Below are 141,944 nucleotides of genomic sequence, written 5' to 3' on the forward strand. Positions count from 1 at the left end.
CAATAAATAACATGCTTATCTTTGTACCTATATTAAAATATTACATTGCCGCGTAAAGTTCGCGTCATAGAATATTTTTTATAATTTTTTTTTTTTTTTTTTTGTTATTTTTTAATACTATTTAGTATTTTATTAAATTAAACTTGCTTTTTGTGAAGGTAAGTGACTACATAAATTTATTGTTATTTTTACTTTATATTATTAATGAATTATATTATTTTAATTTTGAAAAAAAAATCACTCATTATTAGTTAGGATGTTGATGACATGCATTTTTTTCCTTTGATTCTCTACAATCAGTGGTGTATTGCTAAAAATATTCATGGGTATATACTATATGTCTTCTAGATCTTAGGTGTCAATAATATAATTAAAATTAAATCAAAAAAAAAATTTTCTCGCTTCGTTCGAATAATTTAAATATTATTGTGGGGTTTTTGGTGTTATACATTGATAAAGTAAGCGTTCTTTCAGACATACCTACTCCAATCATATACGCTTTTATTTTTTAAATTTATTTTTAATAATTTTAAATAATGCTTAAAATGTAAATCATATTTTAAATTACTATTACACCCATTATCACACTCATATCTCTAATAAAAATTATTATTTTTAAATGGATTTTATTCACTTATTCAATTAGATTTTTTAAGGTTTTAGGGAATTTTTGTGTGTTTTTTAGGTTATCAATATCCTAACTACTCATTATTAAAACCAATCATATAGGCTACCCCCTTACATACAATTTTAGGAAGAGACAAAATAACAATTCGTAATTAGATAATATATCACAATAATATTTATTGAATTACAAGTTCATATAATTTTTTTAAATCATGAATTTAATTATTAATTTATTCTAATATAATTCTGATACATTTACTATTTAAATGTTCTATAATACTACTTTAATAATTAACAAATATCTATAACAAATTAACAAACAAAATATAATATTTGAAACATATTTAGTTAATAACTCATAAGTGATTATATAACTGATACGTAATTAATACAATTAAATTAATTTTACAGAATATTATACTATAACAACTATATGTTTTTCAGTTTTTACCAATATTCATCAACAAAAAATATAATTTTATGAAGATAAACATTTGATTATTGATAGTAGTCGAGGAAGGCTCCTATTATAATAGTATTGTATTGTAGTTATAATTTAAGGTTTTGATTTATTATTGATAGTAGTCGAGGAAGGCTCCTACTATAATAGTATAGTATTGTAGTTATAATTTAAGGTTTTGATTTATTATTGATAGTAGTCGAGGAAGGCTCCTACTGTAATAGTAATATAAGAATACATTTAACTATTGATAAGTAGTCGAGGAAGGCTCCTACTAATTTTAAAATGAGTGTATTAAAAAAAGTTGAAGAAATAGTCCACTTCATTCAACAAAAATATCCTACATTGGAATTTGGCAGCATAAGTGTATCTCATGAAGCGATTAGTGATATCAGTAATGTGATATTCAAGAAAGGTAATTGCAAAAAAGCTAAAAAGAATTTAGTTATGGCATTGAATAACCCTAATTCAGCTCTGAGAAAATTGTTAAATAGTAATATTGAGGATGATTTACACTTTCATAAAATGCTTCTAGACAATGGTTATTTAAAAAATGATTTTTGTACTTATAAGACAGAGGTTGTTAATTCAGTTTGTAAACTATTAAAAATGAAATGTAATCGTAAAAACCAATTCAGAGTATTTCAGCGTTGTCAAAAGAGTTTTGGACTAAATGAAGTATCTGTTAGTCCTAAAGAATTATCTCAAAGAGAAATGTTTATGTTAGGTCAAGAAAATGAACTAAATGAGAGTACTTTGGTGGGTGTTAAGAGAAAATTGTTTACAGATGATTTTTCTAAAAAAGAAAACAATTATACATCCAATGTTGTTGTAGATGATTTGGACATGGGTTTGAATGAAAAAATTCTTGAAATCAATAATAATCCTTTTCAAATCGAAGATGATTGCTGTAATACAACGGAAGAAATTATAATAGTCGGGTATGAAATACAAGTTTATACCTATAATAGGTATGGCTATATAGCCTATATAGTATTATAGTTGAATGATCGAGGTGATTACTGATAACTACGCACGAACACAAAACTGTATAGTTACGATTTGCTAGAAAACTCATATTTTGTGGATAATTTTATCTTATCTTATTTCCATACTCGATCGGTCACCAAAAATTTCTATTGAATTGCTGAACTACAATAATAAAATCATTAAACGATGACGATCGTTTAGTCTGTGTTTGGTATTTGAACGGTTATAGTATACGATTAACGAGTGCGATAGTGTTATGGTTATTTTTTGCGAGTTCTATCTTATGAAAACTGATTAAATAACCAAATTTATTAAATATTATAATTTTATTATTTTTTTTTTTTTACAATGAAAAGAAATAGTGATCAACCATCATTATTCAATTTTGGTGTAAAAAAAATTAAAAATAATGAAGAAACTGAAAGTGAATCGAGTAATATTGAAAATAATGCAACCGAAGTTGATGTAATAAACGCCTTGCAGACCCAACTTGATTCAAATATAGACAATGAATCGTTAAAAAATTATTCTTTGGATATTGGGTTATTTTTATTAGCTTCTAATAATATAAATGATGCAAAAAAATACGAGTTATTAAAAAATCCATGGATACCTCCCAAAAATTACCAATTTCCCATTGAACAACAAAGGCGGCTGAAATTTCAATTAGATTGGTTAAACCGTTTTCCTTGGCTTGTTTACTCCGAAAAAGAACAAGGTGCCTTGTGTAAATGCTGTGTACTATTTGCCAATAACAGTGTTGGTAAAGGGATCCATCAAAAATTAGGTGCTCTGATTATAAAACCTTTTACGAAATGGAAAGATGCCATTGAACGTTTTAATCGTCATTCAAACTCTGAGTATCATAAGCTTTCAATCATTCGCTCTGAAGAATTTATTAAAGTAATGGAAAACAAAAAAAATAATATTGCAAATGAGATAGATACTTCACGAAAAAAACAAGTCATTGAAAATCGATCTATTCTTCGTCCAATAATTGAAACCTTAATTGTATGTGGAAAACAAAATAATGCTTTAAGAGGTAATAATGACAGTGGGAAAATATATGATGAAAGTATAGAAACAAATGATGGGAATTTTAGATCTTTATTAAGATTTAAATCATTGACTGATCCTATTTTAGACAAACATTTAAAAAACGCAACAACTTTTGCATCTTACACGAGTCCTAGTGTACAAAATGAAATCATTACTATTTGTGGCAATTTAATACAAGAAAATATATTAAAAAATATCAGAAATGCAAAATATTTTTCTATTTTAGTGGACGAAACACAAGACATATCTCGGTTAGAACAAATGTCTTTTTGTGTACGATACGTTGACGGTGTATCAAACTGTATTATGGAAGATTTTCTTGAATTTTCAATTGTTCACGATATGACTGGTAAAGGATTACCTACATCTATACTTCAGTTGCTAGAGAAATTCGGACTTCATATTATTTTAAAGTTATGTATATTTTCTTCTCTTTTTATTGTATTTGGAAAATGAATAAATTAATTTAAAGGGTAATTTTTTTTTTTAAATTTTTAAGTTTTAAATTAAATTAAATAATATGTAACACTAGATACTTACCTACACAGTTTTATAATTTAATTTTTAATTTTTATATTTTAGAGGCTGTTCCAAATGCGCTTTATGTGCATTGCGCTTCTCATTCTTTGAATTTGGCTATAGGAAGTTCATGTAAAATCGTATCAATTAGAAATTGTATTGGAACTGTATCTTCAGTAATAACATTTTTCCGAGCTTCATCGCTAAGAACAAAAACACTGATTGAATGTATTAATGAATATGTCCCACAAAGTCGAACAAAAACTCTAATAAAACTGTGTGAAACGCGATGGGTAGATCGACATGAAAGCTTAATTAGATTTAAAGAGTTATACAAAATTATTTATAATGCATTAAAAAAATTAGAAGAGTGTTCAAATGTAGAAACATCCCGTATAGCTTTTCAGCTTTCAAATTCCATTAATAACTCAGTTTTTATCATAGCTTTACATGTGATTGAGAAGTTTTTTTCTTTAACTTTACCACTATCTATAACACTACAAAAAGTAAATATTGATTTGTCATATTGTTATGAGCGAGTAACAGATGTCTGTCAAATATTTAAAGAAATTCGAGAAAATAGCGATGATGAGTTTAAACAAATATTTTCTAATTCAGAAGAGTCTATGTTAGAAGGAATTATTGAGGTACCAAGAACTATAGACCGACAAACTGCACGTAATAATATTAAAAGATCAATATTTTTACCTTTTTTGGATCATTTTATTTGTCAATTACAAGATAGATTTACTAATCATCATCATGTAATGGCCAAACTACAATCACTTATTCCAAATTTTCTTAAAAATACAACTGATATAAACGATTTTCAAGAGGTAGCGCTTTTTTATAAAGATATTTTACCTAATATGAAACATTTGACGCAGAAATTAAAATATGGCTAGCTAAATGGAAAAATGTATCTGATAGAGACCGTCCAACTACATCATTGACTACTTTGTCTGCAATGTCTTATGATTTTTTCCCAAACATTCACAGTCTTTTGACAATTATGGCCACATTACCTGTTACAACTGCTACTGCTGAACGGTCATTCTCAACTCTACGGAGACTTAAAACATACTTACGAAACAATATGGGAGAAACGAGACTTACTGATTTGGCTTTACTAAACATATACCGAAATGTTAATTTAAATGTGGAAGACATTATCGATAGATTTGCAATGTTACCACGAAAATGGGATTTTATACTTTAGTTTGTATTTTTTTTTATATAAAACATATAAATTGTTTGATTTTTTTCTTCTATTTATACTTAAAATTTTAATATACTTAGGTAATTGTATGTGCATATAAATATATAATAATCAAATACATTTCTGTTCGGTTCATAATACATAGTTTTATTTATTTGTATTACTATTATTATTATTTATTCCTAATATTCCTATTTCCTAAATATACTTCTAAACACTGAACGAATGACATACATCAAGTTTGAATATTTAGCATAATAATTGTCACATTAAAAATAATGAGTAAGTAGGAAGGAATTGTTTTATTATGTTGCTATATAATTTGTATAAATATATTTTGTAAACCCCTCCTGAAATTGTATTCTGTGTACGTGCCTGAATAGTGACAATGAATTTTATATAAATATCTGTTCAGAAAATAAAATTGATGATTATACGACTGATTCAGAAACAAAAACAATAAATTATGCAAATTTACAGGCTATATCTTTCCTAAGTTCAAATAAAAAAGACTTGGACATTTTAAACAAACATCCTGTTATCAAAGAGGTATTCCTAAAATATAATACCACTATTCCGTTCTCAGCTCCTGTTGAGAGATTGTTTAGCAAGGCAATTCAAGTATTAACATCTAGGCGTAACAGATTAGGTGATAAAGTATTTGATATATTATGTGGTAGATCGAATATGGTTTAAAATTTGTATTATTTTAACAGCATTTATTTTTATTTTTTTGAAATGGATTTTTATTTGTTATTCAGTAAGAGAATTAATTGTCATCTTAAACAGTTTATTTAAAAAAAAAAAAATTTTATATTTTATGTTTATTTTTAAAATGTTTTAAATTTATTATAAAAGACAGAAATGTATTATTTTATTTTTTAAATATAAGCTTTTTATTTTGAAGTCAGAGAATGACTTTTCATCTTCTTATGAAGTTGATTTAAAAAAAATAACTTTTATATTTTATGTTTATTTGAATAGTTTTAAAAAAATTACATTTATTTTAAAATATTTAAAATTATTGATTATTTTTTTTATCTTATGCCTGTTGGATGTAGTATCCTGAATACTTTCAAAATTAAACATGAAACTATCTGAAATTTATCTAGATAAAATTTAGTATTATTATCTTTATCTGTATAAATTATTAGTTATCTATTCCCAACACTGACGATGACAATGTCCAGCCTGTCAAAATTACCACAAGAGAAGCAGAAAAGTGCAATGATCAGCTGAGACTATATTTTATGTAAAATGAAAAAGAAAATGCCCCAAAAACTTCTCTAGAAGTTTATGCAAATTTTATCATTAAGCAAAGTCTTAATAAATTACAGCAAAGAAGAATGGACGATTTTCTGCAGCCTAACAAAATATAAATTAAGTATGTTAATCAATTAATGTATAATAAATATCTATAATAAAATAATTATCTAATTAATTAACGATATAATAATACTAAATAGTAAATATAATGTACTACTGCTAATAATAATATTAATAAAAATATGTAATTTTTAAATAAGATATGAATTAAGTATATGTATGTACCTATATATAAATATTCACTTTAATAATTTCGGTTTATTAGTAATTCGGTTAATCGAGACAATCGGATAATAGGTCAAATAGGTCACCACCTAATGTGTCCCAATTAAGCGGATTCTACTGTATTTAAAATTTGTTTTAGTAATTAAATGGATTTCCTTTTTATTTTGAATATCAATTAATTATCTGTTTATTATTTTCATTAATGGTTTTATAGAAGTATTTATATTTTAATCAACAATATAACGTATAATCTTGAAACATAAGTATACCAAGCTTATATATTTAAAAAAAATTCAACATTATAGTTCATAAGGATTACAAAATAACTTTATTTTAGTACCTCCTGCTAATTTTATTTTTGAAAGTACATCAGTTGGCTTATTAACCAACAATATAATATTATTAATAATCATTTTTATTATAAGAAATTATATCATTGAATCTTAATATAATAGGTACACAGCCGTGGACTTGGTGTACTGACCATTGTTCAACTGTAGTCTGTATAGCTAATCGACTGATACTACATCGGCAGTCATTAACATATTTATGGATAAGAGAACAAATTTTCCAAAATCATAATAAAAAAGCGGGCAAGTGGGTACCGTTCTGCTGTACATTAGGGGGCGGGGTGGACCTCGGACTAGGACAGGTTAAATTTGAATGCAATGATAGGTATCATTGTATACGAAAAACGATTCTGAACGAAGATGATTTGTCAGCCTAGGATATAATTTCCAGTTGTTGGTGAAAAAGGTGGTTTATGTTTTAATGGCCTGAATACACCAAAATTTAAGTTCTTTTATAATTAGTGTAAGCTAAACTTATGAAAAATCTTGTATTACATTTTCAACTCTTAGCTACCTAAACAAACATTTTTATGAATTATACCTAAAAAATAATTTGCAAACATTCATAATTTTGACGAATTTTCGTCAAAATTTGAACTTCAAATGCTAATAAAAAAAATTGTGCCTATGTATTCTTATAATTTTTTAATCACTATAAGAATAACATATGAGGAACTTTGTATAAAATTTTCAAGTATTTTGATAAGGCCAAAAAAATTTTATCGACACTTCAAAAAAAATTTTCAGAAAAATTGAAAATTTCAGTTGTCTATAAATAGCTCAAAAAAACTCAAAATATTTTGAACATTAAATCATGTAAGGAAAATGCCAATCTAAATAACTGGTAAAATTTTTAAGTATTTACGACTTATACTATTTGAATAACAACAAATATCAAAAATCGTTTGGGATAAATCGTTGTCGTTACGCTATTTCGTAAAAATTTAAAATTCAAACGCACATAAAATTTTTCCTATAATGATGTTATGAGTTTTCTCTATAGCTACTTGAAGGAAAAATTATGGAAAACTTAGTGTTATAATTTTAATCCTTAGTTATAAACACAAAAAATTTTATGATTTTTCAACTTCAAAATTACTTACAAATTTTCACGTTTTCGACAGATTTCGTAAAAATTTGAACTATAAACGCTTATAAAAAAAAATTGTGACTAACGATTTTTAATTTTTTTTAGCTACGATAAAAACAACTCATAAGGAACCTTGTATTAAATTTTCAAAAGTTTTTGGTCATCCAAAATTTTTTTACCAACACTTCAAAAAAAAAATTCGCATAAAAATCGAAAATTTCAGTGGTCTATAAATAACCCAAAAAAAGTCAAAAATTTTTGAAAATTTAACTGTATATAGATAACTCTAATATAAACATTTGGTAAAAATTTCAAGTATTTACAGTGATTAGTTTTTGAATTACAACCATATAAAAATATCGATTCGGTCGAAAACTGGTTTTGCGTAAAAATTCCCGTTTTTCCGTCATTTTTTTTTTTGTTTTTCTCGATTTTTTTGAAAACTGTTGGAAAATGTTAACTTTTTACCTCTATAATGCACCAAGGATATTCACTTTTACATCAGAAACCACCCCCATAGTTTGAAATTGGAGCATTATTTCGACTAGTTATGCTGTACACAGACACAAAAAAAAAAAAACATACATCATTGTAAAATCAATACATTCTTCACTCCGTTCAGAATCTAAAAATACAAACGTTACTAAAAAATAAAAATACATTTATGTCCATCATAAAATTTATATCCTATATTAGTAAATTCTACAATACTAGTTAGACTTCACATTATTATTATATGTAGAGATATCAAATAAAACATAAGTTTAAAATTTATAAATTTAAGGCTAAAATTATTTTCATACATTTATTAGAGCTGGGCCGATACCGATACCCGATAATAATATCGGTCGATATTGGTAGTATCAGTTTAATCGGGTATCGGTTATTTTTCTGAACCGATAGTAAAACCGCAATAATGCAGTCGCATATCAATTTGTACGACGTAATGGTGGTGTTATACCAATAACGCTATTTTTAAACATATTATGTAAACATAGTAAATACGATGCAATTACAATTTAAATTCAATTTTGTTTTATTATTTATTTCTCCGTTTATAACCTACTTACCTACCGCGGTTATAATTTTATTAATAAAGATAATAATCCAAAAATTATTAATTATTATATCATTATTTATTATAATTTATCAATACTCAATAGTTATTACTTGTCTTATTAGTTTTAACTTTTAAAGTTTTAAATGTATAGTAATTAATAATTATTAATTTTTATTTTATAATTTATTATTATTTATTTAATAATAATTAACAATAATGGCACCTTTAGAAGTCTGGAATTTTTTTCAAAATGCGTAGATGACATAACTAAAGCTCAGTGCACATTATGTGAAAAAAGTCTCGAGACTGGATTGAATTCTCGAGATTTTACAACATCCAATTTGCGTTTACATTTAGATAAAGAGCATCATTCAACTTATAACCAGTTGAAACGCAAACACAAAGCAAGTTACAAAAGCGTTGGTGTAACTGATGTAAGTAATACTTTATAAATTAATAATTATAAGTTTGTGTTTGTACATACATCTATAATATTAAAAAGTTGATTTATAATTTAATATTTTATCATTTTATTTCTATATTGGTCCCACAACTCAACAATACAGAAGTAACTATATAAATACCTAATCCACTTATGACACATTTATCAATTTTTTATATTTATATTTTATATATTAAATTAATATACCTATGTTATAAAATTATTAAATATATTAATATTTAATTTACAGAACAATGGCCAACCAGGAACAACAGCTGACTACAGTATGCAGGAAGCTTGTCAACCAAATAAAATAATAAAACATTGTAAACAAAAAGTATTATTGCCTTTCCTAGTTCAAAAGAATTTAGCATTACCTTATAATAGTGCAAGATCTCATAAAATAAATTATCTTATTGGAAAGACATTGACTACTCAACTCTTGCCATTTTCACATGTTGAAAACTCAGGTATCTAATAGTTAGTAGTTAGTAACTACTATCTACTACTACCTCTGTTTAATTTAGGTATTGTGAACAATACAAATTATGAATTGAACATTTTTTAATTTATAATTTGTATTATAATAATAATCATTAGTTAATAGTTATGTATCCATTGCAATTTTATTTCACAAATCTTATTAACTTTTTGGAACCACGTTATACCATTCCAAATAGAATAACATTTTCAAAGACAATAACACCACAACAGTTTGAGAAAGTAGTAGCTAAATTGAAGGAAGTAGTTAAAGTTGCCAATCATTTATCTTTTACTACTGACTTGTGGTCATCTATAAATACAACTGATTATATATCAATTACTAGTCACTTTTTGGACAATATGTTCCAATGACATAACATTTTACTGAAAGTTATTCCATTTTGACCATCTCATCACTTTGGTGATGAAATTTATGATTTTATTATTGAAATTTTGGAGAAATGAGATATTAACATAATTAATGTTCATGTCTTTGTTCATGACAATGCTTCGAACATAGGGAAAGCTTTTTATCATAAAAGTTTTGAATCTGTTTCGTGTACTTCCCACACATTGCAATTGGTAATTTATACTTTTAATTTAATTTTATACATTTTTATTTATTATGGAAAAAAAAATCTAATTAATAAATATGAAATAACTATTAAGTAGGTATTCACTAATAAGTGTATTATTTTAATTTTACAATTATTTATTTTTCTGTTTCAGGCAATCAATGATATACTTATAAAAGAAAAACAACATGAAACACTGTGTAAGAAAGTTAGATCAGTGGTTGGTCACTTTAAGCACAGTATTTGAGCTAATAAATTGTTGACAAAATTTCAGTCTGAAAATAGAATTCCTGCTCATGTGTTTATACAAGATGTATGCACAAGATGGAATAGCACATTCTTAATGCTTAATCGATTTGTTGAACAAAAAAAAAGTGTATTAGGCTTAGCTCTTTGCATTAATTTAAATGTAACATTTTCTATCAACGATTAGATTATGATCGAGGAATTAATTAAGATTTTGTAAATATTTCATTCTGCTACTCTTATATTACCAAATGAGAATTATACTCTGTCTAAAGTTATTACTTTACTCAGAAGTATTTTTGTATCTTTAGAAACAGTAAAAGATGTATCAACTACATGCAGTGAAACAGCAAATGCATTTAGACTCAAATTAAAAAACCGATTTATTAAACAAAGGAACTTCTCTCAATCAACACTTTACTTGATCCAAGATTTAAAGATAAGGTATTTTCTTGTGCAGATATAGCACAGCAAGCAAGAAATTCTTTACTAGAAAAATAAAAATGTGTTTATCCAATGATGTGCCGAAATACTGATCTGTCTGTTGCCCACTCAGAACATACCACTGTTCATACAACAACTAAATCTAATATGACTATTTTCTCCATAATTTTACCTGAAGAAATTGCAAACATTGAAAACTAAGTATAGAACTTAACATGTGTTTAAAAGAAGAACTATTAAATATTAATGGAGATATCTTTAAATATTGGGCTATTTCAAAGTATAAAGGTCTCAAGATTTTAGCATAAAAGTATTATTCTTGTTCACCTAATTCTGTAGATTCAGAAAGGGCCTTTAGTACAGCAGGATTAGTTTGCTTATCAAAAAGGAATCCACTTAACCCCGAAAAAGTGAGGCAACAAATTTCTCTGAATAAGAACCAGAAATATACTTAAAAGATAAAATATGTTAACACTAATTAATAATTCTTTTTTATTTTCTAAAAAATTAAAAGGTTTAAAGAAGATTTAAGATTTAATTTTTTTGTTATTTATTTTAACTATTTTGTACTGTTTTTTATACTATTTAGTATTTACTATTATATTATTATACTATTATTAATTAAAAGAATATGTAAAATTATTTAGGTATATGTTATTATTTATCGTTGCGGAAATCTAATATGTTTTGTTATGTCACATGATTTAAATCATACATCGGTTTCTACATGGGGTATCGGTTTTTGAAAAATATACTGGGTTTTTGAGTTTTTTATATCGGTTTATGAAAAAATAATATCGGACCGGTTATCGATTTTATATCGGAAATAGAAAATCAGATTACCGGATATCGGAAAAAAGTGCTATCGCCCCAGCTCTAATATTTATTAGTCACGGCTGAAGATTTGTAAAAAAATTCACAACCCCTAGGTTGGGAAACACTAATACATAGTATATCCAATAAAGATTAAATTAAATTAATAAAATTATATAAATTAATTCATATAATATCATAATATTGTGATTAATTAAATTACTTAGAAAGTGGAGGGATATAATAAGTCAAAATCTTGTTTTATATGTATGGAATCAATCTTGACTGGTAGTCTAAGATTTTTTATCAATATATCAACTCCCTATTTATTTTCTTCATACTCTGGTAACTCATGATCGTTTAAATGCTTGAGCCAAGTCACTTTTCTCCGCATTCTTTTGTCACAGTATTTGCACGGATAACACATATTTTTTTCCATATACCTATAAAATAAAATTGTTCATAAGTTTTCTTAAAAATTTTATAAAATTGTTAAAAACAACTAATCAACAGATATGTTAACTTAATCTTACTGCAAATCTGAAATTGGAATATCTTCTTCTTTTGTAATTGCTAGCTTACATTTATCTGCATGGTTTATAGCAGCAGCCTTACTTAATAATATTTTGGTGCAAATTCTACAAGCCCATAATGTAGAATAGTTTGAATGTGGTCGATTGGTGTCGTATCTCACCATAAATGGAGGACAGAATGGTCTTTCTGGAGACGCAGTTTTAGGACGGCCTTGGGGCTTAACTTGTTTTACAAATGGTTTTTCACATGGTTCTTTTTTTAGAGTTAGTAATTTCTTTCTTGAAAATGATTTATCATCCATATTTTTTTTAATGAAAAAAGGTACCAAATCTGAAAAAAAATATAGAATGAAATATATAATTATAATAAGAAATAAACATTGGAACTTAAGTAACAGATTCTTATTACCAGTGTCAATTCAGGTAATTATGTATACTGTATGATCTATGTTATACAACTATACCAATTAGTCCCAGATTACCAAATTTCTTCTTTTTTTTGTGTTAATTATATGTGATATATAGTTTATGAATATATTGGCATTACTTAAACTAAGTGTACTATGCTCCTCCTCTGTAAAAATAATATAAACTTATGTAACCCATCCAGTTCATCTTAGTCATCAGCGATCGTTACAACTACTATCTTATAATAAACTATGATGGTGTTGTATATGGGTGAGTATGTAGTGTGTATGTATGTACTGTAGGCTACATATAAACTCATATACAAATGTGTTGACTCAGGGTAAAGGAGTGTGTGACCATTTCAGTTCCCACGATGGACTACGTGACCGAAATGGCTGGGTCAACATACACTGAAGGCCCCGGACGGACTGTTGCGACGGCCCGGTCGGTGGTCGGCAGTCAGTCGAGGAAAGTCGGGAGTGAGAAAACGACTAGTTTGTTTTAACAGAGCATCTTTTAATTTTAAGCAGAGCATCTTTTAGTTTTTTTTAATCAGAGCATCTTTTAGTTTTTTTTAATCAGAGCATTTTTTAGTTTTTTTTTAATCAGAGCATCTTTTAGTTTGTTTTAACAGAGCATCTTTTAATTTTTAGCAGAGCATCTTTTAGTTTTATTTAGTCAGAGCACCTCGTAAATTATAATAACATATTTAGTCTATAGTGTTTTTATTCAATAAACCTCAAATTATATACCTAGTAAATTCCTGTGTTTTTTATTTGACGCCGATACTACTATTTGAACACCATTCGACGGTGGGCTACACTTCAATGGTAGTTTGTGACGTCAGCAGATGGCCAAGATGAACTGGACAGGTTATAGTTTAATAAAATACTACCATAATAATATTATCAAAGGACTTGAGACATCATCAAAAGAATTTTCTAATTAGGTACATTATAATATAAACTAGACATAAAAGGAGACAATGTGTAGAGTTTTGAAAATTATTATTATAATTAAATAATCGTTAATTATTAACAACACATGTAGATACCTACGTAAGATTATTGATATTTGATACTTTTTTATTTTGACCCTCCAACTATTTTAAAATGTTACCTATAGAATACTATGAATATAGTTCACACAATGTACCTAATATAATTGTTAACATCTTAGTGTTTTTCACTTATTTGAACAATATTATTACTTTGGTTTTTTCGATAAGCCTTAGACCTAGCCACTGGTCTAAGAGTTTATATTTTTATTTTGCATTTTAAATAGTAGTAATATAAATAATCATAAACACATATTTTTTTCATTTAGTTAAATGACCAACACCTGTAAATCTTGATATTAGGAAAAAAAGTTCCCGGAAAAAGTCTCCAAATTAATATTTGATTTAAATTCAGTCTTTTATCAAATAGGTATTTATAATTTATATAGGTAGATACATTATAGCTCATAGATTACATACATGTTACATATTTTACTGAAGATAATATTAACAAACAACTAAATTAAATAGGTACAAAATAATATAATATCTTAAACATCTATAATAATATTATTCAAAAAATGTAAAAATGTATTTATTCAGATATAAAAGATATGTAAAATATGTCGTATAATTATACAAAAAATATAGGTATAATTAGGTACATGTTAACTTTATTGAAAATAATATCATAATATAGGTAATGTATTTCAGATACAAAAGATATGTAAAATATGTTGTATATTATTTAAAAAATATATGAATGCATTTATTTGGATATAATATACCTCTCGTAAAATAATTAAAAATTTAATTCAATATGTCGTATGTTTTTCCCGGTGACTTTTTCCGTGGGACTTTTTTGCCGGGGACATTGTTTCGGTTTACAGTAAATCTTGGTACGGGAAAAAGACGCTGTATTTAAAGGAGGAAGATCTTATAGTGACAACGATCGACGATCCCAATTGTTATGAGCTGGGCCGGGCGTTTTTGTAATGTAATTAGAACGAGAAGCCAGTGATAAGTAACGTGAAATATTTACATAATTATAATATAATACATAGGAAAAATGATTCCAAGACCATCGGTACGGGTCGTCGGCGCACGATATATTAGCGATTTGTCGAGGATAGTGAAGAGAGCAGTAAGCAGTGGTAAAAGCATAGAAAATAAATTAATTTAAATTCCATAATATCTATGGGTAAAAGGCATGTAACCGTGATAAGAAGCGGTACGTGCAAGATAGTGGGAAAAAACGGATGGAGCAGCTGTTATTGTTTATGCAAGTCGTTACGGTCAATACGATAAATTACGAGTTTTGTCCAGGGGTTCTCAAACAAGCATGCACGCGCGCACGATAGCTACAGACACGAAGCCGAATCTCGGTCGTAAACTTCCACACGGCGACGCCAAATTGAACGAAAAAATTAAATTCAAAAAACCCCGTTGCCCATCGTCTTATCTTCCGAAACGCGCGATACGAGCGATAATACTAATGAAGTCCCCCTATTTTGTACGTGCTTGTCTTAGATCATATTATAGTATAATATGATATAAGATGCTTGCCATTGAATAATATTATGATATTATATTATCATATTGTTCAATGGTGCTTACTACATCGATTTTCTCAGGAAAAAAAAATCCATTTACGACTAACATTATGATTTAATGAATTTGGTAATTATTGTGATGTTAGTCGAATGAATATTGACTCGCCTACCTACACCCGATTGCGGGACGGTAAGTTGCAGGTACTCGAGCTATTATACCTATTCGGTAACGAAAAAAAAAAAAAAAAAAACGGCAGACTTAAAAATAATGAGACAAAAAGTAAACCAATTTACAATAGTTGTAACATGTACAATCAATATTTATGTATGGTTGTGTTTGTAATAGTTAATCGGCGACTTACTTTATTGGACGTTACGGGTTTGATGCAGCAACCACAATCGTTGGGCGGTGACGAGCATACAATAGTTTACACAATAAAATAAACAAAACAATGCACGTGGCCACGTCCTGACGACTGACAGTGTCCTTCACTCTGGCGGTCGATCGAAGCACGTAGCACACGCACACGAATTAAAATCCACGGGACACCGAACTAGGGCACTATAGACAATAGGTATGCTTAGCCGCCACTCATTTATCACATATAATATTATAGAACTGCGATATATATATATATATATTATGCCGCGTTTATTTTATCATTGATAAACGAGTCGCAAAATGGCGGTTTAACATACCCATATATTTAGTGCCTTAGCCGAACGAGAGCCCGTTATCAGCGTTTGTACGAAAGTTTCCATTTCCCAGAACAAACTCGTGACGCAAAACGATTAGACGCGGTGGCGAACCACTTAACTAATTTCGTATGATAGATTATCAGTAGACATATTCCGACATACACAAACAAATAATAAAAACACAATCATTGATTTAATAGCAATCAATACGATAATAATATTATGAAAAATATTTCTTATAGGTATTAAATACTAATGTAATAATAACACCGTTTAAAATCTCACAAAACAATTTTAACACCAATTTTGTTTTATTTTTCTCGACATTAGTATTTGTGGTTTTGTGATTAATCATACATAATATTATAATACTATATTGTCTCATTCTCAGCGTTGTATATTATCAAGTGATTATAAATTCAATCATACCTATCTACTTTGTGGGTACATAACATAGAAAAAGAATAAGAAAATTATTTAAAAATTCATCAACTATATTGTTAAATAAAGTTAAGCCATCTTTGCATTTAACAAAACACTCATAAATTTCCTCGATTTGTTCTAAATAGGTGAAGTTAGTAACTAACATGATGCATTTAGTAATCACTAGACTTCACGTTGACGATTAAGATATTTAATTAGGTATAAGTTACCTCCAGATAACAATCAATTTCCTGTTTTTGGAAGCTTTGCCAAAAAGTTAACTGATAAAAGTTTATGGAGTTGAAGAAGTATCAGAGTTAATGAATGGTCATTGGGATTTGACTCTTATCTAATAATCTCGAAGAATTATTGAAAAGTTTATTTTGTAAGTACTTTTAAAACAAATATAAATAAGATAGCTCACTTCATATACATTACCTACAAACATTTCCATTTTTCAAAATATAGGTATCATAAATGTTATGATACTTCTAGAAGCCATATTTCTAAGTTTTGTAACACTTCTAATGAGTCCTGGTTAAATTTTTCTGTCAATTTTACAATCATATAATAAATAATTTATCATATCAATTGTAGATCAAAAAATTAATAATCTTAATAACTCAGTAATAATTTTTATTAAAATCTATTATTCATTTCAATAAGTAAATATTAATAATTTACAATCAAATAATGCTACAGTATAAAATACGTATAGCTACACATAATATTCTGAAAAAAATAATGATACATAAACACAACAGGTTTGTGACACATAATAAAGCTCTTTACTATTTTCCCTCAGATAGAAATTCCCTATTAAAAGCAATGCTATTTATTTGTAAAATAAACAATTTTGTCTCTGACAAATCTTTCAGACCATCAAAATTTTGTTCTCAGTGAATCTGTTAGTCATTACCCTACTGCCATTGAATTACATAACATTTAGATACTATATAATGATTCTTTTCAACCCACTAAATAAATCAAATTTTATAACTTTGGTATTAATGATGATTAAAAATATTTCCCTTTAATTGTCAAAAAATGATTATTGTATTTGCAGATGGTAACAATAACAAATTTTGATTCCTTAGAAATTTATATTCAGATGGTAAACTGTAAAATAAAGTTAGCATTAATGTATGTATTATAATATTAATTTAATAATTATATAAATTGTTTTATATAGTTTTATACAAATTGAAATATATAAGCATAACAACATACAGTTTTCTGAGTAACATCTGTTTTATGAATTTTATGGATTAAAGCAGTAACAAATATTGCTTTCAATAATTCTGATTTATAATTTGAAATCCCACAATCCTCAATCAATTTTAAAGGTGTACCTATTGTATTTAAGTATTTTTCATTTGATGTTTCACATTCTTTAAATAATGTTATAACCTTAATATTGTTTATTGTTTTGCTTGTTAACTCATATATTTATTTTTCTATTTCAATAAAAAAAAATTTAGAAGCAAAGAAAATTCTGCTATTTATTTTCGAATAGATGTCTTTTTTTGTATTTTTTAGAACGTATCAGAGAGTTGTTTACATGTAATATACATTACACTATAATAAAATAATTTTTATTTATATAGTTAAAATTGTAATAACAGTATAATTTGTTTACTATAATTCATACATATTGACAACTAAAATTTTTAAACAATTATAATGTTTGTAATTGCAAAATTATAATTGAAAATTATATATAACATCAAGATACTTTAAAACTAGAACTAATGTATTAGATACTTTTATAGAATCAAGTATGTATGTCATGTCCGTTAATATTAACAGAAATTATTATGTAAGGTACAATTGAATTACAAATTTTTATTGTTCATAGTAAGATATAATTTTTTTTCAACATTTGGATAATTATACTTAAAGCTATAAAATATATTTTTTATTTATTTTTATTAATTCACAAATTAAAATATAAAATTTACTACATTTATTATTAATAAATTAATTATTTATAAAATTTAAAATACCTGATGATGTTAATTTACATTCTATTGTTTCATTATGAAATTAGCAATTTGTTTATATTAAGGACATAACTCTATTTAATCACAGTACCTACCCACAGTTTTTTATATTATAATGTACTTAGGCATTTGTGAGAATATGTATACAATAAAATATATAAACATATACATTAAAATACTGATGATGACACTCTTTTTAGCCATTGACTACAAAGAGTGGCCATAATTACAGTCGATATCAAAAATACAAGAATAAGGATTAACATTAACGCATAAAAAAAAATATAGTTTTGAGTTAACATCTTTGGACTCTTAAGAAGTACCGCCAGTATCGGATAAATATTAATTTGATTTTATGTCATATATTTTGGATGACATAAATTTTAAATTTCTGATTCTAACAGGTTTATTAAAGCTTTACATTAAAAACAATGACAAATAGTTTATTGTCAATCTTTTTAACAAAAAAAATTTAAGGCGCACTATTGTCATTGTCCTTCATTTTTTAAAATGTCTATATGGTTAACTGGTTAAAAACTACTGAAGCCACAATTATAAAAATAAGCCCAATACAATTATTAAATACACTTATATTCAAAATCAAATATTCGAAAATGCTTTTTATAATTTTTTTATTATTTTTAAATACTTTCAAATATTATTATTACTGTAATAACTTATACTATTTTTTTTTTTTTTTAATTGTTAAATATTTACATACTATAATAAATATAATATGATTTTTGAAAATTGATTTAATTGTTTTATCATAACTTAATTGTATGTAATTAATTAAAAACATGATTCCCAAAAAATATTTGACTGAAACCACTTTTCCCAAAAATGCATTATTTTGGAAATGGATATTGTGTCGACGTGTCGCTGTAAATTACTTCCCATTTCAAATTTTTTATGCAAATTACATATTTCTTATTCCTACGTAAATTACCAATAAGGCTTTTCTTTTTTTAAATTGTTGTTAATTTTGTCAATTTATTATTGGTTCTGTAATTTGTAAAGGATTGTGATCTTTAAAACTTATCTATACAAATAGTATTACCATCGGCCATCGATCAATATTAAAGATAATATTAATACCTAGTTATCTTTAAATTGAACATCCAACCGGAAATCAGAATATCCCAAGCCGAAATTTACGTAACTACATTTCAAATTTATTCTAGACGCAATTCACGTATGTTTTATCAGTACATAGTACATTATACACAATTTACATAATAATATATGACTGACCTTTTTGGGGAGACACAATTTATCGACTCCCTGAAAATTATATCTTTTTCATTTGTTTCGGTATTAAGCTGTACCTTTTAACAATATCAACTATTCCTTGTATGTAAATGAGTATCACTTAATCGTAGTCCGTAATCTGGTAGGAAATACTATTTTCAGTGGTTATTAAAACTAAATTATCTCCCGATTATGTCTTTTCTTACGTACTTATTTTATTGTAAATTAAGTTCACATGAGCTAACAATATTCTGCGCGAATGATGCTTTCTAGTCCATTAAAAAAGCTGATTAACTGTAAGATAACAAATAAAAAATATTTAATTTTGAGTTAATAAAAAAATAAATTCAACCTATAATATATTACACTGTATGCCTAATATTTTTATTATTTATTTATGTAACTACTTATATAATGCATTTTATTAATTTTGCTATGTAGGTTAGGTTAGTAGATTAGGTACCTATACCATTCAGACATTTAAATATATTATTTAATATCCTCTATAAAAAATATTTTTTTTAATAAAATGTTTTGTTAACTGATTAATAATTTTCTTAATTAAAAATAAATGTATTATTCCCTATTTAATTTGTAGATACTTTATAATGGGAACCAATGTGTGTTCGGATGTAATTGGGATACTTAAATTAGGTATGCATTAACGCTACCTATATTTAAGCCGCAATTGAGCTTTGTCGATGTAGGGGTCTAAATGCGGCTTCGATAATTTTTTTAGTTCCAAAATTAACAAATAGGTATTAACAAACTCAATATTATTTAGTATTTATATAGATACAATGTTTCAAAAATTAATGAACTCACTATTATAAACTTATTCACCGAGACAGCCTATTATGAAGATTTTTTTATCTTCAAATAATTTAGGTTTAATTATTTTTAGAATATTATCTAAATTATAAACACTCCATTTTCTTTCAACATTTTTATCCGAATCAAGGCGTTACAATGTGACATTTTTTTTTGCGTTTTTCACATTTAAGTCACCAGAATAAAAAAAAAATGGTGCGATACTTCGATAAGTAGGCATGAGGACTCTACAAGTGTGGTAAAATTTATTTGTTGCCATTTGATATACTTACCTGATTAGTTAACACGGGTAGTACCTATATAATAATACAATACATACCGATAATTAAATATTGAATTTTATAATAAATTGTTAATTTTATGCGACAACTTGATGTTTGAAAAAATAAAAAATAAATAAGAGTATAAGACGAATGGATTTTATTTATAAATAGGTAAATAAATACTATACATTATAAAAAAACAAACTTTTTTTTTATTTACCTAAGTAATTAATAATTTACTTATTTACCTTTATAAGTTACAGGTTTTTTTTGACATTTACCTCGCTTCCAATACTACCGTACGTCGATAATGATAAAAACAATAATAATAATAATATTAATGATCGCATTAAGACGAATTTGAGTTGTGTGTTCAGAACGTACTATTATTCCGTGATTTAACAATGATATACTTTATCAATGGTAAGTATATCAATCTATTGTTTACTCAATAAATTTATTTCACGATATTTTTGTAATAACAAATGTAATTTAAAATTGGAATTACGATTGACAGTAAACAAATATTGATACATTTCAATATAGATATTAAAAAAAATTTAATTTTAATCATATTAAAAAACGTTAATTATTTCAACAAGGCGAAGGCCAATTGTAACTTTTAAGGGGTGTAACCGCACCCTCCCCCACAACTAAATGTTCCCCTGTTTATAGGTAATAATATTATCTAAGGCAACTCGTGATCTCTTATTGATTTTTTAATTTTGAAATGAGTTATGAGCATTTAATGTTTTAATATTTTACATAACTATAACTCATTTAAAAATTAAAAGATCAATAAAAACCTACTAGATGCCCTAGATAATATTACCTTTAATTTTGATAATAAGTAAATTGACTTTAATATTTAAGCCAACAGCATAATTGCATAAAATTGATTCCACTGAACGTAACGTTGCCATGTTTTACGGTAGTAAGCCGGAGACAACACTTGCGGATATATCATCCTTTTAGTTAATTATAGCAAACTCAAATTAATAATTGTTTCTACCATTTAAAAATAAATTAAAATTTAATTAAAATTTAACTTATGGTAAAACTATTTATTCAAAAATTTCATATTATCGATCAATTATCATTAAAAAAAAAAAAAAACACGAGTACAATAACATAAAATACCCCGTATATAATAGTATACGAGAAACATATTATATATATAACAATGTCAATCGTGGTATTAAACCACAGAAAATCATTAAAATTAATAGTTTAATAAATATAATTTTTTGACTTAAAAAGTTTTAGTTGAGGTTGGTTTGACCACTTCCCCGCCACACACACACACACACACACACACACTCCACTAAATACGACTCAAAATCGATCGTTTTGTTTGCAATAAATAATAAGACATTCAGCCAGCAGTCCTACAGTAGTTGTCATCGTCTCGATACTCGAAACTATATTTTTGGTAGCACTGGCATAGCTGCAAAAGCTAAAAGGTCTTAGCTACGGTGTTCCGATCGTCGAACCCTGGCGGCCGAAATATTCCAGGCAGCGGCGGCAACTAATATTGTCAATTCCTTGTAGACAAGCCTTGCGGGTCGGAGTAGTCGAACGTGTAAACGTACGAGATACGAATAGACGACCGTGAAGCTGGTCTTGTTATTGATTTCACTTTAGGTAAACAGTCGTACAATTATACAAAACCATGAATACTGACAGAATATTAATTTTCGTGTTTTTAACCATGATCGCCGTATCTTTTTTGTTGAGCCTTGGCCATTTGCCAACAAATCTCGAACAGAATAGCTCTATGATTATATCCAGCGTTTTTAGTCGGCTGCAAATCGTTGGCATTACATTTTATTCAATGATGCGAGTTTAACGACTAATAGTCCAATAGTCCAATATTTCGAGTTTCCCCTTAATTACCTACCTACAGTCCCATGTAAAGTTTGTCTATATTATCCCTCGATTTTGAATAAAAATGGTAGTAACCTAACGTGAAACATATTGAAGCAATGTCGTACCGCGTTTCCACTATTATCTAATGACGTCATAAGGTTAGTATGAATCAATATGCAATAGAATATTGTGATTGTATTCTAATGATAATGCATGATATATTATTATAATTCTTTATTGTAGGTACCTGAATAAAAAAGGTGCTTAATTTAATAATATAAAAAAATAGGTAAGTATTTATTTGTTATTTACAATTGTTAACCTGTATATCTAACCTTCACTGATTGGAAGTACCTTAATATATTTTACCGACTTTATATTTTGATTAATTAATTATAAAAATAAATTGAAATATAGTTAAAATTAATGATATTTTGTATCAAATAGATAATTGATCTGCATTTGAATAGAAGATGCAGTTAATTATTTAGCATATTATAGAATAAATTAGTTAGCTAAAATATAAAGCTCGAGTAAGCCAGCATTTAACACATTTGTTATATTATTTTATGTACTTTAAGTTAAGCCAAACATTTTCACTTAAATATCTAAATTTTTTATTTAAGTGTTACACATATAATTAATTAAATACCAACCTATTTTGTGGTTAAATAAGAATGTCATAAATATTAAGATATATAATAGGAATTTAATAAAATATTACAAGGTATAATGTATATTATAGAGACCTGAAAAAAGTAACAACGAAAGGTTTAACACTATAAAAATATGATAATACAGAAATATAATAAACGAGATAAGTTTGAATATGACTGAACAATTTTGCTTTTACTTTTTGAATAATGACGTAGTATAATAAATTCATTTTCAAAGCTTAAAAGTTCCTATACTTTCAGATTTTAAAGGTTTTTAAAAGTTTCAATATATATAGACGATTTTTTAAGGTGTTTCAGACACATATTAATACTATTAACCGCGTAAAAAATGTTCATGAATATATTAACGTTAACATACCAGAATTGTGCTTTTAACTTTAAATTTATCTTATATATTTTATATAATATTTTCTTTAACATACTCACTATGGGTATCGCGGTTAAATTAAGTTTTTATCAAAACAATTATGTAATAAGTAAAAAGTAGGTAATTAAGACTATATATACACATATTAAACATCCCGTAAAATAATGAATTAATAATTTTGTAATATGGGTCCTTAGGTAAACTTATGTATTTTTATTAAAAAAGTAAACTCATTCAGGATTTAACCTTTCTGTAAAATGTAATCTAACAATAGTTAAAAAACAAAACATACTGATAATACATTAACAGATGTATCAATTGAGTATTGAAAAAATTATGTTTAAAAACTTGTTCCAAAGCTGATGTCAAAATAAGCATTACAAAGTACGACTAAATTTAGAATGAGTTATTTTAAACTAAAAATATGCTAGTGCCATACAAAATTAATATTTTATAGTAATTAATTATTCAAATACATGTATGTAATTAAAATACTCTTTTCCATTTAACCTTTTAAAATAATAACCATTATAATTATTCACAAGGTATATTTTTTAGGGTAACTTCAGACTTAGAGTAAACCTTAAACAAGTTAATGATATTTTTTAATTCAATAAGTTAGGTGAAAGAAACAAATAACAATTTAAAAAGTTTTATGTTAATAGTGATCTATTTTTTTTAACTCAATTAAATTAAAAGTTATATAGAAACTTACAATTAACTTTTTTTTTTTTTGAATTTCCCATAGATAATTTTAAATATTAAAAATCATAAATATCATTGAATATAGGTGTTACAGTTGAATATTTAGTATGTATGAAACTAAATTAGGAAAATAAAACTGTAGATGAAGATAATTACATACATAGTATTAACTATTAAATGTATACAATAAGTAATACTTATTTTTTTTAAATACTTATTAAGTATACAAAAAAATTATTTTCAAGTCACCAACACAATTTGCTATTGTGTAAATCAGGGGTCGGCAACCCGCGGCCCGCGTAGCAATTTTATGCGGCCCTTGATAATAATTTATAGTTAGTTTAAAAATATTATATAACACGTAATCTTTGTTGATAAAAATTGGGATTTCTCGCGAGAAGTTAGTTGTACAATATTGAACAAAAATAGATATTATGTATAGAAACATTGTACACGTTATCTACGTTTCGTTAAACATCGATAATAATTTATTATACAAAACGAAATACGACTTCTAAGTATAATTCTTCTTAGTATTACTGAATCGATTTTCTAGTGAAGTGTAATCGTTTCAATTCTATGTTTCAAATTTCTGTACGTGTAACTCTATGGCTCCTAAACGAAAAATTAACGATGAGCATCGTATTTTTAAAGAAGATTGGACCGAACTTTTCTTTTTTATCGAACACAGTTGTAAGTTATTATGTTTAATTTGTAATAAAACCATAACAGTAATGAAAGAATACAACGTCAGGCCACATTACGACAATGAGCATAAAGCAAAATTTGAAAACTTAACTGGTGAATTAAGACAAAACAAAATAAAACATTTTTTAACATCTCTTAGTAGCCAGCAAAATATTTTCAAATCCCAAAACACACGTAACGAAGCGTCTGTACGAGCAAGTTATGTAGTTGCTGAAATGTTGGCAAAAAACAGTCGCCCTTTTACTGACATTGAGTTTTTTAAAAAGTGCATGTTAGCTGTAACGAATGAATTATGTCCAGTATATTATAGTAAGAATTACTATAATATTTCGTTTACATAAAATAAGGTGTATTCAAATTATGGCCCGTGAAAAAATTTATTTTTATTTTTTGGCCCTTGACACCAAAAAAGTTGCCGACCCCTGGTGTAAATTATTATTTTGGTATTATAATAATAAAAAAAAAACGTACTTCATATATAGTTTTTACGAAAATTAAAGTTTAGTTATAAAAATGTAAGTTTTGTCCTTTGGAACAGTAACAGTTTGTTAGACATAAAAACAAGAATTGTTAGTGTCTATAGTTTGTACTGACTATATCTTATAGATTATCTATTGATTATTGGCTATTTATAAATATCTTATACTAAAATTTTAATTAGACAAGGGCATATTGATTTTAGTTTATAAAAACAGTAATAACTTATTAAGTCATTTTATACGATTATGATAAAAATACTTTTTATTTGTTTTTATCAAGAACTGTGCCTATAACATATTGATGATTATTGTTATTAGATATTTTTATTATTAAAATAAATCAATTGTATTGATCAATTCTGACTAAAGAAGAAATTTCAAATTTAATTAAATTTTTAATTTCCCATTATTAAATGGGAATGAATTAATACAAATTAATACGCGGTATGCATTATCAATAATAACTTAATTATATCAATTATTTTATTTTTATAACTGTAACTCGAATTTGATAGAAATAAATTTGTTTATTAAGTCAATAATAACAATAAAATATATCATTCAAGTTAAAAATTAAGTTATATTAACCTTAATTTTTTAACTTATTTGTGGCTATGCTTGTCCTGAGTTAAGCTGAGCCTACTTTAAAATGTATATTTTTTTATCAGGTTTTATAATAAATATAGAACAAATATACGTTAATATTAATTATTTTGTAAACAACAATATTTATTTTTATTTTTTAAATAATATTCGAAGTGCCACCTATGTTTTTTTTTTTGTGAATTGGACTAATGATGATTAATGAATATTTCAGCAACAACCAATATGACTTGATATTATTTTCTGAATAACTGTGTTATAAAGAATCTTGTATCATTAATCTTAGAATTATTGCAGGGTGTATTGATAAAGTCAATTGATACATTTACATCATTCACAATTTACCCAACAAAACAAACATTATTGAAAAAACATATAAGCTGTTAGTAAAGATGATGGTTCAACGGAGTGCTGTAGTTTCAGTTCAAGACGGAGAGATGAAATACTACAGGTATTTGTATTCTCAATTTAGTTTGAGAATGGCCAAATGTACATAAACATACTGGGCCAATGTAACGGTTGGACTCTCTTTACAAAATTTAGGTGCTCTGTCTGTGACTGGTTGGTGATTGGGTACATTTCACACACACCAATCACTAAGAGCTTTTGCAAGTCGAGTAGAAGTTCTTATCTCAAATAAAGTAGTTTAAACTAACTCGAAACTGTATTTTGGATTCTGAACAGAATGAGGAATGTATTGATTTTACAATGATGTATTTTTTTTTATGTCTGTGTATAGCATAACTTGTCAAAATAATGCTTCAATTGCAATGCCTCAAAAACTTCCGGGGTGGTTTCCGATGGCATAAGGAATATTTTTAGTACATTATACAGGTCAAAAGTAAGAAGTTTCCAGAAATTTTAAAAAAAGTCTAATCACAAATAGTGGAATTTTTACGCAGACCAATTTTCGATAAAAATCGTTTTTTTATATAGTTGTAACTCAAAAACAAATCACTGTAAATAACTAGATGAAACACAAAAATTTTGTATTAATGTTATCCATATACAATTAAATTTGCAAAATATTATGGCTACTTTTTTAAGCTATTTATAGACAACTGAAATTTTCGATTTTCCAAGTATTTTTTTTTTTTTTGAAATGTCGATAAAAAAATGTTGGATGCCCCTTGAAAATACAAGGTTTCTTATAAGTTATTTTTATTATTGTTAAAAAAATCAAAAATGGTTAGTCATATTTTTTTTTATAAGAGTTTAAAGATCAAAGCTTTACAAAATATGTTAAAATTGCGAAAATTGATAAAGTAATTTTGTAGTTGAATATTCATAAAAATGTTTGTATTAATATCTCATAAAATTCTACACTAAGTTTTTCATAAGTTTTCCTTCATAGGTTCCTTCAATAGCTGTAGAAAAAACTCAAAGCGTCATCATAAAAAAAAATGTTATAAATTATAAGCGGCTAAATTTTAATTTTTACGAAATCACGTAACGATAACGATTTATCCATATATGATTTTCAATATTTATAATTATTTAAAAAGTGTAATTCGTACTTATTTCAACAGTTATTTAGATTGACATTTTCTTTACATAATTTAATTTTCAAAATATTTCGCTTATTTTAATGCTATTTATAGGCATTGAAAATTTTCGTTTTTGTTTAGTTTTTATATAAATATCGATAAAATTAAATTTTTTTGGCTAAGTCAAAATACTTGAAAGTTTATTATAAAGTTATTGAAGTTCCTCATAAATTAGTCTTATAGTAATTCAAAAGCTATAAAAATATATCGGCACAATTTTTTAAATTAGCGTTTGATGTTCATATATTGACAAAATTCGTTAAAATCACGAATATTTGCAAATTATATTGTAGTTAAAATTAATAAAAAATGTTGTATAAGTAGCAAAGAATTGAAAATTTAATACAAGATTTTCCGTAAATGTGGCTTACAATAATTATAAAAGTTGAGCGTTGGCCAATCAAAAAAATTTATCTTAATTTCAAATTTTTTACAAAATTCAAAATGCACGCTATATTAATCAAGTAAATTAACGATTTAATATCAAATAATTTTAGATTTTTTGTATAGTTTAAAATGACTAGTTGTAGAAACTTGATACACACAACAGTTCATTAAATTGTCATTTTCTCTACAATATATAATTTTGGGGTATTCAGATCATTAAAACATAAACCACTTTCATGGGCGCTCATAAGTAACATTTTAGGAGGGGGTAAGTCAAAATAAAAAAAATCTCAAATGTAAGGTAATGAAAATAATAATAATATTATGGTAATATTTATTAAGCTACAAGTTTTAAATATTTTTTGTCCAGCGGGGAAAGTGCACTATCTTGCCCCTCCCAATGTGCGCCCATGGCCACATTTTTCACTATCCGATGGAAAATATATATCCTACTCCCTAGGCTAACAAATCATCTCTGTTCAGAATCGTTTTTCGTATACAATGATACCTATTACACAACCATTATAGTGACTCTATGTCCAAGATTCACTCAATATCTACTTGTACAGTTGTACAGCAAAGCATTACCCACTTGACCACATTTTTTTTTTTTAATACATATGTAATTAGTACTTTTGGTCATGGCAGGAAAACGTCTTTGGAAATTAAAATTGAGTCATTAGAAAAAATTCATAAGATTTGGAAGTTGAAAACCTTCCTCTTCTCTACTGAAGGAAACGACAATGAACAAATTGATACAAAATAAAGTATAACAGAGCTTTGTATTTTACTTGATAGTAAAATCAAAAAACATTGCTTAACTATCTCAAATGGACTACACACAACTAGTAGTATACTATAAATGTTACAGTATTATAAATCCTTATTTCAAAACTTGCTGTACTTAATGATGATTTATAAATAGAAAACGTTAAAACTGTGAATTAACATGATGTATTTAAAAATACCCAAGTACCTACCATATTGAATGTATACTTAAAATTTAAGTAATTTACTTTTCATTACATTTAAGTTATTTATAGGTTATTATTCATAAAATGAAGCCAAAAATGTCAAGATTATATATATAAATTATATTTATGTAATTATCACTATATTATTCCTAACAGAATACATGTTGAAATAAAAAACAATTTATATAAATCTTCAATTACATGTTTTATACTACTTAAAAAAGTAATAAATGATATTTTATTTATTGACTAATTTTTTTATTTCATTTAAATTGTGTTATTTAGTAAGTTATATTTTATGTTTTTTTAACAAACCTATAACTTTTTTGTTTTAAATCAAATTTTTATACTAGATCAATGAATAATACACTGTGTTATTATTTACTTTATTTAAATGTTGTATAAATTTGATGTATTGAGTCTAACCATGTTCTATAAAACTTAAAAAGCACACAATACAAAAAACATTATCTTTAAATTATTATTAAACGCTAAATCTTCGAAGTAAAAATTATTAAAAGCAATTCGTCAAAATCTTATCTAAAAAAATGTTTTTTTAAGAGATATTGAAATAATTGGAACATCTAGATAATTGGCGTTATTGGTCCGGGCTCGGCATAATCACCCAACTTACGTGTGTAAAAGTCAGTCTCTCATATAAATATGTTAAAAACTATAGAAGTACCAGAATCCCAATAAAAGGTTTGGTTTTTTTTTTTTTAATAAAAATATTAAAGAAGATATTTTTATTATTATTTTTTACCAATCGATGCACCACCGCACCATGTCATACTGCTGCAATTATAGTGGCGCGAACATAACAAAAATTTACTTTTACAAAATTTTAAATATTTCAAAAAAACTAAACACTTATGAAAAATGTTGGTTCCTCTAATGTTTTCAGTATATAAAAACACATCATATATGTATAATGAAAATAAGAAAATATACTAGGTAAGTAAATTATTGTATGAAGTAACATTTTTACATATAAGATAAGTAGGCAATTGCCTACCTATCTTATCCTACCTTGAGCTTGGCCTAATGACTACATGCATCTTTTTTTAATTGGTTATAATTTATTAAATAATGTGTGTAGAAACGTTATACCTACACTATTATTCTTAGAACTAAACATTCTTTCAATTTAAAAAACTTACTTTTTGTGTTTTGTCCTCTTTAAAAAAAAAAAAATGTAATTTGCATTTATATTAACTACTGTTTTATTCAATGCACCTAATTAATATATATTATTAGTAATAAAAGTAAATTTAACTATTTATTCATACTAAATGTTTAAATAAAAAAAAATTTAAAAATCTTATTCACATTAACCAGTATATTTTTGTTATCTGTGTTCACATTAGTAATTATTAAAAATAATTGAACATGAGAAATTAACTCATAAGAAAAAATTATATTATTTTTTTTTATTTTAAATTATGTTTTTTGGTTAATATATTAATTTTCAAAAAGATTTTTGTAACATATCATAAAACATTAATTAAAATAAGTATTTTAACTTACAAATTCAGTTTAATTAAAATATTTTTAAAATTGTATTTTACTAACTAGTAACTAATAAATAACATTTACACCACCTTCAGATTATCTATACAGAATACTGAGAAAAATATGATAAAAATTCTGTAAAATAAATAATTGAACCTTGAAAACTCTTCAATTATAAAAAAATAAATAAATAAAAAATCTTTTTGTAAAAATGTCATTATATAATTTAATATAATATTTTACTTACTATGATTTTATAAAATATTGATTTAATTTATTCAATAAAATTAACTTAATAAATTGTACTGTCAATCATCTAGATGTTCAACATTTTGCTGAATAATAGTATTTCCTTCTGCAGATGATTTTGCTTCAGCTTCAGTTTTGTTTTCTTCATCTATCGAAATCTCTTCGCTAATAATTTCTTTATTTGTTAAGTTTTCTTCATCAGTCTTATCGTAAAGTGAATTTTTGGCTTGTTCAACAAACTTGTCAATAATCTTTTGCAATTCTTTACATTTATTCATTACTGCTTTACGTCTACCAAATATATCATCATTATAATGTTGGATCAGTTCTCTTAAACCACCTTTCATACCAATCTGAAACAAGTGATTAAGTATTTTATTATATTAAATACTATTACAATTCATTTAAATTTTAATATTGTACTTAAGTTTTATAAAACCATGAATAATAGATTAACATTAAATAAATTAAAATATAATAATACAACACTGTTTTGTTTTTAAACAATAATTCATTTTAAGAAAATAATCTAAAATAATTATAAAAATTTATCATTTTTAAATAACATAAAAATAAAGTATTAATGAAAATTCCAAGTGTTGTGTGTTTAAAAAATAAGTGAAGTGATATTTATACTTATATCAAATTATTATTTCTTAAAATAGTTTATAATATTTATTATTTTGGATAGAATTTACAATTTTAAATATAAGAAGTCCAATATACACAATTTATCTTCATAGTATAATAACTATTTTAATTTAAATTTGTAGTTAAGCTTTTGAGATGTATTAATCTATTATCTATTTAAAATAACATCTATAATTATGATCATAACTTACCTCTTGAAGACAATTATTAATTGGATCAATTTCGTCTGGACAAGAGCTTTTAATTTGGATATCAAAATTCTTTTTCATTATAATGGCAATCTCTTTTATATAATGAATAATTATATCAGATAACACTTGCAAGCTTTCTTCATTCGATTCATCAAATCCAGCATGAGCTGTAAATATAACTGCACGTTTGAACATTATTTTATCCCAATCATCACGATCAATTTTATACTCCCATTCACAAATGCCTCTTGCAAATTTTAAACGTTCCTCTTTAGTAAATACTTGGGGCTCTGGTTCAGTTTGAGGAATTGGCATAAGCTGCATACATTCATTTAATACTGTTTGTTTTGCTTGTTTAGTAGTTGCATTTTCAATTTTTTGAACTAATAGATCCATATATTTGTAATGTTCATTAAGATCAATATTATACATAATTTCAGGGTTAACAATATCGGGATCTTCCTGAAAACATTCAAAATTCCCGTCATTTTCATTGTTAACATTTAATTTTGGGAATTTTGAACAATCTTGATTTGTATCAGTATTAGTTTTTGATGTTTCTATAGTTCTAAAAAAATCATTGTAAATTTTATTTATTAAATTTTCCATTTCATTGTCTTTTTTTATATTTGAATCATTTGAACCTGAAGGATCACATAAAAATGTAGAGCAAGAAGGACCAGATAAGTCAGTCGAGTATGAAGGTCCAGGTGTGTCTGTCGAATGTGAGGGACCAAGTAGCTCAGTTGAGTAGGAGGTACCAGGTATCTCAGTTGAGTATGAGGTACCAGGTATCTCAGTTGAGTATGAGGTACCAGGTAGCTCAGTTGAGTATGAGGTACCAGGTAGCTCAGTTGAGTATGAGGTACCAGGTAGCTCAGTTGAGTATGAGGTACCAGGTATCTCAGTTAAGTATGAGGTACCAGGTAGCTCAGTTGAGTATGAGGTACCAGGTAGCTTGGTTGAGTATGAAGGCCCAGGTATGTCTGTCAAATGTGAGGGACCAGGTAGGTCAGTCGAATATGAAGGACCAGGTAGGACAGGTAAAGATGTAGAGCAAGATATACCAGCAATATCAATAGCATTCCTTGTAGTGTTATTGCTTTCATTCAAGGCCAGTTCATTATTTATATTTTCATCAACAATTAACTTTTTACTCAATTCAGATTTCTCCTCTACTTGTAATTGTTCTATATTTAAGGCATTATCTGAATCAAAAATATTTTCAAATATTTTACCTAGTTCAGAATTGATGAACATTTCAACATGATTATTTTTTAGATGTAATTGTTCTTCTGTTTCTTTAACACAGGGAAATGTTTTTGAAATTGCAGAACTAGATTTTTGATTTTGCTTATTACCAACTGTTTTTTGAGATAAAATTTGTGGATTATCTGAATTATCTTCCCTGAAGTCATCACTTTCTTCAACTGTCCATGGTTCATCATCTATAGCACATATATTTCCTGCTAATAGTCTTATACAGGCAGGTAATGTTTGTTTCCCTCCTTTATCAACAGCAACACAATCATCATCATCATCATCATCATCATCATCATCATCATCATCATCATTGTCTTCATCTTCATCATTTGTATCATATCCAGAATTAGATTTCTTATTAGATCTACTTTTATTAGTTAGGCCAGTGGAATAATACTCCATTTTAGTATCACAGTATTTCTTTAAAATTAATTTTCTAAAACATAAGAATAAAAAAATATTTATTAATAGGACTTAATAAATTATCATATGTTTAATGTTTATACTGATTTTACAAACAACTTTTAAATGTGTGTGTAATATAACATGTATAGTATGGGTATATAAATAAAAAACTAGTTGTAACATTTGAAAAAAATTAAGAATCATTTATAGTTAAAGAACTTAAAGTTTCCTATGTAAGCACCAAACAATGTAATTCATTACATGGTTGATAGACAATTCTATTGTAAATAAATATTTGATAGTTACCTATAATTTTAGCGATTCATCATATACATAATTTATCTAATCTAATCAATTAAAAATCCAGATTTACAACTAACACAAAACTAATTACTTGGTGTGATATATATATTTTTTTTGTTATTTAAAAATGAATTATATATAATTCAACACAGAAAAACCCTAAAAAGATAAAGATTAATGCCATTAAAAAGCCAATTTATTCAAAAACTTAAAAATTGTAATTTTATATTAAAAGAAGAAACAAAGAATTAACTTTTTTTAAATAAAAAAAAAAAGAAAAATGAATAGTATTTAAAAAAAAATTAACAATTAAAATTGATTTTTTCATTAGAAATCAAAACAAAACAGATAAACTTGTTGCTTCTCACAAGTCTAACTGAGTAGTAAAAATAATTTTAATTTAAAAATATAATTCATTCCTTTCACTATGTTTAACTAAATTATAATATTTTTTTTTTTTATTAATACTTTTGAAAATAATATTATACTTAAAATTATTTTAACAAAATATAAATAATATTTTTCAATATTACATATCCTGTTGTTGAAGTAATACATGCGTTTAATTTTTGTAATATATTAAAAAATTGAGTCAAAGTAATATACAATATAGTGAAAGCCATACCACATGTCCAATATCATTGATTATATATTATTATTATATATGAGGGGTGGCCAGCCAGAAAAGACTCCACCCAATATATTAATAAATAACGAAGAGCCGAAATGGAAAAAAAGTTTATATTATTATATAATTATATATAACAAATAAGAAAATAATTAATAATTAAAAATTTAAAAAATACATATTTAAATATTACCTATATCAAGAACACTATTTTTTTGTAAGTTTTTCCTATAAATTGTACTTTAATAATATATTATACTTTTTTAAATACATAAATTCATATAAAAATTTTTTTATATAAAAATATTATGATAAGATACAAGCCACAATAGTCTATGATGCCAGTCGTAGTTTGACCACTCCCGTTATAATATATAATTAATGGTGATACATATTTTTTTTTAACATAATATTATATAAATATCACAAAAAAATATAGTAAATTGTGTTACATATTTTACTCTTCAACTAATAACACTAGGTATACTTAATTATTTTCCTTAAAAAATAATTTATAAGTGCATAGTTTTCAATAACATTTATAGTATCATATCTATTTTTACTAAGGACTTGAGGATATATTTTGGAGATGATGCTCAGTGTTGTGTATTTTGAATAAGGTTATTTATTATTTTTTTCAATTTAGGACTTACTTAAAAAATATATAGGAAGATTCATTTGTCAAACAATACTCATTACTTCAAAATCTATTAATTTTTTTGAAAATATTTTCATCTATATAATTTCCAGTCAAAATAATTTTTTTTATTGTTTTAGTTGTTTAAGTGTTATACTTTTTGAATGATAACATAAAATTTTTATTTCATATTCTGATTTTTTAAAATATAAAATATATTTTGTCAATAAACTATAGTTAAAGTAAAATGCAGTAAAGTAAAATAAAATAATATATATATATTTTATTTGTAATAAAATCCAGTTTAATATTTAATAAATATATCATATATGTTTACTAAATGCACAAATATACTATGTACACTAAGAATTTAACAAAAGTGTGTCTGATAGAGTAGATTTATACCTAGCCAATATTTATTAAAAGAATAGGTACCTAATATTTTTTTAATACTGCCATACATTTTACTATAATATATACTTATTAATTTAAGAACAACATTAATTTTTATTATTTAAAGAATAAAATAATATGAAATAAATTATATTCAATGACACAAATAAAAACAAAACATTTAATTACAAGAAACATGACAATTCACCTAGGAATTGTATCGACCGCAAAATGGTTGAACCGTATATCACATAGTCTGTACACTATACTACTGACATCGCCGATCAAATAATTTACAAAAATCCCAACAAGCCTTGTCAATTAAAACAATGGACAATAATATGCATACTGCACATCGCAAAGTGAATTAAAAACAAACGAACACGTAAAACAGTGTACAATAATGATAGATGTTATGACCATGGCTCCTTAGATAAATACAAGTCTAAAGAATGGAATATTGATGATACAAAGCGTATAATGACATTTATAATTACGAGTATTGTAAGTGGTCTTCACACTACAAATTGCGACAACGGATAAACAAAAATATATACATATATATTAATAATAATTACCAAGCTGATGATGGATAATCGAACAGTAGAAAACAATGTATAACGTCGTGATCACACCGGATTCAAATGTAACGTCAAGAAATATTAATCAAAACACATTTACTCACATAAAAATTAAAATTCACTACGTATTAATAACTAGTTGTTTAACTCGTAAGTGATCCATATTTCATTGCCGAAATACCGACGCCTGTGGTCCGTGGTCCGTCATCGGCTTCCTATCTAGTATCTAACTATCGTTCATTCGATTCTAGTCGTGTAAATATCGTAAGACTTTCCTATAATATTATACACGGATACGTCTATCGAATAAAGTAAATCGAACAATCGAACGGTTAGAATCGCGGTCGATGGACGCCAAAATCCAAAATGGTCGCACGGGTACCCGACCACCCGTCTTGCTTTGTCTACAACAAACATCTCGTTTCGTACATCATGTGACGTCAGCAGTCAGCTGCTTTAAAATATGACAAAATGTTGCGTACGCCCACGGGCGTTGCTCCTCTTTCAATAGATAAGAAAAAAAATGTAGAACACGTAGATAGTAATAGAAACACGAATAGGCCAGTCCTATACATGAACTAAGATTAATTTAAGTTTAAGATTAAAGATCTAAGTTTAAATTAATCTTAGTTCATGGTCCTATATCAACAATATAAGGGGCCATGGTCCGAAATGTGGACTAGAGACAGACTGCTTTTACATGATGCTCTCGCTTCAGCAACGGGTTTAATCACTATTTACATTTCACGATGATAACAAATTATAAACTATAAACGTTATATTTTGCTTAGACGTTTCTGACATGGATTATTATTATTATTAAAACCCGTGGTTTCTGTACGTAATACAATAATAATAAATAATTATGAACTTATGATTAGTAAACGACTTACCTGTAAGATCACTTGTAACTTTACACAATTAAAGTGTTAGTTCTCGAGTGGTAAATTCTCGTGGCTCATTAATATAATATTATCTATGACGGGACAATACTTCGGATCCGCTATAACTCCATGACGTCTATAAGAATTCTCTGAATATCAATTTTAAAATAACATAATTTATGATGATAATAATTATTATGATTATCACTTATTGAGCAAGTATTTTCTTACTAAATAACAAGAAAAATTAAACAATTTGTATTTAATAACTATCCAATGTGATTTTATCCCAAAATTAGGAGAATTACACACTCGAACAAAATAATATTTAGGGAGCACTAAGAGATGTCGACTATCGTATTTCGTATTAAAACACGTACGACGTAAGTAACAAAATGTTGGTAACACTCTATTTACAAAAATCTACACGACGGTAGCGAGAACTCGACATAAGATCTAAATCCAAGGCCGAGCTTTTATTACGTTTATACCGTACGCATGATAATACATATTATGATAAGCAAATTAAACGCTGTTAACCGCCCAATTCTGATGAATATTTTATTAAAATAATTTTTAACATCCATATAGGTATTATTAATTAGGTACTTGTATTATTTAAACATAGTATAAATAATATATTATTAAAAATAAAGTTAAGTGTATCATAAATGTTTGTACCGTGCCACTGTGATTCTTAAACATAAAATCTGAGTAAAACTATTACATTAATGATATCTAAAACATCCCGGTATGCCCGAGTTTGAAGGTAATAGCGATATAAAATATTATGTAGATTACATTTGAATTTATGTTACACGTTTATGCTTTTAAATTAACCCACGATCGATCACTTTAAATTTCTCAACAAAACGAATTCACTTAATCGCTATTTTTTCGACGGATATCCACTACATTATTCTCTTTTGTAAAATGTCTGTACCTCTTAGTGTTTTTGGTCAAATATTGCGTACTTTCCTATTATACGAGACCACCTTGTTTTTTGACAACATAACAATACTGTTATCCAAGACTAGGTACCAAAATGATACTTTCCTCTTATACGAAACTACGGTAATTTTCGCGACTTCCACCCAAGACTACCTCCGTTGCCGTCACTACTCACTACCATAATAAAATTAGCTGAACGATATCCATGTGCTGCAGTTTTAACATCGTAAATACATCGTATAAATATATAATTATGAGTTTATTTATTGATATTTATTAATCTAATAATTTGACAATATATAAATAAAATATTTTAAAAAAACTTTTAAAACTAAAAAATGGAATAATAATAAATATAGTGTTGGAATCAAGTGAGTGACGCTCTGCTGTATATTTGGTCGCTATGTATTAAATTTGAATCCAATGATAGGTAACATTGTATACGAAAAACGGTTCTGAACGAAGATTTTGTCAGCCTAGGATATATTTTTCAGTGGGTGGTAAAAAACGTAATTTATATTTAATAACCTGAATAGTGAATACCCCAAAATTAAAGCATGTAAGTACAGAAAATGCTAATTTAAACAACTGATGTATGTTTCAAGTTTCTACGACTAATCATTTTTCACTATAACAAAACTCTAAAATTATTTGGTAGTAAATTGTTAATTTACGAGTGAATTTTGGATTTCGTAAAAATTTAGGTAAACTAAGGATATTTTTTTTTAATTGGCCAACTTTCTCGATTATTTTAAAGTAATTGTAAGCCAACGAAAATTCTAGTATTAAATTTTTAACTCTTAGCTACCTACCTGTACAAAATTTTTTATAATAATGATATATATTTATTATTTTATTTGTGGGATTACCATTTTTACCTGTGGCGTGCGCCTTAAAAAATATATTACAAATGATTGCTGAGTATTTAAATCTTTTCTTTATTTGTATTTTTATAAAAATATATAATTCAAATGTGGCTATCCCCACAACAGCAACAGATAACAAAAAAAAAAAAAAAATTAAGAGAACGTCGCGCCCGCATGTACGACGTACATACTACATATAGGTTGATATTATGTAAATACAAATAAGATAGCCTGTGATAATAGGAAAGTGTACAAATTTTGGAAGTCTTAGTAACAGTAATGTAATTTTTCACAAAACAAGCACGGTAGTCGCAATAACGGAGGTAGTCTCGTATAACAGAAATGTACCAAAAATTACATTCATTCTATCCGATGTCGGCGATCGCTTGTTTTGGGCGTAGAGTAACTTGAAATCTTGAATACTTATTGAATACTTAAAAAAAATAAAAATTGTTTTTATATCCAGCGATACTCAAACTGTGCTTCGCGAGACTAATCTAGGAGCTCCGCGGGTAGGTAGGTACATCTCTGAATTAAGTACAGATATTATTATTTGTTAAATTGTAACAGGTTACATTTATATTGTATAAAGTTTGTATATTAGCAATTTACTGATCCATAATTTTTTATTAGTTGTAAAATTCGTATTTCAAGTTTTTGGGGCTCAGTAAATTTTTTTTAGCATTTATAAGAGCTCTACGAAAAAAAGTTTTAGAACTGCTGCACTAAGTCAAGTAAAGTAAAATAAAATATAGCGGCGTCACTTCACAAAATTGAGTACCTATATAAAATGTATAGTTAGTAGGTATTGAAATTTTAAATTATGTTCATTTAAACCTTGTAAACTTCATATCTAACTAAAAGTCAATATCTTTAGAAAAAATTAAATTGGAAAAATTGGAATTTTTTTTTTTAGTGATGCTGTTAATTAATTATCAGTGATAATTTGATTTAAAAGAACACAAGCTCCTGATACTGTTTCTTCATTATACAGCTAGAATTGTTTGAAATATTTTGCAAAACTATATAAATATAATATCTATTATGTATTTACAGAGTGCTGAAACCGCACGCTTTTTTTATGAACATTGAACACCGTGTTTCACAGTGCGCTTTCAACGTCATTAAAGTTGTTAATTTATCCCACCTAGCCATGGAACTAGAAAAAAACGTGAAAATTCTTTTAACTGTTCCAAAAAATGTTATCATACTCATACATGGAGACGTTTGTCGTTTGTGGTACCTAATCATTATTATAGCCGTTCGTCATTCGTGCCGATATAAATATACATTTCATACACCCAAAAATAAATTATGTATATCAATATATAATATAAATGTATAAGTAGTAAACACTAATAAATAAACATTATCAAGGGCCAAGCGCAATCCAGTATGTAATGTTTATGGATTACACATTTACGCTTGATTTTAATAAAATTTTAAATAATTTATGAGAAAAAAAGTTACAAAAAAAAACCAATTTTTATTTAACTCAAATTCGTCCCTTTCTTTACTGCGCCCTTGGCAAGCACTCATGTCACCAACCTCTAGTTACGGCACTGATTATAACTATTAAATTTAGACTAAAAACGGTAAATTTACCTAATTCTACAATTTGTTTATTGATATTTTTATGTTAAATAATTTATTTAGTCGTAACTCCAAAAATAATAATCCAAACTCCGGAGACTTGACATTTTAACACTTATCAAGAAAATGTCTTAGAAAATACAAATATTCAACACTAAAAATAGTTTTTGAAGCTAATATTTTTAAAACTTGGAACATAGATACTTATTTAACTATGTAGTGAATCGTTTTAAAAAAGGAAATATATTTTTGAATTTTATTGAATTTTAAATGAATGGTTCAAATTTTGAATTAAATTGAACTTGAAAGGATGTTTATTTCAGTTCAAAAGTGGTTCTATAGAAAACATTTCTAATTAAAATTTAGAAATTTTAGTACACTTACCTATAGTTTAAAACCACATTTTTTGATTAATTTTAATACAAATTGCATCACCATTTTAGGTAAACCGTATTTTAAGAAATGTTATGAATTATGATCTAGTTACATGAAATATTTTATTTACCCAAGTTCAGTCTGTTTCGTTTATCTAACAAAAAGTTTTATAAAAATTTCAATACAGTAATGGGAAAATAGAAGGGTGTATTACCAGGAACTAAAATATCCCTCCCCCAAACATGTCCACAATAAGCATAATCCAGTGTATATATTCTGATTGGGATATTAAAAATGTAAACTGCTGTATATGTTGTGTCATTCAAAAAAGTTCTTTCTAAAGTTTGTGAGATGAAAATTGAATGAGTTATTAACAAAACTAAACTGTTAGTCATAAAGACTATTTTTTTTAGAAAGGGGCAATGTTAGGATTTGTTATATAATAAATAGTAATTTATCTGTAAACATTCAATTTAAAAAATATTTTTGAAAAGCCACGGGGGGGGGGGGGGGCAAATGCTTATAACCTAACCTTCCGGGCGCCTATGCTGTTAGTCTGTATTTGCACTATTATCTGAGCGCACGGTAGTGCGCCAGGCCAAGTTCCAGCAATGACAGTGTATCTTTACACGAACAAATTCGCTCAGTTTTTCTAACCCAAATACATGTATATCTGCTTCCTCTTAAGATAAATTTTTGAAATTTAAAACACAAATTAATCTTAAGTAGCTTAAGACGTTGTAAGAATATGAGCCCTTAATATTGTGTCATTCCAAAATGGGAGGATGTCAAAATTTGTAATATTGTTACTGACTGACTCACTCACTAATCATCAAAATTATAAGACACTTCCCGTATAGATAGAAACGTGAAATTTGATACAAAGGTAGGTTTTACAGTGTAACTAAAGGGAAAAATCTAAAAATTGAAATTTTTTCAAAATCAATGCCGCTTAAGAGAGTGTTTTTCTAAACGTGTGAAGTGGCGCGCTTGGCAAGCATAAATGTTTTTTTTCAAATAGCGTTACAATATCAATATGGTAATAAGAAATTGTTTGTAGTTGACTTAAATATATATTTATATAACATTATAATGTTAAATTTATATTATATAAATACAAAATATAATATAATTATTTAAGTACAGAATATTATGTTAATAATATTCGTCGGTTTATGGACGAAAATTTTACGTGATAACGTCATAAGAAAACATAGATGAAAAATTGTAGATACTTTTATGAATTGAATGGAACTATTATCACTGCATTATCATTATTTTGTAAAATACAAAGAAGGAGTTACCGAAATAGCCACGACCGTATTTTAATCGCAAAAAAACACTTCGTCCACGATGCTGAAGCCCGCAAAAATAAATGATAACTCCAACAAAAACCAAACGGTGAAAAAAGGCCAACACTCCTCTTTTATTTGTATTGTTTAACACTTGGCCATTTTCTGAATGAAACATCATTATTGAATGTACTAACTTATGAATGAAACATAAAACATCATTATTGAATGTACTCACTTATGACTTACGTGGGCAATGGGGAGAAGAAAACTCAGAAAAAAGATAAAAGTTTAGATTTCTTCTCAAAAAAGACAGCAAATTATAGAAGTGGTATCTACATTGCGGATAGTCTAGTTTATGCCCCATTTAGAAACTGGAAAAATTTTAAACAATACAAATAAAGGAGGAGTGTTGTTCTTTAATGTAGGAGTGCAGTGAACTAGTGAAGTTATGAATTGAAGAATAGCAAACTTGGCCACAATGTAGATTTCGCTACTTTGATTGGCTAACTTTTTTGGGAGGGAATAGTATAGAACTTAGCCTTTTTTCACCATTTTGTTTTTGTTAGAGATTATATTATAAGAAAAGGTAATAATTATTTAAAATATCTAAAAAGGATATATTACGAATAAAGTAATGTTATATAATGGTTAAATGATACTCTGAAATTAATAGCAATAATTTCAATTATGTGAGATGAAAATTGGATGAGCAGTTAACAAAACTAAATTGCTGGATTGTATTTTCAGTATTTGTATTATATAAATATGGTATTTATTAAAAAAAATACTTAAAATGGACATATTATGTACAAAGTTATATTTTACTATGGTTAAATTATATTTTGTTACTAAAGGAAACAATTTCAATGGTATGAGATGAAAATTGAATGACTTATTAACAATAATATATTGTTGGTTTGTATTTTTATTGTTATTATTATATAAAAAAAAGGTTAATTTTTTAAAAAATGGTCATATTTTGTACAAAATAATATTTTTCTATAGTTCAATAATACTGAAAAATGAATGGAAACAATTTCAAATGTGTGAAATAAATATTGAATGAATAGTTAACAAAACTAAATTGTTGGTTTGTATTTTCACTGTTTTTATTATGTAAAATATGGTATTTATTTTTTTAAATATCTAAAATCATTATATTATGTATAAAATAATATTTCACTATAGTTAAATGATACTGAAAAATGGAAATTATTTCAATTGTTTTGAGATGAAAATTGAAACTAAAAATAAAAACTTTTTCTGATATTATATACATTATAAATGTTTGTGTTTTTGATCTAATATCTGTTTTTATGGTCAACTGCTTAATGTGCAAGGCAAAAAAGGGCTAGTCTCAACGTCTCCACATTAAGCATAATCCAATGTATATATTAATATATAATATATTATATTCTCTTTGGGAAATTAAAAATGTAAACTGTCGTATAGGTAGCGTCATTCAAAAAAGTTCTAAACTAATTCACACATTCTTATATTTATTTTTTCTAATGATATCAATATGTATTCTCAGGAGACAATCTCATCAGTTATCTCTATAAAATGTTTATACCATAAAAAAATTGATTCACTAAAATAAAAAAATGTAGTTGTATTATATATTTATTAAAATAAATTATTATAACTTATGACAACTATTACAAAATAAATGGATCATTTTTCCACGTCTAAATTGTATTGGTATAAGTACACTTGGTTTATAAGCAAATAATAAATAAAAATAAAAATATAATTTACTCATTTATTATTACAGCTTATTTTCATATACTATTTTTAGCAGTAATTTTTACTGGTGCTATGAATTGGTTTAACACCCTCCTAATTACACTAATTAGTACTTATAAGTTTATAGAATTCACACAATAATAATCACAAAATTGAAGGCTTTTATCAAAAGTTAAATCAATAGATTTTATTTAGTAGTGTATAAATGAATCAGTTATAGATTAGTTACCTATTGTTAAAATTCTATGAACTTTCGACAAAAAAGTAAACAAAATGTTTTAGTATGTTTTATTCATAATATATTTTATATTCACAAATATAATTAATATTAGGATATTTCTAGTAATAAAACATTTTATTAAAATAATTGATCTAAGACTAAATTATTAACGAGCATATAATAGTATCAATGTATAAACTAATTAATTTCAATATTAGTAATACTAATTTAATGATATAAAATACTTGATTTATTAAAATCATATATTAATAACAATTGTTAAATCATAAACCCAAACCACGACAAAATCTTAGGTAATATTATTTTGTACAGTAATTTAAATGGTTTTTAAGACTAGAATTGTGAAAAAGTAGAAATTGAAAACTTCTAAACAAATGTCAATTCATCAAATCGAGTTACACTTATAAAATATGTATAAATAAAATATGCAAATAAATTGCACAATAATAATTAATACGAAAATGTTATTGTCAATGTGTTAGTTTTCAATTAGAATAAATCCAACTTAAGATTAAAATATAAATAAATTTAATTATATGTATATAAATTATCTGCAAACATTTGAGTATGGATAGTTAAATACTATTTTAATACAAAACTGATTTATCAATGTTATTACTATTAATGTCTACAAATATTGTATAAGAAATTTTATTTACTTCTATATTTTGATTAAGCTTATCTAAAAAATTTTTGTGTGTAAAGGGCACATAGTAAATTCTATCACAAAATGTATCTGTATCAGTTATAAAAACCATATTATAATGATGTACACTGTACATGTTTTATACAATGTACTTTAGCATCAGATATTAACACTTATGGTTTTCTTTATTCTAATTTCATTTATTTATTATTTTTTATTGTTTTACAATTTTTTATTTTTATTTTAAAGATGATTCAGTAAATTATTATAGTTAAATTAAACTTAAAGTTAAGTTTTAGATTGAAAAAGAAAATTTGTAACAACAATACAAAAATAAACAGAATAAAATATGATATCAGAACATAATTACTATATAAGGTTTAACAATCAAAATTAAGCATATTATATATTTAATTATTCTATTCGTGAGCTCTATAAAATTCAATAATATAGATAGTAACTGAAGTTCATGAATGAAAAAGTTCATAATTGCTAATAAGCTACAGTAGAACATTGATAATTTGGATGAATTTAGACAAGTGTTATCTAAATTACTGGAGGGTTTTCAAAGGTACTAAATTTTTAAGAAATTTTAGCCAATCAATTTAATTTATCAATTTTTATAGCAAATGAAAAAAAAACAATTTATTTTTATAATAAGATGTGATAGAGGTTTTCTCTTAAAGGGCCTAGTTCATTTGATTTTTTTTCTTATAAAGTGAAAAAATTGTTTTTTTTTTTTTTTTTAATAGTACTCTTAACATTCTTTTAAAAAGTTGTATCATATTTTTACAATAGACATGGGGCAGCATGGGGATGTAGGAATACAATTAATGAAATTACTGTGTATACATTTATTATGTAGTTATACATTTCCTGGAATTAAGAAAAATTATTAGGTACTCATACAGTATGCTAGGTAACGTAAAATGCTATCTACCAAAAACCTATATGAGTATATTATACTACCTATGGTAGTTATTTTTATTTCATTTAATTTTATTGTGGGAATTACATTTGAGCTATTAAGATAAATAATACATAACAGTTTTCCAAAATTATAATAAAATAGCCATCATAATAACTGGTAAAAAATTGTAGTAGTCCATTAATATGCAACATGTTTTATTAGAAGTTTTCTGAGAAAAGTAACTTATAGCACACAACAATATTATAAAATAATTGACAATGATGATCATCACTCATCAGCGTTACATAAAGTAAGTTTTAGTTAGATAAATTTCAATTAATTAAATACAATTAGGTTTTTGGTAGGTTAGGTAGGTAACCTACTACACTTGTTATGTAGCGGTAAGTAGCTTACAGCATGAGTACCAATTATTATAAATGATTAAATGTGTCACCCAATAATCAGTTATACTGTAAATTAATTTTTAAAAAAAATGTATAGCTTAATAAATAGTATTTGTTAACTTCAATTTTAAAATGGTGTTACACAGTTTCAAAAATATTTTTTTCCAATTAGATAATTAGTTTTTCTTAACAATGTAGTTAATAAATAACCCTGTACACAAAATATGATCAAATTAAGTGTCTTTCTGAATATGTATTAATACATAAAATGATTTAATAAGTATTAATTTAGCATAAGAACAAAACCACATTAAACTATAACTTATTAATCTTACTTGATAAACATATAATGTATAATAAAATATTAATCAGCATAATATGATAAGTTAAACAAAAAAAACTTTGTAAAATTATCAATTTTAAGTATATAGTAAAGAATGTTCAACAAATGCATAAAAAAAATAATGCTACTAAAAAAAAAATCAGAAAGACACTAATAAACTGATCATTCAAATTATAATTAGTTTAATTAAAAATAAAAATTTATCAAGTAATTTGTACAAAAAAAACAAATTCGTTTGTTCATTCACTGGATTTTACACGTAGATAATAACTAAAATAAATGAGCAAAATGACGATTTTTACAACAAATGACAATTATTGTAATGACAAGTGTTCAAAGTTCATAAGTTTAAAGGGGTTAAACATTTCTAATAATATAGTTCCATAAATTATTTATTTTTGAATATAATTATTTTCAATGTGATATCTATATGTTTCCATCTAACACACATACAACAAAATAAATTTGAGTTTAGCTGTTTACATTTTGTGTTCATAGTTAATATTATAATAAATTAATCTATTAACAAATTTAAACATAATAATTTTATCTGTTCACTTCTAGGATATTTTAATATTTTAATTTTGAAGCAAATTTATTAGCATGTAAAATAATACAATTGAAAAATTCTTTTACTCTTTAAATTTTTTTAAAAAAAATTTCCATTAAGAGAAACACATATAATGCTCTTGCTTTTAAATTGGTTAATAATGTTGGTAATATTTATTGTCATATTAAAACTAAGAACATCAAATTAATTCAGCTGGCCACTAATTTATTATATTATATGTTTGTAAGACTAAGACAAGTTACAGATATCACATTAATGAAATAACTAAAATATAATGTGTTCAAATTAGAAATAATTCACATGTAATACAATTATACAAATAAAAATTCAATTAGAAGCCAAACATTCTATTGAAAATTTTAAATTACTCAAAATTATGTCATATTATTACTGTAGACTATCTGATTATTTCACAATTAATTGATTCATTGTTACAAAAAAAAAAAACCACAAAATCAATTCCAAGATAATCTACATAGATAACAAAGACTTAATATAATTTTTTCATAGTTTAAATATATCTTAAATTAGTACTACCCTATAACTTTTTTTATTATTTAGAAAAAATCTTTTAATTTTTAATAGTTTAGTATTAGTAGTGAATTAAATCTTTTTTTATTCATGTTGATTTATGAAATATCATAGTAAATTATTCTTTGAACACTTATCATTTAAATATTTAAATTGTAAGTAATCATAATTACTAATTAATTATAAGCATACTACAAGTCATTAATATTAACTAATTGGTTAGATTTAAAAAGAGTATCCCATACAGCATTAAGAAAATTACAATACTTTATAAAAATTGTTAATTTTAATATCTGACTGGGATTTTGATAATAGAGTTAAATGTATGTATAAATGACACATTGATGGAAATATTATTTAAAATATTGATCAAGTTATCATTATTGTTACTGTGATAGAATGAAACTTAAATTTTAAATGTATCAAATAACAATTGGACTCATTGAAACAAAAAAAGCAAGTGCTAAATTTTAGATCAGTTGCTTTACACTAAAGAACAATTTGCTTAGTTTCAGTTAATCATGAAATGTAAATATTCCATATTAAATAAAAAAATATATTTATATATTGTTGACTAACCTAACCATCTTTTTGGAAACCGTGTTAATTTTGAAATTATTTAGAATGTGATTACAAACTCAATAAATTACTCATAGAACTCAAGCAACTCTTTTAAAATGAAGTCAACAAGAATAAATTTAAAATTGTATATCAATCTAGCAGCTTTACTTAAGGTTAAACATCAAATTATTAATAAAAATGAACATTATTTAATAAAAGAAGACATTTATGAACCATTTGAAAAAAATCAATAAAATCTTTATTGCTACAGTAATATTGGTTTTATACAGAGGGAGTAGTCAACAAAATGGCTACGTCCATCAATGTGTTAATGATGAATATTAACAGAATGAAAGAAATAACAGTTTAAAAAAGATTAGAAACTAGAAAATGCAAGACTAGAATTAAAATGAGCATTTCAAATTAAAACAAAATAAAAATAAATGCAAAATCAATGAAATAGAATTTTATGACCAGAATCGTTTAATATTAGAACATAGTGAAATGTTGTATGCTTATTCTTATAGAATCTAGATTGGGCTCTCATTAATTTCTAAAAATATTTAAGAACTATAATTATTAATGCTAAGTGAAATTGACCATTTTTCATTCATGTTCAAAATTATTTTGTAAATTTATAACTTGATATTATTGTCTTTTTGAAACATGTTTGTTGTATAATGGCCTATAATAAAAAAATCATTACTTTTTTAAATATAAATACTTGAACTTAATACATTAAATAAAAAATTGGGTTTAAATTTTTTTTTATAATTAATTTATTAAATTCACAAAATTCTAACTAAAAAAAGAAATAGAAAGAAAAAAGAGATCCTTAAATGTTACTTCATCATTAGTTTTCACAAGTTAATATTTTCAAAAAATTGATCGCACAATAATTATTAGTGTTTTCATGTATCCATCGATAATTTTAATAAAAAAAAAAAATATATATATATTTATATATATTTATGTGTTAGTAAACAAAAGTATTATTAAATAACACATTATACCTAAAGTAATAGTTAAACCTATCATATTGATAAAAAAACATGTATTTTACATTTAACTATTAACTATCGTAACTAGATGATCCATGCTCACGATTTGGACTTGGAGGAGTGCTTGTATTACTACTATTGTTTGAAGCTACAGAATGCCTTGAGCTACCAATCTGATGATCCTATTAACAATATTAGTAATAATAACTTAAGTATTTTAAATAATGTATGATTATCATGACCACTTACTTTATATTCATTTAAAGATGAAATGCTGCGATTTAATGAATGAGACATATTAGGGGGTAGATCTGTATCTGAGTGATGATGTGAATAATTAGAACCAAAAGATTCAGGTGTTCTCGGTGGGAGTATTGTTTTCTTTTTTATGTAAGATCTTTTAGCAGTAGATCCTAAAATAAATAAAACAAAAGATAAAACCAAATATTTTTTTAAACAGTTAGTATTTTTATTTTACACGTGCATTAAAATAAAACATTTTAGCTTAATTTTTTTTAAAACCGTTATTAATAAGGAGAAAACACTTAACACAAATAACATAAAAAGGAAAATTAAGAATTATAATTATGTTGTTATTTATGTTATGTATATTATGACATAAATTATTAAAAACATTTTTTATTGGATAATATTACTTTTAATGTATGCTACACATACTATTTAATATTACAATAGACCATACAACTACATAGTAAATCATGCCAAGCTTACCAACAATTGGATGATAAATAGTTTTATTAATATCTGATCGTAATATTAAATTTTTACTTTCTTCAGGTGACTGACGAGTCATGTCAATCACATATTTTGCTCTTGCCATTTTGAACTTGTCTAAATTATAATATTTTAATTGTAATAAATACAATTGTATTATTTATTAAATTCCATTTAATATTTTATTGACAGTTAAAATGCATAATTGACTTTAATTTTTTTTATTTGAACGGGTAAGTTTGTTTATTTTGGTTTCAATATTTAAAATTTTTATGCATATCAAACATAATATTATAAACCCCATCACTTTGAATTTTTTTGTTGATAAATTGTGAAATAAAATGTATTCTAATAGTATTACTCTAATAAACCTGATCAACATGTTTTAATTCAAAGGTATAATTATTTCAACATTCTGTACTTTTTTTTATAGTAAATAAAATTATAAAAATCGTTCAAAATTTATTAATTAGTAATATTTACCTACATTAATATTAATATTTTAATTATTACTCATTAAAATAAAAATAAAATTACCACTCAATGTGGAATGTTGCTGTGATGGACTTCGTGATATTTGAAATGAATGCTTACTAGTTGTAGATGTAAATGGTTGAAGAGGCTATAAATAAATTTTAGTTATTTTCTATGCCATTGAAATTATGATTTATAAATATTATAAAGCTATTACTTTAGTTGGAGGCATTGAGTCTGCAGTTTCAACAGTAGTAGGTAAATCAAGCAATCTTTGAATTTGTATACCATCACCTGGTCCCATATGACTGATATGGTTAAAATTAGTTGGAGCTGATATTATTTTGGACCTTCGATCAGGTCCTCGAATTGCTTTTTGTCCTTCACGCATTGAAAACCGTCTTCTAGTACGTGGGATAGACATACTACCAGTTAAATCTCTCCATCTGATGTTGATTAGTTCTCCTATAAAAAATAACATTCAATCTTATAAATTAAAAAAACTTTTTATTATATTTTTTTATCATACTTTGGTGTACATTGGACAAATATATTATACATGGTAAGTCATCAATATAACATACTGTTAATGAACCAGTATTATTAATAGGATGGGAATTTCTTAAGTTCAAAGTTTGAATCCAATCACCACTATCAGCATTAAATATATTTATATGGGTTTCACTATATATCAATAAATGACCATCACAATAACCTAAGGAAATTCAAAAAATAAGTTAAGTTTAAAATATATTTTATAAATTAAATAAACTATAAGCTATAAAAAAGATATAGCTTACTAGCATCAATAAGATCACTAGGATACATGATTTCTCTGTCTCTTGATTTCCGACCTTGAGAATCTACAAAAATACCTAATGATTGAAAGATGAGTAAAAATTCTCCTCTAGGAAGTTCAATTGCTTTGATTGCATCCATTGCAGAGTATGATAAGAAACCCATCATGTGATTATCAGGGTGTACCAAAGCTGTAAAAATAAAGGGTGTATCAAATAATATTATAAATACATAACATTTTACTTAAAAAAAATAATAATATTACAGATTGGATGATGATCTCCAGTTATATGATATACACTGAAACCAGAATGGTAGCCGACACATAACCTTCCATCAGTAAATACAGTTAAACTTTGTGCTTGAGATGGTAGCATTATTTCTCTAAGTCGCCTATGCCGTAATTTAGTTCTAGTTACCTCATAAATAATCACCTGAGAAGTATTCTACAATGTAAATTAATAGATTTTAATTTAAATTAATAAAAGTTAAGACAATTTCATACTCAGATATTTTGACTCAGTCTTACTTCATCATTTTACTGTTATTTTTAATAATAGAGTGAATAAACCTATTATTAAATTTATACGTAAAAATATTATCTAAAGCACCTTGTAGGTTTTTTTAAAAATATTTCTATTTAGTTATGAAAATTTAAAAATTGTAAGAAAAAGCTTTTATGGTTCTAGGATTAAAAAATACTAACAAATACACAAAAATGCTTTTATAAATAAGAAAAAATATATTAATTAATCATATTTTGAATTTTAAAATGCTTTTAAAATTAAAATATAAAAACTACAAGGTACCATTTATCTTTAAAATTGATAGTATATGTCAATTCACCCTAATATTACAAATAATAGAGTAAAATGGATTCTTCTTAATGTAATATTTACTGTTAGTAAAACTTAGTCAAGACATACCAGTATTACATTTTCTAATAAATTTCTTCATTTTACCTGCCGTTTTACAGCTATACATAAACAATACTGAAGATTTGTCATGCCAGGATATTTCTTCATCAGCCCAGTGCAGAATGTGATACAACCTTTACTTTCAACTACTTTAACCCATTCAACATCATCTCCGTCTAACGCACGCACTGGAATTAAACGGACTTGTCTTTGTTTACCAGATAACACAATAATAAGCTGTTCTTCTGCTATATAATCTATTTGAAAAATTTTCTTCGCTTCTCCAATTCTAGCGATTTCTAGTGAAGGATTAACAGAAATTAGGTAAAATTATATATTTTAAAATACTATACCAAAATATGTTTATATTCATAAAATAATACACACCTAATTGATCTAAATCTATACAGAATAAACCATCTTCAGTTCCTATCACTAAACGATCAGGATCAATTATAGCACTAGCCATGGCATTTTTGGTTATTGTAATTGTATTATCCACGAGTTCTTTTGCTTTAAATATCTAAATTAATAAGAACAACTATTTTAGATAAAAACTTTAATTAAAATATATAATTTGAACTCTTACTACCGTCGTATTGGGTAAATTATTCCTTTTTAAAATTCTATGCAATTCACTTAGAGCAACAATCCATTTATTTTTTTCACTTTCAGTGTCAGCTAACATTAATGTTTGATTTTTGACCCCCGGTGGATCTAAAAGTGAAGTAGTTATCTAAAAAAATTAACAAATCAAAAATCAAAAATCAAAAATATAATTAATTCAAAGATTGACAAAACACATACACGAAAGATACAAGGGATATCTTTTTTTCCAGCATGAATAACATCAGATTCTCTTACAGAAGAAACTGCAAATTCTGGATCACGCATATCTAACACTTGAGATACTGTTACTGCAGGTAAAGCGTTTCGATCTTGTGAAATGTCATATAGGAATAATTTGAAATCACACACTACCACAAACTGTCTCACCCATCCCTTTTTAACACCACCAGATCTTGGCACTTTGACGTAACCTTCATATGCAGTACCTATGCCTCGTGTGGGATCTATCCCTAATGGTCGTTTTGCTAAAATAATAGTTGTATATTTAACAAGTTTTTTTATACAAATGTTATAAAAATATATATAAATACTTTGATCAGGAGGCACTGGGCAAAGCAACGGTACTTTGTCTGAACAAATTGTGTGACACACAAATCCACACACTTCACATATTACACCTTGTCGAACAAGACCAACCATTAATGATGTACAATGGTTACATTTAGTTGGAGAAGAAAAAGTTCGAACTACAAACTGATGACATTTTCCTTTTTCAGAAATTAAACTGTTTGGGTTCTAAAATAAAAATATAACAAACAATAATAAACAATAAAATTAAATAATAATAAGTCACTCACTGTGTTATTAAAATCTGAAAAACTAGACTTTCTAATTGACAGTGCTTTATTATCATCAAAACTTCTGTCATAACTATCAATACTATCATTTAAATTAGATTTATTACTATTTCCAGTTGCAGATTCATTTAAAAAGTGATCTAAATAGGATAGCGGTGAACATGAAGATTGACCTAAAACTGTAAAAAATTTAATTATAATACAAACAAATAATAAATACAAATATTGTAATTATAAACTAGATTTAGTAAAAATAAAAACATATTTAATTAACACAATAAATAAAAACTTAAACATACAATTATTTTATAGCTCTAAAGGGATTATAAAATAATATTTAGTATGAATTGATTATATTCAGATATAAAACCATGACAAATTTAAAAATACTTTAGTTTTCAGCTAGAAATTCAGAATGTTTTTTTAAATTAATGTTTTAACAAGTAACTAGAATTTTGATTTCAAAGAGTATTTGGAATATAATATTTATTGACAAATGATTAAATATATAAATAAGTACATAGATACTAAGGATAAAGTTTAAAAAATGTATATTTGTTTAATTTAAAAATATGGTGGATACGTCAATATTTTATTTGGTAAGTGTATAGTGACCCTTACATAAATACAATTTTTAATTACAGAAGTGATGCTATTTGATGCACATTAAATAAATATAATAAATCAATATTTTAATTTTGATACATTTTTATTTACTTTTATTATTATCTAATTTATTTATTGAATTATTGTGTTCTACTGTTTCATCAAACCGTGATTAGGACATTAGGTACTTACATAAAATGTATACACAACACATTACATCTTATCAGTAATCACACTACAACTTAACACATATTATACACAAGTCTAGCAATTATTACTAAAATTCAAAAATTACAAAATTAAACATAAATATGAATGTCTCAATAAATAATTATGTAACTTCCTTCAAACTTCTAGTGGTGTTAATAAAACAGTTATGTTAAGGTTAACAACAAGATGATTTCACACATTAATCTAATCATTACAAACCTATTGACAAAAGAAGTTCTAGTCAGAAATAGTATTGAAATAAGATAATGACGAGCCCCCAAACACAACTCGATAATCCAATAAACAAAGGCAACTTGCCTAATTAAATAAAACAAATTATTATAATCGTTATATTTAAAATCATTACAGTATAGATTATTAAAAATAACCTTGTACAGTTTTAAACGTTCAAAAATCATTACTAATATAAAGTCTACAAATAAAGAATAAATGTCTATCAAAAAATAATTTAAAATATTAAACCTCTTAAACAATACTTACATTTATTATTATTATTATTATTATTATTATTATTATTTATAAATAATATTAAATATTTGAATATGTTTGATATGTTTTTAAGTAGAATATAAGTAGTTAGATATTTTTATAGTTCAGTGAAGTATTAGATACCTCATTGTCTTTATTATTAATGTTGTTTAAGAGAAGACTTTGAACTATAGATTGAAGATCGATTGTTTATACGCATATAATAAATTATAATTTAATCCCGCAATAGAAGTTTGAAGCATTACTTTAACCCGTAAGCTCCACCTAGTAGTGGAAAGATCAAGGATCAAGTTTTAAGTGTCAACATTCCTAAGATATCCATTTATGAAACTAGCTAGATACATAAACCATGTCCCACCACTGTAACAACAATGTCAATTACATCTGCTAAAACCATTAATGAAGAAGGACATTCAAATTAAATAGGTTAAGTAATGAAATTCTTTTTATACCACACTAATCATCTTATCAACTTACATAACTGTCATCTATTTATTTAATAGGTACTATATGATATATACAGTAGAAACTCGTTTAACCATCACGCTCTGTTATCCGTCATCGGTCAATGTCAAAAAAAATTTTAATGATGTGATACCTAACATGGTGGCTATCAAGCATTTAAAAAAAAGTTGTAATATCAATACAAAAAACGAGATAAATATAGTGATAACGAACAAACTGAATAGTATTTTTTAGTATGGTATTATTTTTGTTATTAGCTACATATTATATATTATTATTATTTTATTATTTTTATCCATAAATGACATTGTAAAATATATACATTTATTGAAAAATTATGTTTTGTATTATTGTATTTCTGTTAACAGTCTATTCGATTAACTGTCATTGTCCCGGTACCGACAATAACGGTTAATCGAGTTTCTACTGCAAATATTTACTAATTAATAATCTATTTTAGAAATCTGTAATGGAAATTTTTACTAAAATATTAAAATGTATTCTATAATATGGTTGCTGAAATATTAATTAAAGAAAAAATTAAAAACATTATTTAAACTGTGCTAATTTGCACATTCAACAGGCAACTTAATGATGTATACAATAAATAATCAACCATACTCTAAATCTAATTGGCAGACACACCACTTCAGCAGTCCTGATTTGTACACATTTATTCATTTACTAAGATAAAATTTATTTGTCCACATTTTTGCAACCTGTATACCATGCATTATTTCTAATACAACTACTCATTGGTACACAGATTAGAGATGTACATTTTCATTATTAAATTGCCAATAGAGAACTTCAGTTCCATTTTTTTTTTTGTTCATAATTATTTTTCCAGCCAATAGGTAATTTGAATTAGATTAAACATATGATGCAAGCGCATATAATCTCAATTTAAACTGATGGCAAATAATGCAAACAAAAAATTATTTAAGCCATTTACCAACCCAGTAATTATTATTTGAATACTCTCATAAAACCAAGATTAGAATAAATGCTATTTACTACATACAATTTTCTATGTATATTATAATGATTACTTATAGAAGATTTCCATATTGGTAGTTTTCATCATTAATTTATGTTTACAAAAATAAATAAGCACATAAATATTTTTTTATAAATTTGAGTTTTATAAAACGGAGTACATTTTGAGGCAACAGTAAAAAAAATAAATAGATATAAGCACATATACTGTGGCACAAACAGACGGTTAAATATATAATATTTTGTGCCCAAACAAATTAAATGTTTTAAATGGGAAATTTTAAAATGTTCACAAATTAGTTATAGCCCACCAAACAGCTATTATCAATTTTCCACTATCTACTTTAATTTTTACAACAGATAGTTTCTTTAATATTCTTATACATTTGATTAATCATATTAAATAATAATTTGTTTGCTTTTTCTAAGTAAATTGATAACATTCTAATCTAGAATATAAAAAGCACATAATTTATGAGTCTAAAATAAAATGTTGACTATAATATAGCATAACAGTAAACCTAGATAGATCTCTGATAATCTGTAATTATAGGACATAGAAACATAAAATGAACACTAACCTACAAATATTTATTGGGAAAAAATAAAAGCGTAATTATTATTAACTATGCTGGGACACTACACTATAAAAAACACTGTAATGTTGAACTATATCAAAATATTTTATCTTACAGGATTGTCTGGCATCTAGTTGATTTTGTAATTCCTTTATCATGTCATCTTTATCTTTCATATTATACACCAAAGATTCATACCGCTGATGAAAATCTCTTAATTCTCTGAAAAAATTATAAAATATTTTTATTATTTATAGGTAAATATGTTAATTTAATTAAAATTAATAGAAATTGAATTTGAATTGTGAATGTGTTGGAAAATATTTTGATTGCTAAAAATAGAATCTGAATCAAATAATTTTTATACAATAAGATATTTTTAGAATTGCTATTAATTGAACTATTTAATTTAAAATTATAATTATTTTTTAACAATCATCATAAAATTATATTTTATCAGTGCAGTATGCACATTACCAGTTAAAAGGCCGACCTCCGCTGTGATATTTAGCGAGGTTAGGCGTTAATTGTTAAATGATTAAATAAACTGTTGTTATTCTTATAAGTGTTTTTAATCTTTTTATTAAGTTACCTTTTTCCATAAGAAAGAGTTAATTATATACTTTAAATTGAAAATAATATTAGCAATAAAAAATGTTTAAAATGATTAGATGGTATAAATTAGAATTATATTTTAGAATATTAGTGGTTCTATTTCCAAGCCATCAAAGTTTACTTAAAAAAATAAATGTCTTTTGCACAAAGTATAAATATTTTATGTCGCACTTTTGCATTGCAATCAATTCCGATCGAGTCTTGCTTAACTCTTCACCAATTGATTGCTTAGCTTGAATTTCTGACTGTAATGAACTTTGAAGGTTTAAAAGTTCCATTTTATCAAGTTTTTGGCTTCTTCTATTTCTCCAACTATTATCCTGAAAATAAAATGTATATTTTTTTAATAACAAAGGTATCTCCATGACTATAGTTAATTCTAAGATGCTTATATGTATTAAATAACGGATAACTTGTAAATGATTTATGATTAAAAGGTTTTGTTAAAACTATAAAAATTAAACAAACAAAATTAGAAATCTATTTTCATTATGGGTAAAAAAAATGTATTAAAAATAAATGGTTTTTAAAAATAAAAATAAAATTTGTTTTTTTTTTTTTACTAAAAAGTTTCTGCTCAATAAAAAAGATTAAGTTAGATAATATAAAGAAAATATTGTAATTATAAAAAAAACTTGAAGCCTAAATATTTTTTAACTTTAACTGAACTCTATTTAAATGAAAGAAAGAAATTAAAATGTATAAAATATTATTTTTACCAAAGCTGATTGACCATTATTGTTTGGACACTGTTTTAAATATTCTAATTCTTCTTTCATTTTAGCTGCCAAAACTTGCAAATATCCTCTTGCATCTTTTTCATCACTAATCCTAAAAATAAAATTAATAAAATAAAAATATAGTAAGTAAGGTTTATATTTAGTTTTTTTACCATTGAATTATGTCTGATATTTGAGATTCCAATTGATTAATAGTCTGTTTTTTTACATGTAGTTCATCCTTTAATCTTTTATGTTCAAATTCGATTGAACGAATTATTTCATTACTTTCTTTTTTCTGAAATTTTTTTTATAAATATTAAATAAAATTTAACCAATATATATATTAGTTTTCTTAATTCAGTACATAAATTATTTAATTATACTATACTGAATATATTATACACAAAAAAATATAATTTCAATTATTACAAACAAAATTAAGTTATTATATTTATATATGTTTATAATATTGTAGTTTAATATTAAATGCATGATGAATAAATTAAAAAAACATACTTCTTTTTCCAAAGACTTTTGAATGACTTCGTTTTCAAATATTTGATCTTTCAATTTGTTTGTATCCAAATTATATTTTGCTTGTTCTTTACTGATATTTTCATTATATTCTACTTCTAACCGTTCAATCTCTCCTTTCAATCTAATTAATCAATTTATAATTTATAAATCACCAAATTAATTTGTTATAATTGTTATGTAATTAAAATATTTATAAGTACATTAATAACAAAAAAAAATGATAACATTAAATATTATATATTTAATTGAATAATATTCACATATTATTCAATCATAATGTAAAAGAGACAGACCTTTAAAAAATTATTAAAATAGAATATTTAGTTAGAATACATATATATTTTAAAAAAAAACATAATATTTTTATGTTTGGATCACAACCTGAATCTTGGTACTATCATCGTTTATTATCTTTTTTATAAATATAATGCAAGTTAAAATTTCTTAAATTAAATATTTTACTTTATTTCAACTTATTTTTTTATTTTTTTGTAACTGCTCAATTTTATAAAGAAAGGTAAATAAACTATAAATATTATAATATAATAATTATTAAAATCATAATTAAATAAATTGACGTATACACATTTCACCTAGACAATTCAAAATGTTATTAAATTAAATATTGTTTGTTTGATAAAAGTTATCATACATAATTATAATTTTGTCACAACATTAATATATTTTAACATTGATAAAATTAGGTATATTAACTATTAAAAAACAATATTAATTTAGAATAAATTCTACCAGGTAAGTATATAACAGTGGTGAAGTTGATATTAGATTTACTAATGAGCATACTAAAACCATGAAAGGTCTTTGATAAATATGTTAATAAAATATTTTTAAAAAACATACATATCATTACTTTCACAAAGAGTTCTGAATCCAAAATATTTATTTTATAATTAAATAATAAATAAAAAAGTATTAGATGTTCATATTCTATACTTATAAAAAAAATTTTTATCTTTTTTTAATGTGTTTAACATACCGAATTATTTCTTGCATGGCTCTTTGGTTAGCATTTTCATTAGTTTCAAAATTATTGCCAGAAAATGACGGTGGATTAGATCTTTCAATTTCAATCTTATACTAAAAATAATATTTTTATTAAATAGTTATCTTTAAATCAATTAATATATCAAGTTATAATATTATAATTTATTTACTTGATGATACATTTCTTCATTTTTTTCACGAAGTTTACGTTCATTTATGACTTCAGCTATAGATTCTTCTAATCGACTTTCAAGTTCTCTACGAACTTTTTCTGAACGTCGAACTTCTTGACGTAATATATCTATTTTTGACATTGCTTCTTCTAATTCTTCCTCTTTATCTCTGACAAGCCTAGAGAGTTTTTGTTTATGTTGCCTGAGTTCAGATAACCTGAAATAATTTAAAAGTTAAAAACCACTAACATCACAAGAAAACAATAGTCTTCTTAACTAGCAGAATTAATATAATAAACATACTTATTAGTAACATGACCATATTCAGTCATAGCATTATTTTTTTGTCCCATGGCATCCATTAATTCTATTTCTTGAGCTTTTAATTTTTCTTGTGTTTCTTGTTTTTCCTAAAAAAAAAATAAGTATTGAACACTAAACATTTGAATTAAAAAACAATAGCGTCTTTTTTTTCATATATTAGTAGTTTAAACTTTTATATCAAATTCAATAGTATAAAAATAGTAGTAATTTATGCTTTAAATATTTATTAAACATTAAAATAAAATATTTTTCTATCAATTAATTATAATACAAATAAAATTTTGTAAGATATTTGTATTTTTATTTATAAATGGTTAAATTTTTGGTTGAGTACTTTAAATAATTATTGCATTCATAAATTAGAATAGACAATTGTTTTCTTATTTTTTTTTCTAATAATAAATATTAAATAATAATTCAAGGTTATAATTTATTACTTACTTTTTGAAGTTCTTCTTTTTCTTGTTGAAATTTTTTTATTATAATATCTAATTCTTTTTCATCACTAAAAGAAGCATTATTAGTTTTTTTATTTTCTTTATATTTTTTTAATTGATCTTCGGAATCTAAACATAATTTAATATATATTAATATTTATACATAATAAATTATATTATATTAATGAATTTTATTTATTTAACTTATGAAACAATATTGTAATCAAAAAAATACCATAATCTGTTTTCAATTAGGACTACATCTTAAAAATCAAGTTAATTTACTTATACAGTAATCCAATTATCTCCTTCAGTTTTTTTAAAATTACATTAAAAAATTATAATATATAAAAATAAAGTTGTATAAAAATATAATTATAGTAGAAATATAGAACTAGTATTCTATTACTAAGTAATAAAATTGTATACTAAAAAATCCTAACTTTTGTGTTTTACTAAGTAACTGATAAATCAATAATTCATAATGAACATATTTAAAATATGGAAAAATGTTCAATAGAGTATATTCTCCAATAAACTTTTTGATAGTATTAAAAAAATCCTGATGAATTGTTCAAAAGTTAAATTAGTAAAAAAAATCAAATAATATTATTTTAACCTTCTACTTCACTTTTTTCTTCTTGAGATCGCATTCTTTTAGTTGTTTTTCCTGACGAAAGAGATTTTCCAATAGACCCAAGATCTGATACAAAACTATTTTGAGTAAAAGTAAAACCAATGAAAGGTAAGTGTAGAGCAGAAAATATAGGATTTGAAGGAGTAGGAGGAAATATATCTGTTTTAATATCAATCTCTTCAACATCAAAATGGCTGGTATCAGTTGGACTAGACACTTCAGGAATATACGGTGCTACGCTATCTCTAATAGTGTCCCAATCTACACCAATAAACCAATTATGTTCCTGAAAAATTTAATTTTGAAATTTAATAAATATTAAAAGTATTATGATTATTATGATTTAATTTACTTTGAAGTCATTGATGCCAGTTTGACCTAGTCTTTGTTCAGCACTACAAATAAGTTTTTTCATTAAATCTTTTGCTTCTTCAGAAACTTGCACTTCTTGGTCATTTGGGAAATCAAAACAATTCTAGAACATTGATAAAAAAAATTATAACTAGCAAATTATACATATTATTTCTGTTAATCTCATCAACTAAAATCTCATCTTATCAAATGTTTAAACATAGTAATTGTAAAATTATATATTAGAAGAAAATTATGATGAAAAAGCTTGTAAGAAAAATTCATTTAATTTTGGAAAATAATCTTTTTTCTGTATAATAATCAACCAAAGAAAGTGAATATGTCTATTAAGAAGTTAAAAGACACTAAACAGATGCAATATAATATACAGTTATAGTACGATCAGAAAAATTAGAAGTGTGATTATCACACACCTAGTAGTTGTTTTCGTGAAAACCAGAGGCTCTAAGAGTTTTACTACCTTTTTTATGAATGTATATTACATATATATTTTACGCAAGAAGGCAGTTTTAGAAGCTCTGAAAGAAATTTGCCACTGGGAACGAGACAGCCATACTTCTAATTTCGCTGGCCGCACTTTAATGTAGATTCTAAATATGCATAGTTAAATTAGTGAATAAAAAGCAATAAAAATATAATATTTAGTCAATAACTACATATTTTGGGTCGTTTAGGTCACATGTCTATAAGAAAAAAAATATATTGTTTTTAAGTAATTGGTTCAAATAATTTAATTACATGAATAATAAATACTTAAATGAAATATCTATAATACTGAAATTTATATAAAATTAATAAATAATGAAAAATAAAAAAATATTATACCTTTAAAATTAATTATAATCAGTGTTAAGTTTTGACAGTAGGTACTTCAAAATGTTAATTTAATACAATTGGAAAAGAGATATTAAGATAAATTCTTTAAAAAATGAATATAAATACCTTGTGATTCATTATTTTAGCATAAGTATGTACAAGCGATTCAGCATAAAATGGAGTTTCCCCATAAATCATTTCGTACATACATACTCCCAATGACCACCAATCACATTCTCGACCATAACAACCTTGCCCGTCTTCAATAGCTTGTAATATTTCAGGAGATATGTAATCTGGTGTGCCAACAGCAACATTACTTTCAACAAACCCATTTGAACCCACTTTTAAGCATGATCCAAAATCAGCCAAACGTATATGGCCATTAGCATCCAATAGTACATTATCAGGCTTAATATCTCTGTAAAATAAATGCTTTATCAATAAAATCTTTTATAGTGAGATAAATCACTCATTAAATTTTACAAATAATAGTAAGTTTGAGTTGTATGTTTAATGTTTATAGTTAGATTACAAATAATATTTTTTGCTACATTCAAAACAATACTTTTCGTATTAAAAAATGTATTGTATTAACAAATATGAATCTAAATAACTTACTTTCACCTTACATATTTTAGATTTATTTTTCAGCTATGTATTTTGACATAAGAGATCGTTTTTTATAATCTGAGATAATTTTTAATTACTATTCTTTTTCATTATAATGTATATATATATAAATAATTTATTCATATACAGTATGCAATAAGTTAATAGAGATCATACAATAATAAAAAGAACAGATTTTTTATGTTCAATTAAAAGTCTAATTGACCAATTATCAAACGTAAAGGGAAGACATTACTTATATTCTCTTATTGGTTTATTTTTAAAATATTTATAATATTTAGCGAGTTATGAGTATGTAAAATATTCAAAAATAAATGCTCAAAACTTACTTAAATTAAAATTATTTTAAAAATCCAATTAAGGAACATAAATAATGTTCTTACGTACAAATGGATGAATAAAGATAACAATAAAAATTAAAAATACTAAACACAAATTAACTATATTATCATTCAATTATTGAATATTATCTTACCTATTAATTTATATTTAAGATTTATTTTTAGCTGTTTAAATATAATTTGTTTAAGCTTTTAGGTTAAGTATAAAGATTTTTTAATACAAAATTAATGACCATAACAATTATTTTTATTTCTGTAGAATCCATTGTTTTTGTTAAAATACATAAAAATCTGTTTGTTTTGAGAATTATATACATATATACATCATACATGTATATTTGGCTTCTTAAAAATATTTGTTAAGCTATGCAACTTTATTTATTTATAATATATATAGAAGGGTTAAAATTGAATAATATTTTTTGCAAAATGGTAATTGAGAGAATTGTATATTAATTTTATAGATTTAAATGAGTTCAATATGAACAAAACCCCAAACACAAAATAGATTGAAGTCCACATTTTTTGTATATATTAGAAATGGCTTCTTTTCAATACAAATAAGAACTATGCAGTAAAAACTTTAATAAGGATTGTGGGTGGTATAGTTAGACTCGTATCAAGTACAAAGAAACAGAATTATTCTTTAATAGTAATTATAATATATTACTATTCAATAAAATTAGTTTTAGCATTTTGTTTTCATGCATTGATGAAATTCTATTAAGCTTGTCTAATTTATTTCTATAAAAATGTTATGACTCACCTATGAACATAATGTAAATCATGAATTGAATTAATTGCTAATATCATTTCAGCGATATAAAATCTGGCCATATCTTCAGGAAGGCGATCAAAAAATTTGCTCAATAAAGTTAATAAGTCTCCTCCACAATAATAATCCATAACAAGATACTGAAATAAATTTTTAAGATAAACTTGATTTAAATTATAATCACATGACACATAATAAGTAAATTTCACGATAAAACTTAAAACTTAACTTTTCAAAATAAGACTACTTCAAATGTTCATAAAACACTGTTATAATTTTAAGCAGTATGGAAGAGATTATTAAAATGAATAAAATTTAGCTATTAAACTTAAAGGCACATGTAGAGTATTAAATATGATTTTATTGATACTTTAATCATAAAATAAGTTCTAAGCATTTAAAAATTATAATATATTTTACACATTTATTATTTATCAATAATAAAAGTAATAACAGAACAATTGTTTTACTAAACATGAAATTTACTATACTACTATATTAGTATGTGGATCAAAGAGAGAAATTTAATAATTGAGTGTATCCTTTTAAAGTTCATATTTTTATATTTTTACAATTATTTAATATAAATATATATATAGATATGCTAATCATAAACATTTTTAAAAATTTGTATTAAATCTTAATACTACACAAAAACCATTTATTATACTAAATAAAATATGAAATTGTAATCATCAAGTTATAAATAGTTTACATTTTTCATTTTTTATAATTTGTATGTGTTCTATATTCTTTTAATTTTACTTCATATTATACAAAAAAATTACCAAGTTTGTTTCATCTTGAAAAGCATAATGTAAGTTGGTTATCCATCTACGATCACCATACACCAAAACATCTCTTTCTTCCTAAAAATTTATATAATATATAAGTTATTATTTAATATTTTATAATATTAATATTAAAATTATTAATTTACTTGAAAACATGCTGTTTCAGCTCTTTTAAGCATCTCCCATTTATTAAGAATTTTCATAGCATAAACTTTATCTGTTCCTTTCATATGTACAACACACACTTCTCCGAAAGCTCCACGGCCAATTACTTTGATAGTCTCAAAATCATCTCTAGTCAAACGCAATGACTTAACACATAATGCCACCGGTTTTACTAAAATAATAAGTAAAACACACATTTAAAATAAGATTTGAAGTAATATTCTAAATTATCGGCTTTTTTTTCTTTAATTTCAATCATTCTACAGTTTTACATAATATGACATATCACATGATACAAAAAACATAAGAGATAACATTTATTTATTTAACATATTAACTATTAAGACTTAAAGGTGTGGTGGAAGAACCACAACAACTGACAAAATTTCAGCATTTTAGTATGATTCAATGTGAAATATTAATAAGAATGAATTTGTAAAACTAAAAATATAGTAGACATCAATTATTTTTTATCAATAATCAATAATTAATACAAACCAAATTCAATAAAATCAGATACAGTCTTTTCTCTGCGTAAGGATGAATTATTACATTCATCATAAAGTACAAGCAATACATCTAAAAGGGTTTCAATACTGAAGCATTTTCCTTGTCCTTGTATTGGACCTCCTAAAAATAATGCTTCCAACTGTCTCAGTCGATTATCGCCTAAAAAAATGTCATGAATAATAAGTAATTAATTAAAAAATAAAATAGTACTATATTACCTGATAAAAGTTTTATATCAGTCACAGCTTCCGACATGGCATTCCCGTGACTTGGCAATTAAAAAATCTAAAAACATGCACATTATTACTTATATAAATTGTATTTATATTTTATATAATAAATATAAGTTTAATTAAAATATATTTTGTTTAAGGCAATTCACATACAAATGAAATTTATCACAATTTAGTTATATTTTTAATTATTTCTAGTTTAAAGAATAACAAATACAAAATATGTTTAAATTGATAGTTTAATTAACTAAACTAAAATTTGAGATGAATAAATGATACCTCAAGCACTAAATGTATGATTTTTTTTTCTACAATACTAGTTATTATCTTTTTATATCTAATGATTAAATGTTAATAAAATTAAAATAAAACCTTAAATGATAAAATGCAATTTAACCTCAATATAATTGATTTAAGCAAATATTGAACTGAGTAGGAATAAAACAAGAAAAAATAATAGATAGTTAAATAAAAGTCAGGTATTGAAAAAAATATATACTAAAGAAAATGTTTAAAAACTCATATATTCCTTATTATTATAACTCAGATTTTAAAGAACAAAAAATAACAATTAAGCTGACTAATATCAGACAAAATGTTTTTATACATGAAAAACAAACACTCTATGTCCACTGAAGTGATCGATACATTCTTCATACAAATTATTTAGTTTAAATGAAACCCAAAAAAAGGCTCAGATTTAAAAAAAACATTTTGAGTAGCCGAAAAAAATTAAAAACCTGCATTTATTAAATTTAATTCCAAAAAACAAATTTAAATTATTATATTTAAGAACAAATTTATGACCATGAAAAGTTATTTTTCACAAAGCCTCATCTTATTGGATGTCAATATATTTTTATACATGGAAAATGAACCTATCCACACTAATTGAAGTAACTGGTACATATTTAATAAAAACTAATTAATTTAAATCATGCCATTAAATTTTACAGAATGCTGTACTAACTGATTAATATAAGAGTTACCATTTTTAATGGGCTACAAAGTGCACAACTAGTAATATAATAATCAGAGCTTTATGCATTTGCATATTTGTGCATATTTTTGCATATTTTAGTTTTTTTTCCATCACATGCATATCATGAAGATTTATTCGTTTTTTTTTTATTATTTCTTATTTTTTAATTTCATCAACAATTTATACACAAAATTAAAAATAATAATGTAAAATTCTCATTTTTACACATAATAAATATGAAATGTTATAAATATGTTATTTAGAAAAAATTATATATATAATTTCGTTTGTAATAAAATCAATAGCGTGGCTTTATATTTCATCATGGAACCCATTTTATTTTTAGTTCTGAAAACAATATTATTTTTTTTTATCTGACTAGTATTATTTAATTTGCCAGTACTCAGTGATCGACTGAACGTTATTATGCATAAAATAATATTATGATTATTAATTTAATTAATTTGTAATTGCTAAGTATGGAAGAAGATGCTGTAAAAATAATACAGAGACTAATAGTTTGACCGTATTTTTTAATATAGTTTTTATAAGATTTTGTTTTTAAATTTTATTTGTTCTAGTAAGTACGTCTAATATATTATACATATTATTAATTTAATTTTTTTTCTTAAATAAACACATATTTAAGAGCATATTTCGATATTTTATAATGCATATATATGCATATATTTTTATGTTTTTAAGTGCATAAAATCTCGAGCCCTGATAATAATAATAAGTAATCAAAATATTATACACATAGAAATATGTTAAATTTTCATGAAAATTATGTAAAAATTAAGAAAAAAGAACTAAATGAGAAAAAAGCAATAAAAGGCACATTTTGTGGAAAAAAACAAAATAAAGTTTACTTCATTGAAATCAAAACAAATTCTTATACACAAATTCAAAACATGTTTGTATAATATAAGAATTATCTTTCAATCATTCTTCCTTAATAAGTAGCATTTCCTACAAAATCCAAGCACTACTTACTATAATTATTATATTATATTAAATAACTTTAATAGGTATAAATAATAGATTTCTAGCTAATGATATTTAAAAATTGAGGACACTATATTATATCTAATATTGTTTTTATTGTTATAATACAATTATGTAGTTTAAATAATAATTTTGAACTAAACAAAACACAACATCTTTTTAAAAGGCTATGACTAGGCCTAATATTTAATTTTAGAATAACCCAAATAAAAAAAGTAGACAATCTTCAGTCACTACTATTGGTATATGAAGGAGAATATAATATAAGCTATCCAGATCTAACAATGGTGAATCTAATGCTCTCCTTCCCTGAGTTAACATTCAGGATTGATATTGCATTTTATTATTGGATGATATGTTACCTCTTACAAAACAAATATTCTTTGTTCTAAAATGTTGTTTTCCTCACTATAATAACATAGCATATGTGTTAATCATAGATTAATAAAGTTAATCCTGGGTAATTATGGAAGGAATTAAATATTTTATCTTAGAAGGTAAGATACATCAATATTTGTATATATATATATATATATATATATATATTTTTTTTTATGTTTTTTCATAATAAAATATTTAAAGCAGACCCATGGAAATATAGTAGAATACATTTAAAATATTAAACTCAACAATTCAAAAACTCAGTTATTGATAAAGCCTTTATGAGATTTAGACAATCGATGGTGCAAGTGTGATAACTGAACCAGAAGCACTGTATTTTTACTGTTTGCACATAAGTTAAATTTAATTATAATTGATGTGTATGAAAATGTTAAAACAGTTTGTTTTCAATACATAAGAATTATATATTGTATAATGTGTGTAATAATTTTTTAAAACTATTATCTCATAATATATTAAAAAATATTAGGGATTAAACCAAGAGAATAATAAATGTTAGTTTCAATAGTAGTAAATTAATTCTGATAAGAAATAATTCAAGTTAAAGCACCTGTTCCTTTATAAAAACCTAACCTAAACATACCCATGATTTCACATTGGTTAATTCAATTCTAGTATTAAGTATATTTTACTAATCTTAGAGACTCTAGAATCTAAATATTAATTTTAAATAAATTTAAAAGTTATTTAGGTATATTTATTATTATGTTCATAATAAAAACCAAATCTATAAGTGTTATTCTACAGCCTCCCAAATTAACTTTTAAGTTATAAATCTAATGACAATAACTTAATGTAATTATTAAAACTGAATACATAAAATGAAACTTAATAGAATATAAAAATTCAAAATCCACAATTATTCATTTTTTATACATTATATTCATTTATAACAATCACAATCAGTAAAATTTAAAAAAAAATGATTTTTGATTACTTAAAGAATATTCCAATAATAACAGTTAGGTATATTATAACTAAATAAAATATTTAATAATGATACTAAATAATACATTATATTATTATTTATTTTATTTATTTACTTTGTAGGTAACCAATATCACAGACATAATGTATTCTATACTATATATTTCTCAATTATTCATAGTATAGAAACTAAATCTAATATATTTATCAATAAATTATCATCTCAATAATCATTTACAATCGATAAAATTATGTTTTTTTCTCAATAAAAATAATAAATAAATTGGTTTACCAAACATGCTCTCTACCAGAGTCTCTTCCTTAATACTTTAGTTGCAGTTTAATATCTTATCTTTGAAATTTAAAAATATTCTTTTAAACATATTTTCAAATTCTTAAGTTTCTTTGTAGTACTTTAGAAGTGTCAAACAAAGATACAAACTTCTGTTTTACAAATAAAAACCTTACTTTTTACTTAAAATTATTTGTGAAAAAAATGTTTCATAAAAAAAAAAAATGTACCAAATCCAAAATTCAAATGGTTTTACTTTTACAATAGGAAATTGTAAAAAATAAAAGTAACATTGGATCTAAGGTTTATTATACTTGGATCATCTTTACAAATCATAAATGTTGATAGATTAATATTTATTCCAAAATGTAAAAGTATCTTCTAAATTCATAATTGTCAACCCATTAACAAAGTTAAAAACACAAAAACTAATTATTTGTTTTTATTTTAGTACGTTAAAATGATCATTAAATAATTTAAAACAAACAATGATGAATCACATTTAAAAAAAAGATTTTGTACCTCCACAGGAAACTTCTTAAATATTACAAAAAACTTCAAAAAATTTCATAATATTATCTTGTAAATTTAAAAAAAATACTAAAAATTAGATTTTTAATAACTACAATATTGAAGAAGAAAAAAATTAATATACTTAATGAATCACCCTATGTACTGTGACATAAACGTTTGTGAATAAGTTAACATCCAAATGTTGGTAAATAGTAAATTCCTAGCCAACCAAAAATTTTCTTAGTTAATTCATAATATTCTTAAGTTATAAATTCAGCACTTTTAATAAATAAAAAATACACCTATATAAATTATGAAATTCATAATTTCAAATGTTTAGCTCTAATGACTAAATCAAAAAAAAAATAATAATAATAAAGTAACTAATTCAAGTTTTACAACTGTAGAATGATAAAGATTCAATAACTTTTAAAAAACCAAAATAACAGAAATAATAAATTTAAAAAAAAAATCAATAAATATAATATCATAATTTATTATTACACATAAATTATATCAATAACAATTACCTAATTACATTTTTTATTTTTATTTTTTCATAAATATTATACGTAAATAATTGTGTAATTTATAACCAAGAACACAGTTGTTTTCAATTATCATCTAGAATTTTTTATTATAATTTTTAATAATTATAATTCACAAGTAATGTAGTCCCTTAGAATTATGAAACAGTGATTAATTTAATTTGATATAGATAGGTACAGCAACTGTGTTATTATTTATATTTATTAATTTTTGTATGATTTTTTCATAAGTCTTTTACTTCTATAACTAACTGAAAATTTTAAAAACCATTGCATCAAAATTATTGATTATTTTTATTTTTATAATCAACAAAAATGTAGTTTATTATTGAAAAAGCAAATATTTTTTGCTTTGTAGAACTAAAATAAATAAACAAAAATCAACAGTAAATATTTACAATAATAATATAAAATATAAGCAAGTACATTAAATCTTAAAATACTTTTAAAAAATTAAAAAAGTTAATGTAAATAACAGTAGATATCGAAATTCAAACATATTAATACAATAACTATGTAAATCACAATACTAATAGATTATTATCCTATACTCAGAGCTCTGTTAAGGGGGGCAAAGGGGGCAATTGCCTTAATTTTGTAAGAGTAAGAGGGTGCTTTTATTTGTGCTTAATATGCTACCTGTGGCCCCAAATGAAATTTTTCCCCGGGGCGCTGAATTACTTGACACGGCTCTGCCTATACTATACTGACCCGCCACTCAATGACACATAATTACATAAACCATAAATTCTAATATTTCAATACACCTACTACAATAAGTAACATTAGAATATTTTGTTTCTAGACTATAAATTATTGAAAATATACTATTATATAGGTATTATATTATACATTATACATAATTTTTACTTTTACACATTCAAGATAGAATTTAAAAGATATCTGGAATGTGTCTTAATAACCAGTAAATATACCTAAAAATAAATGAAAAATAAACGGACCTTAAGTCATTCTACAATACCAAAATCAAAATTCTATCTCAAATCATTATCATCTTAAACTAATTCTACCTACCTATATACCATACATATACATGGTATTATAATAGTAGTTGATCAATTTAGTTGTAATATTCTACAATAATAAGTATTCTTAAAAACTATATTATGACTTATCGAAACTAAAATTAATTATGAGTTGCATTCAAAGTTAAATTAAATATTCCATTTGTGTGTATATCATTACCAAACCAGAATTGTATTTAACTTGACCGAACACTATGAGTATAATTGAATTTTTCGCATTTCCTGCAAAAAGCATTCCTGGTAGTAATCAAATAGACGGCTAGCAATCAGTGACGTAACAAAAAAATTTGGGCCCTCCCCGCAAAAATAAAAAATGTTAAAAATGGGCCTCTAATATATCGTTTTATCAAATATAACCCTATAACCAAAGGCCCCAAATTGCTGTGGGTCCTAACCTAACCTAACGGGGTCCGCGGGCTCTCAGTTACGCCACTGCCAACAATCAGTATAGAAACCGTTGAACAAGTTTTGCAAGCCGATAAAATAAAAACCATAGGTATCTAACTACTATTAGTGGGTGACGGACGTGAACGTCATAACAAGAGTTATATTATATTCGGATGAAAGGGTTTTTATGGATACAGTAACTATGCAATTATTTACTCACCGAAATTAATTATTATACTGTAGTTTGCGAGCAGTACGCTGTGCGCTGTGCCTCGACCGACGTCGGTGTTTTCATGTACCCCGCGCCGTTCCCGGACCGACGGACCAGTCACCCGATGCACCCATTACAACGGATCGGATCAACAATTCGACACACGAGTAGCGGCCGCGCAACGTCTTTTCTTTAACACGTTTCTCGTCGCGTATATTCTGCTTTGGTAACTTGATAATCACCTCCGTCGTCCGGAGCTCGGAGTCAGCCACTGAAGAAAGTCTGTTTTTTTTTTTCTCTTTTTCCGCTGCCCGCGGTATCACACGAACGTTTAGAGTTCGGAGTTCGGACGTCGTATAATCTCATACGCTGCGCGCTGTTGACGAGGGAATTTCGACGATGCGAGTCGGACCGGCACGCAACGCACCGCCGCGCAACGGTACCATTATTTTTGGGCGCGTTGACCTTTCGAAACGCATTCTGATATGCGCGTTGCACCGGACGACTCCGAATCGAACGATTATAGCGCGCCGGTGTCGAGGGCACCAGCTGCTGCTGCTGCAGCTTACCCGCCCGCATATCTAGCACGACAGTATTTCTACGGCGTGATCCAATGACCGAATCGTGTATAATAATAGTATATACTATTATAGTTAAGCACTTAAACCCACTCTATATAGACGAACCAATAAACTCTAATCACTCTGCATCAGTCTTTCTCCGTTTAGATCGTCATCCATTATCCAATTTAGATTTAATATCCATGTATCAATCAGCAACTTATTACCATACCTACTACACCTAGTAAAATTTGTTCTACTGCTTTAGTACCTATGTAAATAATTATAGGTAGGTATATTGTATTTGTATACATAGGTAATATAGGTATATAGCATTATAACCGAAAGGTATACATACCTACGACCTACCTATACATATGCTATATTAGTTTATTACTAGGTATTGCTTTATTAGTAAGTCCTGAGTGCTAAGTCGTATTTTTAATGGATAGTAGTGGGTAGGAATATTGATAAATTATGACATTATCGAATATGATGTGGTCTATGACAATTAGATATAGATAATATTATAATATGGGTCTAAGACCTATGTAATATATAATGTATACATTGTGTATAGGTGGTATCTTAGAGTAACAAAATTGCAATACACTTGCATAATGTCACATGGTATGTATAAATACATATTAGGTATACATATAAAAACACCTTAGACAATTAATAAATTATGCCTGGCATTGCGCCAATTGAAGTTTTTAATCCATCAAATACCAATATAAAATAAGCTTTAGCATTCCTAACATAAAAATTCTTGACTTCTGGTACCAATCAAATCTACGTAGAGTACGTTGTATGCAAAAATCCATTATTTTTCAATAATTTTAAGAAGTTAATTTGTTTACTGCGTCTACAGCTAAAAGCTCTAAAGGATAGGTAGCGTAATGTACAACAGCCAATTTTAATTTTAATAATTTAATAAGTATTTTATTCCAACAAGGAAATTTTACAGCATCAATACCTACATGCAACAATAAATAACAACAGTCAACAATTTTTATATTTTCTAATAATTATATAGGTAATTAATATATATTATTATCTATATTGCTCATTTAGGAATTGTATATTACACCATAACTATACTTATACTTTATAAACACATTACACATATCAAAAATAATTATACTGAAATATCGTATAAATATTTAAGAAAAATAATACAAAGTTGTGTATCATAATACATATCATGCATAAAGTATCAAAAATATATTATTTTTCAAAAAAAAAAAAATTGGTGAACTACCTAACTCTGCCGTAGAATATTCGTCAAAATATGTACCTCGTCGAGTTGATATTACAGTAATGGATGTTAATAACATACACTAACCTAACTTAAGGTATAAATATTAAAAATGTTATAGATTGTAACTTACAAAATAAATTGGTGATTTTAATACATTTTTAAAATATTTTGATTCTTTTTAATACTCTTACATATCATGAGAAATTTTCAATTTATTTTATTTTTTTTTTTTATATAAATGAGGATAAACAATTATTCGCTAGGTCAAAATGCTTAAAAATTGTATGTAAAGATCTCACATTATTGTTCTTTGTTCTTATATAGCTATATCTGTGTAAACATATTAAAAATACATTAAGGCACATTTTCATGTATGTACATTATATACATATATATAATATATATATATATATATTTGAAGTTACATGTTGAAGACAAAATTCGTACAATTTTAAAGTTAAAATCACAGAAAATTGCAAAGTATTTTGTAGTTGGAAATTTATATGAACTTTTCATTTTATATTTAAGTTTTAAAAATTTAATACATAGGTACATTTTTATAAGTTTTTAAACTTATATTTAAAAGGAAAAAATCTACCGGAATTTCGAATTATAACCATACTATATACTGGTTATGGTACATTTTATTATACTTAAACGTCTTAAACTAAGACAAACATTTTTGTATATCTAATTATTAATCTTTATTAAAAAAAATCACCATTCCTTTATGGTGGTGAACCACCAGTTTTAACATTCAATAATTTAGATTTTACAATGATGATACCTATCTATTTTTTATGAAAGGATGTATAAGGACTTAGTCGATAAAATATTTTAATTGCTAATTAATTTTTTTGGCGTTTTTGATAGAAAATTGAATCTAGTTTGTTCTTTAAATAGATAAAAATCAAAAATTCTCAACATTTTTCAAAATAATCTAGAAAAAAAAAGTTTAAGGAAAAACAAGAATTTTTACAAAAAACTCGTTTTCTATAAAAATCGATTTTGTTTTTTAGTGTAACTTACGTTTAAAAATTAAATTACCTTAGATTAAGTTTAAGGCATGAGAATTATTTTCTATAAAAAAAAAACCAAAATTTAATTTAGAATCCCACATAAGTTATTCTTATCTATATCTGTATAAATATTATAAAAATACTGTCACAATTTGTTTTATATGTGTTTTAAGTTTGTAAACAAAATCATTAAAACCACAAAAATGTACAAGGATACAATAATATTTTGTAGTCACAATTTTATAAAATCTTCAATTTTTATAGCTAAAGTTTTTTGGTTTAAAATTACATATTTTAATGATGAATAAGAACGTTAATTATTTTTTTTATATTTTAAACACATTATTATTTTTTGTATATAATTATATATCATTAAATTCAAATTTAATACATTCGTTACAGTGACCAATTTGTTACCTAATGTACAGCAGAGTACCTACCCACTTGTCGTTATTTTTTTAAATTACTAAAGTGCCATATTATTGAAAAAAAATTACTCAGTGTTACAAATCGGAATAAGTAACCAATAGAATAAGCGATTTGTGATATCTAGACATCTAGTAACCAATAAACTGACATAATTTATAGTAAGTAAGTTACCTTTATATTACCGGTATGATAGTTTGTATAGCCATATTTCCAAATATATACCTATATATTTTAAACAGTACTGATAGGTATAGCTGGTATAAATACCTACTACCTAGCTATATATTATAATGTGTTTATTTTTGTATCTTGGTGTAATATAGGTACTATGATATAAGTAATATTTTTACTAAACAAATATCAATAGGTATACTTAATAATATGCAAGTTAATTAGTATTTAAGTTTATGATAAAATGTATGATAACATTTTTTTTGTACCTATCTATGTAGGTAGTTGATTACATGTATGAGTACATTCACGGATGGAAAATGGAACATGTAAATCCTATTACCAAACCTATCTATATTAAATTTGTACTTCACACGTCTGACCTAATTATATGAATATACTGTATAGGTATTTTGCAATAAATATATTTATTGAAAATTGAAATGATAATGCTATAGGTAGGTAGGTACTGTTATAGTGTTATTACTTATTATGTCTTATATGTATTATACACATAAACAATTATTATTATTATATTTTATTAAAATATATTATTTATTTTAAGGACAAGTATGATTTAGGTCATAGTGAAAAAATTTCAGTCAATATGCCAAGAAAATATTAGTAATTTCTTAACAAGTTGACAGTTGTCTAGGGTTCAGAAATAAAAACACATATTTAGATTTAAATCTTAACATACGCATTTTAAAAGTATAGCTAATAGCTAGCTAACGTATATAGATATATACATAGTGCCTACCCATCAAACTTTAGTTCACCTTGTCACCTCGACCTATATTTACGACTAACGAAGTGTAAGTATATTATAAGAGCAGTAAATAATTATTCACCGAAAATATTTTAGCAAAATTACTAAGATATAAATTGCGCACAAAACATTTGTATCTAATATTAAACTAATATTAGAATATCATTGGTAATTTAATTGTTTCATGTTTATATATAGGTAATATTATAGGTAATAAATAATAATAATAGTAATAATAATAAATAATAACTAAGGTGTAGATATGCTTTCACAATAATTTTATAATTAAATAATAAATATTATCTATCTAACAAAAGTTACTCATAACAGCTACATAATAATATATAGGTAGCCTATTAATTCAATGCAATTTATAAAATTGAAGCTGTTAAATTTTAATTAAAACTTGGCTGATTAAATTTAAATACAATGAAATTATCTTGTCATGAAATTACCATTATAATATCATCGGACTGTTATTGTTGGAAAAAAACATTTGTGTTTCGTCTTTATTAATTAAGTAGGTAATTATTATAACCATTGTGATAAATGCGCTTTGCATAAAATAAACTCTGCTAGGATTAATCGCCAAATGTTAAAAAAGTAATTGTATACTTTTATCAGACATTTCGGACATAAACTTTTCTTTTTTCAGCAAATAAGCTGTTCCAAATTAAGATGGGGTTCAACTGGTTTGAAAAAAAATACTATGGAATTATCCAAAGTAAATGATTCTAATTAAAAATAATTACCTATTGAATTCTGCATTACATTTTATTTTAAAACTCATGAACAACCATAATGTTATAAATCAGGGGTGGCCAAATCACGGCTAGAGTCATAGACTTATATAATATTATATAATAATATGGCCTTTTTTTATTTTGGCTCTTCCACGTTTATTAATATTCTTGGTGGCTCGCGAGTCGTGAGTCCTTACTTGCTGGCCACCCCTGTTATAAATTATATTTAAATTTAAAACATAATACATAGGTAGGTAATTTGTATTTTTCAATGATATACTGTAACTATTTTTACATTGTAAAATTATATTTAATTAGCTTTTGTTTTGTTCTCATAAAATATGTTGGTTGCTATTAGTATTCAACTAATTAAAATAAGAAATTGTTTAATTTTTAAAATATTCACGACTTAGAAAATGTTGGCAAAGTTGACATTGACTGCATTTTTGGAACTATACCCGATTAAAACAAATATTAGGTATAGCAAACAATCGACATGACAAAATAATTTACTATTTAATTTATGATTATGAATGAAATTAATTCGTATGTTGCATCAGTAATTATAGAGTATAGACTGTACATGTTACCTATATTAAAAAAAAAAAAAAAAAAATAGAGAATTAATAATTGAAATGAAAATTAATGACTATACCTAGATCTTATAAATAATTATTTTTGCTATGAACTTATTTTGTAATCAAATAAAAATATTTTGTATTATAATGCAAATTAAATACATAATATAGTCATGTTAAGATATATATATAGGTACATGGCAAAAAAATTGAAAGGTTAACTAACTGATTTTTAGAGGACTGAGCCACTGAGGACAAAGCTGATCCAATATAGCTTGTATTCATACTTTTTAGTAAATTGTATCTGAAGATAGATAAATCATATAACAAAAAACATTTATTTCAAATATATTTTCCACTAATTTTTAAAATAATTTATCATTATCATGAAAAAATAAAATTACGAACAAACACTCATATCCGTCTATATTTTGAAAGGCCAACTGAGATTTTCTCATTAGATTGCTGGCCCAATCTAGGTATCTAGTATTTACATTTCATTTTAAGTAGATTGTAATTAGGAAAAATTTCAGAACCTATATGACTATATTTTTTAAATCTTATTGAATACAATAAAAATGTATACAAATATTTCAAACTTACTTCAACCATTCGTCAAATATTTTTTGATATGTACTGTAGAATTAGGTAACAAATATAATTTCAATCAATAGCATTCTTACGATTTTGATAATAATTTCTGATCATATTTTAAATACAATTATTTAAAACCATGTAATAGTTAAACATTCTAACTAATGTAACTTGTATTGTATAATAAATTAAATATATATGGAAAATTTATATTATAAATAGAACATACATACATTAATAGAAGATGATTTATTTTGTAATTTTATGTTTGTTCTTAAATTATGCATTTATGTACATTACAAATTTATTGCATTTTAGAATAATCTCTAATTAAATATTTTGGTTTTTGTCATATATTCAAATTTAGATACATTTATAATTATTTTATAAATTATATTACAAATCTACTGAGAATAAATTTAATAACATGGCTTAACAATATGTTTTCCCTACATATTTTGTATTTAAGACCATATCAACATCAAATACCGTACTTGAGAATTTTTCATTTTAATTGAGATTTAGAAATTCCACAAACTAAAAGTGGAAGTGTAAGGTAATAGATAAACTTCATATATAATGAAAGTATTTAACAAAATACAAGATAAAAAATAGTTTGATAAAATGTAAATAGTTAGAACACTCTGTGTTAAGCACATTTGTGGGTGAGCAATTTAAAAAATGTTTACATTTTAGTAAAAATGTATTAATATATTATAATACATAGTACAAAACCTTTTTGTTTTAGTTCATAACCCTTGGACATTCTAAATAATATATTAAACAATTTTGCAATACAGTAATATAATTAAAATACAAAATATTTATAATACTAATAATCCTACAGGGCAGTCTCAAATTCTTTATGGTATAAAACTTTAGGCACAAGCAGAAAAGGAATTGAAGTTTAGATATAAGCTAAAGCTCAAGTTTACCTATACTTATTAGGAAAGGCGAATGCTAACTTCAAAGTATGGACATGCTCATTTATCATAATATATTATAGTTCTATTTGATTTGTAATTAATAAATAATACACAAATTTGTATTTATTTATAAGTAAATAAAAACTAATAAAATTATCATACACTAGTACACGTAAATTATATAAATTATTGACGAAGAGCAACAAAATGAGTATGCCTTGGGTGGTGAGTACCATGGCTACTAGTAGATAATAACCGGTATTTCATAGCAATAACAAATATTGTATAGCTTGTATACATAAATATCGCATGCTCTGTCTATAAATGTTATGATCAAGACAAACACAGATAATAAATATAATATAAATAAATAAAAATGTTGTCATGCATTATAATTATTATATTTTTAAATAGAGACATAATATATTATTGATGACAAAATAATTTTTGTATTTTTACTAATTATGTTTATATTCTAAGTGTGCCTGGACAATTGGACACTGCTTATTAATTGAAATATAACTATATATTATATTCTATTTTAACATCTATGTCAAACCAATTTGGATTTATTTTTTTGTATCTTCAGTTTGTTTTTATGGTGTATTACTTTGGCAGATGACATAGTTTCAGATTCTGATTTTGATGCCTCTAGAAGATTTAAACAAATATGAGGTTCTGGCATCACTGAAGTCTCCTTAGATTTTACTACAATAATTTATATTTTTATAATTAATTAATGTAAATGGTTGTATAGATATAATATTAACCTGTTTGTAACTTCTCCAATTCAATAATTTTCTTTTTTAGTCCTATGATTTCTTGTCTTGTTTTAAACATAGTAATAGCATTATTTTCTTCTTGAACTAGTTGGAATAACGTATTAATTTTTGCTTGATAATATTTTTTTAATTCCATGAATTTTTTTTCAATTGACAAATGGAATTCTTGATAATTGTTATTTAAAGACACAATAGTATGCCTTTGTCTATCATTTATTGTCTAGAATTGTATTACATTTATTATATTTCTACATAAAAACTAACTGGACTCCATAAGAAAAAAATATAAATTTATTGATACATAAACTCACATCAAGTTTAGATATTATTTCATCGTTTTCTCGCCCAGATTCTTTTAAATCCACAACTTTGATGAAATAATGTACCAACAATTTTTTCAGTTCACTTTTACTTAATGTTGATAGACATTTCCAAAAAATTTTTGTTTCATTTGAATTCTGTAAACAAATAATATTTCTATGTAGGCATATTATACAATTTTTTAAAAAATACTTTAGTGGTGCTATATAATACTGGTACTATACTACGGCCACTCTAAGAACGCTACTCGTTTGCTCATCCAAATAGGCGGGCAGAAGCAAAGCAGCGACAGTGTTGGCGGCCAGCGTTCGGGAAGATTTAGTGGTGGGAATGCACAAGATCAGACAAATTTTGGTCGTCGCCCAGTAGCGTTCTTAGGATGGCCGTAGTATACATTATAATCATAATGTTAATTATTACCGTTTGAATAAAATTTAATAAATTTGAATTATTATTGCACATATTATTTTTTAATTCAATTAAATAATCTACTGAATCAATTGCTTCATCGTTTTCTAAATACTTTCGGATATCTTCTTTAAATACATTATTTTCCTAAAAACAAAAGTAAAATTATAAATACAATTATTTAAGCTTTTATACAAATAATAACAATATGTTGTTGACTTACAACACAATAATTAATAATACTTAAATATTAATTAATGTCAATGTTTTTAATTCAATTATGATTAAACCATTTTTCAAGTTTATAAAATATTATTACAAATAAAAACCTTTTGATATTTAGGATTAAACATTCCTCTAGGACGTGAGCTTAAAATTTCATTTCTCATATTTTGTAAATCCAAAAATTCTTTTTTTAAATTATCATTTCCAATTAAATTTGATGATATATTGACTCTACTTTTTTCTATGCTTGATAAAACCTAAAATTGCATAAAATATTTTTAAATTAATTACATAAAAATAAAATACATGTTTTTTTACTTACTCCCAAATTAGATAAATTAGTTTTCAATTGATTAATTCTCTTTTCGTTTTGTATTAATAATGTTGAAACTTCTTGTTTATTTTTTATTTGGTTATTTAATTGCTCATTAAATATTTTTAAGCGATTATTAGAAGTCTGTAAAGCAATTTGATATTGCAATAATCTAAAATAAAACATTCATTAGTATTTTTAGAGAAAAATTTATAATTTACAATTTATAATATATTAAAATACTTCTCTGCACTATCACTGGCTATTTTTATAATATCATCCATTTTTTTAATTTTATCTTCATATCGTAATAGCCTATTGTTTGTTCGCTCTCCATAATCCATATCTTTACTAGTTTCATTGCCGTTATTTGATTTTGTCATTTTATTTGACTTATTTAACTGACTTAAAATTTTAATATATTTTTTGTTTATTCTATTGTACTCTTTTTGAATTTTTTCTTTTGCATTACATCTAATTTCTGCATAGCTGGCAGTTTCGCTAATAACATTTTTCTAAAATAATTTAAAACTTAATCGTTTATACAATTATACGTATTATAAAAATAATTATTTATAATATGATAAAAACTATAACATAATCACCTTTATTGATATTATATCTTCTAAGTGTTTAATATTTTTTTTTAATCCATCCTCATTAATAGTTATTATACTCAATTCTTTTCTTTTCAAATTTACTTGTGTAGTTAAAGTTTTTAATTCTTCTCGCAGTTTTGTAACATTATTTAAACTGTTGTTACTATTAATACTATCTATTAAAATTTGTTGGCTTGAATCAAATTCAGAATCTAAAAAATAAAAATTTATTTAAATCAATTGAAATTTATTAAACAAGTATCAATAATAATTAACTTTTTAATGATCAATGATTTTTATACATATTTATAATGTTAGTATGGGGAGCATTGACATATAGATATGATATATACTTTTAAACCAACATAACTTTATTTCACCAACATTAAATTTTTTTTTTCAATTTTATGGTTCTCAGAGGGTTTTGTTAAAAACTTTAATAGTTTAATAACATTGTAAATTAAAATGTTGAAGACCCATGTTGGTTCAACAACTATGTTAATAAAAAATTATTAATGTAAAATTGCAAATTATAAAACAAAATTAATATATTTACATTATAAAATGTGCAGAAATAGGTAGATAAGGTAATTGTGCAACTGAGAAAATTTGATTAGTTATGTATAATACATAAATTAATAATTAACAAATTAATGAGACCATGGTTGCAATCCTCAAAGTAAATATGAGTTATAGTGAGCATTGCAAAACAAGATAGCAAAAGTTAATATTAATAATAAAAACTTAATATAAGTATAATATATTTTAAATTATAAAACTATTTAAGATATTAAAAAACAGTTGTGGTTGTTGTATTATATATTATGTAAATCATCTTATACAAGAAAACAATGATCTCAATTAGATAATATATTAATATAATAAAACAATTAATAATTGATTCTACATTCTAGACTTTAAGGATGGTATTTAATTTTAATTAAGAAAAAGTAAATTAGGTAATGCATTTAATAAATACTATAATATTAGTTTAGGAGAAAGGATTTAAATTTTAATTATTGACTATTATTATGAAAAATACAGTAAAATTGTGACCAATTATAAGAGCTATTAGTTTTCTATATAACGAATTGGTCTGAAACCCTAATTCGCTCCTCTACATGTATAATTACTGTAGTTAAACTTTATACTTGTAAAGTGAAAATAAATAGGTATCCTAAACAAATAATATTCAAATTTAATTTAATTTTTTATTAACTTTTATTTAAGTTACAATAGTTTCATAAACAATACATTAAGGCTATTTAGTTAAAATATTAGGAATAATACTCACCTTTAACATTATGATTCAATTCATCAGGTAACTGAGTGATACTTGTTCTAATAACATAATCAAACCGAAAATTTATGTATTTGTTGTACGTGTTAAACACACTTATTAATTTTTGATCGAATTTTATTTCGTTTATAACACTGTCGATGTCCACACCCATTTTTTTTACTCGACCAAATGGATTGCGAATTGGTAACGGTTTTAGGTTTTTAGTGAGTAGATTTGAGGTTGAATTCATTGCGAATTTGTGAATAATCGATCAGAATTTCTGATTTAATATGATTACGTATTAAAAAAAATGGTAACAGTAACCGGTAACAGTATTTTAACACAGACGTCGTAAAGTATGTAAATAATAAAATATTATAAAATTGTAAACAATAATATTATTATTCAAGAAATTAATTATCGCATAATCATTACCTAATGCTTATCACTGTGATTCCCGTTATCGTTAGCTGCACTCGGAAACGTCCGTTATTCCGATGTTCGCGACTGCCCGCCCGCCGGCTTCCGGTTACGTTTGTTGGCGACGGTGCGCAAATTATTTCACGCAATATATCGGATAGGTAAATAAATAGGTGTATAGGTATACCTATAAATTGTAATTTAAAATGAATCGCGATGATTACTGTCGGGTTGAATTATTGTAATCCGTCAACGACTGAAAAAAAAACATCGATACGCGGTTACGCACAACCGCAATCGCGTTTTTTCTTACAATCGAACCCGCACAGTGCGATCTAATTTATGGGTGTCTACCGTCTGGCGTCTGTCGTCTGCGGTTCGGGGATCACCCGTGGAGGACACGTGCGGTTCGTCTAGACCAGGGATGACCAAACCAACACTGGCAGACGGCAGTGGGTGTTTAGTAATAAATATTAATAATAATAAATGATAATGTTCATCGTTACAAGTTAGGTACGACCGAGAACAGTAAAATAACCGCACCAATCTTCCCCACCGAGCATTAAAAGAAATATAGATACCTATATATAAAGGAGATAAATTTATAGCAGGTCATTGTAATGGATGCATTAAATTGTAAATCAATCATAATAAATCATTTAAAATGAAAAACGATACTGAGCGGAGATGGTCCATCGACTATCAGTATACTACTACGAGCTACGTTTATATTTCTTAAGGTGTTTTATTTTGTATTTTTGATTGCTTTTATAGTCATATATACGGTGGGTATAATTTTGTAACATTTATTTTTATAAATTCTTTACACTTTAGTGTATAAATTTTTTTGAGGGCATATTTAACTGCATATGTTTAATATTTTGATGCATAAGTGCATACTTTTAAATGCATAGGTATTTGATGATTTTTTAGTCCTTGCTCTAATTATAATAATATAAATTCAGTAATTAGAATATAAGTATAACAGCACAATTTTTTAACACGGTATTTGAAATTAAAGTTTTGAACAAAATAACATACCTAGGTATTTATACGAAAAAAATGATTCTCCGTCATACGTCGTTACGATATTAGTTAATAGGTAGTTATTATATTTTAATATAATAAAAATGTTTATTTATTTTAAGTTTAAGAGACTTAGAAACTTTTCACCATTAGGTATATTATATACATAGGTACCTACTATTATTTTGTACACACAAATATACACAATCAAATAAAAAAAAAAAATTAAAATCACTAGGTTATTTATACTACAATTTACATTGACTTATAAGCTATAAATTATTAATTTTTTACCATTTTGTAGGTTGGTAGGTACTTAAATTAAGACGAGATATATTACGTACATAGCCACCTATATTATTATCTTAAATCGTTTTCCTCCCTATAAACTTAATCGGTTAGGTATCATTTATCACAGTATCTAATTATAAATATTTATTATAAGACAATAAGTATTAAGTACCTTTAGTGGGTACTAAACTATAAATATAATTACCATCTATTTCATATTTTATGCAAAATCATTATGTACGAATAAGAAAAATATTATTCTACATAAAGTTAGTTATTCATAATTCAGAAATTACTCTCAGCTTTCAGAAATAAAACACTTGCAACCGGGAGCCAACTAAATCTCTTCAATTATAATATTATTAAAAGTCGGTACTCCTCATTTATTATTGACGGAAAATTTTTCAAAATTATCTATTGATTGCAGTAGATATCTGAATACATTAATACAAAAAGTTAACTACGCTGTTTTTTTGTTTTTAGTCATTAATTGAACTTGATTTTAATTTCAAATGCGTTACTAACATAGTTTTGGGCAGTCAATTAGTACATTCTGTAGATTTCCTGCTATTGCGGTGATTTGTTCTATTGCTTCTTTTAAAATATTGGCCAATGCATCAATTGGTTTTTGCATGATCGAAGACATCTAATAATACAATTAAGTTAATTAATATCATTAGAAATTCAAAATTTGTCACAGTGATGCATGTTATAGTATTTACAAGATTTAGTTGGTCGTTTTCAAAACAAGAATAAGCCTCAATTTTAGATATTTGGTTTTGAAGTTTATCAATGGTATTTAAATATTCCTGTGCTGGTGCTTTTAAAATACGACGTAAATCGTTTAATTTTAACTTTGTTTCGGATTTTATTTGGCTGAGCACAGATTTTTGTTGATACTTATATGTTTTTGTCTCATCACAGCAACGAAGTTTTTCTGCTAAAATATTTTCCATTTGCACTAGTTTGATCCTATAGGTACACCAATAAAACATTTATATATTTTAGGTATAGTAATTATTTATATAATTCTAGGTACACTAAAATGATTTCATTCATTTTTGTTTGCATAAGTATAAATTAATATGAGCAATGTTACAAAATAATTTTAAAAGAAACAACGAGTTTTAATTTTACATGAGGTTGATGCCTCTAAAACGATTTTTTATAATATTTATACGAGTGAGTAACTAAATAAATAATAAAGTTGTTATTTGCTTTAAATTCATCACATACTTCAGATTTTTAACTTTGGATTTCAATAATTGATTCGAATCGCCAAGAGAGTCGTTACAGTCATTGCTCTATAATATATATAAACAATTAATAATAAACACTTATAATTTAATTTGAATTAATGATAAAAACGCAATTACAATATTTTTTAGTTTTTTACTGAGAATTTCAATATTTTTTTCAATTAAAGTGCTTAGTTCTTTTTCAACGATCATTTGTTTTTGAACCGCTTGTAACGCAGCAGGTAAAAATTCTACTTGGCTTAGCCGTTTTTTAAAATATTCCTTTAACAAAATAGGTTAACATTTAGAATTTTTTAACAAAAAAAAAAAAAAATTTGAAAAATTAAAGACAGGTTGATAAAATATTTTATACAAGTAAAATAAATATTATTTAGTACAACTAACTTTAACTCGATTGAACTCAGATTCAAATTCTGCCGTCATCTTCGCCTTTTCTTTGTCGAGGTTATTAGATCGGACTATTTGATACTCTTTTTCTTTTAGACCATTCATGTACTAAGAAACAAGATTAACTTTACAATATCTTATTAATTTGTTTACTTTATTTGAAAGCCGAACCGATTCATTTGTAGCGTTTAACTCGTTAATTTGATGTTCGGCCTCCGATTTCAAACCTTCCAGGCGATCATTGACTATTTTAAATTCTTTTCGCGCGTTTTCCACATTACCCTGAGTGTACTAAAGTTAATTTTTATATTTTTATTAAAAAATATCAATAAGTATTACTGGTATTAATGTATTTCGATAGTTAAACTGTTTATTAATAACCTACCAATTCTATCTGTGCTAATTTCGTGACTGCATTATGAAATTCTTCTTGAGTTTTTGTTAATAGTGCATTATTGTTGTTCATTTCTTCTGTCTTAGTGTCTAATAGTACCCGGTACTTTGATATTTCTATCACAATTTTACTTTAAAAAAAAAAAAAAAGTTTATAATAATAAAGAGAAATTGTATTAGGTTAAACACAATTTACTCAAATTTATCTTTCATTGTGTTGTATTGTTCGCATAGTTCTTCGCTTAACTTTTTATTTATATTATCTTCATTATTAACCTCCTAGAAAAAATTAGAATCATTTTTAAACAATAATATTTGAATTAGATACCTAATTAGGTAAATGTACACATACAAAACAGTTAGAATTGGTTTTATTATTGTTTTCAATTAAATTTAGCTGATTGCGGTCTTTTTTCAAGCCGTTTAATAGTGTTCTTAACTTCAAAATTTCTCTTGTCATTACATCTAGTTTAAATTCCTCAATAAAAAATAAATAATCACAATATAATATATTTTACTTAATATGTTATTTAATGGTGTATAGAAATAAATACGTAGGTATATAAATAGTATCTTATAATTTTTTTTTATACCATTTCCTTTTTCCCGGGAAATATAATTTCACCAGATTTTGTTCGATTAAAAGGTTTCTATAAAAATATGTGAACATAATAATTAATATACATATTATGAATAATGTTCTATAAGTGACAACAAATTTTTGTAACAAACCTTTTTTTGTAACAATTTTGTCATTGCTAAACCTTTATGAATCTATAAATTACAAAAATTGTATTATGTATAATAGCTGGTACCTACGTATAATAATTATAGTTGAACAGTTTTTAATCAACACATACTTGTTCATCTAATTTCAATTTGATTTTTGAATTCTGTTGTTCTAATAACGATAATTGTAATCGTAGATTTTTTAAAGTGTTCTCAATTGTTTCGTTAGTCATATCCATTTTTATTTGATTCTTGCATTTATCGCTCATTTTAATTTTTTTAATAAATCGATTTTTTTTTAAATAAAATTAATTAATTATTTTTTAATAATGAATTATAATTTATAATAACACATAATATAAATTACCACGGGAATATATAGACCTATTTATTTTACTATTTTAAAATTGTAATTATTATTTTTGGCCAATTAGGTAAATTTACAATCATTTAACTTTGTTTTAGAATTTTTTATTAAAATCAACTGCTGTATTCTATTATATACAATTGGCGAAGAGGTTCAGTAATCAGTACCTATTCTGACTTTTGGATAGATTAGTACTTCCTTATAAATTATAATGTTAGTACAAAAATCCTTATTCGTATATTTTTGGGAGAATTATGTCTTAGATTTTTAAAAGTTTAAATTAGTAGGTTTATTATATCATAAATCTCAAGTCATAAATTTATTTTAGATTTTGAGTAAAGCGATGGGCGATGAATAATATACTGATTATAGTTTTAAAATAGGTACCAAATGTGATTGTCTTGTCTCATACATAATCTATATTTTACTACAATATAATGAGCAATAAATGAACGTGATACACTGCTATAGATAGTAGGAGGTACCTATGAAACAGAACGAAAATAATTTGTTTTATGGAATTTACTTTGACATGACTACATGTCTACAATCTACATATAATTTGAATGGTTTGTTAATCTTAAATTAGTGAGTAGGTTAGCTGGTACCTACTTAAAAATATTGGAAAAGTACTTAAGCAAAGTTTTTGTTTTATTAAGTTTGAATCGTTAGTAAGTAGTAGGTTTAAGGTGATGTTGATGAATGATGATAAATAACGATTTATTATTGAATTTAAATTTAACGCATTCATTACAGTGACCTATTCAACGATTAAATACACTCGACACTTAAACTATACGGTTTAGCTAGTTTCCAGTTTTTAATTTTTCATCATAGTGTATCAGTAAACAGATATGTCAAACGCGTAGAACATTATAGACAGATAAGTACTACATAGATTTATAAGTCTATGAAGTGTTATAACTTTATAAGACAAAATTATAACTATTGTAGGTAATTATAGGCATAATGCAATTAATCATAGTTTTGTATTTTTGTAGGTACCAACTACTATTAATTTCGAGTAAAAATTATATAATACGATACAGGGAAAATATAATCATTTATCATACGATTTCGGACTTAAGTAAACAACTACAACACACAATTCAACAATATTGTGCATTTATGTGTGATAGTACGAATCATGACGTAGATAAAATATCGTGGCATAATATTTTATTTCGTGGTGATCGATACAAATACAGAATAAAACAAAACAATATTATATTGTTAATAAATGATAACACGTAGACGATGATAACAAAAATAACAGTCTCTCGAGTTCCCCTGTTACACTTTAATACTTTATACTATTTCTATTTTTCTTTTCTAACACATATGGATAATAATATAATATTCAATAATAATATCCAATTTCAGTTTTTGCTATGTGGTAATTTTAACAATTGTGTTAATGTAGCATTTACTTAAAATGTTGCTAAAAGTGTATTGCTATTTTCTAAGTATTTGTAGATATTAATTATATTACTAGTGTTGTATTATTATTGTTCCATTTGTTACATAAAGGAAGCACATCCAACTTCCTAGCTATAGGAATTAAGCTGATAATATTTAAATATCATCATAAGTAAGTTTACCCAATTTTATAAAAGAATAATTGATTAAAGCAGTTTCTAATTGTTTTTATTTCAAATATTTATATACCTGCCATAACAAAATATTTGGTGTATGTTATTTGTTTCCATTAAATAACTACCTATTTCCTTTGGTTTATTGTTAAAATAACAGCAACATATTCACTGTTAATATTTTAATAACTACGTATAAGTATTATATGCTACAAAACATAATGAATTTTGTATGAATATTATTTTGTTGTAGATTATAGAAATGTTGAGATACAGAGGAAAAAAATTAGCACTTAATATTGTGAAAGAATTGGATTCATTCCCTAAGGTTCAAGAAGAAATTTATGAACCATCTACTTACAGTAATATTATACGTAAGATCATAAAAAGAATTTATTTGCTTAAATAATTGGGTAATTGAAACAAACTAATTTTTTGATCTTCATTATCAGAAAATATACCTAGTACATTTATTTAGTATTTTCCACTAGCGTTTTTGACATTTGATAGACATATTTATTTAATATTTTCTATTTTGTAGATAGACGATTGTAATAGAACTAAACTACTTACCTATAATTTTTATTTTTTTTTTTAAAAACTTATTGTACTATTATATGATTTTCAGTGACAGTTTTGATTTCTATATTTGGATTATGGTTATTAATTTCTGAAATACAATATTTTTTACAAGAACATTATATATACAGATTTGTACCAGACACAGATTATGAATCTAAACTTCCAATAAACATAGATATTACAGTTGCATCTAATTGTGACAGTAAGTTTTTGTTGTTTTTAAAATATATTATTGTTTTTGATTAATGTTATGTAATTTTTTTAGGTATAGGTGCTGATATTGTTGATACAACAGGACAAAATATGATGTTATTTGGAGAATTAAAAACTGATGATACTTGGTGGGAAATGACAAAAGAACAGCAACAGCATTTTGATAAAATGCGTGAATTTAATGCATATTTAAGAGAAGAATATCATTCAATGAAAGACATTTTATGGATGTCTGACGATTATAATACATTAAAAAATAAAATTTCTGTTAGGTAAGTTAAAAATATATTGATAGTATAAAAATATTACAATAATAGTTATGCTAAATCATATAAACAACTACTAAATGTTAAATCAATCAATAGCGAGGTAATTATCCTTTTAAAATGACTTAGTGGCCCATTACATTTTATTGAATCACTAAATTTATCAATTTTTTAATCTTGGCATTAGTGATTAAAATACTATTTTCATAATCATAACATGAAATATGAAAACAATTTTAATCATCACTAATTATTATTGAAAAATTTGTAAAATAAGTGCATAATATAATATTATACTAGTGTATAAACTGTTTTTAAATTGTATATTATTTTTTTAATGATAATTATATAATATTTAATGACATATTGTTAAAACTATTCATAGTTATACTACTCAAGCAGATTTTTGATAATATTGTAAATATAATTAAGTAAAAAATATTTTCCCTTCGCTCAAAATATTAATTTTTTGTTTCATTTATTATGATAAATAAATATCTGATATTCATCAGATATAAATAATTATTAGATAGTATTTAGTAGGTATCAGGTGATTAATTGAAAAATATTTTGGGATCAATAACATTTTATTTACCTTTTAATGTCACATTCTATTTATTTTTTTTGAATTTAAATTTATAATAATAGAAAATGCCATCAATGTGTTGCTCCTTACTTTCTTTGTTTTTTTATTGAGTTTTCATTAAGTTTGAAAAAATACTGTAATAAATATTCACAAAAGACTATCAACAAAAGTTCTAAGTATGTACTTATATCTGATAGTCATTATAAAGGCTACAATATAATGAATTAACCTATAATCAAACTTTAAGATACTTATATGAACTTAACTTTGACTTAAGAGCATTTGACGCTTTTGGTTTTATATGTTCACTTCTTTTTATGATATTTTAATTTGTATACATGCTATGAAAATATAAGGTAAAAAAAAAAAAAAATACTATTTACATATGTTCATATATTGCTATTTAAATACTATATAAAGCCACCATACAAACAAATATTCAAAATTAATTCATAACAACATAAGGTTAGTTCTACTGCAAGTAAACATATTATGTTGCACTTGGGTCGTATCGAGAAAATCAATATTTTTCTAATATTATGTTTTACTAAAAAAAAGCTAAAAATAATTAAATATTATATTGCTCATAATTTACTATTTATTTTACTTAATATTTTTATGTATTTAGTAAGCAAGAAAATTATTACTTTTTTTTTTTTCAGAACAGAAAAACCAAATACTTTACCTGATGCATGTCGCATACATGGGTCATTAATTCTGAATAAAGTTATAGGCAATTTCCATATAACTCCTGGGAAATCTCTAATAGTTCCAGGTGGTCATGTGCATCTTACTGGTCCATTTTTTGGATCAGGGGCTACTAATTTTTCTCATCGAATAAATCAATTTTCATTTGGTATTCCAACTAAAGGAATAATATATCCATTAGAAGGAGAATTGCATGAAACAAATGAAAGTAAGAAATATAAACTGTTTTAAATTGAAACAAGTTTTTGTATAATTTTCTTCAGATTAATTCATTGATAATTATTGCATTTGATATAGATGCTGTTTCCTATAAATATTTCATAGATGTGGTAGCTACAGATGTTAAATCACATTCAAATGAAATAAAAACATATCAATATTCAGCAAAAGACATACAAAGAGTAATTGATCATAACGTTGGTTAGTATAATATTATTAGGGTCTAGATTTTTGTATTTGTAAATTCTTATTTTTCTTCACTTGATTTAGAATTCCATATTATATTATATTATTTGTCTGTTCTTTAATTTATATTTATTTTTGTAATTTTGACAAAATATTGAAGCATACCATAAATAAAAAAATTTAAATATAGCTTTAAAATATGTTAACATTTTTTTTATTGTAAGCTATTTTCAATCTAAGATAATCAAAATATTGGTCACATAAATTTATCATTTTCTGAATATTGAATACAATACTAAATTTGTTAGTATCTATAATTTATGATATTTCAATTGTTTTATATTAAGATAAAAATAATAAAAATAAATTTACAGTTTATACACATTTAAAAAGTTAAGGATATTATATATCTTTGACAATCTTTTCATATTTTTTGAAATTTAGTTCTTATACTCATTATTGTACAAAAAGTCTGGTGTTAAATATTAATACTTGGGGTTTAAAAAAAAATGTAATCAACCTCTTTTATTATAAATAATCACTGAAATAAAATTTTTTTAATAAAAAACTAAATTGTGATTAAAAATATTTTTATATTATCCAACCTATGGGAAATTGTTTATCTTTTATAAGTCTTTTATTTATAGATACATAATCTCTATAACTAATTTAAGATTTAAATTTTAGGAAGTCATGGTATGCCTGGTATATATTTTCAATACGATATAAATGCACTCAAATTTATCATCACTGAAAATAAAATTACTATGTTTCATTTGATTATTGCAATAACATCAACTGTTGGGGGCTTATTTTTATTATTTAGTAAGTATATCAAATAATATTGTATTATAAATTTATAACTAATTTATAATGATTGTTTTTTTTTCAGATTTTATGAAAATATTATTAGACAAATTCACTAAAAAAATATATTCCTATTTTCACAACTAAAAAATTGCTGAAAGAGAAATGTCCTAATATTATAAATAATAATCTGTTATAACAATAAAACTATTAAATTAAATTTATTTTGAAATTATTAATATTATTATTTATTTTTTATTATTGATATAAAAATGTATTGAGTACAGCTATAAATTAAGTCAGACTTTCAAGTTGTGATATATTCTATCTTCTTAGCGTGTATTTGTAATAAGTAATAACCAAAAAATGTATTGTATTAAAACAAATCTATTGAGTCTTACGTGCAATAACTCAATACTAAATTAGCACATATTATATAATATTAAATTAAAAAGAATTCTTTAATGTTTCTTGTGAATTAATGAAAAACTAATTGAAAATTGAGAAAATTAAACACTAAAACTTATTAGATATTTAGTTAACAATTTTAAATTTAAATCCGTCATGAAAACTCAATTTTGATTTCCTCAGAAAAGTGAAAGAGTGTTGTTTTCAAAATATCTAGATTTAAAATGATAGTAAATTTAAATGTTTTTTATTTTCGGTTGGGTTTTTTGTGTTGTCCTTTTTTATTTTTCTTAATATCGCGAGTCTTAATGTAGTTTAAGTATCTTCTGAAATGCATTTGTATTTTTCGAGCAGCTATTTTACGCTGTATTTCATGTAATTTTGAATGCCAAATTCTATCATTTTCCTCTTCTTTTTCAATCACCACATTATTATAAAATGGCATTTGGTAAGAAATGGATTCCTAAAAATAAAAATAATTAATTCCAAACCATCAAGAGTAATCAATTGTAATACTCTTTTCTAATCTTAGCTAAGTTAATTTTACTCCAGCATACTTTTTATACTAACACTAAACTATAGTAACTGAATGTATACCATGTATAATAAATATTAAGGTAGGTATAATAATGGTATCATAAGCGCCACCAGAATTTTTATCAATGCATTGTGCATTGTATACATTGTTTTCTAATTCTATTACCAGGGGCGTACACAAGGGGGGGTTTTAGGGGTTCAAACCCCCCCCCCCCCCGAAATTTCAGGAAATAAGTTTTATTATTTATAACCTTAGGTTAGATTATATAAGAATAAAAATTTAAAACCAAAACCCCCCCCAAAATATTTTTTTGTGTACGCGCCTGTCTATTACATATTATATAATATTATAAATATCATTCAATTTTTTTTTTTTTTTTATGAAAGGCCAGTGCACCCCCTTGCACCCCTTTGCAAAGTCTTTGAATAGTATTAATAATAGTTGAATTACATTGAAATGTTAACCCTAAACAAAAATATTATGATGCTCAATTAACTATTTTCTATTAAGTCAATTGTCAATGTCCAAAAAGCAATCTAATATTCTATTCAACAATCAACATCAGCAATAATTGAACATTATTTTCATTTTTTTTTTTTTTTGTAATGTATTTTTTAAGTATTTTAATATTAATTTAATAAAAATTTAGCAGTGTTTGCTGTAGGTGGCTTTGTAGAGATAACCAGGTTAACATGTACCTACTACTATACCAGTAATTTTAACATTATTGCAACTTGATATTATATTGGTTCTAATTTTTTTACTTGGATCCATTATATACTATACTATACTTTATTATAAACTATACATTTGTACAATTTGTACCTGTTGGCTGACACCTATATAGATAATATATATTAATTTATAAGTACTACCTATTATCTACATACTTGCAATTGAAAAATAGTATCTTCATTTTTTTTTATTTTTGAATTAAATCCATTCACGTTATTGTATTTTGTCATCATCTCGGTATCGTATGTATGCACTATTAAAGCTTTTCTGATTTTTAAGTCGTTCCTAACACATAATAATAAATCTTGTTCAATTTAAATGACAACCTTTAACCTATAATTAATTGATAACATAATAATATATACTACTTAGGTAATTTGATCTTTATATGTTACATTGTTACTCTTATTACTACTGCCTACTTGATGAAACACAACTCAACAATAATAATAATGATACTTAAAAACAAAAATAAACAGTATTTTAAAATTAAAGGATTATAAATCGATTTAGCCCTCCCAATTTGGTTTACTTAACTTTGTTTTCACATAAAATTTGATATGTTTATTATTTATTGCCCAATAAAATCATAGATTTTTTTTAAGATAAAATGTATTGTTTTTAAATTAATACTTTTATTGTTATTATTTGAACATTTTAAATACGAGTATGAGTATGAGTATAAGCCCAGCCAGGACTAAATTTACCTAATTTGCATACGAATATTTTTATTAATTTCGTTATTTTTTGCATTTGATTCAATTTCTGATAATATACTTTTTGCATCTAATTGTAAATTCACAATTGTATGTTCATGTTCTTTCATTGCCGCAACAATAATTGCTTCTGATTTCATTCTAAAAAAAATTATAGGTATCAGCTATAGGGGCTTAGGTAGGTCGTAGGTATATAATTAAAGCACATGAGAACATGCAAGTACTGAAGTGTTAGTAAGTAAGAAGTATAATCTTAATTAGGTAAAGTTATTAATTTATTATAATTTATAAGGTATTATACATAATAATACCAGGTAGGTACCTTCTATTTTCTAATAATAAAATATTTATAAGGTATTAAATATAATATTTAAATTGGTTATATTAAAATGAAATGTACAAACATTTTTTTTTTCATGACAAACTGTAATTGTCGATCTACGGCGTTGAAGTAATGTTCAATTTGATTTTTTTTTTCAATCTTCATCTGAATGTCATGTTTAATTTGCTTATACTTTTGCTGTTCCTTGTTCATTGTATTGCGTTTATAATTGATGACGTTATAGAAATCACCTTTTAAATTTTGTTTAAAAATTGATTTACTATTCGCTTCTAATTCTTCGATTATTCCAGTAACAAATAGGATGCTCAAATCTATGTTATGTTTCATAGTTATAGACTTCTTGAGCAATAAAAAATAATAAATAAAGCGATTAAAAATAATTCATTGTATAATGACATCATATGTTTATTATGTTTACATGTAAATAATATAGATTTAGGTTTATCAGCATTCAGCAGGGCTTGGAACTGTATGCACTCAAATACAACGAAATTGATGCATGCATTAAAAATGTTAAATTATCAGTTTTTTTTTTTTTTGGTAAAATAACATTTTAATTATATGGAAATAAGATTTAAAAATATATAATTATTCAAAAAAAAAAAAATTGTATTAGTATAGGTAGGTACATCATTATTATTGTATTACTAATATTACTATAGAAAAAAAATATTATTAACTATAACTATATTTAGTTACGCGTGGAGAGTTTTTTTTTTTTTTGCTATAGTTGTTGTTCTCTTTTTCATTTTTGTACTATAATTAGTAGGTATGGATTTCACTTCTAAAGGTGGATCCATTAGTTTAAATTGAATTTCAGGACGTGTTTGCAAATTAAATATTAAAATAAATAGGAACAGTTTCATTCTGATGGCTCCATACATTTTTTACACCTATTTAATTATTTATTTTAACATTTTCCATCTGCTATAATAAATACCTAAGCAAAACAACGTCAAATCTACAATATTACTTTATAGGAGATATTTCCATTATGGAATTTGCTAAAGCAAAAAAACCTTATTTTATATTATAACAACTGCAGCGAAAATACACAATATCAATTTTTATTTTGTTAATAATTCATTCAAACAAATCTACAATATTGCATTATATGAAACATTTTTTTTCCTTTAATAATACTTTACAGTATACAAGTACAAGGTATTAGGTAAATTAAATAACATAATACTTACACAACAAAAACTGTTTGCGTTGGTAATAAAATTAAATAAACAAGGAAGAATCGTATTTTTCGTTTCTTTGAAGTATATTATGTTATTTTTATCCATTTTATAGTGAAAATAGTAACGATAGCATAGTAGTCTTGTCGGTTTAGTCGTCGAATAGTCTTAGGCGTTTTGAATAATGAGATGAGAACCTACCATTCACCAACTATACCTGTTCACTGTAATTAAATTAATGCGTTTTACATACCAACGATACGTACGAACTCGAACAGTAACACGAGTTATCGATTTAACATAATAGACAATAACCGGGAGCAACCGTGACTGTTTTTGTTAAATAAAGTTTACATTTGTTTAATAGTTGCCAGTTATCTTATCATTTTAAATTTCACAAACGCCGAAAACTGGTAAGTCATGGCTCAGAGCTGGCGGAAGGTTTTGTAGGGCTCAGGACAGATTTTTTCACGGGACTCTAGACATTTTTTTTTCATGAAGCCGAAAAAAATTTTCTTGGAACATCCTAGTACAGTAGAATTCCGATTATCCGAACTCCAATCAACCGGACGTCCAATTAACCATACGAGAAAAAAAAGAAAAAGACGGCTTTTTATAGTTTCAAAATATGTCACATAATATAATTAAAGCTTATTTTGTTTCAGTTAAATATTTTAATAAAAATATTTGTTTATGTTAATGAATTTTAAATTATATTAGGTACATACATATTTATAATAAATACATACATACATTATATTCATACAATTATATAACCTTTGATATGTCATATGTCAATCATCTGGATATTTGCTTATCCGGACCACCCTTGACATTAGTTAGTCCGAATAATCGGAGTTCTACGGTACTTGTACAACATTTTGTACAACTAATGTGAAAACATTATTTTTATGCATACAATTAAACATAACCTCTTCAAATATGTATTTATTATTAGAATATTACCTATACCTACTAAAAATATTATTTTACATGTATATCTATTGTATGAAATATGAATACCATTTTCATATTAAAATAAAATATACCTAATCATAGACAATTTAAATGTTTACAGTTTTACACTAAATAAAAATAAATACCATACAGTGTAAATATGCTAATATAATTAAACTAATAATATAACAAATACTAGATATTATATTTTTGCAAAAATTAAATTAACCCACTGTAATATTAATATTAAAGTATAGGTACTTCGTAGGTACCTATATAATATTAATAGCACACAAAAAAAATGCATTGTGAAGTATACTTATAGCAATATAGGTTGATATCCACCTGAAATCATTTTTCGTATTCAATGATATAGGTACACAGAACTTAAATTTAATACACCCATGAAAGTGACTCCTTCGATATCTACCTATAATGTACAACAGAGAAGTATCCACTATCCAGTACCTACCTGTTTTAAATATAATTTAAAAAAAATATTATAGCAGTTTTTATTAGTTTATTTGAGTAATTGTATACAGAGTGATTCTTTTAGCAAATAACATTTATTATTTCAAAAAGTATTGACTTTTTTCAAAATTTAAGATCCGTACTGTTCTAGAATTGTAGAACTCTTTTATATTTTCACCCTTATATTTATTATGTAAGCCACTATCAACTTTTGATTTTAAAATAACAATCTATAAGTACTAAAAATATCATGTGAGGCTATTTTTTTTATGGATTATCACATTCAAATTTTCATTTTTCGTTAATCTGTTGATGAGATAAGTTTCTCAAAGTTGGGTAGTTTTGGGAAGTGTTTATTGAGTGTAAATAGATAGTGTCAATAGATAACTGATAAGTAGTATTAATTAGTAATATTAGTCCAATTAATTATAATTATATAACATTTGACAATAAGCTATGGCAGGTAGTAACAGATACAAATATTATCACCACTCTCCGCTACACGACTACACAATGGGGTCGACGATATCAAATTCATTACTATTATAGCTACTGGATTTTACAAATAAAAATCACAGTTCTGACGATGTTAATTAGTACTGATGCATAACACCTAAAAGCCTTCTAAAACTAACCATCTTTGAGCAACTATAACTCGCCCACGGATCAACCAAAGTTAAACATTTTAATGTGAAAATTCACCAAAAAAATGGTTTTATTAATTTATGCAATTATTAATATAGGTTGCCATTTAATAATCAAAAATTGATGTTTTTTTTACTATTAAATATAAAAGTGAAAAAAACATGTAAATATCTATATTTTTTGAAATAATGAGTGTTGTTTGATAAAAGAATCACCTTGTATTGTTATAAGAAGATATTTAACTTATTAACAAATAGGTGCTGAAGTCAAAAATACAAAAATAATAATAAAAATACATAAACGTTTTTAGATAGATTTTTGAAAAATGATATGTATAAGCAGGTGTAATATTTTGTTGATAAATAAATAAAAAAAAGTATATATAATGATTATAGATAGTATATAAGTATATATAGATAATTACATCTTTAAGTAAAAAATATGAAAAAGCTCATAAAATCCGACTTAATGGGTTTTTTTCGTTTTTTATTTATACCAGTCGTACGGTTTAAAATACAATAAAATTACATATGTACGAAATTGTTTAAAATTAAATGTTCTAAAAAAAATATGTTTTAAGTAATTTGAGTTTGATAATACGTTACAGACTTGTAGCTAAATATACAGTAAACACATCTAAATAAATATATTATTAAAATATTTATACAATTTTTCTTTAAAAAATACACTTAAATACACTAAAAAATATATAATAATTTATATATATATATTTATATTTATTGGGAAATCTTTTCCTACAATCTCCAGAATATACAAAATAATAATATAGATAATGATATAAATAGGTATATTCGAGTATCTTTCGATACAACAGCAGTAAATAGTGGTCAAATAGGAGGTACTTGTGTTTTGCTTGAACGACATTTAGGAAAGACATTAGGTACTTTATTTACCCTGCTGTCATCATATATTTGAAATTGTTCTCTGGAGTATTTTTGATTGTAAAATGGGTAAATCAACTGGAAAAGATGTACTGATTTTCAAACGATTCCAGTTATCTTGGAATAATTTAAACAAACAGAACTCAGGTATTGCAGAAAAATATGTAAAAAAAATTATTAAACCGGAAAGGAAAAGACTTTTAGAGTTTTTAAAAAACAATTTAAATAATGCTCAACCTAGAAACGATTATAAAGAATTACTAGAATTGGCATTAATTTTTCTTGGTGAAAAACCAAAAACTCTTACGTTTTTCCATGTACCTGGTGCCATTCATCGTGCAAGGTGGATGGCTAAGGCAATTTATTGTATAAAAATTTATTTATTTAGAAATGAATTTAAGCTAAGTGCCAAAGAAAAACTGCACTTCACCATATATGTGTGTTTTTAATAATTATATACATCGAAGCATGGTTCGAGGCAACTTCCGCAACTGCTGCACCTTATAACGACTTGGTTTTTTTTAAAAAGTTATATAACTACCAAGCAATAGATGCAGAAATATCAAAGGTAGCTGTCTCGAAATGATTAGATAGTAACAACAGCTCAAATGAAAGTACGAAACGTTTAAAACTGAACAACTGTGATATGGACGAGTTTATAAAAAATGAAATAGATAATTTCGTAAACGGTGAGACCCGAGATTTTTTCAAACTGTTTAATTTGGATGAAAGTTATCTTGAAAATGATCCATGGACTTGGGATAACATTCATAGTTATAAAAATGCATTAAATATTGTAACCAAGTTACGAGTAGTAAATGATACGGCAAAGCGGGGTATTAAATTTATGGAGGATTACAATAAGTTATTGACAACCCATGAAGAGCAAAAACAGTTTGTTTTACAAATTGAAAGTGACTACAGGAAAAAGTTTCCCGATTGCAAGAAATCTACATTAATGCAATTACTTAAAAAAATTAAACTATTTATTACATAAATTACTTATTTTAAATTTAGTAATAGGAAAAAATTGACTAAAATAATTACTCTATATAAAATATAAAAATGTGTACTTAATAGTATATATTAGACTTGTATATCTCTATTTTAATCATAATATATTATATGTTTTTAGCTACAAGTATGTAACTTATTATCAAACTCAAACTATTTAAAACATGTTTTTTAGAAAATTTAATTTTAAATAATTTTGTATACCTATATGTAATTTTATTGTATTTTGAACCATTCGACTGGTATAAATAAAAAAACGAAAAAATACCATTAAGTCGGATTTTATGAGCTTTTTCATATTTTTTACTTAAAATTGTAATTATCTCAGTAATAAACATTGTAATAATGTATAAAATGACATTTTTGAGATCCTCATATAATTTCCAACACGATATTTATTGTTTAATATTTTTTAGTTAAAAAAAAAATTTATAACACACTATATACTTTTCTGTAAAAAATAACAAAACTACTCAACTTTAAGTGCCTGGGGGCACGGCTTAAAATTGAATGATTGATTTCAAATTTTGCAAGTATTATTTTTTTGGGCATTAACAAAAATGGGATGATGCCGCCAAAAAAATTTAAACATCTATTTTTAAGGGCCACCCTAATATATGTACATTCTAACAAATATTTCTGGTCAAACAACCAGATAACTCCAATCATTTTAGACTATATATTAATGGCATTTTGAAGAAATTATAAAAATCAAATTAATTAATAATCCATCTTCTTTTTAAGGATGGTCAATGTACCTTAATTAATTTTACTAATGATACAATATTTTAAAAATAGTTTGTTTGGTCTCCTGAAAAGTTTTGAAAAATGGAGCTGTCTAATTTTTGCACAGACTTCTTCATTTGAGTCTCGAGGTTACAATTTATTTACATTATTAGTTAAAAAAAAAATGATTTGGTTTCGGAGCTCATTTCAGTGCTAGATGTCAAGATGAAGAATATTACAAAAATATTATGAAATATCAAATAATTTAAAATTTTTGTATTTAGATAAATATGATAAATATATCATTGTGACAATGATATGCTAACAATATTTTGTATTATTTTCAGCTGAATATAGCTACAAATTCAATCAAAAAAGCATAGCAACTATCAAATGAAAGTAATTACAGCTAGTTAATATTAATACTTGGTTTTATCAAAAGGAACTTAGGAAAATTTGGAATAACCCTGGTAATTTATCTTTCAAAAGGTTTAAGATGGTGCTTGGTATGCAATCCGTATCACAAAGACCAACGGGAAATAAAGTAACAGTTATTTTCAAACTATTTCAAAATTAACAATTTAATTCAGTTGTTTGTGTCATATTTTATAAATTTAAAATTTAAAAATTATCAGTTTTATTAATAAACCATAATCTTTGAACTCAAAATGTTGAAAACTTTTCAAAATTTGTAGCTCATATAAGAAAAATTATGTTAGCTAACATTTGTTCAGATTTTTTGGTTTCATTGATAATGATATATATTTTTTTTATATAAATATAAATTTATTTATTTATGAACTCTTTTCAGGTTTTAAAATTAAAGTTGGTTCACCATGACGCTTTTTTTTAAAGAAAATTGGTACAATAACTATAAAGCAACAGCGTATGATTAACACCATATACTTGTAGGTACGTAATCAAAAAAGGATAAACTCATCGTTAATAATATGAAAATAAATATTACATATATTTTATAATATAATACCTAATAAATTAATTATTTTGGATTCGATTATTGTTAAACTCATTAGGATAACTTTGGAAATTTTTTCCACTGTAAAAGACTATGACAAAGTACATCAGGAATGACTTGTTGTAATAATACTAGGAGCAAGTATCAATTATTAATTGTTTAAACTTCAAGTGTATGAAGTACATAAAAAATTGAATTTAAAAAGATTGCATTGGCCCTAGTCAATGTAAATAGGTGGAAGGGTAGTTTACTCTCTGAGTTAAGCAGATTATAGCAACTATCTACTGCTATGGCATGTTCTTTAATCTTTAAAATGTAGGTATGTTAAACAAAAGATCCCAATCCTCATAAGTGCATATAAAGTACAATAATCAGTGAAAACAAAATAAATAACTTGCAACAATTTTTGTATAACCATCAACTTGAACAGGTTGTGGCTATTATATATAACCTAATCTGGAATAGTGCTTTTAAATACAATCAATATAATATCAATGTTTAAAATATTTTAAATAATTAAATTTTATTTCTCATTTAAGAAGAAAAACTGTTGAAAGACATAAGTAACTATAGTATTTTAAAACCTAACTAAGCTTATTCAAACATTCTATTTAGAATGGTTGATAAAATGTACAGCAATGACAAGATTTCAGATGACTACCAAAATCGAAATCATCCTTACCTCTAAACAAGGGAATTCCATAGCTGTAGTATTATTTATCATTCACTTAGTAGTTAGTACTTACTTTAATTATTTAATGTACTAATCATATAGTTATGAAAATCTGTTAATATTTTATATTATTAAAATAATTGTTTGATAACATAGGTTACCAAAAACTTTTAGCCTCAGTTTAAAACTGTTTTCCGTAAGTATACGATGATAAATTATTATTATTTTTGAATTATTCATCATTGAATTCAAGTTTAATACATTAGTGATCCAATTAATGATGAAAACCATTCAACACCTACTGTTAGGCACATAGTTAGGATTTTAAATCAAATAAATACAACTTAATCTAATTATTTCCAACGAATGTCAAGAATTGTCCACACTGTAAGGTTATATAACATAATATAACATTATACAATTAATTATCTATTTTATTGAGATCATTGTATCCAATACTTTGTGTCTTTGTATATAGATAATATAGACACTTACTAACATATTGACAGAACAGCAAGTCCCGTTTAACATTTATTATTTTCAACTTTAATACAAAGTAATGTTTTTTTTAAGTGTTTCAATGTTGAAAAGGAATGCTTTACTGCTGTTTTAGAAACTGGTAGTTGCCATACTTGAGTAAAAATTTACATTACATGCATCTAAAATATCTATAATTTCAGTGGGGTTTTTTACTACATTTACCTATTTTTTACACCATAACAAATATTCTAAGACAATCACTTTTGCAAATACACAATCTTCATAAATATGTTTTTAAATACATTTTTATTTAGAGGAAATTTTGGTGATGGGATTTCAATAGATAACCAAACACCAGTTTTGCTTAAAACAGTTATTCAAATTTAAAATGAGACTATCTATAGATGGTAAAATTATAAATGCTTTATAGTATTCTTACGGAGAGTTGTAATCATAATTCTCATTATTGATTTTTTAATAATGCGAGAACATAAGATGTCTGAATCAGAAAAAGATGATAAGAGCGCTAAATTTAATCTATGAGCCATGCAATGTACAATTTGTAATTTAATTAACTCTTAAAATTAATAATTTTATGTCAAAAACACTTTTATAAATAATCATAAATTTTATGATTTAAAAATTTAATATTAATGGAATGATGAGTTATAGGAATAAAACATTTAAATAAATGGCTATAAATAATTATAATGATGTAATAAATAATAATATTCAAAATATCAATTTAACTATATATAATGACAAATGACAATGATATTTTTATAAAATCAACAATGTTTTGGATACCCTGGTAATTAAATGTACTATAAACCAGTGGTAGTTCATGGTGTTAAAAATAGGTGGTGCACAATTTGAATTTTTTCCTCATTTGTATAAAAGGAGAAAGGCAGTGTTATTGCACACTGCTTGATGTGTGTATATTTCAAAACTATTTTTACTATAAGAGCAATAATATGTTCATAATATGTTAATATGTTATAGAAAAATAGTTTTTTGATAAATTTGCTTGTGCTGTGTTTACATACGTGCACCAACCTACAAGCCACCACTGCTATAGACAATTAATGAATATTATGTATTCTATACCTAAAAATGAACTAAAATTGCTGAAATTAAGTTTTTATGTAATAATATCTATATAAAGTTTCTTACATAAAAGATTAATACAAAAGTAACTATTATTAATCGCAAGGAACATATAAATGCTTTAAAAGAAAAAGGTATCAAATTAAAATACATAATAAAGTACTAAACATTTTAAATTAAAAAAGTAATAAAATACAAAACGAGAAATAAAATAAAAAAGTAGAACTTATTTTTGTTTTAGTTATGATGATCCATCCGCAACATCAAATGCAGAAATTCTTTGTCTTAACACTACAATGGCATTGTGCAGTTTTAGTGCTGGACCAAGAGGAATGTTTAATACATCTGTCAAATCTTTTTGAGTTAACATTAAAAATACATCACCATCAATTTCCTGTATAAAAGAAATAAGCGAATAAAGAATTAATAATAAATCTATATTAAAAATAAAAATAAAATATTTATCACCTGTTTCATAAACGATTTAGATATTTTCATTCGAACAGAAGGATCATCATTATCTGTGTAATTATCAGATACTACTATTTCGACAAAAGTAGCTACTTCTTTTACAGGCCATTTTCTTACATCAGTAGTAGTAAATATTGGTATACCGTGTAGCACGCTATGTCTGGTCCATGCATTAAGCCTTGGACGTTTAAAAGAGCCATAACCATAGCTTGTATAATCATTAATACCTCTAATTATTTCTAATTCATCCATTACTTCAACAGCTCTTTTATAAGTAGTTCTAGCACGAATGGCTTTACTCAAGTTTGAACTATACCGATTATAAATTATTTTAACAAAATATTTTTAGAATAGTTATTGATAAATATATTACCTGTAATTGGTTCTTTTTCTGGGGTTCATAAAATTATAGGCTTTCATTTTATTTAACTTCGATCTTTTTTTATTTTTAACTTTTGTAGGTACAACAGTACTCTGAAGATTTAAATAACTAAACATATATTTAAATTTGTATTAAAAAATAAATCATACATGTATAAACACACTCAATATAAATACAATTTTTTTTAATTACCTGGGAACTGAAGATAATAGACAGTCCTCAGGTCTTATTCTATCAGGTTTAGTCGTCACTCCAGAAATTAATTTTTTCCACGACTCAAATTCATATGGACATTCCTTAGCAAATACATGAGTATTTTTGGTACTATGTATATTGCCTTTACCATTACAACCAGGTACTCTACAAGACCAAAGTATTGCGTCCGCTAAAAATAAATATAAATGTTATAAAATTGTTTTAATAATTACAAATTTCACATTCAAGATTAAATAAAAATGTAAATTTTTTGTTCTTTTTTTTAAATGCAAATATGTAATTTTATATTAAAAATACATTAGATATATTGTTATAGAGTACACTACACCCAAAGATATATGGAGTTAGTAATACAATAAAAAATATTCTAGTTGTAAGTGTTGTAACTACCATTAATGAAAAATAAAGTTAAGGAGCTCGTAATTATGTACATACAAAAATAAAATAATTTGTTTTCATCTTCATAAAATAAATTGCGTAATATAGCCATCAAGGTTATACGCCGTTCACTAGGTTATACTAAAATAGCACACGATAAATATGATAGTATCACACTTATAAAATTTATAATTTAATTACTATTAAAAGTATTTATATAGTACTTAGTACATTACTACAGTATTACAGATATAAAAATGATATAATTGATGACATCTAGATTTAACCAAGATACCCTTGAGGCTTGAAGTAAAATAAATAATTGTTTATAAATGCCTTAAATAACATTAAAACCTTGAGAAGCTGAACATTCCGTGTTTCGAATTTAGAAGAAGAATTTTTTTAATCATTTGTTTATCTTTTGTCATCTTCTCATGTTTTCTGATAATTTAACTTAATTGCATTTATTGTCATAATACTCATAACACGTCTTGGTCAGTTACACATGTACCGTGTATCTAACGTAAAAATTATTAATAATTGGTATCTCTTAAATTCAACTTATAAGTTATGAGTAAAAAATACACACTGTCTCTTAAAAAGATTAATTTTAGTTTTAATATTACATTATGCCAACGATTGTTATAACAATACTGATGAAATCAAAACATAAAATTAAATTATTCAGAAGTCTCATATTATTATTTGTATTAATTAAATTTCCGATTGAATCACATTGTGTGTCGCCAACTCGATATAAATAATTTAAATATAACCTAAGTATTTTCATTTTTTGTCCGTATCAATTCTTGTAGTTATTACTTTTATGGTACCTGACAAAATATTTTTGTTAATAATTTAAAAAACAAGATGTATCACTCTAGTTTAGAGTTAATAATTATTCTTTTATACAAATGACTTGAGTAAAATTAATAGGCAATTAAATTAGATACTTGTTAAATTTTTATTTTATCCTTTAGAAAAAAGTTATTAATACTTAGAGTACTTAAGAAGTAATTAGAATATATTATAAATGTTAACCTTTAAATAGCTCAATTGGGTGATTGGTGCTTAAACACCATCCAAGTGGATGAATATTTGGACTGTCATCTTCAATCCAATATGCATAAATGGTATCAAATCCATCATAAAGTATTTTAAGTTCATCTCCTTTAACATCTACTACTTTAGCAATTCTAATTAATGAAGGATTAGCAATATCAACTACTTCAATTGCCATGCTATTTGTAAATTCTCGTAATGGTCTGCGAAAAAATGCATCTTCTGGTACAGGTTCACTATTAGTTTCACTTAAGTATTTAGTCCAAGAAAAAGGTTGTTTTCCTTTGCAATCTAAATAAATTACAGTTTTTATCTAATTTATTTTAATAAGAGTAAAAATATAAAAATACTGAAAAAATATTTACCATCATAACCCTTAGGTGCACATAAAGTTCGTCCATTTTTATCACACCATCCAACTGGATGTATATTAGTTGATGTAATATCTGTCCAGTAGTCAAAATCGTCTGTCCAACCATCAAAATGAATACGTATACGACTACCCAAAATATCAGCAATAGTAGCAACACATATAAGCTGTTTTGATGTTGTGCGGGTTAATTTATCTAAAGCTTCTAGTTTAGCTCCAATATAAAATGAATGATTTTCTATACGATTCTAAGTACAATAATTATATTATATAATACATTCATATATATATACATTTTTAGAAGTTAATTTAACATTGTTCAAATAAAAAAATATTGTTAAAAATGCAACTTACAGTATTTAAGGCAGTAGGAAAATTCCATTTTGGAGCAGGCGAAATACCAGGTAATTTAAGGTACTCAGTCCACTTGAATGGCCGATTATAATTTCTAGGTGGTTGTAAAGTGTGAAAGTTTTCTTCACACCATCTAGGATAAAACAAATCTGGGCAATTTGCATTTACCCAAAAATCATATAGATCTGAGTAGCCATCAAAATGTAACTTAATGCGATATCCTGGTGAAAAATCAAATCAAGTAAAATATATCTTAAGTATAATTTTAAAGTTAAAATAAAAACAAATATAATAATTACCACAAACTTCCACTACACTCATTACACAAAATAATGCTTCATGTTCTGGATCAATACCTTCTAGTCTTTGTCCAACTTTAAAAGGGTTAATATCATATGGGAAAGGATTATCAAATAATTTTTTTGGAGCAGGTATATAATCAGTATGTTGCAAATAACTCATAACATTCACAGTTTCTTGTTTACTCTGAAAAAATACAAGAAGGCTTTTACTTCTTACTTAAAATTTAATTATAAATAAATCATAATACATTTGTAAATCCACTTGATTTTGAATATTTTCTTTTATTTTGTGACTTTTGAAAAGAACTTTTTACAGTTAATGGTATTGCAGGTGGTGGCATCTTTAAGGACACATCATCAAGTTTTTCAGTTTTATCCGAATCATACACCAATACATTTTCTTTTTGTAAAGACGGTAAGCTTTGCTTTCTTTTATTAATTCTACTTCTCAATTTTGCTAAAAGCATTTTTCGATCAATCATAGGTTTTTTTAATATGTTTGTATTTTCCTGTGGTTTCTGTGGTTCATGAGTAGTCTTTTTTGTAGCCAACTTTAGTTTAGTATCTAAATTTTTACACCCTGGGCTACAATACATCATATCGATCATTTCAGGTTTGTATGCTATTGTATCACAATATTCATATTCACAACGAATAAATGGACCCTGCATGCCAGCTAAAAAATAAGGTTTAAAATGGATATTTTAAAAATATATAATAAGACATAATAGCATTTTATATGGAATATTAATAATTTATTAATATTGTTATACTTGATTTATTCCTTGGCATAATCATTTTAACAGTAGTTTGTTTTGACGGCAGCCTTTGGATAGTAGAGTTATTTGAATTCTTGATTGGATCTACGAACGATACTTTCTTGTAACATATTTTTTTTCCGTCATCTGTATTAATATTTAAATTCTGAAAAATGACAAACTTTAATCGTGTACTATTTTTTTAAAAATATTTAATATACCATACTTTTGGTGTATAAACTGTATTAGGAATTATTTTCAACATTTTATCACTAGGAATTTTAGCAATAGTACCGCAAGAATTAAAATCAGCTTTTTTTACAATTTTTACAAACAAATGTTTACCATCTCCGGGAATATTAGTATTCAGTATTGTTTTTGGTTGGTTATAAGTATTAATAGGTACTAATCTTACAGTTTTTTGTTCTTTAGTATTAAAATTACCTGTAATAAAAAAAAAAAAAAAATAGCTTATAAATGAGAATGTATATTATTATAATTCATAGTTTATACCAACCATATTTTTTGCCAGATAATGGTTGACCATACGTTTTGATTAGAGAATCTGGCTTTCGCGATAGTTGAATAAATCCAGGAATAGGACACAATTCTTTTTTAACATTTGTTTTTATTTTAGGCTTATCAGTTTGATTACTTATAATAACCACATTTGAATGATTATTTATTAAATCTTTACTAGTAATAGTATGAGGTATATGTTTTTTAGGTTCACTTAAATTATCAAAATCAGATAAATTTTTATTTTCGTTTGATGTTAGTTCTTTTGCTTGTTGATTATGTTTAAATTCTTTAGTATTTTCGCCAGTCTTAACTACTTTAGAATTTGATAGACCTATATGAGATTTACGTTTTCTATTTAATCTTTTAATAAATGAATTTTTAGAACTCTGTTGTTTAAGTTTAAAGTAAGAGTTTGATTCAAATAACTTATTAAAATTTATGTTTTTTCTAACAGGTGAAATTTTGTATCTTTGATTCTCAAATTCTTTGAACCTAATAACAAATTTTGATTCAATATTTTTTATTTTCGGTTTTTCAATTGTGTCGATTGTTTTTTCATTTGATTTTTCCGTTGTATTGATTATTTTTTCACTTGGTTTTATAATTGCATTGATTGGTTTTTCAATTGTATCGATTGGTTTTTCATTCGGTTTTTCAATTGTATTAAACTTTTCAACGACTGTCACTGGTATTATAGAATTTAATGGTTTTAACATAGGCGATGTAGGAATAAAAGACCGCAAGTTTGTGACTTTTCCATTTTCTATATTTGTTAATACATATTTACCTTGTTTTGGTGGAACTAGAACCATTTTTGACTTTAAGTCATTTGAAGAAATTATTTTGAACCTGGGAGGGTTTAATGTTGAAATCCCTTTATTATTAATAATATCAACAGGATTCAACTTGGGCGGTATTCTCGTAATAATTGAATTTTTTGAATTGATGTGTGTAGTTGAAGGTATTATAGAGATTGGTTTTTTAATTTGGCCAGGCATAATTGTAGGAACTATTTTCACATTAGACAAAACTGTTTTTGGAACAGCAATTTTTTCTAGATTAAATGGAAAATTATTTGGTCTTATAATTAGATTATTTTGATTTTTCTGAGGATTATTTAATACAAAAGTGGTTTTAATTATTTTCTTGACTGGTACCTCATGTGGTTGATATTTATCAGCATCAATTTTATCAACAATTTTTAAATTTACAGATTTTTTTTGTTCATGCACTTTAGTTGAAGTAGATTGATTTAATGGAGTAACTTCTATACCATGTTTTTTATTGTTATTATTCAATAAACTACTAACATCACAATTAGAATTTCGAAAACGTATATTACTTACATTCATAGTAGGTGAATTAACAACAGATATGGGAATCATGCGCTTTACAGGTATTTGTGAATTAGATATTTCAACATTATTTCTATTAACTTTTTGTTGATGTTCAGTATTTTTTTGTTCTTGTACTTTGGTCAAAGCAGATTCATTTAATGTGGTAACTTCTTTACCAGTTGTACTACTGCTGTTATTCAAAGTAGGATATATATTGTTTTCATTTATAACGGAAGTATCTGCAATAATTTGATTTACTGGCTTCTGTTTAGATATTTCAACATCACGTTTATCTTCAATTTTAAGGTTTTCAGTTTTATTTTGTTCTTGGAGTTTAGTCGAAAAAGATTCATTTAATTTTGTAATTTTAGTATCACTTGTACTATTACTGATATCCAATGAACTACTTATGCAGTGAGGTTGTACATTGATTTTAACTAGTTTAGGTGTATTTCCAACAGACGTAGTTGCAATTATTTGTTTTACTGGCTCCTGTTGTTTAGATAATTCAATATCATTATTATCGCCAATTTTAAAATGTTTAATTTGTTTTTGTTCTACTTTAACTACAGTAGATTCATTTAATTTGGTAACTTTTGTACCACTTGTATTACTGTTGTCATTTAATGGACTACTACTGTAGTTATGTAAAATGTGAGGATCTTTTAACGAATCTAAATCCATAATAGTTTCTGTGGTTTTATCAGATTAAAAATTATTCATTTCTTCAGTATGATTACCTTATTATAACCTGAAAAATATTATAAGTTGATTAAAATGTCTAATAAATATTGTATTACTATAAATATAGTTTTTTCAATCATGAACAACAACCAGTTACCACCATAATATGTAAATCAATACTTAAAATACATGTAATAGGTATAGGTGATTACTTAAGTAGGTATAATAATATTATTATTTTTAACTAATTATAAAAAATATAGAATATCTAGTATAAGTTAAAGTACCTAATCTTAATTCCAATTTAACTGAATAGAGTAAAATAATTTATGTCATAATTTTAGATTAAAAATGAATTTATAAAAACAAACTAATTCATAAACTTACATACAAATACTTAGATCATTGAACACATAGAAATACTGTAAGTAACATTTTTTGCATAATATTTTTATGTTTTATTGATTAGAATATAATTAGAAGAATGATCTTAATTTACATGTTTTATCAAAGAATTTTTTACCATAATTACATCAATCATAACTTTGTCCTTTTAAATTCAAAAAACAAAAATAAAAATAAAAATATCTACATTACTTTTATTACATATTTTTTTTTGGGATTATGAAATTCGAAGAGGCAATAATTGACTAGTTAAATCCTTATTAGATAGATGTATAAATATAAAAAGATCAATGATAAATGGTTTCTAAATTATGTAACTTATTATTAGGTTTGGGATGACCTTAAGAACTCTAAAATAAAATGCGTGCAAATATCCCTTTAAAATAATCAGAAATAGTATTATAAAATGCATTAATAAAATTATATAATTTATCATTCATTTTAAAATATAAACTTTAATTTATATACTTTTAAAATAGAAATTTTACACTTCATATTTGAGTGTTTGCATGTGCTATGACCAACAAACTTTATACTCATTATCGACTATGGGCAATTGCTTACTAGTATATGTTAAGTATATATAATATGTTTGTGCTGTATGAAAGAACATAATAATTTAATAAAAATGAATAACAATGTATAAATTTAGAAAAGTATATCAAGTAATGTCTAATATAACAGCTAACATGTAATACTACCTAACAGATTAATAAAGCTATGCACATGATTTAAAGAAAAATATGTCAGTCATAAACAGGATTTGTAAGTTTATACATTTGTTTGTTTTTTTACCTACTTAAGAAAAGATTTGATAACTATTGATAAAAATTGTATCATAGCTATATTATAGGTATATAAACAATAGCTAGATAAGTATTACTGAATTAGTTACCAAAACTAAAAAAAAGTAACAAATACCATTAAAATAAAAAATAAATTTTTTTTCCAATTTTTAAGCTATGATAAATATAATTTAGAATGCATTTTTTGAGATTTTTTAGGGCATTAAAATCCCAGCTCTATTCATAACAATAGTAATACAAAATATTACATGATAAGTTTAATGGTGCATATTTTAGAATATTTTGACATGTTTGGCATATTATGGTAGACTTTTTTGAATAAATAGCAAAAATTATTTTTTTATACATTTAATTTACATATTTGTTTAGATTTATATTCATTTTTTTGTATAACTATATGGGTTTAAAACTTTTACAAAAGTGACATAGAATTATTGTTATTGATTAAAACCATAAGAAATAAAATAAAATTTTTAAAAATGAGTGGATATTTTTTAGTATTTTAAAATTTGATTTTTGTCTGTGAATATTAAATGTAGGTAGTCTTAGATTTTAAGTAATTAAATGCATGTTATATTATAATTTTTTAGTGCATAAACTTATGAATCATGGTCATACATTCTAACCTTTCTTATTATAATTATTGTGTAGTATTACTTTATAAAAATACGTAAGCAACACATGTACAGAATTAACAGAAAACATTGTGATATTGTATCTTTTATTTAACTTGTCAATGGCTGTATAGAGTAAAATATTCTACCAGTGTAATAATTAATATTTGAAAGGCAAATCTATAACTCCAAGAAATTTATTAAAATTACACTATAATATAATTATAGTACAGTTATTTTTATTAAGATCAATTTAAATTTGATCAGTTTTTTGGGTACATTTTACAGTTTGGAAAATATTAACCTCGTGTGTTTAAAAATTACTTTTATATTATAATTTGATTATACTTTATCAAATTTGATAACTCAATTCTTATTACATAAAATATTTTAGAAAATTCCACAATCAAGTTTAAAAACTATATATACATATCATGCAAGCATTAACTGGTTAGTTAAGGAGTTACTATGTCCAATTTACTAAAGGCAAACTGGTATTGTAATGAAATATACGAAAAACAACAAGCAACGTATGAAGATATCGTGATTGAAATTTTTCAGTGATCCAAAATGACCAGAATTTCAGAAATGTTGAGTCTTTCGTATTTCATTGACAACCCAAAACATCTGTCGGGATTTTTAAATGAAAAATGTAAGTATGAACTCACTTGAAACAGTTGAAACGTACTTGAACTGCAAACTAATAGACAATTGTGTAATTTGCAGTTGCGATACGTACTACTACAATAAAAGACGCAAATATTTTCAAGACACAAATTATAAACTGAACTCGACAGCAATAACAAAAACATAAACAGTCGTAGATTAAACCTAATCTTCAAAATTATTTGTCGTTAAACGAAACGGCAAACACTACGACTAGATAGTAGATAGTAAGAATTATTATAATTGCAGGAAGGTGTAATATGTTTTACGAATGTTCTCCAGAAATCAGCTGATTTTACCTGAGATTCTTCTGCGCTATCTATCTATTAGTATAAATAATAAAGACTTATAATTTCAATCTTAGATCATATTATACTATGTATGGAGCCACGGCGTATTATATCAATACAAAAAAATATTGCCGATATTGCGACGAGTCTCTTGATGAGACGTTCAATCTACGTATGCGCAATGCAACTCCTCGCATATTTATTCATACAACGGATACTATGGATAAATATGCGAGGAGTTGTATTGCGCATGCGTAGATTGTGCGTCTCTTCAAGAGACTAGTCGCAATATAGCAATATAGGCAACAAAAAAAATACGCCGTGGCTCCAACCATAGTATATTATGATCTAAGGTTTCAATACTTGATGGTAAAAATATTTGTGATATTAAAATGCCACCTAAAACAACCATTATCATACATTTTTATTAGTCGTTTTATAAATCCATTGGGAGCGCTCTACGATTTTTAGTAAAAATTTAGTAAATAATCATTAATCGCATCGATTGTGTTTGTTTTGGTAACGAATAACGAAAATCTGAGCGCACGGCAGTGCGCCAGGCCAAGTTACAGCAATGCCAGTGTATCTTTACACGAACCAATTCGCCCTTTTTTTCTAACCCATATATCTCTGTTTTCTCTTAAGATAAACTTTTGAAATTTAAAACACAGATTAACCTCTAGTAGCTTAGGACGCTGTAAGAAAATGAGCCCTTAATATTGTGCCATTTCAAAATGGCAGGATTTCAAAATTTGCAATATTGTTATTACTGACTCACTGACTGATCATCAAAATTATAAGACACTTCCCGTATAGCTAGAAACGTGAAATTTGGCACACAGGTAGATTTTACAGTGTAACAAAAGGGAAAAATCTAAAAATTAATTTTTTTCAAAATTAATGCCTCTCCAGAGTGTATTTCTTAACACGTTCAATGCCGCGGCTTATTCGCCGTACGTTACCGCGTCGCCGCAACAAATTTCCGCCCGATCGACTATTCTAGTATATTATGTTATTTGTCATATATTCCTGTTACACCTTGTATATCATTTTAGAACCTACACATATATTTTCTTATACTTTATAACTAATAATATTATTTAATATATTATACTATTTTATTGTAGTTTAATTTTATATTGACGATAAACTGCTGCAGAGATACATATATAATATCATTGAAAAAATTATATAAATATGTTTGCTTATAAATTATAAATAATATTTTAATTAAAATCTACTAGATTGTGTATTTCTAAACGTATGAAGTGGCGTGCTTAACACGCATAAACGTTTACTTTCAAACAGCGTTACAATATGGTAATAAGCAATTGTTTGTAGTTGATTTATATATATATATATTTATAAAACATAATCATGTTTTCGTTTTTTTCGTTAATTAAAAATATTTGAATAAAAATCCAAAAATCACTTACGTTTTAACTACTAAATAATAAAGGTATAGGTACACAAGACCAATGAATAACCAGCGGCGAATGCTGACTCTGATGTATGGGCATGCTAATTTATCATAATGTATTCATAGTTCTATTTAATTTATAATAAATAAATAATACACAAATTTGTATTGATTTATAAATAAGACTTTAATTTAATATATATTATATACAATATCACTTACTACAATACTTAAATAATTGTAATTGAGACTTGACTAACTCTTTTAACTAAAATGAAAAAAATTGTCATTTGCTCATACATGTAAATTTTATAAATTACGTTGACAAACCGCAACAGAATGAGCATGCCCTGGGTGATTAATACGCGGCTGCTAGTAGAGGGTGTTGTCTCGGAGTAACTGGTTTTTTTTTATAGCGATAATAAGGGTCGTATAGCTTGCGCATACATCAATCGCATGCTTTGTCATTAAATGTTAGAATTAAGACAAATACAGATACCTAAGTATAACAGAAATAAATGAATTAATGTAACACATTTTATTTTTTTTAAAACAATTATTGATTAAAAAATAATTTTTGTATTTTGATTAATAACGTTTATATTTCTAAGCATACGGCGCATGCTAAGCATGCCTGGAGAATTTGCCACTGCTAATAACGAATGGGATGACTAGTCCTTAAACATTTTAGCATGATTATTGCAGTATATCTTATTTTATCTGTTAGTTAAATAAGTGTGCGGTTTTAACCACTAGAAGTTTAAGGTATTTTGTTATACAATGTCTGATTGTGTGCAATTTTCGGATGCAACCTAATTTATATACAGTAAATATACAGATACCATAAATTATTTATCCATTAAATTCATTAATGATAAGATTTTGATATTGGTTATTATTATTTATATCTATCATACCTAATTTGACATGGGGTTGAATTTTTAGAATTTACAGATAATTATATTTATTAATTAATCATTGACCATTGTCCATTGATATCAAATAATCAAATGTATATCAACCTAGGTATGGGCACAATTAATACGGTGCATTTAAATATTACATTATACATCGAACATCTATGCACATGTGTTGATAGTAAGTTATTAAGACTACTATATAGCTGCCGTTTTTTAAGCATTTTTATTTAAACATTGTAACATGATAAATTTATTGCTTTTATAGCTGTCTTTATAGTTTTTATATTTTTCATTAAGTATTAGTAACTAAATTCGTGAACGTTTAATAGAAAATTCTATTTCAATTATTTCAATTAATAATTATTGTACAAAATATCTACCTACAATAGTTAATTTAAATATTTGTTTCATATTATTATTATTTATCATTATTATAACTAATTATCTTAAGAATTTTGAATACGAAAACAAAAACCATAGAACTTTGAAATTTTTAGGTGATTATTTTCAATATAAAATATAATTTTCAAAATATTTTGGTTCCTTTAAAATTATTTAAAGGCAATTGACATTTTTTAAAACAAGTTTCCTAATAAGTTGTTCATTAAAAAATATTGAGAATTATAAATTATTTTAGTTTTTTAGATTACTCTTGACGTCCAGAACATGAAAAATGTTAAATGCTACTATAGGATATTATATTATTGTAGATAAAACTGATAATAATCAAGACACTAATTTAATTGAACATAATAATATTATTATTAATGTAGAAATTGCTGCTATGTTTCCAATAACAAATGTTTAAGTAACAAATTTAATTTTTAAAAAAAATAATGGATAAAAAGTACTCAGAAAGTCAAAAGATACTGATAATGATTTGGAAATTATTCCAAGTAATTAGTAATAATAGTAGTAGTTCATCAGAACCATGTACAATACTCGTACTTGGCTTTCCCAATTAGAAAAATAGAATCTTTTAAATACAGTTTCTATAGTAATAATAACATAAATTTGTTAAATATTAATGATCTACTAATCCAGCAGTTCCCTGTAAATACCATGAAAGGTAGGAGAATAAAACCTTTTTTTTAAAATTGCATTTTTATGTAGGTAAATATAAAAATTAAGTTAGATAAAATAAAAAAAAGAAACAAAAGATAAAAAAATCATATTTTTGTTCTCATGAAAATTGGTAGAAGTATTGCTTGTATTAGACTTGAAGCCATTAATATTATACTGACAAAGTAAGATGCAAATACTGTGTTTGCTGTACCAATGGACAAACTTGTGAAATAGACAGCACAAAAATGATAACATCAACAAGCTGTAGAAAATAATATAATTATAACTATGAACTTAAGCCAATTATTGAAAACATCTATTCATATCAAATAATCAATAATACAATTGTTATAATATATTAGGTACATTGAATATTAGTTAATATGAATGATTATATCACTTAATCAGAATCAAACAACCGCGGTTGTAGCTAAAATCACTAAATAAGGTTTAAACAATAATTTACTTGGATTGTGTACCTAGGTATTTGAGAGTAAATACAGTTAGTCCAGTTCTCACAAAAGTATTACAGTATTTATTAATTTATGTTTAGTACTATATTGTAATAACATAATTAGTAAAAAGACAACAACTATTTTGTCATTAATAACTTATAAGTACCAATTTAAAAACATCATAAGGAATTTCATCCATTTTTTTTATACTTATCTTTATTTATTTTGATTGTAACATATGTTGCGCTTCTTCAATGATTTATATAATTTACGTCTACCCGTAAGACAATTTTATAGATTTTTATTAATACAAATGAGTGTATTATATATTAATTATAAATTAAATAGAACTATAAACTATAATACATTATGGTAAACAAGCATGCCTACACTTTGGAGTCAGTATTTGCCACTGATTATAATGTACTATAATCTGTTAGTTGATCAGCAGGGGAACTCAGAGATGATTCTGATATTTTACAGAAACGATTTTGGCTCATAAATTATTAGCATAAATGTGAGTTAAGGACATAAACCAAATACAAATCACATACGATCATAGAAGTGTAAGACAAATGGTTTAATAATCTATACTTATAAGTTATTAACATAATACATTATTATATACCTTCAAACGATTGCTTCAGAATTCCACTGATCTCATCAGCGCGTCGAAACGATTACAGCAATCACAATTTAAATGTTCGAGGAATCAGCAGGTTATGTGTTTTCGCGGTCAATGAATTAATCAAGTAAATAATTTATATTCGTCAACAGAAAATGCACATCACTGCGAAAGCATGGTTAATGAATAGAACGGAAGCGAGTAAGCGAAACTTATAGAGCCGCAACAGTCCAACGAGTAGGTAATAGGTAAACAGCCACTGTTCCAGTATCGACTATCGACCGTCTTCGCAGAAGTTGCTCGTTGATAGTTTGTGATAAACTCGTTTCTTCCATGACCGAGTTTCTGCTTGGAGGTGAACGCATACGACCGACTGTGTCGATTCGCTTAGAACCTCCGACCTCCGTAATAACTATTAAGCGTAGATAACATAGAAAAGAGATTAAAGATAGATAAGTGATAACTTATTGTGTCTAACAAATAGGTAATAATGTATTAATGTGATGAATTAGTCCATCTGAACCTAGCCTAAGTGATTTATATTTTATACCTATTTGTCGGACGGTCTGGACACAAATAAACGTGAAGTGAACAATTACAATGGTTCTGCTACATTAGGTGTCAAGCGAAGCGTATCTAGTCACTGTTGAAAAAGAAGTCACTAAAATGTACGACGTGTTATGTTTGTATAATTGAATTCATTAATAAATGTAAACGATTCTGAGCGAAGACCGTTTATTATCTGTATTACTAAATATATTTTATGACATAATAGTATTGCCACTAAAAATTAATTTATTCCAAATTATTTAAAAGCTGTTTAAAACCAATAAAATCAAAACATAATGTCCATTAAAATGCTTTTGGACTTAGAAATGAAAAATCGTGAACTTAAATCATGTACAAATAAAAAAAAATGATTCGAGAATTAATATTTCTCTGTGTATTTGTATTACTTTCTGTATAAAATTAATTACATTTCTTATTAATTTCAATATCAATAATAAGTCCATGTAATATATTATATTGTCAATTGTTGACTTGTGTTAAAACATTACTAAATGAATTGGGAACGAAATGGTGATGATTTAAAATTTAAAATAAATATGTATCCATTACAAATATTATTTTTACGGATTAATTACATTTTGTTTTTTACTTCTCAGTACTTGAAATGGTAATGTGTTGAATATTAGGAAATATTATTAAGGAATTAAAGGATTTATACTTATCAAAAATAATTTCCACTATAATAGTTTTAGTTCCTTAAAAAATGTTCCACCTCAATTATGTAATGCATTAGCTACATTTGTTATATTAGTATGTTACTACAAACTCTGGTATTCTACAATAATATTTACTTACTTTTTTTAATTTTATAGAGAAATATAAATCTTATGTTAGGGTACTAAAAAATAAATGGACACTATTAAAATTGTTTTTGTTTAATATACATTAAATAATTAAACATACAAGAACATATAAAAACAAATTTACAAAACTATAAATATATTCATTATTTATAGCCGTTGAAAAAGTAACCATAATTAAAAACCAACCAAAAATATTTAAATTTAATTAAAACTGAAAATTTGTAAAAAAAATATAGCAGTAAAATTTCAAAAAAGTAAAACATAAACACTAAATACTAAGGAAACACACAATTGTAAAAATTTGAGGCAAAACTTAAGTATAATAATAATATTAACAATATTATTTTAAGCAGTACTAAAAATAGATTGATAATTATAACTTATAGTTTATACTAATACATTATGACTACAGTTTAAAATAATAGGTCATACAAAAAATGTGTATTGTTTTTGTAATTTATTTATTTATTGGTAAATACAAAATATTGATTAATATTATTGTACAAGATTAGATGGGATTTGTATTCAAAAGGAACATAATATTATACAGTGGACTTTAAATTGTCTGGAACAGTTCAAACGTATCCAAATATATAATAAAAATTCGGTTATAAGAATCACCACCTCGGATATAAGACACAAATTTTGTAAAAAAAAAAAAAAAATTGGTAGAAAAAAAATATGTTTGTTGGTTACTAATGGTTTCAACATATAATCTGATTTCATTTATTTACTTATAAGTAATATTATATTATATATTACTAATATATATTAAAGTAGATTAAAGTAAAAGCAAAATAAGTAATATAATAAAATATTAAATTATTAAAAATTATGTTTTTTTCTCATTCTGCTAAAAAGATTCATTCGGTTATAAGATTAACTTTGTGCTGGGCCCAAAGTGAATCTTATAAATGATGTCTACTATATTTAAGAAATATTGCATACTTAATTCCCTGTTACATCTTTTTTTAAATATAATTTTTCTAGATTTTTAATTTTTATTCACTATTCATTTAGTGTGTTCAAGTAAAAGTTAGTAGCTGTCAGTTTGAACTATAAAAAAAATTGTCTTTAATGGACATATATTTACAAAAAACAAATAAAACAAAAAAATTGCTCAAGATACAATGAATAATAATTAGCTATGATCAGATAAAAGTTATGGATCGAGTTAAATTTTCTCAATGTACATGAAAAATTAATATATATACATTAATATTTTCAAATTAATCATGTTATATTTATATTAATCAATAGTTGAAATATAGATGTACATAATGGCACTAAAAATAATTCAAAGCATACAATTATTAAAATAATAAAAAATGACCAAAAGCAGTGATTTTAAACGATTAGATTTCATTTTATCTAAAAATAATTTTTAGTAAATTGAGAGATAGCATTTTAGTGTTATAATATGACTTTATTTTTAGTAGATACCTATTTGTTCAAGAAAATATTTTAGATATTTACTCTGACTTCTTTCTACTCATAACTAATCAGAAATAAGACTTATGTATAAGCTATGAAGCAATATTATTAAATAATTATTTTACAATTAAAGATTGTTAAAAATATATATAAATAAACATAAATGTAAATTATAAAAATATTTTTAGGTAGAAACTAAAAAGTATTCTAATATTTTCAAAACCCTTAAATGGTAATTGGCAATAAAATTTACAGTTTAATAAAAATTATTTTCTTAGTGAAATATTTAAAATATTTATTTAAATTACTATTTTGTTTAATTTTGTTTTGTACCTTACGTACGAGGTAATCAAGGCGTTAAGGTTAATTATAATACTTTTTACCAATAAAACATTTTTACATGTAAATTTTCATGATTTGAAAATATTTTAAGATTAAATTTGTGGTAGACTGACTACAAATAGTAAACATACAGTAAATTCATAATAAAGTTATAATAAATATAATATTTGATAAAAAAAAAATAAATTATAATATTAATAGTACTGTAAAACATTATCAAACATCTTACAACTATACACAAATATATTTTTCAAGCATATTGTATTTTCAGTGGCATAGCGAACTGAAAATTTTCCAGTAAAGAAAATTATGCCAAGGACTCGCCATCCACTATTGATGTAAAAAATGGTGGGAAGAGTGACTAACATAAAATAATATAATTAATGCATTTTAATTGAATATCATATTAAATTTACAATTTAGGGACTCATTGACTATTCTCTATCCTTTCAAAAAAAATCTCAGATGATATTGCCTCGGAAATTATCATTTGTTGTTGTGTCATTGTGTATTTTTACTGCAAGGTATCACATAAGTTTACAGTTTATAATAATGAATTTTAACTAATATATAAAGATTAATAACACTTATTTTGGGATATCGCTACCTTAACAGCACAATTAAATGTATACTGGTTACTAGGAACTAAAATATAATGGACTGGTATCATGTGGTGAGGAGAGGGGTAGAGAAACTGGCTCTTACCCATTCTTTGTGCTTTGAATGTAAAATTAATTAGTAATACAAATTTAATTGAGATGGACTTAAACATAAATGTATATAGTTCTATAATTATAATTTTAAATAATTGAAGGGTCAGTGGAAATAATATACTATAGGTAAAGCAATTTTGATATTAGAAAGATAAATATAACTTCTATTCCTCAAATGAATTAGGTAAAATTGATGAAAATGTAATGGCTGAACATTTGGCATAAAAAGATACAGCACAAATTGATAATAATTTAGATGAACTACCAGTAATAAATGAAAACAAATGTAACATATTTATGATGGACTGTCGGGCTATCAAGTATGTATAAGTTACAGTGTTATTTAAATTATTGTAATAAATTATTCAAGAAAACTAGAAGTACACAATATGGCCGTCTATGTAGCCACAGGTTACTGCAAAAATAATTGGTGTCACAAAAGGGATGATGACTTGGAAGCATTAGTATTCATGTTTTTTGTTTTGAGTAATTTAGAGAAGTATTGTTCGAGTAACAAAAAATCTATAGTAGTATATTCTGATGGTCGTGGATACAAAAATAGAAACAAAAGTATGGATTATATTTTAATCTATTTTTCTATTAAATACCAAGTTACACTTAAATAACTTGTGACGATCCACATTGCTTAAATGAAAGGGTAAAGATAATTATTTAACTTCTAATTGTATCCAAATTATAAAAGTACCTAAAACAAATCCAATTGTTTTGAAGCAAATTGACATTTTTTAGCTAGAAGTTTCATCAGGTTCTACAATTCTATAAACTCTGGAAGCTCAAATGATGACCCTGAGGTAAAGGATCAAAAGATCAATTCAATATAATTCCAAAAATTGAATCATTTTCTATAAATAATTAATGTTTGATGAATCCAGAATCTCATACAGTATTGTCTATAGGAAAGAAAATGTGATGAAATTAATCTAGAATAAACTGTATAAAAATTCTATTTCCATTAATTTATCAATATAGAAAGATAAACTTAGGAAATTGTTAACACAAGGTACCTATAAATTTTACGATAATATGAGCCATTCATTTACGCATATAAATAATAAAGCAGCATTTTCAACCAAATCTTACAAAAAGTTGTTTTTTATTTTTTATTTTTTTATTATTAATTATATAATATTTACCAAAGAAATCCAAACTGGAATAATATTTTATAAAATGTAGGTTGGATTTTTATGATTTTGCATATTTGTTTCTAGTGTAAGCATTTAAATGAGTTAGATATCATTAAGATTCAGGAAAAAAATTATTTTGCATAAAAAAATATATTTTAGGGGGTTAGAAAATATTTGAATAGACTAGAACTTATTAAATGTAATAATTGATTTTTTTGGCATAATTTTTTCAAAAATGTATAACTATCATTTAAAAATTATCAATATTAATTTTTAATAATAATAAAGGAATTATTTAAAATATTATTGTCTATCTATTCATTTTACGAGGTGTCATTGAGATAATTGTTTTTTGTTTTACAAGATTTTGTCTCAAAGTTGCAACACCACATTACTTATCATGATATAAATAATAATACTAAGTGGATAATCCGGAAAAAAAATTTAAAAACCTACATTAATTTCATTTCTTAACGTTTAATTAAATATGTAATGTAAAATTATAAAAAAAAAAAAAACAGAATATACATTGAAACTGGTTGATAAAGTAATAGTTTTGTTTATTGTCTCCTTGAAAAGTAGAAAACATGAGATATAAGTTGATCCTGTGAAGGTAGCGATATGCGCATATCATTTTGACTGATAAAATTCTTAAAATATGCATTTAATAGTTAATATTTTAAGTTAATTAACTGTTAAAAAATATAATTTTTCCAAGTAAAAATAAACTGCATGTATAACAAAAAACAATATCAAATATTTTAGTTGTAATTTATAATTTATTTATAATTTATATTGTATACAAATATATTATAATCTGTGATCATACTTTAAGTTTTGAAATGTTGAAATTTATATTTGAAATGTCGTATAATAAAATTACCAACTTTTATACAACTGCATCCATGAGTGTAAGTGCTTCTGCAGCCGATACACTTAAACAGAAACACGAATTGGAAACAGAAAATAGTCAAATTATCGATTGACCCCCTCTCCCCATTCAACATTCCTGAGCACTCCACTGTTTATTGATACCTATACTCAGATACTCTACAACGTCATTTGGATGGAAGGAGGTTGACAAGGTGGCCATTTGCCTTTGCCTGATTTTAAAAGTAGCCCGATGGGCCGGTGCCAGGTTGTTACCGTTTAACCACTATTATATTTTATTAGCGCAAAATATATGCCAATTTGTATAATATTTTCAGGAAATATTAATGTGTACTAAGAAATAATTGTCACTATGATGCATTTTTAATTAATAGCTGATAGTTGGAATATATTTATATTCAGAACCACGAGAGGAAGTGCATGTATGTATATGTTTGTATGTGTGTGTGTGTTTTGTGAAGAAAAAGGAAGATAATATTGCCTTTCTAAAACCTAAAATTAATACAAATTCTAAAAACAATAACCGATTAGTACTCTTATTTATCATTGATCTCGGACTTCAGTTAACTTGCGACAGTTGTGTATGTTAAACTTGTAAACTATTATGTATTTTGTTAATTTAGTTGAGTTCATACATATAAAATTAATTTTTCATGATTTGTGTTTACATTAATATTTTAATATGGAAAATATGTGCCTTAATAAAAAAAAAAAATGGAAGGCATGACTAAAAAATAAGATTACTGTAAATCGCTCAAGAATCGAAAATAATTTCTGGTATGTTCATTAAACAGACAAAACTTGAACCAGTAAGCAATAAAAAATTTAAAAAGTATAAGTCAAAATAATATTAATTTGAAAATATATCGTATAATATTATATTTTAGATCAGTGTTTCCCAACCGGTGGTCCGTGGGTCAGTTATAGGTGGTCCGCGGTACCTTTCTTCGTTTTCTATAAAAAATTATCTATTTTTTTTTTAAACAGCGAAAAATATTTTATTTCACCATAATATACGGTTATCTTATCGTTGTTTCTGTCGACGACCGATAAGTATTTTCCATTTTTATAAGTATGTAGGTATCAGGGTAATAAGTAGAGCGCGAATTTCTATGCAATTGCATATTTTTTCCTATTAATATTTTTGGATTTTTGTCAGTTATCTCCACGAATCATCATAATTTGAAGCTAATGGTGAAATTTTTTTTTGCATATTTCTGCATATTTAAAGGTTATTACATATTTTTGCATATTTTGGCAAAATTCAAAATTTTTTGCATATTGAAGAGAAAATTTAAAAAAATTTTAAAGAATGTATAAAATAATATTTTGTCAAGTAGAAAAATTAAAATTAAATTTCATAGTCACTAAATAATAATTTATATATATTTATATTTATTTAGTTATAAGATAAATAATCGATTACGACGTAAACTTAATTGCTCTTGCTGTATTAGTCAGTTATCGACATACCAGTATACAACTGAGTTTCGTCACTTTTCGTTGTCCATAAATTGTAAATATGTCAATACTAAGTTGTCAGTATTAAGTTGCTTCAAATATGCCCCAATAACTTCAGTTGACGTCGAACGTTCGTTCTCAGTCTTTAAAAATATGTTAACATATAAACGACACAGCTTCAAGAGAAGAAAAACTTGAAATGCATAATATGATTATTCATTTTAATAATAAATAAAATTTTAAAAATTAATTAAGTTCAGAAATTTTTTAAAAATTTTTTATTAAGTATTTAAGTAATTAATTATTATAAGTTTTATTGTACATTTTAAATAAATAAAAATTTCTTGCATATTTTTTTACATATTTTCATGATTTTGACTGCATATTTTTTGCATATTTTCATGATTTTTACTGCATATTAAATTTAATGTATTCTTGTTAATGAGCAAAAAAAAAAAGGTTTTCCTAGTTTGCGTAAAATTGAGGTGGTCCGCGACATATAAAATATTATCGAAGTGGTCCGTGGTGGTAAAAAGGTTGGGAAACACTGTTTTAGATTGATGTACAATAATACAACAATCAGTATTTGAAAATATACAAATTATAAAATAAATGAAGTGGGAATGGTAATTTGATAAAATGTGAATAGATATTTGCTTGCGAGGGAAGTGGACGATTTTTTTTACTTATTCGGGCAGGGCTAAATCGTTGACCCCCTCTATTGAAAAATGACGCCACTGTAATAACTAATAACTAAAAGTGTGGTGATTTCTCACGCCCTATAGCGATATTTAAAATAGTATTGTATCATTAAAAATTATTCAATTTATAAGTTGATGTTGGATTAAATTGGTTAAATAATATTAATTTTTAGTAGACCTAACCATAAATTCATAGGTAGATTGCATACGGAATCATAGCCATACGTACAATAAATCATTTACAACCATCTAAGTTGTATGTTAGTTAACAGCTTAACTTTAAAAAAAAAAAAAAAAATTTACACAATTTAAAATTAATATTTATAGTAATAAACCTGATCGGTGATCTTCAAGTAGGATTTATAATTATTTCCGGATCATCTGCTATAGTTACTAGGCATTATTGAACCCTGAAATATTTTAAATATTTAATTATTTCAATGCATGATAAACTACTCGTATAACTATGTTATTCAAATTTAATTTGTAACAATAAGTATATAAATAATACAAATTATATTTACGATAAATTTACAGATAGCAGACAGTGATATGAAATATCTACCTAAATATTGTTATGTATTAAGCATTTATTCAATTTACAGGCTTAAATCAGAGCCGGTAGGATTATTAATAATTGGTACTGCATTATGACAAGAATATTTTTGGTTTTTTGTTATAAATAAAACATATTTAGAATTTAGATACCTAATATAATATAATAAAACTGATTTGATATTATTAACATTTGAACATAACATAAATTATAGTTTATATATAATCTGTATTATAGATATAAAGCTATATATAGAATGCGAATAATATAGGCTAAACCACAACATAAATATAAATTTATTCTATTTTGAAACAAAATTCTTTAGTAAAAATTATGTACCTAACAATGAGTTATTAGCAATTAGCGAGCAGCGACTGTATACTAATAACTAATAAGTATAATAGCTAATAACCAGAAGTAAACACGAATTGCGGACTACGGCCGTCTGTCTCGGGCTCAGTCAGTGATCACTATTCGGTATTCGCAATTACAATTTATGTAATCAATAATAAGCGTAAAATTCACGAGAGCAACGGTGGTAATCGCCTCCTATACTTTGCTTATAAGGAGGGCAACAACCCCGTACACGACTATAAAGGGAGTAAAATATAATATTTTTACGTAAATATAGGATTTCGGCATTTCGATTAAGTGTACCTATAAAAATTGTTTTATTATTATAGTTGATGAGTTATGACGTCTAGTCAACCTAATTAAAAATATGGTAAGACCTGGGCAAAATTACAACATAAGCTTTTTCAATGGCTTTCTACTCTTAAATATGTCCTTATTAAAATATCAAAAATCCGTCAAAATCCAATTACAGGAAATAAGTGTAATTACCTACCTAAGTATAAATAAAGGGCAGTATGTTTTTTTATTCATTCTTTAATTATATTCATACATTTGTTTGAATTAATCAAAATAACAAATTATTAATTTTACATCTTATTTCAGATATTTAAACATTCACTATTTAATATTATGTTATTATTTTAAAATACAATTGTTTAATTTGACATTGTTAATTTTATATCAAGTTGTTTCCAAGCAACCCGAAAGTTATGTATTGTCACCGTTGTTAATATATTTTGCTTATCTCCTTTTAAATTAGGTTATTGATAGTTTAAACAAAGAAAAAGTTAAGCTACAATATTCAAAGTTGAGTAAATTGTGGTTTGAATAACAATGAATGATCGAAACAATACGTAAACTCATTAAAGCAGATAGAAATGGTGCACGAGACTTGCATTTAGAAGCAATAAAATAATTTTTCTAATTTTTACTGCATCGGGTCATCATAATTATTTAAAACCAGCATAATCTATATTTACAAAATATGCTCATATTACCTGTTCAAAATTCCAAAGTATATGAGTTATGTGAAAATAGACTTCATGTTATTAGAAGAAGTGATCAAAATTGGGCTGGGATTGGTGCAGATCTTGTTATAGAACAGGTTTTAATGCCATCTCTTAAAACCAGAGGGAGGTAACTCAAGGTGTTGGATTTTCAGAAATTTAAAAAGCTAAGTAGCTACTTTCTATGCCAAATGCCAATATGCTCTAATAATAATTTGGCGATGCAAGGCTTTAGTAAAGTATCATTTACAACGAGCGATCAACACAAAGATATCGGAGAATCAAGAATAACTAGAGATAACAACGATTATCATTAAGTCCTGGAGAAATTGTTTGTAGTTTTCTCTTTTAGGCCTAATTTATTACAACTTATGAACATTTGTTCTGAAGTTACAGCCAATTCTGGTGTTAACATTCATATGATGTATATTGGAGGAATATATTAAAAGAAATGAACGATAAACCTATCTTTTTATATTGCTTTAAAAGAACAGATATAAAGTTAATAATATATATATATATATATATTGTTAATACAATGGGATCTTCAAATACTATTAAAATTGGTATTAGTGAAAACACAGACATTGATCCAGCACTATTATTTTAAAGAATGATGACAGTTGCTACAGGTAGTAACATGAATCTATTGATATCATGAAACACGAACTTAGTACTTATCTTACAGCACTTTTTGAAACACTCGAAGTTTTAAGAAAAGCAGAAAACTGGCCAACTTAACTAACGAAAAAAAAAATAAGAATGATATACCTACATTCTTTTGGCAAGTACATTTTAAACGAAGGGTCATTATTACATTGTATTGTTTGGCGTAAAGATACCACTTATCAAGGTATTGTAAATCTGTATGCTACTTTTGTCATACAATTCTACGGAAAAGCTATTGTCTTCAATGGTTATGGTGATACTTCACCTACAATATAACATACAGGCGTCGAAATAAAGGTATTGAAAGTGCATTTATAAATGTTCACCTTGAAATGAAATTGACATAAAACATTTTTGACTGACGATAGAAATAAACAGCTCATAAAATTGGTGTTAATTGGTGAAATGTTAGTCAAATATGGATGTACAGTATATTATATTTCTGGTGATGCTGATTTTTCTATTATAAATAATGCTATATTGTCGTCTAAAAACTGTAATACAACTGTTGTAGGAGAAGATACCGATTTATTAATTCTACTTTTATATCACGCTAAGAATTATGAAATTGAATTATATTTCCGCTGTAATATAACTCGTAAATTCATCTAAAAATCAAATCTAAGATATAATTGATATATTAATTTCACTCGGTAATGATATTTCTAAATACCTACTATTTATACAAGCCTTTACTAGATGTAATACAACTTCAAGAATATTTAGCACTGGGAAATCTAAAGCAATGAATAAATTAATACACGATCAAGAACTACAATCAATATCAATTAATATTTATTGATTTTTTATTAAAAAAAATGTATTTATTAAATATTTATTTATTTATTAAGTACCTATTTATAATCTTTTTTTATTATTTTTTATTAAACATGATACGTTGTGCGTGTAAATCGAATAATTTTTGACAATAATAAAACGTATGATAATTCACTTTTCGAAAGCGATGAAGATTTGTATTGTAATTTTGCCAAGGTTTTATGATTAATTGACTAGACGAGGTACGCACACAAAAAAAATTTCGAGGGACGGGGGTTCATAAAAAAATGTATAATAATCAATATTTATCAATGAATGATGATATAAATTAACGGGCGGGACCATTTTCCTCCAAAAACGAGATACCGTTTTCCTCCACATTATTTTTGACTAAAATTATGTCTATTTTCCTCCAATATTTTAGTCAGTGTTTTTATTATAAAAATAGAGTATGGCTAGGATTACATTTTGCGGGTATTTGTTGATTAAATTCAAGTCGCGTTTTTATCGGCTAGGGAAAAACGCTAGTCCAAGAGTCCGACAGCACACGCGGTTTATAACAGTCGATTTTAACTTTGATTAAGCCTAATAAAGATACGTACATAAAATTTATGGATATATACGTATATACTTATATTGTGTATCATCAATACAATTGTCACTGATTATTATGATTATACACATTGAGATAGACAGACACGCGAATATACTAAATACTCGTATCAATAAGACTATATTTGTAGTAGTTTACCGTACGCCGAATAGTGTCTATAATGTGTTTTATAGTTAAGCAAGTTTTAATTTTTAACATGTCTGAAAAAGCGACGTTCATTGAGAGTTCTCAAGGAAAACCTTTGATAATTCGTGATAGTTACAAGTATTTCTTAGCATATAAGTTAAAATCTAAATTATCACGTTGGCGATGTTGTTTAACGATTTGCCAAGCAGTTATATACACTGATAAAAATGAAGAAATAGTAGCCGATGAGTTACACAAAAATGTACATAATCATTTGCCATCGCCAAAAAAAGTAAATCGACAAATAGTAAATAATGCATGTAAGCGAAAAGCAATTGACGATTTATTCTCACGACCGAAAAAAAGTGATACTTAAGGAATTAGGACAAAGTTCTGCCGACTGTTCAAATTTTGATGATACCGATATTCATAAAATCAGGAAAAATATTTATGCTGCCCGTCAATCATTGCTGCCGAACCTGCCGAAAAATGTTGAAGAGGTACATTTAGCAATCAACAATATGGACATTAAAACTACTTCCGAAGAATAATTTTTACTCGTTAATGATGATAGTAAAAATGTGTTAATATTTTCTTGTTACCAAAACTTGAAATTTTTATGTGAATCTGAAAATATTTATTGCGATGGTACATTTACATACAGTGTTAAACATTTTAACCAAATGTTTACAATACATGGCTTTAAAAACGGACATTATATACTAGTTGTGTTTTGTCTTCTAGTTAATAAATCCACTGATACATATATTAATACATTTAATCATATTATACTTAAATGCAATGAATTAAAATTGACAATAAATCCAAAATCAATCACAATTGATTTCAAGCAAGCTATTCATGATGCTGTTTCTATAGTATGGCCTGATACACTAATAGTTGGCTGTAGGTTTCACCTGACACAATCATGGTTTCGGAAAATCCAAAATCTCGGTTTAGTTCAATACTATAAGGAAAAAAACTCTGAAATTGGGTCTTGGAAAAGAAACACGTTTGGACTCACATTTCTAAGTCCACAAGAAGTTTCCAAATGTTTTATTGAAGATTTTATGAGTATTATACCAAACGATCAAAGAGTGAGTCAGTACGCTGATTATTTAACTGATACGTATATTTCGGAAAATTCTATATTTCCACCAGTTATTTGGGCAGAATCGTCTTCTTCGTTATCAAGAACCACTAATGCATGCGAGTCTTTCCACTCTCGTTTCAAAGAAAACTTTTATAAAGAAAAGCCTAATATATTTATGCGGCTTAATATCATAAAGCAAACTCAAACAAATATTTATTGTAAAATGAGAAGTATACATGTTCCAAAAAAATCAAAGGATTACCGAGCAAACAAGCGTCGTGGAGCAATCGACGATGCAATTATTAAATTACAAAATGGAGAAATGTCTAGGTATGTACCTAATTACAAAAAGTGAAATAATTATTCATATTATATCTAATTTTTATTTTCTTCCAACAGGTATTCATTTGTTGCTGAGATGTCTTATAATTATAAAAAAAATTAATATTATTTACTGCAGTGATTTTACTATATTTTATATCTTTTATTTAACATTTTATATTATTAACTAATTTATTATTTTATTAATAGATTCATGCATTTTTATCGACATGCATACTTTTTTATTATATTCATTATCTTTTTACTATATTTTATATTTTACATATTGTCTGGTTGCGTTATCACCAATCCCTTTTTATTAACTAATTTTTTATTATTATTTTATTTATTAATTGATGCATTTTTATTGACGTGAGTACTTTTTATTATATTAATTCTCTTTTTAGTCACCTGCCAAGTTCAGCGCGTACGGTGTATTATTATATTACAATTATTATACTTTAAAATTTAAATATTTGATTTGTTATTTTTTTTTTTAATTTAAGATTCTGATAAAGAATGACGATTTTATTATTTTATTTATTGGAGAAAAATGGACAGTGGAGGAAAACGGCATTTCGTTTTTGGAGGAAAATGGCTACGGCCAAATTAACAACACAAATATTAATTTTCGGGGGGGGGGGGGGGGGGGGTGAATCCCCAACCCCCCCCCCTTGTACGTGCCTGGACTAGACTACATAGAAATGTTCTTCAAAACAATTTATTATTTAAATATGGATAGAGATAAAGTACCACAAATTACGATTATTTAATATAATATACACTTATAGTCCGTGTACCGATAGAATATGGCCGTTTCGTGCATGCAAATGACACAACTGTGGTCTATGGGTCGATCTTATACCCATTTCACTCTAATTGTTTATGATACGTCACGTGTAAGTAATTATAGTAACTTTCTTTAAAATCTTTGGATTTATGCAAAATAGGAAATGTGTTTATCACCAAATACTCTACAAGAAAAAATGCTATTGCATTGAAATCAATATGATTTTATACAAAATTTTTATAAATAAATTTAACTAAACAACTTTATATTATTTAATGAAAATATTTTTTTAGTTTTAACTGTAACCAATAAAAAAAATTAGAATAATATCTACAAGCTAATGTTTTTTTTTTTTTATTATTTGTCCCCGAGCTAAAATTTTAATTCGGCACCTATTTAATCAATTATATAATACAGTTTACTTTATTTTTTGTTGCATTAAAAAAAAAATGTTATTTAATTATTATAAATTTAAACTGAAGAAAATTAAAGATGGTACAGAAAAGTGTCACATAATTTGTCATATTATGAGCTCCTGAGTTAGGAAATGATAAAACTCAAATAAAGCTTAACTTTTTTAAAATTAAGATAATACTATAATACTATTATATTATTATAGAGTATTAAATTATCTCAATTAATTATATAATTTTATTTAGTTTATTTATTAACTTCTATTTGATAAAATTTAAATTATTTTGAAATTAGATTCTATCTAAATATATGTATAGGTTTAAACTAAAAAGCAATCAGTAACTTTTAAATTTAATATGTTGTATAGTGTATAAAGAAAATTTGCTCTAGATATTACAATATTATTTTATGCTAAATAAACTTGTGTAATTAAGTTTCAATAATATTATTTTATAAAGTTAAGCTATGGATAACTCCTATCTATTTATTTAATTTTTTTATTGTTCATCACAAGCAGTAATACATAGATTTGTACTAATATAAATATGTTTTTTTTTATACAAATAGTATTCAATTATTTAATACTGTTTAGAAAGATATTTACTCCTACTTACACATAAAATTCTAGATCAGGACTAGTAAGTCTCCATTCAAATTGGAATTCAACCATTTGTGTAATTTCATACTTTGCATCCTATTTTAGTCCTGAAAATATGTTTATGTATCTATTTTGTAATTTGATTTGAAATATTGAGTAAGAGTTAAAACAAAAATGTATTTGTATTTAAAAAAAATTAAAAAATAATAAAATATTAGTACATACACACCATTATTATGACTGCTCGATGTCTTGGATATAATTTTAACAGATGGCTCTTTTGGCATAGTAATCATTTGGTTTCCATTTAATCCGTGTTGTAAATTAACTGTTTTAATAGTAGAGTTGACTGTTTTGTTTAAGCAAATATTTTTTGGAAATTTAGTAGAACAATTTTTAACTCGACAAACATCTTCATTTTTCATTAATGATGTAGTAGCTATATGTGGAAGAAGTGGAGAGTTCTTATAAAGGACATTTTTTTCCGAGTTTATTGTAAAGAACACACGTGGAACAGATGAATTTTCATTTTTAATTGAGAAGGGTATTTTCAACAAGTCATTAGGTTTTGAAGAAACTGCAGTTGAAGTATTTTTAGCATTCAGCTTAACATAGTTAGGTGCATGAATTTTTTTTAAACGTTTTTTTCGAGGGTTAATACAATTTGTATTTAGTTTTGAGGATCTTGAAATTCTTGTATGAACGATACAAGGGGTATCTAAATATTCACTTTTAATTGATCTAAGATTTTTGCGAGAGACTTTAGATGTTGTATACACGGGGGTTACACTATTTCTTGTTTTACGTAATTTCACACGGTCAGCAATTGATAAAGAAGGTATGTTTGTTAAATGTATATTAGAATAATCCTCGAAATGAATTTTCACATCTTGGAATTCTGAAGTTTTTGTAGAAGTAGATGTATTTTGACTTGGAACAGGAAACGGTTTTTTGAACCAGTCTTTAGAATTTTTAGGAACTGTAGTTGAAGTATTTTTGATATCACAAACGTTTGACTTGTGATTTGGCATTGTCGTAGTTGGTTCTTTGATCCTTAAAGATATTGTATTAACAATATTTGGAGTATTTACATTTAGAATTGACATTGATCTGCAAAAAAAAAATTAAATCTTAGGTTACAACATATTTATTTTATCAACTGTAGCTATATATTATTTATTTGAACATATTTTGCCTATCATTTTGTGTGATGAAAATATAAAACTTAAAGTTACATAATATTTTATTGTAATTGGCTATTAATAATTAGCATTTAAAGCATTTAATTTGCAATGATTTTGTAATGATTTATGCAAACATTTTTAGAAAGTTCTTACAGTATTAAAAATTATTATTTATTTTTACATTATTTTAAAAATGTATTTGTTTTTATTTATTATTGTGATTTGTAACAATCATACAATTGTTCTTATAAACATTTTAAGCAGTCTTGAAATATATATATTAAACAGTTAAAAAATCAATATTCTATTTAATTATTTATATTCATATTCCAAATGTCTGTAAGTTAAATATTTTTCATTGTATTCATTTTTTTTTTAATTATCATTTTGCAAATTAATCGAAAAATAATATCATTTGAAAACAACAAATTTGATGATAAATGATAAATAATTAATATAGTTGAATGCTGTAAGTTTAGAAATTTAATTAATTCATGAGGATTTTTACTAACACTTTTGTAAAAATTATAAAAATAGTATCTTAACTATATTCATTCCAATATGTGTTTTTAAAATAATAAATAATTTTGTTAAGTTTAATTCTGGACTTCATGCTGGGCTTGGTTGCATAAAAAATTTCCAAATATTCATTATATCAATAGCAAGCTAATGCTTCTTTAAACATATTTAGTGACTCATTAAAATAGCAATCTCAATGGTTTTATCAAGTTGATTGTCAACCTGAATCCAACTAAATAGAACCATGGAAAATACATAAACAATTTGATTTAAAATATGTTTTTTTTTTTTTTAGTGTATTGAGAGCCTAAATTGAGACACTCATAATCTATTTTACATTAACTCACTTACTCAGTATTTTCAATCGCAGTTAATTTACTGGTACTTGATTGGGTTATTTTATGACTGCTGATGATATTTTTTTGAGTTGAACTATTCACCAATGCAATTAAATTTTCGATTTTACTTTCACATAATGAAGAAGAATTTTGACGTACACTATTTGATGCTTCTTCTAACAAATTTTCTAATTTATCAATATCTGTAGCATTGATAATTGCATCAACTACTGAATGAAAATAAGTAATTTTAAGTACTGCGGGTATGAACAATAACTTCCAACATTCAACTATATTGGGATCAGTATGAGAACCTTCTCCGATTAATTCTGATATTTTATAATAACAAGAACAAAATGTATCTGATTCCAAAGTTGTTTGGACTTTATTGTAATTAACATTTTTATCATTTGTAACTTCCCATTGTAATTTTTTAAGTTTTGACAATAAAACATTACTTTTCTGAAATATATTACTACTTAACATTTTAAGACCAATGAATAAGCTTAAAATAATCATTAAAAATCCATGTTCGTAGTCGGAATCTTCAAAAATTGATATTAAATTAATAATATTTGTTTGCAACATTTTATCAAGTTTTTTAAAATAATTAATGTACAGGACTGATAGCTTATGAACTTTCTGAGTCATAACATGTTTGTCTTTCCAACTTAATATCAAATTTACTCGTGATATACAATGCATGTTTGTTAACATATTCATAAATAGTATGTTGTTATTAATAACCAAAGTATCTTGTACAGTTTTATTGAAGTATTTTTTATGTAATTGTTCAAAACATAGTAATGTTAATTTCTTAGTGCCTAATGATGGAAAAACGAAAGGTGCATTAGTTTGTGAAATATCTATTTTTTCTGTACGAAAATACTTTATGTTACTTCTAATTTTAGCATAATCTGCATTTATTGTATCTACATCACGTATTTTGATTTTACCTAATAAAGACCCCTTGATTTCTGTGGTTCCCTCTTTGTCATTATGGTTTATTATTATACGTTTTTCATCATTTGAAGAATTGGCCTCATTTGTTGAATTCAATCGTTCAGGAAGTGATTTGAGATGAGAATTTCCTGATTTATGTAATTTAGAATATTTAAGTTTTGATTTAAATGTATTGCCATCCTTTGATAGTATTAATTTTGGAATTTCAAACTCTTTATCTTCATCTTCAGTTTTTATTTTTTTACAGTTAGGTTCTCCATTTGTAAGCTCTTCTGTTACTTCAGTTTTTAGTTTCAAACGTTTAGGTACTTCATTTGTAAGCTTGTTATTCTTCTGTTCATTTTCCATCCATATAGGAATCCTAAAGTAAAAATAACATTTTATTATGTTTCTAAAATTATAAAATATGGTTACATAAATTTACATTGAATAAAAAAGTTTCTAATACTTATAGTATAGGTCTTATACATTTTCCTATGTTTATTGTTTTAAATAATATTATATTTTAATGATTATTATATACCTAATTACACGGTGTTATAATAATCTCAATACTTAACAGATATGATTTAAGTTCTAATTACAAGAGGAAACAAAACTTTATCTTGGAAAAGTGTATTCAAAATTGTACTTAAGTATTATAGTATTATTTGTTATTATAAATAATAAATTATAATTTAATATACATACTCAATTCTTTCTAAGGATACATATGGTTCATAATCAAATAAGGAACACAGCATTGATTTCACTGATTCAGCTGACTTCATGGTTGCTTAGTTAATATCTCCTGCAGAAGATAATGAGATACAAACATGTTAATAATAAAGAAGTAATAAAAATGCCTATTATTACTATATACTATTCTTTTCTCAATCAGTTATTCCTACACTCTTACCAAAATTTATTTATAATAAATAAAACCATTTATATTGTTTATTATTATTATATAATAGTTTTTAAAACATAATTTAAAACATTTATTATTAAAATTATTAATAAAACCTAACCAACTACAACACATTAAAATATTATAAAGCCAACATACAAACAGACAATGTTTGTATCATTAAATTTAATAGTAAGTTAATTCACTCTACTATTAGTGCTAAAAACATAATATTGATTAAAAATTAAAATGAACAAAAATGTGATGTTGCACTTGGATCAGCGAGAAAAAACAAGAGTGCTAATATTCTTTTAAAATAATATTGTCTTAATTTAAAGTATCATTCATTATTGATTAATTTTATTTTAAATTTAAGTTTGCATAATTTTCTAATTATTTCTTATTTCCTTTGTAGATGAAATATGTAATGACAACTCTTACATCTATTTTCAATGACACAAAAATCTGAATATTTAAATAGATATAAATATGAAACTACTAGCATGATTAAAGTAAAAATTATAAGAAACAAATCTTGAAATAATATTCTAAAATTTTATTCAAGTAATATACTACTAATTGTTATCATAAATTATTAATAATGTTTTATACATACGGAATTTTTTCTAATACCATAAATTGTGTATAATCAGTAAAGGAACACAACATTAGTCTCATAGATTTAACCGGCTTCATGTTCATTTAGTTAATATATTCTGTAATAAGAAAATAAGTAACATTATACAAATAAAATATTAATTATTAGAAAGACTAAAATCAATTTGTAAAAATAAATATATAGGTTTAAGTAATATAAATTTTTTACATATGTTAAAATTATTTTTATTCATATATTTATAATAAATAAATGTTTGTAAATTAGCTATTAAAAATTTTAACATATCACAAGTTTATAAGCAGCTAAATAAAATTTAACAATTTAAAAATGTTAATTATATCACAGACAAATTTAAATATTTTTAAAAAGTCTACATAAAAACAAAAATAATGTTCATAACTTTGTTAAATAATAGGTTGATTTACTTTAACGACACAAAATTGATTCAACTGAACTGCAATTTATTATGTTGCACTTGGATGTGAGAAAAAAAAATGTTATGACAACTTCCTCTTATCAATTATACATTTTTAAGGGCAAAATATAAAATTAGATAATAATCTTCATACAATTATGTATACTTGCCAAATTAAGGCTTAAATCTGATTAAATTTATAGACTGAAAATGAAGTCACTTAATACATAAATAATAAAACATTAATATATATTATTTTATGATTTTATCAAAAATTTCTAACCATAAAAAAAAATTAGACACAATTAACAAGCACTGGATTATATCTTAAAAAGATTCCATACCACCTAATGTTGTCTCTATCTTACAAATGTAAAATATAGCAGTGTTGTTCAGTGGTTCCATGTAAGTTTAGTAATCTTTAATAATAGAGTAAACTGGCCACCAATTGACAGACTTAAAGGTAAGAAAATTTCTAGTGTTTTACTTGGGTTTGTTTTTTTTTTCAATATTTTAATTAGTAAGCAAATTAAGAGAAATTTTAAATGACAATATTTTACACTCATAACTTGCATAAAAATTAAAATATTACAAAAAAATGAAAACACAGATAATTTTCTTATGTTTGAGTTTGATGACAGATTGATTCGTGTTACCTATTAGTAAAGAGTTAGTATTATAATAGAGTTAGCCTGTGCTGTATCTGGAATTTTAGCTAACACATTTGAAAAATAATTTTTAAGTGATGACAAAGTACATACTACAATATATACACATAATTTTATTATATCTATTAAACTAGATAATTTTATAAATGGCAAGTGACAAATCCCCTCTCCTAATTGCATATATGCCTGTCTAATGCCTACTAGAGGCCACTTGTAATTGGTTGGATGAAAGTCCTGTGTTGGGTATGCTAAGTCCTCTTGAAGTTGGACCAATATGTGATATATTAATAAAGCTAAAAGTTCAAAATTAGTGCAATGTAACATGTAATATACAATGGTATTGCTAGCTTATAACGAGGAGATTCTTTTTAATGTGTCAAGTCAAATGTAGTTAACATGTTTATGCTACAATATTTACTGCAAGCTAATGCTTGTAACATGTATACTTTTAAACCTTATAAGTACAATTTTGGAGAAAAATGTTTTGTTTATTTATAAATATAGTGAAAAAACATATAAGGAGGTCGTCATTTACTTCATGAGTGAAGTGATTTTCTAATAATTTGTCTCCATTGGGAATTGAAATGTATTAAGTAGTATCATAGACCATAGTTTGTTATTTGTAAAAATAATAAGAACCTATATGTTTATGTATAACGATTAACAATTGGTTTAAATGTAGAATTGGACAAAACAAAAAATAAAATCATCACTCACTGCTAACAGCTTTATACTCAATATTGTGGTAATTACTATTAATTACTAATTTATTTATTGATCTTTATTGATCTGTATCTTGTGTATCATAAGTAGTCTTAAAATAAAAAACTATAATTTGCAATTAACAAGTTGTTTAGGGCGTTTGTCTTATGGCTTGAATTATGTAGGTACCTACCTATATGGTGTGATCAAAACACAGAATGTCATTAAAAAGGTGTAAATGAAAATCAGCAATGCCATATGTAGTGTGCTGGCGATGAAAAACAAAAACCACAGGCATATGGATGGATTTTAATGGTAAAAATAATTGTTATGTCATAATACCCGCCATGCAAATTAATGAGAAATATTTAAATTTTAAGGCCTAATGAATAAAAATAGTTGACAGATGATAGCATACATTACCTACCCATAAAAATCGTTGTGTTGCCGGAGAGTACATCATAAAACATGAATTGTAATCGTGCAGAGACCGGGAGACGAATCGTGCATAGACATTATACGGAACTTAGCGCGGGGACTTTGGACGACTGCTCGTAGGAAAATCGACATTCCACAGCGCAGCGACCAAAAACAAAGGCCGCAATCAGATCGGTAAACGCGATCGCAGTGATGATAATATTATTATTACGTAGTTGAACGCCTCGTGAAAAATCCGGAGACGAATAATTACGGCTTCTGGAACGTGTTGCTGCGTGTTTACTCTGCTCGGGGACAAAGTAGACGGACAAGAAAACGTCGAGAACAAACGGAAAGTCGGCAACGGCGGCGGCGGCGGCGGCAGCGGCGGTGGCGCAACTACCGACTGATCGCTGATTAGACGCTGCCGCCGAGCGCTGGCCACCGCGACGAGCGACGCCGTTGGACGCGGTACAAACGCCTCTCGGGCACCCGTCGTGCGGGAACAGCACAATATCAACGGCGGCGGCGGCGGCGGCAGCTGTTGCCCGCGCGCCGCCGCCGCGGAAATTCGAAACGTGACGTCATTCGGACGTTGCCAGATCTCGTTTTTCGGGTTAATATCTGTTCAGCCGCCGTGTGTTTATCGCGCACTCGCTCTTCGTCCTCTCCTCCTCGCTGTCGGCACTCGGCCGCGGCAATACAGTGTACATCGCCCGGGCAAACTTGAAATCCGGGTTATGGATATTATCGATTTTCCCGTCGCCGCCGCCGAGTGCGATAACCGACGAGCGGTGTTCG

The 141,944-nt window shown here is 25.2% G+C and overlaps 11 protein-coding genes and 1 long non-coding RNA gene across 28 annotated transcripts; 4 read left to right on the top strand and 8 right to left on the bottom strand.

The window, feature by feature from the left end:
• Positions 1-1,017: 1,017 nt before the first annotated feature.
• On the top strand, positions 1,018-2,117 carry LOC126551784 (uncharacterized). The gene has a single exon (XM_050205959.1). The coding sequence runs from the start codon at positions 1,373-1,375 to the stop codon at positions 2,087-2,089; it is 717 nt and encodes a 238-aa protein (XP_050061916.1). The 5' UTR covers positions 1,018-1,372; the 3' UTR covers positions 2,090-2,117.
• A 308-nt stretch (positions 2,118-2,425) lies between these two features.
• LOC114126609 (zinc finger MYM-type protein 1-like) lies at positions 2,426-10,858 on the top strand. Its single transcript, XM_050207159.1, has 7 exons — positions 2,426-3,299; positions 3,363-3,485; positions 3,719-4,333; positions 4,543-4,802; positions 5,355-5,531; positions 10,580-10,633; positions 10,700-10,858. The coding sequence occupies exons 1-7, from the start codon at positions 2,426-2,428 to the stop codon at positions 10,856-10,858; spliced, it is 2,262 nt and encodes a 753-aa protein (XP_050063116.1).
• A 1,242-nt stretch (positions 10,859-12,100) lies between these two features.
• On the bottom strand, positions 12,101-15,970 carry LOC114126614 (uncharacterized). The gene is made up of 3 exons (XM_027990606.2): positions 15,782-15,970; positions 12,462-12,792; positions 12,101-12,371 (listed from the first exon to the last, which is right to left on the bottom strand). The coding sequence occupies exons 2-3, from the start codon at positions 12,761-12,763 to the stop codon at positions 12,251-12,253; spliced, it is 423 nt and encodes a 140-aa protein (XP_027846407.2). The 5' UTR covers positions 12,764-12,792; positions 15,782-15,970; the 3' UTR covers positions 12,101-12,250.
• A 446-nt stretch (positions 15,971-16,416) lies between these two features.
• Positions 16,417-29,303, top strand: LOC126551785 (uncharacterized). 2 transcript variants are annotated; one of them, XR_007605669.1, is made up of 5 exons: positions 16,417-16,926; positions 21,153-22,916; positions 23,002-23,047; positions 26,595-26,748; positions 28,880-29,303. It is a non-coding gene; the product is annotated as an uncharacterized LOC126551785 (long non-coding RNA). The 2 variants fall into 2 exon arrangements; XR_007605668.1 differs by lacking the exon at positions 23,002-23,047.
• Positions 29,304-30,917: 1,614 nt separating this feature from the next.
• Positions 30,918-37,405, bottom strand: LOC114126442 (dentin sialophosphoprotein-like). 3 transcript variants are annotated; one of them, XM_050205955.1, is made up of 3 exons: positions 36,912-37,405; positions 31,809-33,507; positions 30,918-31,319 (listed from the first exon to the last, which is right to left on the bottom strand). In XM_050205955.1, exons 2-3 carry the CDS (start codon positions 33,471-33,473, stop codon positions 31,026-31,028), a joined length of 1,959 nt encoding a protein of 652 aa, XP_050061912.1. In that variant the 5' UTR covers positions 33,474-33,507; positions 36,912-37,405; the 3' UTR covers positions 30,918-31,025. The 3 variants fall into 3 exon arrangements, with proteins under 3 accessions (XP_050061912.1, XP_050061911.1, XP_050061913.1); XM_050205954.1 differs by lacking the exon at positions 36,912-37,405 and adding an exon at positions 36,016-36,755; XM_050205956.1 differs by lacking the exon at positions 36,912-37,405 and adding an exon at positions 35,061-35,149.
• A 6,174-nt stretch (positions 37,406-43,579) lies between these two features.
• Positions 43,580-72,496, bottom strand: LOC114126610 (serine/threonine-protein kinase Genghis Khan). Of its 4 annotated transcripts, XM_027990594.2 has the most exons (33): positions 72,070-72,494; positions 65,730-65,796; positions 65,500-65,670; positions 64,983-65,173; positions 64,831-64,911; positions 64,034-64,182; positions 62,420-62,714; positions 61,458-61,580; positions 61,088-61,391; positions 60,473-60,597; positions 60,011-60,117; positions 59,705-59,924; positions 59,527-59,627; positions 58,509-58,650; positions 58,163-58,287; positions 57,990-58,101; positions 57,442-57,590; positions 56,771-56,877; positions 53,288-53,466; positions 53,021-53,225; positions 52,668-52,954; positions 52,450-52,596; positions 52,248-52,383; positions 51,906-52,159; positions 51,209-51,389; positions 50,946-51,134; positions 50,675-50,860; positions 50,363-50,610; positions 50,209-50,293; positions 49,669-49,788; positions 49,186-49,349; positions 48,999-49,118; positions 43,580-48,620 (listed from the first exon to the last, which is right to left on the bottom strand). In XM_027990594.2, exons 2-32 carry the CDS (start codon positions 65,764-65,766, stop codon positions 49,008-49,010), a joined length of 5,031 nt encoding a protein of 1,676 aa, XP_027846395.1. In that variant the 5' UTR covers positions 65,767-65,796; positions 72,070-72,494; the 3' UTR covers positions 43,580-48,620; positions 48,999-49,007. The 4 variants fall into 4 exon arrangements, with proteins under 4 accessions (XP_027846395.1, XP_027846400.1, XP_027846399.1 ...); XM_027990599.2 differs by lacking the exon at positions 43,580-48,620 and having other exon boundaries at positions 48,662-49,118; positions 51,209-51,377; positions 72,070-72,496; XM_027990598.2 differs by lacking the exon at positions 43,580-48,620 and having other exon boundaries at positions 48,665-49,118; positions 52,453-52,596.
• Positions 72,497-79,498: 7,002 nt separating this feature from the next.
• LOC114126616 (uncharacterized) lies at positions 79,499-83,832 on the bottom strand. 2 transcript variants are annotated; one of them, XM_027990609.2, is made up of 9 exons: positions 83,056-83,832; positions 81,768-81,973; positions 81,406-81,677; positions 81,172-81,334; positions 80,954-81,106; positions 80,637-80,771; positions 80,207-80,353; positions 79,884-80,115; positions 79,499-79,764 (listed from the first exon to the last, which is right to left on the bottom strand). In XM_027990609.2, the coding sequence occupies exons 1-9, from the start codon at positions 83,291-83,293 to the stop codon at positions 79,667-79,669; spliced, it is 1,644 nt and encodes a 547-aa protein (XP_027846410.1). In that variant the 5' UTR covers positions 83,294-83,832; the 3' UTR covers positions 79,499-79,666. The 2 variants fall into 2 exon arrangements, with proteins under 2 accessions (XP_027846410.1, XP_027846409.1); XM_027990608.2 differs by having other exon boundaries at positions 79,499-79,821; positions 83,056-83,815.
• A 1,295-nt stretch (positions 83,833-85,127) lies between these two features.
• LOC114126615 (repetitive organellar protein-like) lies at positions 85,128-87,897 on the bottom strand. 2 transcript variants are annotated; one of them, XM_027990607.2, is made up of 12 exons: positions 87,680-87,897; positions 87,552-87,593; positions 87,413-87,469; positions 87,172-87,297; positions 87,016-87,098; positions 86,812-86,950; positions 86,598-86,717; positions 86,424-86,534; positions 86,157-86,300; positions 86,017-86,084; positions 85,503-85,752; positions 85,128-85,426 (listed from the first exon to the last, which is right to left on the bottom strand). In XM_027990607.2, the coding sequence occupies exons 1-12, from the start codon at positions 87,815-87,817 to the stop codon at positions 85,301-85,303; spliced, it is 1,404 nt and encodes a 467-aa protein (XP_027846408.2). In that variant the 5' UTR covers positions 87,818-87,897; the 3' UTR covers positions 85,128-85,300. The 2 variants fall into 2 exon arrangements, with proteins under 2 accessions (XP_027846408.2, XP_050061915.1); XM_050205958.1 differs by lacking the exon at positions 87,680-87,897 and having other exon boundaries at positions 85,129-85,426; positions 87,172-87,284.
• A 1,284-nt stretch (positions 87,898-89,181) lies between these two features.
• On the top strand, positions 89,182-93,313 carry LOC114126612 (endoplasmic reticulum-Golgi intermediate compartment protein 2). The gene is made up of 8 exons (XM_027990602.2): positions 89,182-89,506; positions 89,761-89,881; positions 90,136-90,291; positions 90,355-90,574; positions 91,817-92,070; positions 92,160-92,282; positions 92,955-93,092; positions 93,160-93,313. Exons 2-8 carry the CDS (start codon positions 89,770-89,772, stop codon positions 93,219-93,221), a joined length of 1,065 nt encoding a protein of 354 aa, XP_027846403.1. The 5' UTR covers positions 89,182-89,506; positions 89,761-89,769; the 3' UTR covers positions 93,222-93,313.
• Positions 93,314-93,677: 364 nt separating this feature from the next.
• Positions 93,678-99,562, bottom strand: LOC114126620 (uncharacterized). Its single transcript, XM_027990613.2, has 5 exons — positions 97,011-99,562; positions 95,876-96,150; positions 95,463-95,612; positions 94,911-95,040; positions 93,678-93,945 (listed from the first exon to the last, which is right to left on the bottom strand). The coding sequence occupies exons 1-5, from the start codon at positions 97,104-97,106 to the stop codon at positions 93,730-93,732; spliced, it is 867 nt and encodes a 288-aa protein (XP_027846414.1). The 5' UTR covers positions 97,107-99,562; the 3' UTR covers positions 93,678-93,729.
• Positions 99,563-104,530: 4,968 nt separating this feature from the next.
• On the bottom strand, positions 104,531-119,344 carry LOC114126611 (uncharacterized). The gene is made up of 13 exons (XM_027990601.2): positions 119,055-119,344; positions 109,760-111,852; positions 109,469-109,686; positions 109,258-109,408; positions 108,733-109,160; positions 108,482-108,668; positions 108,183-108,403; positions 107,824-108,076; positions 107,438-107,749; positions 105,995-106,187; positions 105,794-105,910; positions 105,418-105,730; positions 104,531-105,343 (listed from the first exon to the last, which is right to left on the bottom strand). The coding sequence occupies exons 2-13, from the start codon at positions 111,783-111,785 to the stop codon at positions 105,191-105,193; spliced, it is 4,572 nt and encodes a 1,523-aa protein (XP_027846402.2). The 5' UTR covers positions 111,786-111,852; positions 119,055-119,344; the 3' UTR covers positions 104,531-105,190.
• A 7,696-nt stretch (positions 119,345-127,040) lies between these two features.
• Positions 127,041-141,654, bottom strand: LOC114126618 (uncharacterized). 9 transcript variants are annotated; one of them, XM_050205952.1, is made up of 8 exons: positions 141,154-141,653; positions 138,939-139,038; positions 138,124-138,223; positions 137,427-137,794; positions 136,484-137,294; positions 134,655-135,539; positions 134,446-134,536; positions 127,041-127,521 (listed from the first exon to the last, which is right to left on the bottom strand). In XM_050205952.1, the coding sequence occupies exons 3-7, from the start codon at positions 138,201-138,203 to the stop codon at positions 134,512-134,514; spliced, it is 2,169 nt and encodes a 722-aa protein (XP_050061909.1). In that variant the 5' UTR covers positions 138,204-138,223; positions 138,939-139,038; positions 141,154-141,653; the 3' UTR covers positions 127,041-127,521; positions 134,446-134,511. The 9 variants fall into 9 exon arrangements, with proteins under 9 accessions (XP_050061909.1, XP_050061906.1, XP_050061903.1 ...); XM_050205949.1 differs by having other exon boundaries at positions 136,484-137,794; positions 138,956-139,038; XM_050205946.1 differs by having other exon boundaries at positions 136,484-137,794.
• Between the last annotated feature and the right edge of the window lie 290 nt (positions 141,655-141,944).

This window comes from Aphis gossypii, chromosome X (assembly GCF_020184175.1).
Source record: "Aphis gossypii isolate Hap1 chromosome X, ASM2018417v2, whole genome shotgun sequence".
Taxonomy (NCBI): domain Eukaryota; kingdom Metazoa; phylum Arthropoda; class Insecta; order Hemiptera; family Aphididae; genus Aphis; species Aphis gossypii.

Bases quoted from the DNA above. Each gene is read 5' to 3' on its own strand.
- LOC114126614 (XM_027990606.2), bottom strand. From the start codon at position 12,763: ATGGATGATAAATCATTTTCAAGAAAGAAATTACTAACTCTAAAAAAA. The intron at 12,372-12,461 runs GTAAGATTAAGT...TTTATTTTATAG, and splicing joins ATTCCAATTTCAGATTTGCA to GTATATGGAAAAAAATATGT.
- LOC114126611 (XM_027990601.2), bottom strand. From the start codon at position 111,785: ATGGATTTAGATTCGTTAAAAGATCCTCACATTTTACATAACTACAGT. The intron at 109,161-109,257 runs GTATAACAATAT...CTTATTTTTTAG, and splicing joins TATGCCAAGGAATAAATCAA to CTGGCATGCAGGGTCCATTT. The intron at 108,404-108,481 runs GTAATTATTATA...ATTTTTCACCAG, and splicing joins GAGTGTAGTGGAAGTTTGTG to GATATCGCATTAAGTTACAT.
- LOC114126616 (XM_027990608.2), bottom strand. From the start codon at position 83,293: ATGAATTCAACCTCAAATCTACTCACTAAAAACCTAAAACCGTTACCA. The intron at 80,772-80,953 runs GTTTTTATTTGT...TTTTGTTTTTAG, and splicing joins TTAATCCTAAATATCAAAAG to GAAAATAATGTATTTAAAGA. The intron at 80,354-80,636 runs GTAATAATTAAC...ATTTGTTTACAG, and splicing joins TATTAAATTTTATTCAAACG to AATTCAAATGAAACAAAAAT.
- LOC114126610 (XM_027990594.2), bottom strand. From the start codon at position 65,766: ATGTCGGAAGCTGTGACTGATATAAAACTTTTATCAG. The intron at 57,591-57,989 runs GTAAAAATAATA...TTTTATTTTCAG, and splicing joins ATAATGGTCAATCAGCTTTG to GATAATAGTTGGAGAAATAG. The intron at 49,119-49,185 runs GTAAGTGGTCAT...TATTGTTAATAG, and splicing joins CATCTTTAAATGAATATAAA to GATCATCAGATTGGTAGCTC.
- LOC114126615 (XM_027990607.2), bottom strand. From the start codon at position 87,817: ATGAGCGATAAATGCAAGAATCAAATAAAAATGGATATGACTAACGAA. The intron at 86,535-86,597 runs GTTCGGCTTTCA...CTTGTTTCTTAG, and splicing joins TAAACGCTACAAATGAATCG to TACATGAATGGTCTAAAAGA. The intron at 85,753-86,016 runs GTATGTGATGAA...GTGTACCTATAG, and splicing joins TCCAAAGTTAAAAATCTGAA to GATCAAACTAGTGCAAATGG.
- LOC126551784 (XM_050205959.1), top strand. From the start codon at position 1,373: ATGAGTGTATTAAAAAAAGTTGAAGAAATAGTCCACTTCATTCAACAA.
- LOC114126442 (XM_050205955.1), bottom strand. From the start codon at position 33,473: ATGGAGTATTATTCCACTGGCCTAACTAATAAAAGTAGATCTAATAAG. The intron at 31,320-31,808 runs GTAAGTTATGAT...CACTTGTTTCAG, and splicing joins TTAATAATTGTCTTCAAGAG to ATTGGTATGAAAGGTGGTTT.
- LOC114126609 (XM_050207159.1), top strand. From the start codon at position 2,426: ATGAAAAGAAATAGTGATCAACCATCATTATTCAATTTTGGTGTAAAA. The intron at 3,486-3,718 runs GTAAAGGATTAC...TTTATATTTTAG, and splicing joins AATTGTTCACGATATGACTG to AGGCTGTTCCAAATGCGCTT. The intron at 4,334-4,542 runs GTAATAATATTA...CATTTGACGCAG, and splicing joins TATAGACCGACAAACTGCAC to AAATTAAAATATGGCTAGCT.
- LOC114126612 (XM_027990602.2), top strand. From the start codon at position 89,770: ATGTTGAGATACAGAGGAAAAAAATTAGCACTTAATATTGTGAAAGAA. The intron at 89,882-90,135 runs GTAAGATCATAA...TATGATTTTCAG, and splicing joins TACTTACAGTAATATTATAC to TGACAGTTTTGATTTCTATA. The intron at 92,283-92,954 runs GTTAGTATAATA...TTTAAATTTTAG, and splicing joins AGTAATTGATCATAACGTTG to GAAGTCATGGTATGCCTGGT.
- LOC114126618 (XM_050205953.1), bottom strand. From the start codon at position 139,024: ATGAACATGAAGCCGGTTAAATCTATGAGACTAATGTTGTGTTCCTTT. The intron at 135,540-136,483 runs GTAAGTGAGTTA...TTTTTTTTGCAG, and splicing joins ACTGCGATTGAAAATACTGA to ATCAATGTCAATTCTAAATG. The intron at 134,537-134,654 runs GTATGTACTAAT...ACATATTTTCAG, and splicing joins AGCAGTCATAATAATGGTGT to GACTAAAATAGGATGCAAAG.
- LOC114126620 (XM_027990613.2), bottom strand. From the start codon at position 97,106: ATGGATAAAAATAACATAATATACTTCAAAGAAACGAAAAATACGATT. The intron at 96,151-97,010 runs GTAAGTATTATG...TTGCTCAAGAAG, and splicing joins ACGCAAACAGTTTTTGTTGT to TCTATAACTATGAAACATAA. The intron at 95,613-95,875 runs GTTTGTACATTT...AATTTTTTTTAG, and splicing joins TTTGTCATGAAAAAAAAAAT to AATGAAATCAGAAGCAATTA.